Genomic DNA, 125,345 nt, shown 5'->3' with positions numbered 1-125,345 from the left:
TCAGGTGAGTGGGAGTTCTGTTCACAAACAGGGCATATAAATAGGACATTAGTATGCCCTGTTTGTGAACAGAACTCCCACTCACCTGATGAAGGGGCAGCACTCCGAAAGCTTGTGGCTTGTGCTTCCAAATAAACCTGTTGGGACTATAACCTGGTGTTGTGAGACTTCTTCTCTTCAAATAGTGCAGTGAAACCATGAACCTGAGAGGGCAGACAGGACCTGGTTTGATGTCTCAAGACAGCACCTCCCACAATGTCACACTCCCTCAGTGCGCGATTAGTCTTCTCTCAAGCCTCTGGAGTGGGATTTTAATTAACAACCTAGTGGCTCAGAGGTGAAAATGTTTTCCCTCCCAGCAAATTGCAAATCTATATTCAATGTGTTTTTTTTCCATCCAAAGTATGCTGATTACAGAATAACTGATCCTCGTCTCCACAGAAACCACATTCTGCTCAGTGCATTTGTGCAAAGTCATTACCACAAGTGCCTACAGCTCACAACTTGAGACAGTTTCAATGCAAACCAAAATCATAAATAATGGGTGGCACAACCCACCAGAGAACTAATAAAAGAAAATGAATACTCTGTAGTGGGATTCGGCTGGCAATGATTCCAGTCCATACATTATCCAGTCAGCCATACTTCACATCATCTGTGCAACACATTGATGTCCTAGTTGGAGTTTCCACAATTTTGCACAATACTCTGCATTGTCTATTGTCTCTACAATCTGTGCACAATAAAGTACACCCTGTGTGTAATTGAGAGGAAAACTCATATTTTCTGAAGATGTATTTTTTTTACAGAATGTGGGTGTCGCTGGCTAGGCCAGCATTTATTGTCCAATCCTAACAGTCCCTGAGAAGGTGGCGTAGGTACATCTACAGTGCTGTTAGAGAAAATGTTCCAGGATTTTGACCCAGTGGTACTGAAGGAACAGTGACATATATCCAAGTCAGGCTGGTGAGTGACTTAGAGGGGAACTTGTAGATTGCCGTGTTCCCATGTATCTGCTGCTGCTGTGCTTCTGAGTGGTAGAGTTCACCGTTTTGTGGGATACTGTCAAAGGAGCCTTGGGAGAGTTGCAGTAATGCATCTTGTAAATGGTCCATGCTCCATCAATGGTTGGGTGCCACAGTGGTTAGCACCGCTGCCTCACAGCACCAGGAACCTGCGTTCAATTCCTAGCTTGAGTCACTGTCTGTGTGTGGAGTTTGCACATTCTCCCTGTGTCTGTGTGGTTTTCCTCCCACAATCCAAAGATATGTGGGTTAGGTGGATTGACCACGTTAAATTGTCCCTTGGTGTCAGAGGGACCAGCTAAGGTAAATGCGTGGGTTTATGGAATAGGGGCTGGATGAGATTGTGGACTTGATGGGCTGAATGGCCTCTTTCCGCATTGTACGATTCTGTGAGTGTTTAAGATGGTGGATGGGATGCCAATCAAGTGGGCTGCTTTGTCCTGAATGGTGTTGAGAGTCTTGAGTGTTGTTGAGCTGCAGTCACCCAAGCAAGTGGAGAGTATTCCATCACATTCCCGACTTGTGCCGTGAAGATGACGGACAGGATTTGGAGAGTCAGGAGGTGAATTACTCACCACAGAATTTATTTTTCTATTCTTTCACGGAATGTTTATTTTACTGGTATAAGACCATAAGATAAGACCATAAGAGCAGCATTAAGCCATTCAGCCCATCGAGTCTGCCCAGCCATTCAATCACCTTTTCCCCATAAGCTTTGATCCCCTTACCAATCATGAACCTATCTATCTCTGTCTTAAATACACTCACTGACTTGGCCTCCACAGCCTTCTGTGGCAATGAATTCCACAGATTCACCACCCACTGGCTGAAGAAAGTCCTGTTCATCTGAGGCTGTGCCTTGGATCGTAGTCTCTCCTACTAGTGGAAACATCTTCTCCCCATCCACTCTATCCAGGTCTTTTGGTACTCTGTATGTTTCAAGATGTAAGTACTCTGAAACTTACTCTGTAAGATTCAACGAGATTCATCCTTCTAAACTCCATCGAGTACAGACCCAGTGTCCTCAAATGCTCCTCAGAAGTCCAGCCTTTTATTCCTGGGATCATTCTTGTAACCTCCTCTGGATCTTTTCCAAAGCCAGCACATCCTTCTTTAGATTCAGGGTCCAAAACTGCTCATAATATTCCAAATGCGGTCTGACCAGAGCTTTATAAAGCCTCAGCAGAACATCCCAGATATAACCCAACTCAGCTATTTCAGAAGGCAGTTAAGAGTCAACAAAATTGCTGTCGGTCTGGAATTACATGTAGTCCAGATAAGGACAGCAGATTTCCTGAAGGACATTAGTGAGCCAGTTAGGGTTTTACTACAATGGTTTCATGGTCATTGTTAGATTTTTAAATCCGGACTTTTATTGAGTTCAAATTTCACCATCGGCCGTGGTGGGATTTGAACCCTGGCCCCCAGAGCATTACTTGGGGGTCTCTGGATGATTAATCCAGCAACAATACCACTATGCCACTGTCGCCCCACTACCTGCTCCTGGTGAAACTCATACTGAGCATCAGTGAGCAGGTTATTGTTGAATATTGTTGATATTACTGTCAACAACCCTTTCTATCACTGCTAGTAATGGGGTGGTAATCAGTCAGGTTGGATTATGTTTCTGTGGACGTACCCAAGCAACTTCCCACATTGCCAGGCAGATGTCAGTGTTGTAGCTCTTCTGCAACAGTTCGGCTAAGGGCAAGACTAGTTCCCCAGCACAAGTCTTCCGACAATTGGTGGAATAGGGTCAGGCCCATTGCCTTTGCAGCATCCAGTACCATCAGCCTTGATATCATTGCAAAGTGACTCGAAATGGTTGAAGACTGACATCTGTGAGGTTGGGGACCACTCCACACTTCTGGCTGAAGGTGTTGCAAATGCTTCAACCTTGTCTTTTGCATGAATGTCCTGTGCTCCCCATATGTACCTCCATTTATAAAGCGCCGGTCACAACCTCAGGACATCCCAAAGCAGTTCACAGCTAAAGAAATCTTTTTTGAAGAGCGATCAGTCTCAGGATTCAGAAAACACAGCAGCTAATTTTTGTAAAAGTTGTGATATCAAGGCTGATTGGACCAGGGAGAAATCTCCTAATCCGCTTCAGTAGAGCGCAGTGACATTTGTAAAGTCCACCTAAGAGGGAAGCTGGAGTTTAATTTTAATATCACATCTGAATCATGGCTGTTCCGAATATTTTCTACCCAGCGAACAAATTTCTAAACTCAGTGTTCTATATTCACGTTCTACCTTTTTTAAAGTTTATTTATTAGTATCACAAGTAGGTTTACATTAACAGTGCAATGAAGTTACTGTGAAAATCCCCTGGGATTTCACCACACTCTGACACCTGTTCGGGTACACTGAGGGGGAGTTTAGCATGGCCAATGCACCTAACCAGCACATCTTTCAGACTGTGGGAGGAAACTGCAGCACCCGGAGGAAACCCACACAGACACGGGGAGAACATGCAGACTCCCCACAGACAGTGACCCAAGCCGGGAATCGAATCCGGGTGCAGTAATGCTAACCACGTGCCGCCCTCGTTATCTTGTTATGTTATGGTTGCACTTGACATGGTTTATCTGCTTTTTAAAACTTGTCAAATTAAAACGCAATGAAATTATGTTTCAGTCGAGGCGCAATTAATGTAATTTTCTCCAGTGCTGAATTGGTTAATGTTCGAAGAAACTTGGGCAGAAAGAAACAGAGTGGGTAATCAGGGATAACCTGTCCTGTTAATTATTTTATAGTCTGGCTTCAATGTCAAGTGAAAGCGTTACACAAAGCGTTCTTGCTTCTTCCCAGTTTCCAGAGCTCAGAGAGCGGAGTAACTTCAAACACAGCCCAGGAATTCTGGCTAAATCCCTTCCAGCAAAAAGGTGGACCTTTAAGTGCATCTGCAGATGCCACTGCCGCAGATAAGAAGCAGACAGCTTTCTGTCACAGCTTTTAATTGGATTGCAAGGAAAAGAGGAGGCAATAAACTCAGAATCTTTTGTCAAGCTGTAGAAACAAGCTGTTAAAAAATGAGACTTTTTTTTTGCGAATTAACCTGTGCCATCCTTCGGGGCGGCCTGTGGAGTGTTAAAGGCAAGCAGCACTGACAGCTGCTTACAGAAATGCTTTACGTTTTAGCGTGACCACTCAGTATAAAAAACACAGGGAGAAAGGAATTCAAAAAATTGTTTGTCAGAGGAGAGAAATTTCAATTCATATTTTGGTGGAAGGAAGTGGAAGCTAAAAACATTTTCCTAAATTTGAGTGAAGGAAACATCATTTCTGCTGCTGGGTTGCACATTGTCACAGGTTTGTTAATGGGAGATTAACACAAGATCAAGCACAAACACTTTTATCATCATTTCTGAGAAATATTAACCATCCTATTTACAATCATCGAGTCTGAAATCCCTGTGCTTTTAACCCAAGAACCCAACCTAGTCTCTATATTGGAGTAGAGAAAGTGAAAAGACTTAATGAACTTAAGCATCCTTTCAATGCTCACTCCGCTTGTCCCCTGTCTCCTTTCCCATTTTCTCACTTGCCCGTTCATCCCCTTTGATGTGATTGCACAGGAGAAAGTACAGGGAAGATTTCTGAGGATGTTGTCAGGACTCTGAAGGAAGCTTGGACAGGGCTGGGGTAGATTTCTTTGAAAAAGATTGAAGGGGGTATTTCATTGAGGTTTATACAATTATGAGTGACCTAGATAAAGTAGATAGGAAGGAGTAATATGCTTTAGCAGGGAGGTCAATAACCAGTCGGCAAAGTTTTAAAGTAATTGGCAGAGGATTAGTGTTAATTTAACTTAATTATTGTCACAAGTAAGCTTACATTAAAACAGTGCAATGAAGTTACTAGAAAATCCCCTAGTCGCCACACTCTGGTGCCAGTTCAGATACACTGAGGGAGAATTTAGTACAGACAATGTACTTAACCAGCATATCTTTCAAGCAAACGGAGCAAACCCCGGCAGACACGGGGAGAACGTGCAAACTCCACACAGACAGTGACCCAAACCGGGAATCAAACCCAGGTCCTGGGGAATTCAGAGACCTTTTTAATCCAGAGTGGGTGGGATCTGGATTACCTGGGAAGGGGGATGGATGCCGAGACCCTCACCGCATTTCAAAAATACTTTGATATGTGCTGAAGCGCTGTAACCTACACGGCAATGAGCCAGAAAGTGGGAAGTGGGTTTAGGGTGAAGAGCCCGTCTCAGCCTGCAGCAGACACAAAGCGGCCAAGTGACCTCCCCCCCCACCACCACCCCACCCCCCGCTCCCCTGTGCTGTAAATTTACATCATTCCATAACACATCTTGTTTTTGCCCTGGCCTCCTTAGGAGACTTGAGTAGAAAATCCAGGCTGACACACTGGGTGGGATTTTATGGCCTCACTCGTCCCGAAACCGTAAAATCCTGTCCGAGGTCAGCGGATCTTCCCATTCTCCAGCCCTCACCCGCTCCGATTCCCGGGGCAGGCGGAGCGGTCAAATTCAGAGCAGTACTGAGAGATTCCTGCTCAATCAGATATGCCAACTTCCAGATGAGGTGTTAAACCAAAGCCCCATGTCCCATTTCTGATAAATATAAAATATCCCACTGCCTACTGGAAGAGCTGGATTATCCCCGATATCCAGGTTATTGGGTATCCTCCGCAGTGTCACTAAACCAGATGACCTAATCACCATAATATATTGCAGTTTCTGGGAGCTTGCTATGCACAAACTGCCTGTTGCCTTTCCCACTTTATAATAGTGGCTACACTTTAAAAGCAGTTCATGTTAAGCACTTCAGGATGTCCTGAGATTGTGAAAGATGTTTATATAAATGCACGTTTTTTTTCTCATTTTCATTCTCTCTTTCTCCCTAAACTGTAATTAATCCTTTCTTTCTGTGTTTCCCGAAAGATCCCCACCCCTTCTTTCTGTGTTTATTTCACTCTGCCTCTCCTAGCCTTTTTCACACATCTTCCCCCACATTTTATCTCACTTTCTGCCACTCTTTCTCTCTCTCTCCCTTTGGTTTAACACCGCATCTGGAAGATGGCACCTCTGACTCAGCAGCAGTTACCCAGTACTCTCTTTCTATCGTCGGTCTGCCCTGTTCTTACTCCTTCTGTTTTTCCTCCTCATCCCCACTCAACGCCCCAATCTAAAACAAGCAGGTTTTTACCATTTGCTTTTGTGCACAGTTCAAGGATTCCCATTCCCAGGCTAATATTATCTTTATTCCGTGCAGGACAATTTGCAGATGTATTGCTGAGAACTTGCTTTCTGGGCTTAGGCGCGTGTAAATACTGTTTTCCTTTCAATTGTTTCAGAAACTGGACAAGCAATTTACCAGATTTCACCACCATCCCCAGTGTGCTTTTATCCAAGATAAAACCAGTTCTTCCTCCCTGTTCTACATTTGGTGTAAAGTGCCCTTGATTCTGTCAAGATTACTTGCTGAGGAGGTTGGATTGTAAGGGAAAGATTTGTTGAACGGACACTTTGTGCATTTTATTCTCTTTGAGATCCTTTAGGCACCAAAAACACACTTGCTTTTGAGTTTCCTATCATCTGTTTTAAATGTTTCAAATTCAAATGTCCCCAGGGATGAATGTACATCTTCACATCGAGCAGGCGAAGGTACAGTTTGAGAAAAATGTTCTGTTTATAATCATGGCAGTGCAGAAGGAGGCCATTCGGCCCATCGAGTCTGTACCGACAATATTCCCACCCAGCTCCTATACCCGTAACCCTGCTAATCTCCCTGACATTAAGGGGCAAATTAGCATGGCCAACCAACCTAACCAGCACATCTTTGGACTGTGGGAGGAAACCGGGGCACCTGGAGAAAACCCACACAGACATGGAGAGAATGTGCAAACTCCAGACAGATAGTGACCTGAGGCCAAATTTGAAGCCAGGTCCCTGGTGCTGTGAGGCAGCAGTGCTAACCACTATGCCATCATGCTGCCCTTCAGTCAGAATATTTATCTGCCAATAAAAATAATTGCATTTCTAGAGCACATTTTACAACCTCAGGACATCCACATCACACCATTGCTAATTATACAATTTGAATTTTTGACAGTATTGTAATCTAGAAAACACGGCAGCTCACTTGGGCACAGCACAATCCCACCATACAGTAAGCAAATGGTAGTCTGTGTTAGTGATGATGGTTGGGGGGGATAAATAATGTCGGGACTCCAGGGAGAACTCCACTGGTCCTCTTTGAATAGTGGTGTTGGATCTTTTACATCCAGCTGAGAGGATTGGTGATTGGTTCAGCAGTTCCTCTGAAAGGTGGCATCTCTGACAGTGCAGCAGTCCCTCAGCACCGAGATTATCAGACTGGTTTTTGCAATGAGATGTCTACACAACACTTGAAATCATGAATGACCTTGTGGCTCAGAGGTGAGTATACTAACCACAAAGCCACAAGCAGAAGTGTTTGGCAAGGCTCCCTCACCAATTATTGGGCAAATGCATTCTTCACTGTTGATCCAATGCATGAAAACCAGGTCCTTGTGTTTGCTCCCCAGACTGTGTGGCTAGGTTTAAGCTAGTCTTTCGGCAAGGGAAAGGAAAAATATCAAAGTTTCTTTACTCTTATCCAGTAAAAAGGATTGGATCAGGTAAAGATAAAGCTTGACTGTGATGCACGTAACAGTCAAATAGCCCATTGACAGACAGATTCAAGAACTCCCATTGCATCACATTGCACCATGCAAACCTTACTTTCATTTGACTGACAGCCTTGCATATACTAAGCAGAAATGAGTTATAAATTCATAACATTCTATCAGAGAACTGAAAACAGCTTTACTAGATCGTGCACTTAAGTATAATTTGTAGTCTGTGAAACACTTCGAGGTGTTTGCGAGAGATTTCAGTTGAACACCCAAGATGCCACTTTGTGCCAGTTACCTCCTGGTACCAGAATGCTTTTATTCACTTAATTCCATTCCAAAGGAAATCCCAGCAACTCTGAGTTGGGCAGTAGTAATAAAAGGGTCAGATTCCCACTCCAGTTCATTGTCCAGTGACCCCCTTAGAATCATACAATGCAGAAGGGGCTCTTCGGCCCATCAAATCTGCACTGACACACGAGAAACACCTGAACTCCACCTAATCCCATCTACCAGCACTCGGCCCATATCCTTGAGTGTTATAACATGCCAAGTGCTCGTTGAGGTATTTCTTAAATGATTTGAGACAACCCGAGGCAAATCTCAGGACATAAGAACAAGGAGCAGGAGTAGGTGTTCTGGTCCCTCGAGCCTGCTCCGCCATTCAATAAGATCATGGCTGATCTTTTTGTGGACTTAGCTCCACTTACCCACCCAGTCACCATAACCCTTAATTCCTTTACTGTTCAAAAATTTATCTGTCTTTGCCTTAAAAACATTTAGTGAGGTAGGGAATTCCACATATTCACAACCCCTTGGGACAAGACAGGGTGGGTTCCAATAGCCTGTTAACTCTCATTGTCCAATTCTGGCCTCTTGCACGTTGTCAATTTCCTTTGCTGCCCTTTGGAGGACCTGCCTTAGCCACCTAGGCCCAATTCCTTCCCTCAATCTCTTGGTCTCACTACCCATCTTTCCCCGTTTAAGGTGTTCCTTAAGACCTGCTGCACTGGAGAAGTTTTTACTGACTTGTCCTGCTATCTTTAGGTGGGATTCTCCAGCCATTCACACCAGCGGGATTCTCCTGTCCCACTGCAATGAACGGAGATTTAGCTGAGTGTCAGATTCTCCATTCTCTCTGGCAGCAGTGGCAGAGTGTAAGCGGCCAGAGAATTCCAGCCCTTATCCGTGACTCAGGCTGGAATTTTACAGGCACCCCCGCCCAAGGCTCGTGAGATCGCGTCCGAGACAACGGAGAGCGCCGTTCTGTGAGCCTGGCCTGGCCCAATTTCGGGGAGGGCGTGCCGGTAAAATCAGGGCCTCAGTATCTGTGAAGCATGTTGGAATATTTGACTCTTAAAAGTATAAATGAATTGGTGCCTGGAGTCAAAGAAAATTACCATTTGGGTTCTGTGGCCAAGTGAGACTCAAAGCTGAGAGAATAAATAACATTTGTTTCTGTTTCAAATACAAACTGTTTTTCAGGAATCAAAAGTACAAGGTCCTTGCTTCACTAACATTTACAGAATGATGTCCCTGTAAAGAACTCCCAGGTCAGGTACTTAAAGCATTAGTTGTTCTTGTATACCTGAGTGAGTGATTCCAGTGAAAGGCTCCTTCTCAGCCTGAAGACTGGGGCCTGGGGCTTTGCTAAAAGCTGAGCCCAAAGCTATTACCCATCCCTTGGTAAACAAGTGGACAGAACCTTGACTCTCCATCTATCCATTAGCTGCAGCTTTCTCCTTTCACTCCAGGTTTCAGACAAGATCATGGATCATTAATTCCCACCACGTCTGGCTATCTTTCCATTATCGCCAGAGTGATGCTCCACTGGGACTGTCCCTCACTAAAAGACACAGGAGTCTCCTTAGTGAAGGCGAGGGGGAAGCTGCTTCCCGATACAGGGAGTAAATTTACTCAGCTTCAACTGCAGCCATTTTCACAAAAGCTTCATTCAGCGACGCCTGGCGCTGATCTCAGAATGAAACGCAGTAAATAAAGAAAAGTTAACTGCAAAAGCAGCAACGAGTGTGTTCGACAAAAGTCCCTCGCAAACATCTCAAAGTGCTTCATAAACAATGATTGACTTTGAAGAGCACTCACTGGTGTTACATCAGCAAACACTGCGGCTATTTAGAACAGAAAGATCCCAGACACAGCAATCAGCAGACTGACCAGTACTTTGTTTGTTTGCTTGGATTGGGTTAGAAAGGAATGCTGCGAAGGACAAACACAGAACGCCCTGGTTTTCCTCAATGTCCATCATGGGATCTTCATCCTCTGAGGCAGCCCCTCCAAGTCCAGAATGATTTGCTAAAAATGAGACCCAGGTAACTGGGTAGTCTCGCGTATGACCTACACAGTGGGATAGTCAGTGGTTGGAGCAGTGGGTGGGTGGGGTACCTGAGTTGCCAGGCACCCCTTTGGCTGTTGGCACTTGGCTTCAGCTTGCTCTTGGCAATGAAACTCGAGGTGTTCAGATCCTTCCTGGATGCTTTTCCTTCATTTGGGGCCGAAGAGGCTTTGAGGGTGTTCTTGAAGTATTTTCTCTGTCCTCCTGTGCCTCACTCACCGCGTCCAACCTCTGAATAAAGTGCTTTTTTCAGGAGTTTGGTGTAAGGTGATCCCAGCCAGCAGAATTAATCCAACAGCATCAATGCTTTGACGCTGGGGATATTGACTTGAGGAAGAACACTGACATTCAATCTTTACTGTTCACCTTTGGTATGACACATCGTATATCCGCAGGCTGCGTTGAGTGTCGCCCTATGATACATGCTCTACCTTAGTCAAAGAGGTAGATTTCAATGAGTATCACAAAGGAGGAGAGGCAAAAGGGTTTAGGGAGGGAATTTTAAGCCAGAATTTTTTGCCCTTTCTTGCTGGCAGTATCTTCTGGTCCCACCAATGGTGAACCCCACCAATGGTGAACCCCCACCAATGGTGAACCCCCAACAATGGTGAACTCCCACTAATGGTGAACCCCACCAATGGTGAACTCCCACTAATGGTGAACCCCATCAATGGTGAACCCCACCAATGGTGAACCCCCACCAATGGTGAACCCCACCAACGGTGAACCCCCACCAACGGTGAACCCCACCAATGGTGAACCCCATCAATGGTGAACCCCACCAATGGTGAACCCCACCAATGGTGAACCCCCACTAATGGTGAACCCCACCAATGGTGAACCCCATCAATGGTGAACCCCACCAATGGTGAACCCCCACCAATGGTGAACCCCATCAATGGTGAACCCCACCAATGGTGACCCCCATCAATGGTGAACCCCACCAATGGTGAACCCCACCAATGGTGAACCCCATCAACGGTGAACCCCCACCAACAGTGAACCCCCACCAACGGTGAACCCCTGCCAATGGTGAACCCCACCAATGGTGAACCCCATAAATGGTGAACCCCACCAATGGTGAACCCCACCAATGGTGAACCCCCACCAATGGTGAACCCCACCAATGGTGAACTCCCACTAATGGTGAACCCCACCAATGGTGAACCCCCACCAATGGTGAACCCCATCAATGGTGAACCCCACCAATGGTGACCCCCATCAATGGTGAACCCCACCAATGGTGAACCCCACCAACGGTGAACCCCATCAACGGTGAACCCCACCAATGGTGAACCCCCACCAATGGTGAACCCCCACCAATGGTGAATCCCCACCAATGATGACCCCCATCAATGGTGAACCCCCATCAATAGTGAACCCCATCAATGGTGAACCCCCATCAATGGTGAACCCCAGCAATGGTGAACCCCCATCAATGGTGAACCCCATCAATGGTGAACCCCATCAATGGTGAACCCCTGCCGTGGGTTTCTCAGTGGCTGCAGGTACATAGAACGGGAAACCCCATTGACAAGGTCCCACCACTGGCCAAAGGCAGGCCACCCTCACCGCTACAAAACATGCTAAAGGGGCGCGCAGATAATATCACCTCAGAGTTTAGAGCCTAGGCAACTGAAGGCCTGACTCTCACTGGTGAAGCAAATAAAACTAGGAATGCTTAAGAGGCCAGAATCAGAGGGGCACTAATACCACGGAGGGTTATAGGTTCAGGGCAGATTACAGAGATACTCACACATAATAAACAGCCAATGCACTGGTGAGAAATCTGGACTGGTGGAATTCAGTGCTTGGAGTGACACTGGAAAATGTTATCAAATAAATTACATTAACAAAATAACACATAGAAAAGAAATATTGCCGGATGAAAGTTGGATTATCAAAAAGGACGGAACGAAATCAGGAGTTATGATTCAGATGGAATAAAGACTTACATTTATATGGTGCCTTGCACATCCTCAGGACATCCTGCAGGTAATCTGTGCTCAGCAAGATCCCACAAATAGGCATTCAGATAAAGGACAGTTCTGTTTGAGGATAACCATATGTCAGGATACCTGCACTGAATATTGTCATAGCTTGGGTATTTGACAGTAATCTATGTAGAACATACAGCACAAGAGCAAACCATTCCCAACTAAGCCTTCCTCACCAGTCTTCATCTCACCCTTCATCTCATTGTCTTCAGTTCCTCCCCCCAACATACTAATCCTGCTTCCTCCCAAACCACTTGCCTCAGCTGAGCCTTGTGGTAGCAAAATCCATATTCAAACCACACGCTGAATAAATAATTCCCCAGGGGATTTATTTGTCACTGTCATATTTATGACACAGTGAGAAGTCTCACAACACCAGGTTAAAGTCCAACAGGTTTATTTGGAAGCAAATGGCACTAGCTTTCAGAGCTCTGCCCCTTTGTCAGGTGAATGGGGAGTTCTGATCACAAACAGGACATATAAAGACACACACTCAGTTTACAGAATACTGATTAGAATGCGAGTCTTAACAGCTAATCAAGTCTTAAAGGTGCAGACAATGTGAGTGAAGATTGCAAATAAACCTGTTGGACTTTAACCTGGTGTTGTGAGACTTCTTATTGTGTTTACCCCAGGCCAACGCCAGCATCTCCACATCATATTTATGACTCCCAGATTTGGTTTCATTAGAACAACGGGTGATACAGTGACACAGTGGTTAGCACTGCTGCCTCATAGATTCAGGACCTGGCTGCAATTCCTGGCTCAGGTCACTGTCTGTGCGGAGTCTGCACATTCCCCCTGTGTCTGCGTGGGTTTCCGCTTTCCTTCCACACTCCAAAGATATGCGAGTTAGGTAGATTGGCCATGCTAAATTGCCCCTTAATGTCAGAGGGACTAGCTAGAGTAAATGCATGGGGTTATAGGGATAGGACATATGTGGGATTGTTGTCGGTGCAGGCTCGATGGGTCGAATGGCCTCCTTCCGCACTGAAGGAGTCTATGATTGCCAAGCCAAATCTCCATTCAAACTGAGGCTCACTAAATCCAGGAAGGTAAAACTGCTGAGTGAGAAACATAACTATATGAGCCAGATTGCCAGGATCCAATTCCCGACTGTTGTACATTGTGGGAATATAGCTTCTTTAGTGTCATAGAGTCATAGAGGTTTACAGCATGGAAGCAGGCCCTTTGGCCCAACTTGTCCATGCCGCCCTTTTTGTTAAAAAACCCCTAAGCTAACCCCAATTGCCTGCATTTCGCCCATATCCCTCTATACCCATTGTAGCCATGTAACTGTTTAATTCCTTTTGAAAGATAAAATTGCATCCACCTCTATCACTACCTCTGGCAGCTTGTTCCAGACACTCACCGCCCTCTGTGTGAAAAAATTGCCCCTCTGGACACTTTTGTATCTCTCACCTCTCAACTTAAACCTATGCCCTCTAGCTTTAGACTCCCCTATCTTTGGGAAAAGATATTGACTATCTACCTTGTCTGTGCCCCTCATTATTTTACAAACCTGTATAAGGTCAGCCCTCAGCCTCCTACACTCCAGAGAAAGAATTCCTAGTCTATTCAGCCTCTCCTTATAACTCAATCCATCAAATCCTGGTAGCATCCTAGTAGATCTTTTCTGCACCCCTTCTAGTTTAATAATATCTCTTGTATAGGTCAGGGGTATAGCCTGCACACTGACATTGGGTGACAATGTAACACAAATTGGCAGCTCATTTTACATTTTTTTTTAAATTTGCACTTACTTAGTTGGATTTTCTGACTATCGATTTAAATTGCATCCAAGTTCATGATATACATTCTTGCCACTGAATCAGGAAATTCTCTCCTACATCTCAAAGGACCTATTGAACAAGTTGGCATCACCTTCATTGAGATCTACTCCAGCTCATAATCCAGCTACAGAATAACCACAGGTGGACAGCTGCTGCTCGGTAAGGTAGCTCATCACCACCTTCTCAAAGGCAACTAACTAGTAATGAGTGATAAATGCCAGCGGTACCAGCACCAAGGGAGTGAATTCTTTAACGTGCTGCACTAAAAAGCTGGCATCTCCTGGAACAGATGTTAAATTGAAGCTCTTCTTCTGTTCAATGTTATGGCAATGTTTAGAGTAGAGCAGGGAGATCTCCCAGCATCCGGGCCAACATTCCTCCCTTAACCAAAAACAGATTAACTGATCATAAGAATTTGGAGAATGAATGGGCTGTATCACTCCTCGGGCTTGCTGTGCCAATCACTAAGATCATAGCTGATCTTTTACTCCACTTTGCAACTCAATCGCCCTAAAGTTTTCAAAAATACATCAATCTCAATCTTGAATATACTCAATGAGTGAGCATCCTGAATTCTCAGGCGTAAAGAATTACAAGGTTCACAATGCTGTAAGTGAACAAATTTCTCCTTATCTCAATCCTAAATCTCTTACTCTGAGAATGATGACCCTACATTCTAGACAGGATGGCCAGAATTTTATCACACGCCCATCTTGGAATTGGGCAAGGCTCATGGAATGGAATTTTCCATTGGCTTCAGCAGGATTTTACAAGCCTCACCCAAGTGAGGTTGTAAATCCCAGCAGATATTTCCAGACTAATCATTTAACTCAATGCTGTTTGTAAGATCTTCTATTTTCAAATGGCTGTACACTTGCTGACATTGCGACAGCTTAACCAGTTCACTCTATATGTGAGATACTTCTGCAAGATGTCTTGGGTGACTGCGTGGAGTTTGTACATTCTCCCCATGGGTTTCCTTCGGGTGTTCTGGTTTCCTCCCACAATCCAAAGATGTGCAGGTTAGGTGGATTGGCCAAGCTGAATTGCCCCTTAGTGTCCAAAGGTCTGTAGGTTAGGTGGATTAGCTATGCTAAATTGCCCCTTATTGTCCAAAAGTGTGTAGGTTAGGTGGATTAGCCATGGTAAATGTGCAGGGTTATGGGGATAGGGCAGGGGGAGTCTGGTTAAGATGCTCTTTAAGATAGTTGATGCAGACTTGATGGGCTGAATGGCCTCCTTCTGCTGTAGGGCTTCTTTGTAACAAGAAGCTGTGCAAATACTAAAGTTTATTTCCTTTAAAGGAGTTTACCCAGACAATCACTGAGTAAAGTCTTAATAAATATTGGAGGTTTGAATAAAACATTGAGGTCCAGAGCTTGGAATCAAGGAGATCAAATTTAATAAATGAAGATATCACAAGGACTGATTTAGTAAACAAGGATTTAAAGATTTAATATCTTCACATTCAAAGTTAAAGATTTATTTACGTAAGGGAGAGTGAATAAGGAAATATTGACCAAAGCTGGTTAGGATTTATCTGTGAGTTCAGTTTTAGAAAATCATGGCTTCTTTAAGGTTTTGAAAATTGGCTCCATAAATCTGGAGGAGGCTTTAAGTTGGTACAAGGAGAACTTTATTACACATTTAGTATCCTGAAGGATTCCCAACAACAGACACCGTGAAGCCTAGGGTCTTGAATCGCTTTGAAATGTAGCTTAATAGACCCAGCCAAAGGACACTCAGCAAACACAGATTATCTGCATTATTATTGTATTTTCCCCTTTTTAAAGTTTATTTATTAGTCACACGTTGGCTTGCATTAACACTGCAATGAAATTACTGTGAAATTACTCCAGCGTCTGTTTGGGTACGCTGAGGGAGAATTTAGCATGGCCAATCCACCTAATCTACACGTCTTTGGATTGTGGGAGGAAACCAGAACACCCAGAGGGGACCCACATACTCATGGGGAGAACATGCAGACTCCACACAGACAGTGACTCAAGCTGGGAATCGAACCCGGGTCCCTGGCACTGTGAGGCAGTAATGCTAACCAATGTGCCACCACTGATCTTTGTTGCTGAGGCACTTACTGGTAATGGGGTATAGTAACTTCTCATGGGATAACGACCAGATAATCTTTGTTGTTTCATTTTGTTGATTGAGGGGTAAATATTGGCCAGGACATTGGCGAAAACTCCCCTGCTCTTCTTAGAAATAGTGACCGTTGGGACATTTCCATCCACCCAAGTAGACAGATAGGTCTAATGTCTCATGTGAAAGGTTGCACTTCTGACAGTGCAGCTCCCCCTCAGTACTGCATTGGAGCGTTGGCCTAGATTTTGTGCTCAAGTCCTGGAGTGGGATTTGTGCTGTTCAGTGAACCATGGCTGCGATATGAATCAGTTAATACATTGAACCTATAATGGTATGTGGTATTGTGGGCTATGATATTGGGATATAATAAAGCTGTGGACTTGTAAGGGAATTAGATCCAGTGGGTTTGTAATTAGACACGACATTCAATACCAATTCACACTGGTTACGCGACAAAGGAATCTGATTCACTAACAAGCAAAACAAGATCAAGACTGCCAATGTTTCTACACTTTGGATTTTTTTTGTGTGGTTATATTTGCTTCTTAGCTGTGCATGGGGAAGACAAGCTACGCTCCAGGAGCATTCTGGCAAAAGCAGTGATCAGGAACTGGCTGAGACCAGCGACGCTCGGAGGATGTGAGCAGGCCCTAAGGGCTAAAGTGGAAAAGAAACACAAGGTAACCAAGCAGGTCAGAGGAGAAGAGCCACTCCCCCCACTCCCCCGGCCCAGCCCACCCTCATCACATGTCCCTCTGCAAGACTGTGTCCAGTCAGAAAATGAAAGGCGCTCTCGGAGACATAGCTTCATAAAAATGCAGCAACTTCAGGTGGCCTGTGCTTCCTTGCCCCTCCTCCAGCCTGTTATCTAACTTCTAAGAGGGTCATAAGAGAGCCTTTCCCTTTGAACCTTGAAACCACAAGACTGCCTGTTGGTGAACTGTGTTCAAATAGTGTTTCAGCTGCGACCTTGACCCTCCCACTTATGGGAACGCAGGTCCTTGACTGAATAAAAAGTAATCCAACTCACTTCAGATCTCTGAGTGTGACTAAGCTAACTTTTAATAAAATAAGTTTAAACACTTCCTCATAAAACCGCTGACAATACATACACACGTGTTTACCTTTCACCGCAGCAATCCACTTTTTAATCTCAATGTTTGAACTATTGTTTAATTACCTTTCCATGTTTTCTTTGTCCTTCAGGTAAAGTATTTCCTAGTCGAGTGGTCAAGGTGACAGTTTCAAATCCCACAGCTTCTTTGCGAGGAAATAGAATTCCTCCCAATAATCCAACCTTCTCCCCAGTGTCAAAAGTGTTGGTCACTCTGACCCTGGTTGTTGCTGATGTCCTGCAGTAAATATCATACATATTTCAACATGTTGGCTGTAAAGAACCAGCTGTGTGGTTCATTGGGTAGCACAACCATCTCAGAGTCACTAATTTTTCTGAGTTAATTCTCACTCCAGAAACCCAAGAACAGAAATCTGACTTGCAGTACTGAGGGAGTGCTACACTGCCAGTGGGTCAGTGCTGAGGGGGTGCCACACTGTCACAGGCCCAGGGCTCAGGGAGTGCCGCACTGTCAGAGGGTCAGTGCTGAGGGAGTGCCGCACTGTCAGAGGGTCAGTACTGAGGGAGTGCCGCACTGTCAGAGGGTCAGTACTGAGGGAGTGCCGTACTGTCAGAGGGTCAGTACTGAGGGAGTGCCGTACTGTCAGAGGGTCAGTACTGAGGGAGTGCTGCACTGTCAGAGGGTCAGTACTGAGGGAGTGCTGCACTGTCAGAGGGTCAGTACTAAGGGAGTGCTGCACTGTCAGAGGGTCAGTACTGAGGGAGTGCTGCACTGTCAGAGGGTCAGTACTGAGGGAGTGCCGCACTGTCAGAGGGTCAGTACTGAGGGAGTGCTGCACTGTCAGAGGGTCAGTACTGAGGGAGTGCTGCACTGTCAGAGGTGCCATCTTTTGGATAAGATTTTTGTACGAAGGACTCTATCTGCCCCCTCAGGCAGACAGACAATATCCTGTCACTATTCTAGAGACAGCCAGCAAGTTTTCCCTGGGGTCCTGGTCAACATTTATGCCTCAATCAACATCACAGCAACAGATTACCTGGTCACTATCACATTGCTGTTTTTGGGAGCTTGCTGTGCATATTTCTGACATTACAACGGTGACCACACTTTGGAAATTGGCTATGAGACATCTGGTGGAGATGATGAGAGCTACAGAATCATCTGGCTTTTCTTTACATAAAAACTGACACTGCACGTCAAAGGAATTGATGAGAAGTGATCACACTTTGAGATGGTTTTGGAAAGCCTCATTCAGGTGATATTAAGCACAAGTCTTTCTCCCTTTCATTACAGCAATGTGGCTGATAAGCATCACTGACTGCATCATCGGCGTGGCTACATGGATAAGTTTGTGATAGCAGGACAGAGATTCACAGGGATTATAGAACTTGTTAACCATCAAAAGACAAAGATCCACCCAACTCGCCTTCTACCAGGTAATAATCGAGCTCTTGGTTAATCACAATAATCAAACTCTCGGGCTTGTCCAAAACTGTACCATGAATCTAAGGAGGTTATTGATAAATCCACATGGGGAGTTGGAATGGCTCAGTAAGTTTCCAGCCTCTGAGCTGCAAGGCCTTAAGGTTCTAGTCCGGTCCAGGACTGGTTGGAGTCAAAGAACCCAAGCACTGGGCAGGTGAGCCAGTGTGTATCAGTGCCAGTCTCCAGTAGGAAGGGCATCTGGCTGTAAAACCACCCACTGAAGATCATCAGCCAGCACTGGCAACCCCATATAACATGGGAAAAGCCAGAAGAGGAACCACCCGATCATTAATAAATCCAACAGAAAACCTATAGAAATGCACCTAGTTTTGGAGTGGTCGTACATGGAACTTACTCCCGCAGGAAAGTGATTGGAGCAAAGAGTTAGATACTTTTAAAAGGAAGTTAGATGAGAATAAGGATGTAAAAGGAATAGAAAAATGTGCTGAAAGGAGGCAGCTGGAATGGGAGGAGACTGGTGTGGAGTATAAACATCAGCCTGGACTAGTTGAAATGTTTGGCTTATTTCATTCCTATAAAATCCACAAAATTTTGAATGAGTCTGTAACAAATACACAGTGAGGAAAACGCCCAGCGCTGGAGAGATTTGGAAACCCAGGGGTGGGATTTTCTAGGATAAATGTCCAGGGTGTGTGGGGTCCTTAATTATGCTAGCAGCTTTGCTGAGGCAGCAGGAAGTGTAGACAGAGTGAATGGATGGGAGGCTGGTTTGTGTGATGGATTGGGCTACATTCATAACCTTTTGTAATTCCTTGTGGTCTTGGGAAAAGCAGGAGCCATACCAAGCTGTGAATCAACCAGAAAGAATGCTTTCTATGATGCATCTGTAAAGGTTGGTGAGAGTCATAGTAGACTTGCCAAATTTCCTTAGTCTTCTGAGGAAGTAGAGGCATTGGTGGGCTTGCTTGACTATAATGTCGGCATGGGGGGAACCAGGACAGACTGGTTATCTGGACACCTAAAAACTTGAAACTCTCAACCTTTTTCTACTTCGTCCCCATTGACGTAGACAGGGGCATGTTCTCATTTACGCTTCCTGAAGTCGATGACAATCTCCTTCATTTTGTTGACATTGAGGGAGAGATTATTGTTGCTGCACCAATTATTGGCTCTATTCTCTCTCCATAGATGCTGCCAGACCTGCTGAGGTTTTCCAGCATATTCCTGTTTTTGTTGTGGGCGGGATTTTCTAGTCATGTCCACCCCAAAACTGGAAATTCCTGCCTCAGGTCAATGGACATTTAAATTGTCCATCAAATTTTCCATCCCACCCATGACAACTCCCATGGCGGGCAGGACCAGAAAGTGTAACCCCTGATAAATCCAAAGTTACCCTGTTCCCAGCAGACTACACTCTTGTCATAGAAATCATAGAAACCCTATAGCACAGAAAGAGGCCATTCGGCCCATCGAGTCTGTACCGGCCACAACCCCACCCAGGCCCTACACCCATAACCCTACATATATTACCCACTAATCCCTCTAACCTACACCTCTCAGGACACTAAGGGGCAATTTTTAGCATGGCCAATCAACCTAACCCGCACATCTTTGGACTGTGGGAGGAAACCGGAGCACCCGGGAGGAAACCCACACAGACATGAAGAGAATGTGCAAACTCCACACAAACAGTGACCCAAGCTGGGAATCGAACCCAGGTTCCTGGAGCTGTGAAGCAGCAGTGCTAACCACTGTGCTACCGTGCTGCCTGCTCATGTTCAAGATATTTGTATACTGTCTCACCAAGTGTTATATTTAGAACGAACCCAGGCTGATGGCCAAGTGAGTGAAGCTGTACCTTCCCACCTTCTCCCTGGGAAATCTGATTGAGTTAATAGAAATTAAATTGGATGCTGCCAATGTGAAAGACCACTTTTATACCTGAGTGTGAAATTGAAACTTGGGGCTCTGATCAGCACCTCAGTAAGTGATATAGACACTTCCCCCCAACTCACTGACCCCCAACTCTCCTCCACCCACCCCCCAACCCCACTATCCAAACCTCCTCCACCAACCCCCTTTCCCCCAACCCCCTCCACCAACCCTCCTCCCCCGAGCCCCCTCCACCAACCCTCCTCCCCCGAGCCCCCTCCACCAACCCTCCTCCCCCGAGCCCCCTCCACCAACCCTCCTCCCCCGAGCCCCCTCCACCAGCCCCCTCCCTGACCCTCCCTCCACCAATCCCCCTCCCCTGACCCCCCCCTCCATCAGCCCCTTTCCCTGACCCCCTCCACCAGCCGCCCTCCCTCAGCCCCGCCCCTGCTGCCAACCCCCTCCCCCGACCACCCTCCACCAGCCCTCTCCCCCAAACCCCACCCCCAACGGCAACCCCCCTTCCCTGGCACCCCTCCCCCACCCCGTCCCCCAAACCCCCCCACCGCCAACCCCCCTTCCCCGACCCCCCCTCCCCCACCCCCTCCCCAACCCCCTTCTACCAGCCCCCCCCCCCGACAAGCCGCAGTTCCCCCCATACCCCCTCCAACTGTCCCCATCCCCGGCCCATCTCCACTAGCCCCCCTCCCCCAACCCAACTCCACTAGCCCCCCCTCCCTCCTGACCCTCCCGCCACCAGCCCCCCCCACCTCCCCAAACCCCACCTCCACAAGCCCCCGACCTTCCCCCACCTCCCTGTTCCGCTTCCACAAGCCCCCTCCCTCCTGAGCCCCCTCTACCAGATCCCCCCACAAGCCCCCTCCACCCCAACACCTCCCCGACCCACCTCCACCTACCAACAGCACCCACCAGAGGAGCAATGCCACCGGTGGTGAACAAGGTAACAGCTCATTCTGCCAATCAGGGCCACCATTCCTGTGTGTCGCTGGGTAGGGCAGTCAATCAATCAACAACAACTTTCATTTCAATAGTGCCATTAAAACGGCATCCCACAGGAGCGTTACCAACCAAAATCTGACACCTGAGTATCACAAGGAGACATTAGGACAAGTTAGAAAGAGCTTGGCCGGAAAAGGTTTTAAGGGGCATCTTCAAAGAGGAATGAGGTAGCGCGAAGATTCAGGGAGGAGATTCTGAAGCTCAGGGCCCAGGCATGGCTGCCAATGGTGGAGGGATTAAACCAGACAGGAGCATTGCCATTGAAAGAAGCAATCAGGAAAGGTTGCATTTATTTCGCCTCTTTAAAGCCTCCAGATGTCTCGAAGCGTTCTCCAGCCGCTGGAAAATGTTTAGAAAAGTACTCTTTGTTGTAATGTGGGAAACACCGCAGCACAGCAAGATCCCACAAACAGCAATGGGATACTGACCAAACCCGCTTTTTTGTTCCAAAGCAAAATAGTGCAGATGCTGGAAACTGGAAATAAAAACCAGGAATGCTGGAAAAACATCAGGAGGTCTGGCAGCATGTGTGGAAAAAGCTGAGTTCCAAACACAAAGTATTGTACTGGGAACATTAACTCTGTGTCTCTGGGACAAATTTTCCCACTCCGCCCACCATGGGAATTGCAGCGGGCAAGGGGTGGACCATGGAAAGGTCCGTTGAACTTGAGCGGGATTTTCCTGCAGCTGGGCAAGAGCGGGTCTGAAAATCTGTGTTCCAGGTATGGTTCCTGTTGATTGGGTGATGAATATTAGCCAAGATACCAGGGAGAGCTGTTCTTCTTTAAAATGTTTCCACAGAATCATTCACATCCATGTCAGAGTGCAGGCAAGGCCTCTGTTTAGTGTCTGAGGGTAATTCTGACAGTGTAGCACTCCCTCAGTACTGTACTGACAGCACCAGCCTAAATGTTCTTCTCAAGTCCTGCAGTGGGACTTGAACCCACAGCTTCCAAATTAGAGGCAAGATGGCCACCACTCAGAATAAGCTGAGCTTTTTAAATGTTGATTTTAAACTGTAATTCTTTAGCGGTGAGGATCTGACTGCAGTCTTTAGAAATTACATATTTTTTCAGAAGCAAGCTTCTGGCTTCCAACAGAATGAGGCTGTTGTGTGCGTTATTAACTCTTCCAAAGCCCTTTTGTGGTCTTGTAATGTAAGAATTAAAAAGGTAGGCAGCCATAATTCAACACATGTTTCACAGATTCCTTTAACATGGGGAATAAAAACCATCTCATCCCATCCCCCATGACAGACTGCAGCTGCTCCCTGCAAATGCCAGCAGTGGAGATTCGGGGAGCCACTGTGGTGAGGTAGAGCCCTCTCCTGGCCAGGCCTTGGATCTACAGCAACAATTCTTGGTCTAAATTCTTCCCATACCATCACAGTTCGGGTTAAATGGTTTCACTTCCAGTCAGATTTGCCCGTCTCAGTTGGGAAATGCTTGGTATATTACGCAGCCTGGGTCCCAGGTTTGAGTCTAGACTACAGTGTGTCGGCTGCTGTCAATTGAGAGAGTTACCCAAACATTGCAACAACCCGCATTTATATAGCACCTTTAACATCCCAAGGCATAACACAAGAGCATTGTCAATCAATATTTGACACATGATTTTATCTTGGGACAGGTGACCAAAGTGGCGTGGGTCTAAGTAGTGGCACTTTCAGTGACACGGTCCAAGTACATCATTGGCTGCAATTTGTTTTGATTGTCAAAGGCACTATATAAATTCAGCACTTTTTTCTTTATTCAGTCAAGGGATGTGGGTGTCACAGGCTGGGCCAGCATTTATTGCCTGTCACCGATTGCCCTCGAACTGAATGACTTGTTCAGCCATTTCAGAGGGTATTTAAGAGTCGATCACATTGCTGTAGATCTGAAGTCACGTGTAGGCCAGACCAGGTTCAGACAGCAGATTTCCTTGAGTGAACCAGATGGGTCTTTATGACAATCGTTTCATGGTCATCATTAGACTTTCAATTCCAGATTATTTTAAAATTATATTTAAGTTTTGAACTCTGGTTCCCAGAGCATTACCCTGGGTCTCTGGATTACTCCAGTCACAATATCAGTGTCCCACAACCCATTTCTTTCTATCAGGGTAAGGAACAAATTAACATCACCATTTCAAAATGAGGAGAAAAAATTAAGAAGGTGAGCATGTCCAGATGAAGGACATGTTCAGGATGTCACAAAGCCTCAACCTAACCTTTCGTGGAAAGAAAGATGCCTTTATATAATGAATTTCATCACCTCAGATTGTCCCAAAGCACTTTACAGACAGAGAAGAACTTGTAAAGTGTAATCACTATCATGATTGTGGGGCAGCCAACTGGTGCACAGCAAGATCCTACAAACAGCAATGTGAAAACGATCAACTCAGTTGTTTCTTTTCAGTGATGTCGGTTGAGGAGAGATTTTGACCAGGACATGGTGAGGGGATGTGAACTCCCATGTTCTGACAAAGCTTTGACAAAGGGTCATCTGGACTCGAAACATCAGCTCTTTTCTCTCCTTACAGATGCTGCCAGACCTGCTGAGATTTTCTCTTTTGGTTTCAGATTCCAGCATCCACAGTAACTTGCTTTTATCCCATGCTCTACTTTGAATAAACTCAATGGGATTGTTCATGTCCACTTGAAGAGGTAGACAGGCCTTTAGTTTAACATCTCATCTGAAAGACAGCACCTCTGACAAGGCAGCACTCCCTGACTACCAGCTTCGATTCAGGTCTCTGGAAAGGGTCTCGAACCCATGACCTCCTGAACTCAGAGGGGGGAGTGTTCCCTTGTGAGCCACGCCTCTCCTCTGCTGCTATGCTGCAACATCTGATGGGTCAATGCTCCCATCTTTCACAGCCAAAGGTTTATTAGCAATAAATCTGATTACTAACAACAGAAAAAAGATGACTATAACTGCTGGAGGTGGCGGGGGAAAGCAGTAAAATGCTACAATAAAAGGATGTGATTGAACGGAGGCAGACAGCATTTTGTCTTAATGGACGACGAGGCTTAGGGCCAGGAATCTGCTCTCCAGTAAATTAATAAATTAAAAACACATCGACTTCTGTTTCTTTCCCTCTTTGTCTGTGGAGTGAATATACAATGTTAATATTGGGCTGCACTGGAGACAGATGCCGACACAAAGTCGTGGCTCAATCAATGTTGGTGGATAATGTACGAGCAGGATAAATGAGGGGAAGTATGTTATAGTGGGTGAGTGCTGATGTGCAGACAGCAACTCAGCTGGTTATGAATAATGTGGCCTGTGTGAGCAAGGACACCGAGCTAATTAAAACAGGAGGTAGGGCTTTCATTAGAATCAGTCTCCATCCCTCTGCGGCACTGAACTCAGCATTCTCTGAGGCAGCAAGCTGTACAGTTATACCCATGGAGTGTGTCTGTGATGCAGTTCGACAGATCAGCTACGAGTTTGTTCAAAGTTTCTTTTGATTTAGGTTTCTTTATCGAACTTTATAACCTTACAGTGCAGAAGAAGGCCATTTCGCCCATCAAGTCTGCACCTACAACAATCTCACCCAAGCCCTATTCCCCTAACTTCACATATCCACCCCACTAATCCCTCTAACCTACACATCCTGGGACACTAAGGGGCAATTTAACATGGCAATCAACCTAACCCACACATCTTTGGACAGTGGGAGGAAACCGGAGCACCCGGAGGAAACCCATGCAGACACGAGGGGAACGTGCAAACTCCACATAGACGGTGACCCGAACCGGGAATCGAACCTGGGTCCCTGGAGCTATGAGGCAGCAGTGCTAACCACTCTGCCACTGTGTTGCCCGTGCACAGACCCTCTCCCCTGTCACTCCCTGGGTTGCCAACTCTTCATGGACATATTCCTGGAGATTGGGATCGCCTCCTGGAAACATGACTTCCTACCTCTGAGGCTCGCCAGGTCTCCAGGTTTGACCGGGAGTCTCCAGCAATCAAAGATCAATCAGGTCACTGCTGTGTGAAACCCCAGAGAAAAACCACACCTTTCAAAAAGATTTTCTTGTAATTTTCTTTGAACATTTTCTCTTTGCCAAATATATATAATAATCAAAATGGCGTGTCTGGGGGCGGAGGGGGGAGGCAGAGAGTCAAACATCCTTTCATTGGGTAATGAGTCTTTTTGCTTTCTGATTGACAGAGGTAGACAGTATGTCACGAGGATGGCCGTGTTGGCCAAATAAAGACTGGACTGTGGGCCAAGTCATGTGACATACATCTAATTACAGTTAGCAATTTGACCCCCATTCCCATCCACCCCCCACACCCCCACCCCACCCCACCCACCCCCATCCCACCCACACTCCTGTCATCGGTCACAATGCACCATCTTTGTACCTTTCCACCTTCCCACGGTGAATCAGAAAATGAACGGGCTCTTCATTATCATCAGCTGTCAGTCAAACCGCCTCATTTTCTCCATATTCAATTTTTTCAATAGTGGCGGCTGGTGCAGCTCTGACCAATGGAATGAGCAGTATGGTGTCAGCTGATACTCAGTGAAAAACACTCCCCTGATGAAGAGAGTTCAGCATTTAAACTCTTATCCATTGATTTGAGCACAAAATCTATACTGACACCCATCATTGCAACACTGGGAGTGCCGCACGGTCAGAGGGTCAGTGCTGAGGGAGTGCCGCACGGTCAGAGGGTCAGTGCTGAGGGAGTGCCACACTGTCAGAGGGTCAGTGCTGAGGGAGTGCCGCACTGTCAGAGGGTCAGTGCTGAGGGAGTGCCGCACTGTCAGAGGGTCAGTGCTGAGGGAGTGCCGCACTGTCAGAGGGTCAGTGCTGAGAGAGTGCCGCACTGTCAGAGGGTCAGTGCTGAGGGAGTGCCGCACTGTCAGAGGGTCGGTGCTGAGAGAGTGCCGCACTGTCAGAGGGTCAGTGCTGAGGGAGTGCCGCACTGTCAGAGGGTCGGTGCTGAGGGAGTGCCGCACTGTCAGAGGGTCAGTGCTGAGGGAGTGCCGCACTGTCAGAGGGTCAGTGCTGAGGGAGTGCCGCATTGTCAGAGGGTCAGTGCTGAGGGAGTGCCGCACTGTCAGAGGGTCAGTGCTGAGCGAGTGCCGCACTGTCAGAGGGTCAGTGCTGAGGGAGTGCCGCACTGTCAGAGGGTCAGTACTGAGGGAGTGCTGCACTGTCAGAGGGTCAGTGCTGAGGGAGTGCCGCACTGTCAGAGGGTCAGTGCTGAGGGAGTGCCGCACTGTCAGAGGGTCAGTGCTGAGGGAGTGCTGCACTGTGAGAGGGTCAGTGCTGAGGGAGTGCCGCACTGTCAGAGGGTCAGTGCTGAGGGAGCGCCGCACTGTCAGAGGGTCAATGCTGAGGGAGTGCCGCACTGTCAGAGGGTCAGTGCTGAGGGAGTGCCGCACTGTCAGACATTTGTCCTCTTCGTACAAGAAAATAAAGAATCTTGTGTCAAAACTATATTTGGAAATAAATAAATGTTATTCTGCCCTTTTCATTCTAGGATTCTTAATTGGCTATTGGACCATGAATCGGTGCAAGGGCACACCTGGTATTTTCATTCGAATGGCTCGGTAGATTACTTGACTCTTTTCTAATCCAGGGATCCACTAACAAATACTTCCGGGTTCCATCACTAGGGGATGGGGGTGGGGGTGGGGATCAGAGTTGCCATGAGCAAGGGGGAAAATTCTGCCCAATCTCCTGCTCTGAATCACATCAATTAAATATCTGCGCAGTCGGTCTGGAAGGTGAACAGTAAGAGGACTAGACTCTTACCCAGATCTTCAATAGCACAGAGAGCCTCTCGATCATGGTGAAAATGGCAGAATTCGCTGAAGATTGTAAGTTCTGGCCCTGAACACAGTATCCCCCTCCCCCGCCCCCCCGCGCCCTGTTATTGTAGAGATGGGAATAAAGGCTGTCTTGTTTCCATGGTTTACAGAGGCAGGTGACTGTTTAAATCATCAGCTGTATGAAAGGGATTTTCAAAACCTTGGAGTTTGAAACCCAAAGTGTACAGATTAGACCTGGTGAGAGTGAGTCTGAACTTTGTGGATTTTTCTGGATAAACAGGGGGCCCCTTTGGAGAGGTAAAGTACCCCTTTGGATCTGGTCCCAGGACACCTTTTAATTCAAAGGAATTAAAATGCCCTTTGGAATTGATAAAAGTAGACATGGATGTGTGTAAAAAAATACATAAACTCATTACTGTCAGGCTCATTAGAACTATCAGCAGACTTGTCAAAGTTAACTATTATAACTGTCAGGAAATCCTTTCAAGAAGATCTGTCAAGAGTCTGTCAATTCTGTCCAAGGGAGCTATCAAGGAATTTAAAAATCCTGCCCTTTAAATCTTTGAAAAAAATGTCTGGAGAGTTTTTAAAGAAGAGTTGCTTTCTATTGCACCCTGTCTATTGACATAAACCTGAGGGCTCCAATACTGGATTACTCTGAGTGTTTGATTTCACATCCGTCCATTATCATGGTGGGTTCCTTGCCATTTCAAACTTTGATTAACAGCTCCAAGTGGTGTAGCCTCTTTGAAATGGGACGATGAAATCCAATGCTTTGTTATAAGGGATTCTGCACTTGTAAGAAATATTGTTGTTATAAAACTTCATGAGTTGAAGGATTGTAAATGGGTTTTATGAATGAGTGTTTTTTCAATATAGTGAGTCTGCAATATATACAGAACTTTGTTTTGTAGAACTTTAGTTTATCTCATATCTCTATGAATCCTGAGAGCTGCCCATTGTGAATATGGTATGTGTTGACATGCTAGGTGTAGGGACAAAGTATGATGGGTAAGGGTAAATGGACTACAAAGTGCTATGGGGTGGTTGGAGAGGGTTGATATGGAGGGATACAGGGGGCATAAGTTGACATGAGGGTATGAAGGGGCCATGGGGGTTGGCACAGATGCATAGATTGGCATGGGTTGGCATGGATAAAGCATGAGAAGTGTATGGGTTGAGAGCCGGGAGAACCTTTCATGTGTTATTCCTTTTTAAAAAATTTTGGACAGTGCTGAAGTCCCAAGACAGGCCTTCTGCCCAGCCCACCTTGGCACTTAGTAACCTCTTCATTTTTTCCAGGGTCACTCACAATGCCTTCTGATCTAGCCCCGCAACCCCCCTCAGACTGAAAATCCTACGTCTGGACATTCATTTTAGATGCCGTGTTCACAGAGCCAGGAAATCTCCTGACCCTGCTCACCCACTTCAAGGATGTGGGTGTGCTGCCATCTTTGCCAGTTGGGCTGCCAGCACTCATGGGTAATATATGGGGATTTGAGTGGGACTATTTCAAGAAGCTTCACATTTCTTCAGCAGAAAAGGACAATGTGATGAAAAATAATCTCAGAATCGTAAGAACATAAGAAAAATGAGCAGCAGTAGAATATTCACTCTCTTGAACCTGTTCTGCTATTCAGTAAAATTGTGAATGATCTCCTAACTCAACTTCATTTTCCTGCCCTGTTTCCATATTCTTTGATTCCCTTATTGTCCTAAGATTCAGGAATCTCTGTCTTGAACATCCTCAAGGATGAAGCATTCACAATTCTCTGGGTTAGCTTGGGTTGGAACTGTTGACAAAGGGGTTATAAAGTCCCATAATGGTGGGTGGAGGGAGATAGGTTGGTATGGAGGGTGATTGGGGGCCATGTGGGTGAGGCATAGACTGGCTTGGATTGTACAAGAGACCATGAGGTAGAGAGGCATGGGTAGGAATGGATGAGACATGGAGACTATGTGGGAAAGAATTGCAGGGATCCACAACCTTCCGACTGAAGAAATTTCACCTCACCTAATTCTGAAATAGCCAACCCCTCACACTGAGACTATGCCCCTTAGTTTTAGACTCTTCAGCCAGTGGAGACAACTTTCTACACTGTCAAGTTGGCTCAGAATTTCATACATTTCAATAATAGAATAAGGCAGAAGGAGGCCATTCTTCCCATCATGCCAGTGCCAGCCAACATCAACCCAAATTCCTACCTCCACAGGAATAAGTTTTCAATGAGTTTCAGCTCAGTTTGGAGTAGCAGCATTAGCAGATACTTACTGTTAGTATATTTGCTGTATCAACAGGCATTTGATACAAAAGTACTTTTTATTTTTATACCAACCTTCCCCCAAAAAAAGGCAGTTTTGAGGCTAATTACAAAATTGGGATTGTTTGAGTCTTGTTCTGTAATGTGTCATAGAACTAAGGCAAGTAATTGGAAGTTAAGATGCATATCAGCAAGGAACAAACTGAATGGTGGAAGATGCTGAAAGGGCTGAGTGGCCTCTGCCTGCTCCCATGGATTTGCTGTTCAATTCTCCCACCACATAGAGTAAACTGGAGAGAATGGCTGAAAGAAAAGTAAATACTTGTGGTAAGTCTAGACACCAGGAAATGGGGTGAAAAGGTTTATTCATTGGCTTGAGAGGGGTGAGACCTGGGATAATTTAAAAGGCAATAGTTCCAAAGGGAAAAAGAAACCTTGTTAAATGTTTATTAGGAGAGGTTTGAGAGTCAGAGATTGAGACATGCTGTGTACGGAGAATGGGAGTATAGAGTGGGGCAGCGCTCAGGGTTAGTCAGATAGTCAGCTTGTTTATTTTTTTTGTTATTCTTTTATCTTCTGATCTGCAGGAAATGTGCGTTCTGCAGTGCCACATCATGTGGCAAAGAGAAGATTTGATTTTCTCGTTAGCTTCATGTTCCAATTGGAGGTTCAACTCTGCTGCAGTCACCACTTTATTTAATGTTTCGTGTCATAGAATCATAGAATTATATAGCAGGGAAGCAGGCCATTCAGTCCATTGTGCCTACTAGCCCTTTGAAAGAGCTGTCCAATTAGCCCCAGGAGGGTTACTCTTTACCCTAGCCCTGCAGCACATTCCAAGCCACTAAAACCCACAATGTGTTTCCTTATGTTACCTTTGGTTCTATTGCCAATCACCTTCAATCTCTGCTCTCTGTTCAGCTCTGTCTTAGGAAAGTTTCTCTTTGTTTACTGCATCCAAATCGTTTCTGATTTTGAACTCCTCTCTTCCAAACCTTCTCCGCCCGGAGGAGACAATCCCGATTCCTCCACATAACTGAAGTCCCACATTCTGGTAGCCATCTTAGTAAATCCCCTCTGTCCCGGCTCCAAGGCTTTGACATCCTCTCTAAAATGTAGTTCCCAGGATTGGGCACACCACTGTAGCTGATGTCTAACTAGTGTTTTATAAAAGCTTAGCATAATTTACAAAATTATAGATTCACAGAACGGTTACAGGACTGAATTAGGCCATTCAGCCCTTTTGTGTTATGCTGGCCCTCTGCATGAGCAACTCAGTTGATCCCACTCCTAGCCTGTTCCACTGCAAATATTTTCTTTTCAGATATTGATGCAATTCCAGCATTTTGTTTTTGTACTCTATGCCCCTACAAATAAACCTAAGGATCAGATAGGCTTTTAAACAGCAGATTGCCCTAAGACCCTTTAGGATTGTTGTACAGAAACACATAGCTTTCTGCACCCTCTTTGAAGATATCTAATTCCTTTCTCAATTGTTTTACATTTATTAGCCATTCTATTCCAGTGATAACTTATCGGATCCGTCCAACAAACAGAATTATCTCCCTCCAGGGACTTAACCACAAGATACAGGCCAGCATTGCTCAGACTGATCCTGAGCTGCCAGAATGAGACATTAAATTGAGGACATGATTCCCTCTCAGCTGGACATCAGATTCCCCAAGCCACAATATAATGACTATTTTCTCCAACGTCCTGTCCAAAATGTGTCCCTTAATGAATATCAAATTATTGTCATGGGTACAGCTAGATTAGAATCACAGAATGCCTACAGTGCAGACGGAGGTCATTTGGCCCATCGTGTCTGCACCAACTCTCTGACAAAGCACCTTACCCAGGTCCACCCCTTGCCCTATCCCCGTAACCTCACGCATTGATCCCGTAATCCCCCTAATCCACACAACTTTAGACATCTAAGGGGCAATTAACATGGCCAATCCATCTAACTTGCACACCTTTGAAGGTGTGAGAGGAAACCCACATTGACACGGGGAGAACATACAAACTCCACACAGTCACCCCAAGGCTGGAATTGAACCGGGGTCCCTGGTGCTGTAAGACAGCAGTGCTAACCAGCACAGCGCCACCATGCTGGCCTGCAATGAGCAAGGGAGAATTTAAGCTGTTACTCTTGACAATTTTAGGTTCTTTTGCATCGCTGCACTTTTCTATCTCAACCACATTCACTGTCAGTCTGAACTTCCTGCCCTATATTGAGATAGAACGTGTCAGTGATGCTAATTTATCCAGGGTCTACTGGCATCAGATGAAAGGGAATATTCTAAAGGAAGAAGCGGTTTCTTGAAGGAATACTGCGCTTCCTGTGATCGAAGGGTGTGTTCTGTGGCAGAACAGTGCTCTCGTTTTGACGCTAGTCGCAAGAAGTTCCTGTCGTTAATCTTTGATAATTGTGGTGTTCATTTCCAGTCGAGATGTAGATAAAAACTCTCTGACACAGAGAGTTATCACACAGAGTGTATATGTTTTTTATCTAACATGAAGCACAATGTTAGAATGTTATTTCTGTGTTGACAATTCTGCCCTCCATGTTTATAACCCAGTGTAAATAATTTTGATTACAGCCTCTATCTGTGGGAGGCTGCCACGTGCTATTATTTCCATTCGTTGTGAGAATATTGAAATATTTTCCAACCTATTATATCCGGACCCTGGCAGCTACCTGAAATATTTTGCTATTCTCTGCACTCTTTCTGTTTTGAATATAAAGTCAAATACAATCCATTGTTTTCTCTTACACAATCTGTCAGTTGTGAAGTTTTGTTAACAGAAACGAGTGATTTTACCTTCCATGGTTTTTAACCAAGCTGTGTTTGCTGCCAACACATCAGCCCTTGGCATCAATGGTTTTTGGCCCATGCGTGGCGATGGGGGCTGGCAGCCATCTTGCATTGGCAGGAGACACAGTTACTGAAGCAAGTAGCTTAGCGCCAGCTTCTGAGGATAATTAGGGATGGTCAGTAAATGCCAGCCTTGGCAGCAATGCCCACACACTATGAATGTATTAAATGGAAGATGATGCACACAGAAGTGTGCATGTACACAAATGTGTTCAAGTAGACATATACAAATTTGTGGACATGTATATCCAAACACATGAATGTGGACATATATATGCGTATATATATATATATTTGTTCATACAATCATTAAAAAAAGCAGTGTGTATACACTGCTTTTTTTAGTGATTGTATTTTCACAGTAATTTCATTGCAGTATTAATGTAAGCCTACGTGTAACATTCATAAATAAACTTATTTGGGGGATGTGTGAGGAGGGCATGTGTGTGTTTTGTGCTCATAGTGAAAGCAGGTCAATTATCTGGCCACACTGGAGAAGGAACAAGGGATAGATCCCATGCTGGGGGTGAATTATCCCGTCTATCGCCATGGGAATCGTAGAAGGCGAGGGATGGAATATGAAAAGGTCCGTTGACCTTGAGCAGGATTTTCCGGTTTCAAGGTGAGCACTGTCGGAAAATCCTGCCCCTGGATTTAATACAAAGAGCAAAAGATCTGAGAGTTAGCAGTTTGAGCTGTGAGGAAACTAAGACTTCACTCTATATTTTTATTTATAAAACATACATTCTTTATATATAAAAAAAACTAAAAATTGGACAAAGGTTTTAAAATGACTGGAGGCATGGCTTGCCCTCACTCAAATAAAAGGAATGTTCCAACATTGAGAGAAGCTGATATCTCAGTGTCTCAAACGAGATGCAAATGTGACTGCAGAGATCAAATCGAAGAGAATTGTACAAAGGCCATTTACAATTTTAAGGCCAGGTCTGGGCAATGGCGATGGCCAGTCTGCTAGGACAAATGACCCTGAAATCTCTTCAGTGGCACAGTGGTTAGCACTGCTGCCTCACAGAATCAGGGACCTGGGTTCAATTCTCAGCTTGGGTCCCTGTCTGTGTGGAGTCTGCACCTTCTCCCCGTGTCTGCATGGCTTTCTTTCGGGTGCTCCCATTTCCTCTCACAATCCAAAAGACTTGCCGGTTGGGTTAAATTCTCCCTCAGTGTACCCAAACATGCACAAGAGTGTGGCCACTTGGGGATTTTTACAGTAACTTCATTGTAGTGTTAATGTAAGCCTAGTTGTGACACTAATAAATAAACTTAATGATTGAAGCATTGCCAACCTCAAGAATCCAGACTAAAGAACGTACATCCATTGTCCAAGCCAAAATTGAGAGGAGGGAGTCACATGACCCTTTCCCACTCCATGCTGGTGGAAGCTGTAATATTACCTGTTCGAGCAGACAGAAGACCATCTTGCTGCTAAACAGGAAAAAGGCCTCTGTCCAGGTTTAAATACCTGGCTTCCCATCTACACTCTTTCCACTGGAACTTCTGAACTTCTACACCAGCGCGTACAAGACCAATGCATTGCTATGTGTCTATCTCACCATGGTCATCATATCTTTTGCAAAAGTGAATTATCCAGCATCAGCCTTCAACCAGCTGACTGAAAGAATACATCATCATGGAGCTTTGATTCTGGGCTCCGGACTCACGAGAAACAATAATCCTTATTTTGCCTGTGGTCTTTGCCTTGTGTTTCTTTTCTCTTTCACACCAGTTATTGTATGAATGAAAAAGAGACGTTGCTTCCTTCCTCTCACAATTGAGAGTGGGCAAATAAATGAACCCTTTTGGTTCATCCTATCTCGTGTTTTCTGTGGGTTTATTAATAGAGAATTGGATCACACTGAGGGACTTGGAAAATACGTCACCACTCATAAAGGGGGATATCGAAAACACCTTTCCTGGATAATGTTGGGCCAAATGGCCTCCTTCTGCATTATGGAGATACTATGGTGAGAGGAGAAATCAGCGCTGTTTAAATTAAACTCCCTCCTGTCCATAACAGAGTTACAAAGACATTTTAGGAAAACACTTCTTGCCTGGAAGGAGGCGAGTAACTTGGAGAATAGAAATCAATCTTTCAGGTTAAACCTATTGGATAAACATGGGTACAATTTGGAAAAAGACAAGTTTTGTCAGGGAACATTCCTTCACAGAAGGAGCCATTAATACCTGGAATTACTTTCAGAATGAAGTGAGGTGAAGTTGAATAGAACGGGCTTAATATTTTCAGAGTTTGGAAGGATGAGAGGTGATCTGACTGAAATGAATAAAGCCTGTCAGCATTTGATAGGGGGAGCAACGAGAAGATTTTCCCCCTGGTTGGAGAGTCTATCATTAGAACTCACTGCCCCAGAATAAGAAGTTGACCATTTCGTACTGAGGTGAGGAGAGATTCTTTTCTTGGAAGCTTATGATTCTTTGAATTTCTCTATCTCAGGGAGAGGGCGGTGGGGAGAGAGCCGAGGGGAGGAGGGCCATAGAATGAGAGCTCCGAGGAGGAGGGAGAATAGGGTCAGATTTAAGTACTTTGATGAATACAATAAAGTGTTAATGATAACAAATGCGCAAGTGTAGTGTTTCTTCAATGTAATAAGAATGTTTGGGATTCCCTTAATGCTTTTAGGAAGTTACCCAGGAAACGTTTGGGAAAGCTTTGGGAAAGCCTGAATTAAGGAATGTGGGATCGGGCAGACGAGTGGAGTTGGAGTCAGCCAGGATGGTGGAGCAGGTTTGAAGGGCTGAATGGCCACTCCTGCTGCTCCTTACTATCTTCCAATCACATAAACTCTGAAATCATCCAAGTGAAATGCTGCAGTGGGCCAGGGGTTTGTGGGGTTTGGGATGAGGGAGCTCGATGAACAGGAGAAGGGTGCGGTTGGCTGAATTGTGTCATCTGTATTTGTGAGCCAGGGGAAGGCAACGTTTTCAAAATAAAATCCTAGGGAACTATTCCACATCCAATAAAATTGGTTTTTTAGGGCCAAGAGCATTTTGAAAAATGCAGCAATGTTTTCTCACAATAAATGACAGGTGATAATCAACTGTAGAAACAAGCCTTTCCTGGGAATTTTATAGGGGTGCAATGTCCCTTTAAACATAAGCCAATAAACAGCTCATCAGACATTGCAGCCTATAAAATTCCAGGATTGTTTTTAATGTTGGCTTAGTGTTTTGTTGATTGACATTCAGGACAGGAAACTGAAACCATTTCCTTCCATCGGGTTATAATGGCAAAGTAAATATGTGGAGTGCAAGAGCGAGTGAGTGAGTGTCAGTGTGTGTGGTTTTCTATTTGTGTGTGTATAAGCATATACATATATATATTTTATATATATATATATCAGAAACTAGAAGCAGAAGTAGGCCATTCAGCCCTTAAAGTCTTACAGAAAGGATATAGAAGAACGGTGTAAAATGCAAAGATTGACAGGCATTTGACCTGAGCTGAGAGATTACAACAATTGGGATTGAACAGCCTGAGGCTCCTTCCTCTCAAACACACAAACAGACAAAATAGGAGCGGAAGAAGGCCATTCGACCCCTAGAGCCTACTCCGCCATTCAAATAATATTGTGGCTGATTTGCTTGAGTTTCAAATTCCACATTCCCATCTATCCCAGTAATGTTTGTTTGCCTTGCCTGACAATAATCTATCGACCTCCACCGTAAAAAACAGAATGACTCCACCTCCATCACCTTCTGAGGCAGAGAGTTCCAAGGTCGAACAACCCTCAGAGAAAAAAATCTTCCCATTCTGTCCAAAAAGGGTGACCGAAAATTTAAAACAGTGCTCCCTCATTCTGGACTCACCCACAAGAGGGAACATCCTTTCCACATCCACCTTGTCAAGATTGTTCAGAATCTTTTTTATTTCAATCAAGTCAGTCCCTCACTCTGCATATCTGCGTGGGTTTCCTCCAGGTGCTTCAGTTTCCTCCCACACTCCAAAAATGTGCAGATTAGGTGGATTGGCCATGACAAATGCACAGGGTTATGGGGATAGGGTGGGGGAGTGGGTCTATGTATGATGCTGTTTTGGCAAGTTGGTGCAGGTTCAATGGGCTGAATGGCCTCCTTCTGCACTGTAGGAATTCTATGATTATATGGTTCTTCTGAACTCCATTGAAAACAAGGCCAGTCTGTCTAACATTTCCTCACAAGACAACCTACTCATTCCAGCTATCAATCCAGTAAATATCCTCTGAACTGCCTCCAAAGTACTTACATCCTTAAGCAAGGACACAAAACTGCACACAGTATTCGAGATGTTTCCTCACCATTGCCCTGTCTAACTGAAGCATAACATCCCTTTTTTTATTCAAATCCTCTCATAATAAAGGTTGGCATCCCACTAGCTTTCTTGATTACTTGCTTGATCTGCTTACTGACATTTTATGACTCATACACAAGAACACCCAGATCCCTCTGCAACTCAGAATTTGGCAGTGTTTAACTAGTATTCTTTTTACTCTTCCTGCCTAAGTGAACAAATTCCTATTTTCCCACATTAATATCCATCTGCCAGATTTTGCCTAATCACTCAATTAGTCTCCTTGTGCCCTCTTCACAATATACTTTCCTCCCTACCTTTGTCTAATGTACAAATTTAGCTGCCATGCCTTCTCTCCCTTCATGTAAGTCATTGATGTAAATTCTAAAAAGTTGAGGCTCCAGCGCAGACCCCTGTGGGACTCCATGCACTTCATGCTTCCAATCAGAAAAAGACCCATTTATGCATACTCTCTGTTTTCCGCCAGCCAGCCAATCTTCTGTTCTTGTTCATATTTTATCCCTTACACCTTGAGACTTTAGTTTCTGCAATAACCTTCCACGTGGCACCTTATCAAATACTTTCTGGAAAGTACAGTGTGTCTACAGGCTCCCCTTTATCCATTGTGCATGTTACTCCATCAAAGAGAAGACCAAACAGATATATTTAAAATTATTAACAGACAAACGTAGAGAAGATGTTTCCACTTGTGAAAGAATCCAGAACCTCCAATCGGAAATTCAGTAGAAACCTCCAGACCCAGAAATTGGTGTGAATGCAGAATTGTTGTATTGGTATTGTGTGTATTAGAGACGTGATACACAGGACAGACTTTAGTAAAGAGACAAATGGAGCTTTATTAATGATGTGTGATCTCTTCCATGCTTCTCTTTCTGTTTCCCACGCTAGGTCTATTACATCATTTCCGGTGCGTATGTTAACACAATGTAACTTCAGTGAGCCAATGGGAATAATTAGAAATACATAACAGATACAAATACTATTCATTGTGGTGGAAGCTAGTACACGAGGGAGAAAGCAATATAAAGAAATGTTGATAGAGTTGGATGAAGTGAGGTGGGAGAAGCTTTGTGTGGTATATAAGCACCAGCATGGGCTAGTTGGAACAAAAGCTTTGTTTCATGTGTAAAATCTATCTAATGCTAGTGTATGTGTATATTTATGCAGGTGTTTCTATATAAGTTTTTGTTCGTGTATAGGTGTGCACATGTTTAAGAGTTTGTACTTCCTGTCTCCTAACTCACACTAAGTTCTCATCAACAATTACTCCTGTGCCCCAGGCCTACACTGACTTCTGGCTAAGCAAAGACTCCACTTTAAAACTCTCATAGTTGTTTTCAAGTTTCTCTTTGGCCTCACCCCCTCCCTCCCTCTGCGCCCATTGGTTCTTGAGCATTTTCTAAGTTAATCATTGGTGACCATTAGTGGCCCTGCCTTCAGCTGCCTTGGGCCTAAGACATGGGATTCCCTCTGCAAACCCCTCTGTACCGCTCACTCTGCCCTCAAGATGCTCTTTAAAATCTATTTACTTTACAATGTCTTGTTCAATAATCTTCTGATTTGAAACCAGTTCTTGTTTTTTAAATGTTTTATTATGTTCAAGGCGATATATAAATGTAAATTGTTGGGAGCTTATTTATGTAGGTTTGTGTCCATCAAGAACATATATTAAGGTCATCAATTAGATATTCACAAATGGATATTTATAATGCTTAAATCAAACAGCAAGGGTTTGGTAGTGGAATATGAGCAGGGGCAAGTAACAAGGTTGGAAAATGATTACACCTCTCATAGAATCATAGAATCCCTACGCTGCAGGAGGAGACCATTCGGCCTATCGAGTCTGCACCGACCACAATCCCATCCTATTCCCATAACCCCACATTTTTACCCTGCTAATCCCTCTGACACTTGGGTCAATTTAACATGGCCAATCCACCTAACTCGCACATCTCGTCTCTGACAATTCTGCCTGCACCACAGGCCCTGCGACAGCGTCTCCAACACCCACTCTCCGCTTGGTAACACAGAGAATAGGTGTTGACGAGGTGAGCGTTCAGTTGTGACATTCTTGATCAGATAGCCTCCCAGCCTTAACTGTCTGAACTAACAAACAACTGCTTAAGGGGAATGTGCTGTCCAAATGCCTCAACAGAAATAGACAATAAAACAATGAAAACTGTTGGGAAATGAAGTCCTGTTTGTTTTTAATAATTTAAACGGATTCATCATCAGCAAACCTTGATCAGAAATGGACTTAAACAAATTCTTGAAGGTGAGGAGCATCCTTGCTTCTAAATCAGAAGATGTGAGTTTAGAGATTTGAGCGTAAAATCCAGTTAAACACTCCCAGTGTAGGACTGATGGAGCTTCTGTTGCTCTCTGGGGTGACTGTAAAAGATCCCATGCCAAACTGCAGGTGGGCTGTCCAGGAATCCTGGGTCAGTATTGAGCCCTCAGCCAACGGGACATTATTGCATTGCTGTGTTTGGGATCTTGCTGTGCACACATTAGCTGCTGCACTTCCTATATTACAACAGTGGCTCCTCTTCAAAAGTACTTCATTGGCTGTAAAACACTTTGGGGTGTCCTAATGTTGTGAAATATAAATGTAAACTGTTTTTAATAACAGACTGAGTCATTTTATATCTCCAATTGCGTTTCTATTTGATTGTATTTATACTGAATTCTTCTCTCGCTACCGATAGTGAGGTGACATTCAACTCTCCTTCTAGTGTACCTGCTGCTTCCAATCAGTGTCTCACATCAGCATTACCCTCTGAATTAACACTCTCCATTTCATCCTCCAAGGGCTTTTTAGTTTTATAGGCTCCACTGACTGGGAAGCTAAAAATCTTTGCGCCTTCACTGTTTTAAAAGCACTTTGATTTATTTTTATATTTTGAGTGTCTAGCAGATCTTTTTAAACGCACAGATGTTCTCTATTAGTTATATGAGCCAAAAGAACCGCCTGTTAAAGAGCTAAATTTACAGAAATGCACAGAGTCACTCCTGCAGTGGCTGGGTTGCTAAGTGAAAATTACTGGTGTAATGTGCTGCTTTTCCTGTCTAACAAATTCTGTGGTTCCATTCCTGAATCTTACACATCCCAGCTGGAAAGCTGCTAAACTCCCTCACTTCTGCCTCGCTTAGGATTGGGAAAATCCAGCCCAGCTTCCCAACCTGATCCTTTATCCAGAAATTTCTGTTGGAAACAGGCTTGCTAATTCTGGCCGGATGTGTTCCCTGGACATTTCATTGTATGACTTATTCCTACCAATTTGATTTGATTTATTGCTGTCACATGTATTAGTACACAATGAAAAGTATTGTTTCTTGCACGCTATGCAGACAAAACATACTGTTCATTGAGAAGGAAACGAGAGAGTGCAGAATGTAGCGTTACAGTCATAGGTAGGGTGTGGAGAAAGATCAACTTAATGTGAGGTAGGTCCATTCAAAAGTCTGATGGCAGCAGGGAAGAAGCTTTTCTTGAGTCAGTTGATACGTGATCTCAGACTTTTGTATCTTTTTCCCAACGGAAGAAGGTGCAAGAGAGAATGTCTGGGGTGCGTGGGGTCATTGACTATGCTGGCTGCTTTGCCGAGGCAGTGGGAAGTGTAGACAGAGTCAATGGATGGGAGGCTGGTTTGCGTGATGGATTGGTCTACATTCACAACCTTTTGTAGTTTCTTGCAGTCTTGGGCAGAGCAGGAGCCATACCAAGCTGTGATACAACCAGAAAGAATGCTTTCTATGATGCATCCATAAGAGTTGGTGAGAGTTTGACACCCTTACCCGCGATGACAAGGATTCCCCTATTTCGTGTCTAAGATTCCTACCAGTGCTCAGCACTTTAAATACCAACTTGAAAGGCAACAAACCCTTTGTTATTCAATCAAATGATCCTTGACTATCAGCTGTTCCCAGCACCAACTTTGAAAAGGTGATTTTTAATATTGTTGTGATCTACACTTGAGTAAATTCTAGTTTCCTTTTCCAGCCTTTTGACTTCAAGCAATAGCAAAATGACCAGCATCGAATTCTCTCCCATGAAGGCAGCAAGCAGCTGTTATCTCTTCTTCACTTTTGCCCAAAGTCAACATTCCCCAAAGTCTTCAAGTTGAATCAATAGCAACTCCCCTTCGACCCAGCTGGGAAATGAATGATGCCAAAGGCTCTTCAACATTGATAAACAGATTGGTAATCACAGACTTCTTCATTCCATTTCAACTATAGCATAGTAAGCGATGGGAAGGTGATAGCCTAGTGGTATTATCACTCGACGATTCATATAGAAACTCAGCTCATGTCCTGATGACGTGGGTTCGAATCCCACCATGGCAGATGGTGGAGTTTAAATACAATAAAAAATATCTGGAATTAAGATCCGAACAGATGACCATGAAATCATTGTCAACTGTCAGGAAAACCCCATCTGGATCACTAATGTCCTTTCGGAAGGAAATCTACTGTCCTTCCCTGGTCTGGCCTACATGTGACTCCAGAGCCACATCAATGTGGTTGACTCTCAACTTTCCCCAGACAACTAGTGTTGGGCAATAAATGCTGGCCAGCCAGTGATGCCCGTGGTCTATGAATGAATAAAAAAAGCCTCTTGCACACTTACATTTCTGAATGTAAGGATTGTCTGTGACATGTTAAAAGAACTTGTATGAAATGTTACCAGGACTTTCTAACATCGTGAATGTTGGTGTCATTATTCCCTCCAGTTGTAAGGTAAAATGCCAGTTGAAAGTTCCCTGTGGGGTACCTTCCTGCTCTTGTTGGCAGTGGAATTGGGCTCGGTAGCTCCTGTTGGAGTGGCACTAGCAGTGTTCCAGATGTAACCCTTGAACTTTTAAAGTTTATTTATTCGTGTCACAAGTAGGCTTACATTAAAAACTGCAATGAAGTTACTGTGAAAATCCCCTTGCCACCACACTCCAGCGCCTGTTCGGGTACTGAGGGAGAATTTAGTATGGCCAATGCATCTAACCAGCACGTCTGTGGAAGGAAACCAGAGCACCTGGAGGGAACCCATGCAGACACAGGGAGAACGTGCACAGACAGTGACCCAAGCCAGGAGTCGAACTGGGGTCCCTGTTGCTGTCAGGCAGTGGTGCTAACCAACTCCCTTCTATTCTGAGTTTTCAGAGAGTTTCCTCTTCCCCAGTTGTTCAGCAGCCTGCTGAGCTAGACTATCACTGACACCTGCCTGGCGTGTGGCATCTCTGCCATTCGGGCATCATCAGTAAGGGCGGCACAGTAGCACAGTGGTTAGCATCGCTGCTTCACAGCTCCAGGGACCTGGGTTCGATTCCCGGCTTGGGTCACTGTCTGTGTGGAGTTTGCACATTCTCCTCATGTCTGCGTGGGTTTCCTCCGGGTGCTCCGGTTTCCTCCCACAGTCCAAAGGGTGCGGGTTAGGTTGATTGGCCATGCTTAAAATTGCCCCTTAGTGTCCTATGTGTAGGTTAGATGATTAGTGGGTAAAACATGTAGGGATATGGGTGTAGGGCCTGAGTGGGATTGTGGTCGGTGCAGACTTGATGGGCTGAATGGCCTTTCTCTGTACTGTAGGGTTTCTATGAATAGCACACACCCCATCTCAACACATCACAGCAACATGGCTCATTCACATCAGTCCGCACAGTCACTGAAGAGTTTCTACAGATCTCTAAGGTTCACAGACCCTGGTCTGAGGATCAATAGAAGTTTGTTAATCATGGATAGGGAGCAGTGCAACAACCTCAGACTGCTTGGGCTCTGGATTGGGAAAAACCAGGCATCTCTTTAGGACTCTGAAAAGTCTTGCAACGGTTTCAGCACACAGAAGGAGGCCATTCAGCCCACTATGTCTGTGCCAGTTTTCAGAAGGAGCAATTCCCCTGTAGAGACTTCCCCGCCTCCGGATTCTCCCTTTCCAGAGTATAATCCACACCTGATACTTATCTAATGGAGCTTCACCATGGCAACATTCCGATTGGCTCTCCTGGATTAAAAATAAATGGAAAAAAGCCAGAGCCCAGCACCCATCTCAGCTGACTGATATCTCGGTGGCATCACCACAGACAGAGCTGGCCGGGTTCTGAGGGGCACACAGCTAGACTGAGACTGTGGCAGGTGGTGAAAGAACCAATGAGAGGGATAAATATACTTGACCTCATCCTCACCAACCTGCCTGCCACAGACACATCTGCCCACGACAATATCATTAGGAGTGACCACTGCACAGTCCTTGTGGAGACAAAGTCCCACCTTCACATTGAGTATATCCTCACTGTATCGTGGGACACTGCCACTGTGCAAATGGGATAGACTTTGAACAGATCTAGCAACTGGGCATCCAGGAGGCGCTGTGGGCCATCAGCAACAGCAGAATTGTACTCAGTCACAATCTGTAACTTCATGGCCCAGAATATCCCCCACTACCACCAAGCTAGGGGATCAGCATTGGTTCAGTGCAGCCTGCAGGAGGGCATGCCAGGAGCAGCACCAGGCATACCTTAAAGTGAGGTGTCAACCTGGTGAAGCTACAACACAGGACCATCTGCGTGCCAAACAATATAAGCAGCAAGTAAGAGACAGGGCTAAGTTACTCCACAATCAATGGATCAGATCTAAGGTCTGCAGCCGTGCCACATCAAGACATGAATAGTGTTGGACAATTAAACAAGTCACTGGAGGGAGAGGTTCCACAAATATTCCCATCCTCAATGATGGTGGAGCCCAGCACATCTAAGCAAAAGATAAGCATTCGCAACAATCTTCAATCAGAAGTGCCAAGTGGATGATCCATCTCAGTCTCCTCCGGAAGTTCCTGAAATCACAGATGTCAGTCTTTAGCCATTTCGATTCACTCCCTGTGATATCAAGAAGTGGCTGAAAGCACTGGGTATTTCAAAGGCCCTGACCATATTCCAGCAATAGTCCTGAAGACTTGTGCTCTGGAACTTGCTACACCCCTAGCCAAGTTGTTCCAGTACAGCTACAACGCTGGCATAGATCCGGCAATGTAGAAAATTGTCCAGATATTTCCCATACACAAGAAAAAATTCAACCAGCTAATTACCACCCCATCAGTTTACTTTCAGTCATCAGCAAAGTGATGGAAGGGATCATTCACAATGTTACCAAGTGATATTTACTCAGCAATAACCCCCTCACTGATGCTCAGTTCGGGTATGCTAGGGTCATTCAGCTCCTGGCCTTATTACAGCCTTGATTCTAGCAGGGATGGAAGAGCTGAATGCCAGAAGTGAGGTGAGTGACAGCTCTCAACATCAAGGCACCATTTGACCAAGTATGGCATCAAGGAACCCTAGCAAAACTGGAGTCAATGGAAATCAGAAGTAAACCCTCCGCTGATTGGAGTCATACCTGGCACAAATTTTGTGTGGTTGGAGGTCTATTCACAGATGACTACACAATGTTCAGCACCATTTGTGACCCCTAGATACTGAAGCAGTCCATGTCTAAATGCAGCAAGATCTGGACAATATCCAGGCTTAGGCTGATAAGTGGCAAGTAACATTTGCACCATGCAAATGCCAGACAAATGACTACCTCCAACAGGAGAGGATCTAACCATTGCCCCCTGACACGCAATGGTGTTACCATCACTGAAAATCTCATTAACAGTATCCTGGGGTTACCATTGCCTGAATGGATTAGCCATATAAATACTCTGGCTACCAGAGGTGGTCAAAGACTTGAAATGCTGCAGCAAGTAACTCACCTCCTGACTCCCAAAAGCTTATCCAGCATCTACAAGGCACATATCCAGAGTATAATAGAACACTCTCCACTTGTCTGGATGAATGAAACTCCAACAACACTCAAGAAACTCAACACCATCCAGAACAAAGCAGCCAGTTTGATTGCTCTCCCTTCCACAGTCAATCCCTCCACCCCCAACGCAAAGTGGCAGCCGAGTGGACCATCTACAAGATACACAGCAGGAATTCTCCAAGGTTCCTCGGGCAGCACCTACCAATCCCACAACAACTAACACCTAGAAGGACAAGGGCAGCATATATCTGGGAACACCACATCTGGAGATTCCCTTCCAAGTCATACACCATCCTGACTTGGAAATATATTGCCATTCCTTCTCCATCACTGGGTCAAAATCCTGGAATTTCCCGTCTAAAAACACTATGGGTGTTGTTGAAATCCCTCAGGGATTTCAGCAGTTCAAGAAAGCAGCTCACCACCACCTTCTGAAGGACAACTAGGAATGGACAATAAATGCTGGTCTAGCCAGTGATGCACACGCCCGTAACTTATTTAAAAAAAAAATTACCCATTTGGGTGACGCACTGGAGGTTGTCTTCAAGTAGAATATAGATGATTATGCTGGCCTAGTAATCCAGCAGGTCTGAACTAATAGTCATAGAATCCCTACAGCGCAGAAGGAGGCCATTTAATCCATCCAGTCTGCACCGACCATAATCCCACCCAGCCCCTATCCCCGTAACCCCATGCATTTATCTTGCTAGTTCCTCTGACACTACGGGGCAATTTACCATGGCCAATCAACATAACCCACACATCTTTGGACTGTGGGAGGAAACTGGAGCATCCGGAGGAAACCCACACAGACACGGGAAGAACTCCACACAGACAGGAACCGAAGGTGGGAATCGAACCTGGGTTCATGGCGCTACGAGAGGGCAGCGCTAACCACTGCGCCACCGTGCTGCCCCTTTGTCTTTGTATAACCAGAAAGTCTTCCCAAGGCTGTTTAAGAACTTAAATTCTGCTTTATAAAAACTAAATCTGGTATGAGTTAAGAACACATGAAGCTAATCAGATGGTCATAAATCGTTGATTATATGTGACTCCAGTCCTACAACGAGGTCCTGCAGCAAGTGCCTCAGTTCAGGCAGAGCCAGGTAACTAAGCTTAGGCAATAATTGTGAATCTTGTCCATATCACAAGAGCAGAGAAAGAAGAAACAAAATCCCCCAAAACAGTCAGTGAGCAGAAGTGGGGGGGAGGCATTCAAAATTATTAAGATGATTGATAAAAGTGATCCAGACAAATAATTGCAATTGATGAGGGACCCAGAAATTGAAAGACATGTTTGAGAAAATGGGAAGAGTGAATTCAGGTGGAAATGTTCCACACAAATCAGCATGTGGATCAAGTTACCGGAGAAGGAGCGAAGGTCACTTCAAGTAATTATTATAAATAGGTTCAAGAGACAGCTCCATATACTGCCAGAGAAGGGGCTGAGGGGGGCGTGCAGGAAGCTGGGGTTGAGATTAACCAAAAGGAGATAGACTTTTAGGCCAAATGGCCTTTGCCTGTACTGGCAATGTTTTAAATGCACAGAGCGAACGACAGGAAACTCCTGCCGATCTCTCTCCCTGAATTCCTGATTTGTGTTCCTATCGCAAACTGAGTTTCCTGCTTAAATTCCCGACATATGTTGCGAGAGCTCCTTCAAAGTGAGGAATCAGTGCATTGTTCAACAACTCCCGCAGACAGGCTCTGAGAGTAAAGCAGGCGCGACGAGAGGACAACCAGTGAATCGCTGAACTGTGTTACACTTTGATACTTCTGAAAATGCAGAAAAACGTAAAGTGAAGACTCTGGAGAAGCTGGAGGGTTTTTTTTAAAACAGGAAACTGTCTGATTCTAGGAAAGGTTATGAGGAGGAACTTTAATGGAGTTGGACAAAATCGTGAGAGGGTTTGATAAAGTGAATAAAGAGAAACTCAAATTGGCACGATTGGATATTAAATGTGTACATCACAAAAATGGCAACACGTCAGACAGTATTTCATGGGCTGTCAAGAGAGGTCAGTGTTCAGGGAAAAGTGTGATTAAAAATTCTAATTTTTTGAGAAAGCGGGCAGGGCCTAAGTTTAACATTTCATTAGAGAAACCGCCAACAGAACCGCATACCCTCCGTATCTGCACTGAAATGTCACCTAGATTTTCACACTCTGGAGTGAGGCTGAAAGTCACAAGCTCTGACTCAGCTGTGAGTGCTACCCACTGAGACCAAACTATCATCAGGATTTACAAGTCCAGTTAAGAGGTCTGCATTTTAAAATGGTGACCATAAAACCATCGTTGATTGTTGTAAAAACCCATCTGGTTCATCAATGTCCTTTAGGGAAGGAAATCTTACCTGTCCTTACCTGTTCTGGCCTCTATGTGACTCCAGAGCCATCGCAGTGTGGTTCACTCTTAAATGCCCTTAGTTGAAGGGAAGTTAAGAATGGGCAATAAATGCTGGCCTAGCCAGTGATCCCACAAACAAATAAATAATTAGAATGACAAGCATCATCGTGGAATTGAATCTCCCAAAACAGTCAGTGAGCAAAAGGGGGGGCGGGAGGGGGCATTCAAAATCATTAAGATGATTGATAAAAGTGATCCAGACAAATAATTTCACCTTCACTTTAAAGGGAGGGTTAAGTCACAAGGGGTGGGAGGAGGCTCGCAAAGAGCACAAGTCCTGGTATAGACCAGCTGGGCTGAATGGCCTGTTTCCATGCTGGATATTCCACGCAATTTTTGTATATTCTGAAAACGGTTTCTGCTGCTGTGATACTCTGGAAATAAGCTGTACAGTTGGTGAGTTACAATGGAAACCAGATGCTTGTCGATAGAGGGTGTATAACTGCCAGCAGTTTCTGTACTAGCTCAATTTGCCAGAAGAAGCAATATATTACTCCAGAAAAATACCAGGACACGGAGTAATATATTGGCAAACGCATACCTGAAGAAACATGTTTTCATTGCTTTAGAAGGAAAGATATTTCCAGCATTTCATCAATAAAATCCCATATATAGTGTTGGGAGGAAATAGTCTTCAAATACCATGAAATCTCATCGTGCTGTCCACTGATATCTTCTAGCTTAGGTACAATTGATGTACAGATCACATCCATGAAGCTGGGATGTATATGAAACAAGTGTGACAGTAATAGAGGATTTACTGTACTGGGGATACTGCAGTCAGTGAGGATCCCATAGTGTCAAGCAGTTCAGTCCTATTATTATGAGATGTCAACCGTGTTTGAAATTAAATAGTTTCATGCATTAAAAGCAAAGTGAAACATACCCAGGTCCAGTGGGGGTGAGGATAAGGTACGGGCTCTAATAATTATAGGATGCCTTGGCCACCATTTCATTGTGGTGGCTGCATGCATGTGGAAGTCAGTTTGTCAGAGGCTCCAAATCAGATTACAAAGAGGCGAATTTTTGTAAATATAACCTACTTGGAATGAGGCTCCTTTCAGGAGAAATTACCCATTTTACACGTGAAATGTCAACCCGCTAATTCTTCTATAATTTAGCCCAATGGGATCCTGTTACGATGAAATGATTATCTGCTTACAGTGCCAAGCTTTTTCTCTAAAAATGATTTCGGAGATTTTCACGATGATTTCATTGCAGTGTTAATGTAAGCCTACTTGTGACACTAATGAGTAAACTTCTTCCCTTAGGTTATTTTTTGGGACTGAATGGCTGATCCAGAGCCTGCTCTTCACCCAGCCATTCACATCATAATATTTCTCAGTTTACCTTTTATATTTCACCAGGTCTTCTCACATTTACTGATCTCTGCCTCAAGTTCTCATCTACTATTGCCCACAAAGTTTATTTATTAGTGTCACAAGTATGCTTACATTAACGCTGCAATGAAGTTACTGTGAAAATGCCCCAGTCGCCACACTCTGGCGCCTGTTTGGATACACTGAGAGAGAATTTAGTATGGCCAACGCATCTAACCAGCACATCTTTCATAAGAACATAACATAAGAACATAAGAAATAGGAGCAGGAGTAGGCCATCTGGCCCTTCGAGCCTGCCCCGCCATTCAATAAGATCATGGCTGATCTGTCGTGGCTCAGTTCCACTTTCCCGCCCTCTCCCCATAACCCTTAATCCCCTCTCTTATCAAAAACCCATCAACCCGCTTCTTAAAAATATTTAGCGAGGCAGCCTCCACCACTTCAACGGGCAGAGAATTCCAGAGATTCACCACCCTTTGAGTGAAGAAGTTCCTCCTCAACTCCGTTCTGAACCGCCCCCCCTTTATCTTGAGGCTGTACCCCCTAGTCCTACTGTCTTTTTTGAGCGGGAAGAGTCTTTCCACCTCTATCCTATCCATCCCATTCATCATCTTATACGTCTCAATGAGATCTCCCCTCATTCTTCTAAACTCTAACGAGTACAAGCCTAGTTTATTCAGCCTCTCCTCATAGCTCAACCCCCTCAACTCCGGTATCAGCCTAGTAAACCTCCTCTGCACTCCCTCCAAGGCCAAAATATCCTTGCGCAGGTGCGGCACCCAAAACTGCACACAGTACTCCAGCTGCGGCCTCACCAGTGCCCTATACAGCTGCAGCAAGACCTCCCTACTTTTATATTCAATCCCCCTCGCTATGAAGGCCAGCATCCCATTCGCCTTCCTGACCACCTGCTGCACCTGCAGGCTGGGTTTTTGCGACTCATGCACAAGGACCCCGAGGTCCCTCTGCACCGTCGCCTGCTGCAGTTTTTCGCCACGTAAGTAATAGTCCTTCCTACCATTCTTCCTACCAAAGTGGACCACCTCACACTTGCCAACATTAAATTCCATTTGCCATTTCCTGGCCCATTCGCCCAGCCTATCTAGATCCTTCTGCAGACTCTCCACACCCTCCGCACAATTTGCCTTTCCCCCAATCTTGGTGTCATCAGCAAATTTCGACACCCTGCACTCGGTTCCCTCCTCCAGATCATCTATATAAATGGTAAATAGCTGAGGCCCCAGCACCGACCCCTGGGGCACCCCACTAGTCACCAACCGCCAATCTGAATAGCACCCATTGACCCCCACTCTCTGCCTCCTATTTGACAACCAATCCTCTATCCACGCTAACACCCTACCCCCAACTCCATGTCCTCTGACCTTCTGCAGTAACCTCTTGTGAGGTACCTTATCAAACGCCTTCTGAAAATCCAGAAAGACCACATCCACCGGCTCTCCTCTATCCACCGCCCTAGACACATCCTCATAGAACTCCAGTAAATTTGTCAGACACGACTTCCCTTTAATGAAACCGTGTTGCGTCTGCCCTATCAAGCAATTCCCTTCAAGATGCCTCGCAATTTCCTCCTTAATGACAGATTCTAACATTTTACCTACCACAGACGTTAAACTAACCGGCCTGTAATTCCCCGCCTTTTGCCTGGCACCCTTCTTAAACAACGGCGTAACATTAGCCGTTTTCCAATCCTCCGGCACTTCCCCGGAATCCAGCGACGTCTGGAAAATAACCACCAAGGCATCCACTATCACCTCCGCCATTTCTTTCAGAACCCTCGGATGCATTCCATCCGGTCCTGGGGACTTGTCCACAATCAGCCCCTCCAGTCTGTTGCGCACCACCTCTCTAGTAACAGTAATGTCATTAAGACCCTCCAGTCCTACCACCTTTCCATCGCTAACACCCGGACTGTGGAAGGAAACTGGAGCCCTGAAGGAAACCCACTCAGACACGGGGAGAACATGCAGATTCCGCACAGGCAGTGACCCAAATCGGGAATGGAACCCAGGTCCCTGGCGCTGTAAGGCAACAGTGCTGACCACAGTGCCACCACGCCTCCTATCCTTCTAACTTCCTCCAACCCTACAACCTTCCAACATCTCTGCACTCCTCCAATTCCAGCATATTGTGAATCCTTGATTTCCCTTGCTCCAGCACTCGTGGTCATGCTTTCAGTCTCTAACTCACAAGCTCCGGAATTTCCTTTCTGAATTATTTTATCCTTCGGCACCTTTTATCTGCTTCTCAAGATCTGGCTCTTCAGCCAAGCTTTTGTCATATCACCCTCTCCATTCACATCATCACCACCCCCCCCCACCTCTCATTCGTATCTTCTTATCTAGTTTAGTGTGAAATGTTTCCCTGATTTCACTTCTGTGGAATGCCCTGGCTCATTTCTCTGCTTTAATGGTGCTATATAAACGTAAGCAACTTTTTTTTTCATTTCTGTAACTGCATACTGCAAGAAATGGTACAAACCAGGAGCTGAGTCACACACCCAGGAAGATGCAATTATCGTATTCATGCTGGCTGATCTTAGCTGGGTCTTTATTAATTCATTCTTGGAATGTTGGTATTGTTGATAAGACTGGCATTTACTGGCCACCCTGGTTCCCTTGAGAAGCTGGCGGCGAGTCTGCTTCATAGAATCACAGAAACCCGATAGTGTAGAAGGAGGCCATTTGGCCCATCGAGTCTGCACCGACCACAATCCCACCCAGGCCCTACCCCCATATCCCCCCACTAATCCCTCTAACCTACACCTCTCAGGACACCAAGGGGCAATTTAGCATGACCAATCAACCTAACCCACACATTTTTGGACAGTGGGAGGAAACCGGAGCACCCGGAGGAAACCCACGCAGACACGAGGAGAATGTGCAAACTCCACACAGACAGTGACACAAGCTGGGAATCGAACTCTGGAGCTGTGAAGCAGCAGTGCTAACCACTGTGCTACCATGCCGCCCTTCTTGAATCATTACAGTCTGTCGGGGGTTCTTTGAGGTTTGATACAACTACATGTCTTCAGGAGGAACTTAGGAATCTACACACACTCACACACTGGTCTCTGCCTGGGACTACAGTTCGGCAGGCCCAGACTTCATGGGGGTTATCACACTGCCCGCACCCCCCAACCCCTCCTGGGTCCAAGGTTTTCCACCCCCATTTTCATGACAATGGGGCCCTCTTTGTCTCTTTGCTTGTGGTCACACCTCCATCATTTGTCAGGTCTGGTTGGGGGGGTGTAATGTTTAGGTGAATGTTCCCGCTCAGAAAGGACAGTAGGACTAGGGGGCACAGCCTCAAGATAAAGGGGGGGGCGGTTTAGAACAGAGTTGAGGAAGAACTTCTTCACTCAAAGGGTGGTGAATCTCTGGAATTCTCTGCCTGTTGAAGTGGTGGAGGCTACCTCGCTAAATATTTTTAAGATGCGGGTTGATAGGTTTTTGATAAGAGAGGGGATTAAGGGTTATGGGGAGAGGGCGGGAATGTGGAACTGGCGGGGCAGGCTCGAAGGGCCAGATGGCCTACTCCTGCTCCTATTTCTTATGTTCTTATGAATGTCTCTTCCGCGAAGAAGGTCAAGAGTCACTGCAGGGAGCTCATGCTCAGTGGCGACCTCTGACTGGATATCCGCTGCCTGTGTTTCCATGTCCGAGCAAGAATCTTCATCACCCAGATGATTGGGAGGGCAGGGTTTCCCATTCAGAGGCTGGCGTGAAGGACTCTGGTGGTGGCGCATCTGTAGAAACAACTTGCCTCTGCAGAGGATTCCCTGTGACGGAGGTGAGTTAAATGCTTCTTTAAGGTCCATTGATCTTTACCTTGTAAGATACTGGTTCTGTTTTCTTGACAATAACTCCCGGAATCCATGGACAGCTGTCATGTTCTTCATGTGGACCGTATCTCCCAGGTTTGAAGTCTCTATCAGTCTGGACCATCATGACCCTTTTTCTGGGCCTCTTTATTAACTCTATGTCGCTGGCCAAATTTGGGAATGTCTCGCTAAGCCTGGTCTGAAGATGTCGGCCTAAGATGTCGGCCCATCAATAGTTCTTTGGGACTGTTCCCATCACTACATGAGGCATAGTCCGATCGTTAAAAAGGAAACCTGTAAGCTCTGTCCCTTGTCTCTTCATGCTACTTTTAAATGTCTGGACCTCCCCGCTCAGTCAGGCCATTTGTAGGTTTGTGGTAGGGCGCCGTGTGGCTGTGTTCATACTCATGAAACTCTCCACTGGTAAATGGGGTCCTGTTGGCTGTCACAAGAATCTCAGGTATGCCATGCATACTAAAAGATTGACAGAGTTTCTCTACAGGGTTGTAAGAGGAAGTAGAGGCCATTCGATCCATTTTGAATGGGTGAGGATGAGAACTGAAAACATGGAGCCCATAAACGAGGTTTGCATGTACTCACACCCAGGCTCTCCCCGGTCATTCTCAAGGGTGCAACAAGGCTGCTTGGTGGAGCCTTCTGGTTTTCCTGGCAGGTTTTGTGCCACTTGACCAGGTTTTGATATCACTGTCAATGCCAGGCTATCAGACATAGCTCCTTATGAGCATTTTCCACTTAGAAATTCCTGGGTGGCCATTGTGCAATTCTTGAAGTGTTGGTCTCTTGGCCTGGATGTGGGACAACAACCCAGGCTTTCTACAAAATGATGTCATCTTCTACGTTCAACTCCTGATATTTAGAGAAATAAGGTTTCAAGTTGTCTGTAGGGTGCCATTGTAGTCCACCACTTAGGACAATGTGACATAGTTTTGCCAATGTAGGATCTTTTTAGATCAATGTCTGAATTTGTTTGGTGAATACGGGCAGAGTGCCCATGAAACTCTGAGTCATGATGACTTCCTCCATCCTCGGGGGAGAGGGTAGCGTGGTGGATAGCAGCAGGAGGCTCAAGGCGTTCATGATGGCTCTACATCTCATTGGACAATCTTTTAAGGTATATTCATAAGCACCTGATAGCTCCGCCAGCCAGCTTTGCATCCAAGTTTTTTCTGTCTAAGCGGGAGGCTCTGGTGACCATCAAATTATAACACCCGCAGAGATGGACCGAATTGTCAGGTTGTAAAGCTGGGATTACTGGCACTGCCCATTCAGCAAATTGTATTGGGCATATGATGCCAAGTTCCTCTATACATGCCAATTTGGCTCTAGTTTGACACATGAAGCTTAGGGCGCTGATAGTGCCTTGAAGTATTTAGGTCGGGCCTCTGCGTCCACATAGTTCTTAGCCCTACTGCCTCTAACCTTCCCAAGGCCTTCTTGGAACACTTCGGGATCATTCCCAATGACTTTGTACAGACTGCCTGATCTGTTGCCAATCCAGCTGGATATTCTGTAGCCAGTCCCTTCCCAAAAGGCTGGGCCCTGATCCATGAACCACTATTAGGGGCAGTGGGAGTGTCTGTTGCCTGTGTGTAACTGGGGTTCCAGTGGTCCCAATAATACACAGGCGCTCCCAGCGTATGTGGCTAATCTAGCCTTGGTGTCCCAGACGTTTAAAGGCAAGATGCCCAAAGTCACCTAAAGGTTTGCTCTGCAATAATAAATACAGCGGCTCCTGTGTCTACCTCCATGTCTAGGGGGTGGCCATTTACCTGGAGCTTATTCTGGATTGAAGCCACCTTGGGCGCGGTGAAGCAATTTAGTTGCATCAATTCCTCGTTCTCGGGCTGGTTTATTTGTAATGCCCTGTCCTAAGGTGGCTTCGCCCTTCAGTCAGGGCGATAGGCATTTTGCCAGTTTTGGTAGCATTGCCTGGGGCAGACTCCATCACTCTAAGTACAGTATGATTATGCTCCCTCCTCACTATATTGTGGAGAGAGTTCCCATCTAATTCTGGAATCCTGTGGCCTCTGTTTCCAAGTGTCCTTTCTTGGCAGCAAATGGGAGACATGAGTGTTAGCTACATGAGTGTTTTCTGGTATGGAGGTTACGCAAGGCTGAGGACATGCTGTCTATGGATCCCTGAAGCTCCCTGGCCCCTTTTTCCACAAGAAAGGGTCAGTTTGATGATTTTCTTGAGGTCCAGAGTTGGCTCTTTTGGGGTTGCAGGATTATTCATTCCCTTAACTTTTCTGGCAGTGCTGACCCGGACTCACAATCTTCCACCAACTTCCACAATCTCATCAAGAGATCAAAGATTCATCAAGAATTCAGTGACTGGTTCCCCGGGAGAGTTGCTGCTGTATTAAACCTGTAGCATTGCAGTATAACAGACGGTTCAGGGTCATAGTATATCTAGCAATTTCGAATCCAGGGCTGCTGGGTAGGTTAAACTCTTTAAGATGCTCGAAGTTGTGGCCCCCGAAAGCAGTCAGGAAGATGACTATTTGTTGGTTGCTCCTTTCTATCCCGCTTGCCCAGTAGAAATATTTTATTCTTTCGGTGAACTGGGGCCTTTCCCCCATAAAGTTCCAGCTTCCCAAACAGCAGCATTTTCAATATCTCTGTCACTGTCTGACCGGGTTTGTTCAAAGGCAGGACTATCCAAAACTTTTCTTGCTCGTCATCGCCACTGTAATGACCCGACTGGAAATGAACCTGTCCAAAAAGGGGCATACACACACACGGTGGATCATGCATGGGCTGCTCTTGGATGTTTCGAGAGTAGCCTAGTGCTTCACGTCATTAGTGTGCCCTTAAACTGGACCAGCTGATGGGCAACATGACAGCTCAGTCACTATCACTGTTTGCTGTGCAGATACATGGATTTGGGCCGGTGTCTGTGGGAGTTTGCGCATTCTCCCCGTGCTTGCGTGGGTTTTCTCCGGGTGCTCCAGTTTCCTCCCACACCCCAAAGATGTACTCTTAGGCTGATTGGTGTAATAAATTGTCCCTAAATTAGTTTCCCCTCAATCTGGTTTCCAATGTAGAGTGTCATAAGCGTAGGCAAGGGTCACGGGTGAAAGAGGGGACTCACAATGTTGAAATGGCGGCGCGGACTCGTTGGGTCAAAGGGCCAGTTTCCCGTGCTGTGTTGTTCTTTGTTTATTACAGAATGCAAAGTAAAACCACTACCCTAGTGTACACAGACTAGTCCCTGCCTGGGATTACAGTTCAACAGGCCCAGTCCTAGGCCAGCAGTATAAGAGGCTCAGGTGATGAATTCCAACTGGTCAGACCACTGCCTGTTACCAGGGGAACTCACACTCAACGAGGCCACAGGGAGATCAATCAGTGATTCCTCATTGATTTTGTGGGGGTTATCACAGAAACCTGTGATCTTTACCTAGTCTGGCCTACATATAGAATGATTATGGTACAAATTGAGGCCATTCACCTGTTACATTCATGCTGATTTTCTACAAGAGCAACTCCACTCATCCCACTCCCCTGCCCTTCACCAAGAATCCTGTGAAATTCTTTCCCTTCAGGTAATTTTGAAAGCTTCACAACTGAATCCCTTGATCACACTCGCAGGCTGTGCAAGTGGTGGAGTTCCAAAAATTGTAATTCCTGCAAATGTGAAGCAGTTTTCAACATTGTCCAGTGCAGCTTCTAAAAGGGGAACAAAGGGTGAAAGTGCAGGTGGCTGCACACTTTCCAGTGCAGAATCCTTGTGATTGTTTTGCATTTTGACACCGAATGGTAAATGTGTGGGGCACGAGAAGGAGGAATTATATCTTCCAAATTAACCTGAGCATCCATGGCACTATGTCATACATTTTGAATTCAGTTTCTGTTGTCATCAGAAACTAACTCCCAAAACAGGCTGTACACAAAATCTTATTGACATTGTCATGCTCTTCCTTTCTTGTCCATTGGTATATTTTACATGCTGGGAAGATGGTCAAAGTGATTGATTGAGATAGAATTTACTGAGGCTTTTGAGGTGGCAGACCAATGCTAGGAGCATTGAGTTTCCATTGGATTAGAATATTAAGGCTCCCTCTTATTGCAACTTGGGTTGGTTGGTTGGAGTTGAAGGTAGATGAACAAAGAGAAGGAATAAGTGGCAAAGGTGAATGACAGTGTTGCGGTGGTCAGCATTGCTGCCTCACATGGCAGGGACCTGGGGCTAAGATGCACTTTCAGACAGTTGGTGACTCAATGGGCGGCATGACCCCCGTTCTGCACCATCGAGATTCCATGGATTCTAGAGCTACTGTTTTGCATTTCACCCTCCAGTGCTAATGGATTGCTCTGTCTCCTTCTGTTGATAAATGATGACAAATCCAAGCTTCCCTTTATAGGCCAGGCCATCGCCTTTAAATTTTAAATGGATTAATAAATCAGGTTTGTCATTTTGAGGATGGGATTAAGGTCTGGATTAAGCAGGGCTGGTATTACCTGCTTTATGAAGGTCAGAGACAGGTCAACAACAGAGACACTGAATTCAAAATTAAAATAGCCAAACTACAAGAGGGGACCATGAATGGTTGGTGAAAATCACTGGCCTATAGTCAAATCTACATCAAGGGAGAATGTATTGACCAGAGCCTTGTTTAGGGAAGCTTTGTAAGAATGTAAGAAATATATGAATAAAATAACAATAAAACTAAAACTAAACATCAATATTTTAAAATCCAACTCAGTCCTGCTCTGCTACTCAATAAGATCATGGCTGATCTGTCAGTTTAACTCCACTTTCCTGTCTCATTCCATATTCCTTTGTTGACTTTGTATCCAAAAATCTCTTAATATCTGACTTGAATAAACTTATCAACTGAGTATCCATAACCCTCTGGAGCAGAAAATTCCAAAAGCTCACAATCCTCTAATTAGGAAGATTTTACCTCACTCAGCCTGTTATGGTGAACCTTTTAACCTGCTTTTTGTTTCAGACGGTGGGCAACTGCTTCTGTTTCTCATTCACGTCGCCTCAGTGACCTGTTTTCCAAACCCCATCCACAGGTTTTGTAAGCAGTCAGCACAAGAAGCTTCTTGATTGTGAGGTATTTATTAAATCATGAGGACAGGTGTCACACACCAGGCTTGCCTTGGGTATAGAAAATGAAGGGGTCATTTAAGATGATTAAAGGAATTGATAGGACAGTTGGAGTGAAAACATTTCCTCCAGTGGACAGAGTTCAGAACTAGAGGGTATAACCTTCAAATTTCAGCCAGGCCATTCAGGGGTGACATCAGGAGGCATTTCCTCACAGAAAGAGAGTGGAAATCTGGAACTCTCTCCCTCAAAAAGCTGGGGTTGAATCGGTGGAAGTGTCAAAGTTAAGTTTGATGGATTTTTGTTTACCAGGGCAGTGAGAGACGCAGAATCAAGGCAGTTAACTGAAGTTAAAATACAGATTCAGTTTCAATCTTACTGAATGATGAAACAGACTCAAGGTGCTAAATGTGTTCTAGGGAAGCTTCTCATGCTGGTGGTCATGTTGTTTTGTTCTACACTGGACTTGATCATGCTAATATCATGGTGCTTCTTGTCTATCCACAGCTATACAGCAAGCCAACAAGGTATAACCCTCATCGCAGAGTTCTTGGGCATTGATTGGCCACAGATTATTCAATCAATTGTGGAGTGTTGTAAAGTTAAAATTACCACAGCGTTAATGTTAAGATAAAGTTCAGCTGAATGATTTGGAACCGAGTTGTATTTCTGGCTCAGGGAGCTAAAAGATTTCATTCAATCAAGATGACAGACATGTGTGTGAAGAATTTGTGTTAGTTAACGGGACATATAAACACACTTTTACTATTCATGGAAGTCATCACAATTCATCAAAAACATTTACTTTTTTTTGGCAGTATTGTATGCAAGATACGCCATGATGACCCACAGTTCAAAACAGGTGCTGGTTAGGTGCATTGTCCGTGCTAAATTCTCCCTCCGTGTACCCGAACAGGCACCAGATTGTGGCAACTAGGGGATTTTCACAGTAACTTAATTGCAGTGTAAATGTAAGCCTACTTGTGACACTGATAAATAAATAAAATAAATAAATAACAATGTGAGAGAAGTACAAAAGGTATGGATACATAGCAATTGGCACAGTGGTTAGCACTGCTGCCTTACAGCGCCAGGGGCCCAGGTTCAATTCTGGGCTCAGGTCACTGTCTGTGTGGGGTTTGCATGTTCTCCCCATGTCTGCGTGTGTTTCCTCCCACACTCCAAAGTGTGTAGGTTAGATGAATTGGTCGTGCTAAATTGCCCCTTAGTGTCAGGGAGATTAACAGGGTAAATACATGGAGTTATGGGGATGGGGCCTGGGTGGGATTGTTGTCAGTGTAGGCTCAATGGGCTGAATGGTCTTTTTCTGCGTTGTAGGGATTCTATGATTTGGGAAAAATGGGGAACTCCCGTCTTCTCCCCTGCAGAGATACCTCAGCCCCAACATCCACCTACCCAGGGCATGCACAAGACAGGAGGGAGCAGGTAAAATATTTTTTTTAATTCCTTTCTCAAGAGTTCCAGAGCTGGTGAGAAGAGTGGACAGGGCAAACTCTTAATCCATCTCCTTGCCTGCTCCAAAAAAAAAATTCAAATTCAAATTTAATCCAATTCATGACCCCTACAAGAGACATACTAAATCCAAACTGACAACAGCAGGCATTACACCTGATCTCAAACTTGATCCTATTGTTTGATCTTAGCCAAAAGGCTGAGAAGCAGGTGAAATGTAAAGGTGAGAGGAGAATAGTTTGGATACAGCTGTAAAACCTGGGATCTTGCTTGCCAGATCATCTCTATAATTGTGCAATTTATTTTTAGTAAGCTTTGCTTCCAGGTATGACCCTTCTTTATGAGCTTGCCTGAACTGTATTGTTCTTTATGAGCTTGCCTGAGCTGCTTATATTAACAGAACACATATGGCATCTTCTGGTTAGTGAAGGAACTACGCAGGAAGTGATTCTGAGGCAGGACAGAGTTCAGGCTCCTGCATTGTGGGAATTCAGGGCAGTTTGTATGTTAGCTGCAATTTTGGGAATTTCCCCGCTGAGTGCCACAGTAGCTGCTGTGAGGATAATTGGGGCCTCTGCAGACAAACAAGTGTAAGCTTTTTTTTCTCATATTTTCCATTGACTTGATTCATTGTTTATTGTTCAGAGTTCATTAAAAATTGACTGTTTTAACCATTCATTTCCCATGACCTGGAAATGCTGCTCCCTTTACCTCTTGCAATTTACATTTCCTTACAAACAACAAGGTTGGTGTCAATTAATTCAATCTTGAAAACAAAAGAGAAGTGTATTGATGTGACCCCTTTAAATGACCTCAGGATGCCCAGAGCACTTTACAGCCAAGGTGATACTTTTGAATTGTAATCATTAGAATCCTTACAGTGCAAAAGGAGGCCACTCAGCCCATCAAATCTGCACCAACCACGATCCCATCCAGACCCCACAACCCCGTGCATTTACCCTAGCTAGTGCCCCTGACACTAAAGGACAATTTAGCATGGCCAATCCACCTAACCCGCACATCTTTGGATTGTGGGAGGAAACCAGAACACCCAGAGGAAACCCACACAAACACTGGGAGAACATACAGACTCCACATAGACACTGACCCAAGGTGGGAGTTGAACCCGGGTCCCTGGTGCTGTGAGGCAGCACTGCTAACCACTGTGCTGCCCGTAAGTAAACTGTCGTAATGTAAGAAAGGCAGCAGCTAGTCTACATAATTAAGCTTCCACACGCAGCACTGTGATCATAGCTGGATAATCTGTGGACTGAGGAATAAGTATTTGCCCAGAACACAGAGATTTTATTTGATTTGATTTATTATTGTCACGTGTATTAGTATACAGTGAAAAGTATTGTTTCTTGCGCGCTACACAGATCAAAGCATATCATTCATGGAGAAGGAAAGGAGAGCATGGAGAATGTAGTATTATAGTCATAGTTAGGATGTAGAGAAAGACCAACTTAATATGAGGTAAGTCCATTCAAAAGTCTGATGACAGCAGGGAAGAAGCTGCTCTTGAGTCGGTTGGTAAGTAACCCCAGAGTTTCGTATCTTTTTCCCATTGGAAGAAGGTGGAAGAGAGTATGTCTGGGGTCCTTGATTATGCTGGCTGCTTTTCCAAGGCAGCAGGAAGTGTAGACAGTGTAGATGGGAGGCTGGTTTGAGTGATGGACTGGGCTTCATTCGCGGCCCTTTATCAATTTTTGCAGTCTTCGACAGAGCAGGAGCCAGACCAAGCTGTGATACAACCAGAAAGGCCTCACAGCACCATGGACCCAGGTTCGATTCCTGGCTTGGGTCACTGTTTGTGTGGAGTTTGTATATTCTCCCTGCGTCTGTGTGGGTTTCCTCCGGGTGCTCTGGTTTCCTCCCACAGTTCAAAGATGTGCGGGTTAAGTGGATTGGCTACTGCTGAATTGCCACTTAGTGTCAGGGGGACTAGCTGGGGTAAATGCACGAGGTAATGAGGATAAGGGCTGAGTGGGATTGTGATTGGTGCAGACCCGAGTGGCTGAATGGCTCCTTCTGCACTGTAGAATTCTATTCTATGAATGTTTTCTACAGAGCATCTGAAAATGTTGGTGAGAGTCGTAGCAGACATGCCAAATTTCCTTAGCCTCCTGAGAAAGTAAAGGAATTGGTGGGCTTTGTTAACTACAGCACGGCATGGTGAGGCCAGAACAGGTTGTTGGTAATCTGGACACCTAGAAACTTGAAGCTCCAGACCATTTCCACTTCATCCCCATTAATGTAGAAGGGACTTGTCCTTCACTAGGCTTCCTGAAGTCGACGACTATCTTCTTTGTTTTGTTGCCATTGAGGGAGAGATTATTGTCGTTGCACCAGTTCACCATATTCTCTATCTCTTTCCTATACTCCGTCCTGTCATCGTTTGAGATCTGACCCACGACGGTGGTATCATCAGCAAACTTGAAAATCAAGTTGGAGGGGAATTTGGCCACATGATCATAGGTGTATAAGGAGTATAGTGAGAAGCTGGGGACACAGCCTTGTGGGCCACCGGTGTTGAGGATGAGTTCTCACCTGCTGTTCATGATGTGGTACAATGGAAGCTTTAAAATCCACCTGAGGGGGCACACAGCATCTTCAACAGTGTAGCACTCCCACGGTATTGCACCAGGTGTGTCTACCTGAACTATGCACTTGAGTCTCTGGAAATGTTTTTCTTTATTTTTCCATTGGCAAGGCCAGCATTCATTGACCATCCCCAATTGCTCTTGAACTGAATGGCTTGCTGACCATTTCAGAGGACAGTCAACCACATTATTGTGTGTTTGGAATCATATGTAGGCCAGACCAGGTAAGAATGGCAGATTTCCCTCCCTAAGGTACGTTATTAAATGGATGGATTTTTAGCACAGTCAATGATAGTTTCTTGGTCACCATTACTGAAACCAGCTTTCCATTCCAGATCTATTAATTGAAGTTAAATTCCACTAGCTGCTGTGGTGGGAATTGAATCCATGTCCCCAGAGCATTAATTTAGTCCTCAGAATTACTAGTCCAGAGTATCTCCCTCAAGTGGCATTACTTCACACATCATCATGGAAAACTTCCAAAACAGAATGTCCTTGGACTGGGAAAACAAGTCATTATGCAGACTATAACTCAACGTTGGATGGCACAGTGCTGTAGCACCGCTGCCTCACAGCACCAGGGACCCGGATTCGATTCCCAGCTTGGGTTACCGTCTGTGTGCAGTTTGCACATTCTCCCTGTGTCTGCGTGGGTTTCTTCTGGGTGCTCCGGTTTCCTCCCACAGTCTGAAAAAATGTGCTGGTTAGATACATTGACCCAAGCAGGCGCTTGGGAACTAGGGGAACTAGTGTGGGAACTAGGGGACTTTCACAGTAACTTCATTGCAGTGTTGCTTGTGACTAATAAGTAAACTTTCACTCAATGTTCTTTCAATTGTGTTGGAGAGACAAACAAATATAGGAAATCTGAAAGGACAAATCCAACACATTGCAAGCGAGAAATGATGGTACGTTACAATGATGTAGCACATATAGCTCACTTAAATTGCTCTTCTACATCACATGTATATGTTATTTCATTTTATCCCTCCAGGGACAGCTCACATTGCTTATTGTGAAATTTCACATTGTACACCAACCAACTCCCCACTCTGGCACATTTAGGCCAATTTAAAATGGGATGGATGCAGGAAGGGGACAGTCACCCACGTTGCGGATAATTAGGACAATAATCACTTCCTGTTACAATCCCATTCATTTTCAAAAGGATAACATTTAGAATAAGATAGCTGACGTTCACTGATAGCTATTGTTAAGAATTGTCCTTATTTCAGTCATTTACTGGGCACCTGCACTTTTACACCGTACGGTGCCAATTTGTATGTTGTGGAAGGAGCAAGGAAGAAATCACCAAGGAATAATTACAAGATAGTCATCTCATCAGATGATTTATTTCATATACTATAACAGCAGGGTTTACAACTTTCATCTAACTTCCAAGAGAAGATTAGATCCTTCAATGTATCTGTTATTTATACCCTGTGGTGTTTATGGAGTGTTTTCTATTCTGTTGTGGTCCCTATTTCTGGATATGGGGATATCAGGTCAGACATCAAATGCTGATAGATCTTGTGCATCATTCTCGATTGATCCTGCCTGCACGTTAACACGTTCATGTTGCACTTATTTTCATCTTTACTCATTTCTTTCTCTCCTACGTTTATATCCTACAGCTGTTTTGATCACCATGATGGTTAGAAGTTTACTAATAGCTCTTCCCACTAATCAGTCATTACTTCTGAGCCTAGATAGTGAGTGTTGACAGCTAATTTGACAGTGGGAGCTATCACAGCTCAGCTTAATTCTACTCTCACTCAACATTGACATCAATGAGTAACTGGATATGATGTTTCCCCATGTCTATGTGGGTTTCCTCAGGGTGCTGCGGTTTCCTCCCACATTTTGAAAGACGTGCTGGTTAGATGCATTGATCTGAACAGGCACTGGACTGTGGCGACTAGGGGAATTTCACAGTAACTTCATTGTAGTGTTAATGTAAGCTTTAACTCACATTGACGTCAATTCTGCCTCACAGACCTAGGTTCAATTCCAGCATTGGTTTTTGTTTTAACTTTGGTTTATTATTGTCGCATCTATTGGGATACAGCAAAAAGTATTGTTTCTTGCACACTATGCAAACAAAACATACCTTTCAATAGAGTGCATGGGGGAGAAGGAAGGATTGCAGAATGTAGTGTTACAGTCACAGCTAGGGTGTAGAGAAAGATCAGCTTAATATATGGTATGTCCATTCAAATGTCTGATGGCAGTAGGAAAGAAGCTGTTCTCGAGTCAGTTGGAATGTGATCTCGGACTCTGTGTGTGGAGATTACACATTCTCCCCATGTCTGCATGGGTTTCCTCTGGGTGCTCCCAGTTTCCTCCAAAGTTCAAAGATGTGCAGGTTAGATGGATTGGTTATGCTAAACTTCCCCTGGGTATCCCACAGTGAGTAGATTAGGGGGATTTGTGGAGTTATGGGGATAGGGCCTGGGTAAGATGCTCTTTCGGAGAACCAGTGCAGACTTAACTGGCCAAATGGCCTATTTTTGCACAGCAGGGATTCGATGATTCTAACTCAATCCAGACCAAGGCTTGGACTGAGTATATTCTTGCTGTGAGGTGCAGCGATTCATTACTTTAACCAACCAAGTCACCACAGGAGCTGCAGGAATAACAATCCTGTTAGTTAATCCTGTGTAATAGCTCCAGATTTAGTAAATTGTTTTTTTGGAAGAGTTGTCTATCTCGCTCCCGGGCTCCAGCACTTTCCCTTTAACCCTATAATTAATTACCTTCAAGCAGGTGCAAATGCCTTTTGAAACCTCCGACAGATTCTAATTCCATCACCCACTGTGGTGAATTCCAGATCCAAGCAAACCTCTGTGTGAAGAAACTCATATAGTATCATGCTAGTAAATCTCTGTACCCTCTCCAAGGCCTTGTCATCTTTCCTAATTACTCTGACATATTTCTCTGTGTGTGATTGTAAAATGTAGAGTCCATAAATCACAACAACCGCCTTCACCTCAGTCAATTTCTCCCGGTTTGCAATGACCTTGACAGTGCAGCTAAATTACAGTGCGGAGGAGATGGGGACATTGCAGCTCCCTGCGGCCATGTCTATCCTCCTAGCCACCAGGGGGCGGCAGGGGCGCATGCGCAACAAGGTTCTATCTTGGCCCCCGTGCTTGTGCTCGTTGTTATCGCTCTCATTGGATGGCCGAGCTGCCAGTCTGACAGGCTGACCAATCAGAGAGGGGGGAAGCGGGTGGCTGTGGGCGGAGGCTTCCGGCGGCGGCGTCCACTCACCGGCGGGGAAGCTCGAGGTGACTTAAAGGAGAAGGTGAGTGAGCGCCGCCGCCATTGCAGAGCGCGACTGAGGAGAGGCAGGAGGGCAGCAGGACTCTGAGACCGGGTAACGGCCGGGGCCGCCTCCATGTGGCATCTTTGCAGCTTACACCCGACCTTCGGCCTGCTAGGCCGCAAAGCCTGGGGCTCGAGTTGGGGATCAGCCCGGCCCAACCCTGGATAGGCCGAGGGCGGCCCTTGCCCCGCATGACCTTCCTCACTCCTATGGCTTTGACCAATACCCATTAACCTGAATTAATGGAACAATTACTCTGATATTTTTATTCTGCATTAAATATCTTCTTTACCCCATTTGGGTGTTGGCTCGATCTGTAATGCTTTGCCCGGATTTGGAGCTGAGGCTTCCACAAGTGATTGTTCCTGGCTTATTGCAATGGGCCTAAATCCATTAGAATCCACCCTTTCCTCTGGACATTGATCTCTTGTCAAATAGAATCCGTTCAATGGAGCCTGTGTGAAAGTGTAGAAAATTACAAGGATTTCTGCACTCACTCTGTTACTGTCTGGTTGCTCTGTATCTTTAATGCAGTAATATTGCTCTTAAAGTCTACAGTGTTTCACTTTCTGCCTCTTTCACTTATTGCCTTCAGTGTTGTGCATTGACCTCCAGACTGCAGAAAGGGTCATTATGTTCAGTGACATGTTGCTGAAACACCCAGGCTGCAATAATCAGCTCAAATTATTGCAGATATTCATCTCCTTTATACTCTGTGTTTAAAATTCATGTTTTGTAATCTGTGTGTTCCTGGATCAGTACAGGTACCCAGTAGCTGTGTCAGGTTAATCTTTGTAATTAATGCTGTTCAGTGACTAGTTCTAACCGGATATTGTGCAGATTAGACTTGTAGTCCTGTTTGTAATTGTCATTTTTTCCCCTTTCTATAAGGTATAATCATGATGTACGCTTGTGCTAAGTTTGTCTCCTGTCCTGCTGTGGTGAGTGTTTAAAGGAAGCATTATCTGACTTTCTGCCATTCACTCTGATTTAGGGCTATTTGTTATTTAAGGGAATTAAGCTTGTTATCATGTGATTCTTCTGACTATGTTACTCTGATTGTCTTGTGTGTAATTTAAGGGAAAAGTACTGTAATGAGATCACAAATATTAGTAATATGTATCTGTAACCTTCAGACTGTCTATTGTTTTGTAATATTTCTTTTACTTAAAGATTTGACAGGCTATGATTGAGTTTTTTCCTGCATTGTGAATAGATTTCCTGTTTAACATATTCTTCAGGATTTTGAAAAGGATGGGTGATTGTAACAGTTGTGGACTTTGCAACTTTTGAAACAGTGCATGTTTGGACATGGAGAAAGTACTGTTGGATGGGGCATGCATGAGCTGTTGGGTTGAGATGGCATGAAGTTTGAGATAATGTCAGTGAAACACTTATTTCGTTTGCCTTCCAGGTTCGCAGCACTTCGAGGACATTCCTTCGGCCTATGTCGGCCTCAGTCTTCAGACCAGAGATCCAAAATGAACAAGTAAGAGCTTGTTTGAAATACTCTGACTGTTGAATGGTGGCATCCAAGGTGCTGCATGGCTCCTAGCTATTCAATGAACTTTTAAGTCTGCAGTCATTGGTGGGGTAAAGCCATTGTTGAGCGAAGCCACAATGTGTCAAACTGTTGATAATTGGGAAAGAAGTGGACTATTTGGTCTAGATGATAGTAATGTTACTCCTGAGAATGTCTTTTAACTGCCACCTTCCCTCCTGCCATTTATTAGCTCTGAATTGTTATGAATTTAAAACTGAGACTGGTGGGTTTTGGTTGATTTTTGTGCATTGGAGGTATGGAGTTAAAGTATAGGTGAGCATAATATGAATGGTGGAGTAAGCTCAAGGGGTGTATGGCCTTTCTACTTTCCATCAGTGCCAAAGCCCTCTGTACTTGTAGGTGAGCTCTGACATGGGGTGCCTCTGTAGGTACAAGAAGCAATTTAGGTCCTAAGCCTGTTCTGTCATTCAGAGATCATACCTGATCTGTGTGTGCTCCACATCCATTAAAATTCTTGGGTGATCTTGCTCTAATTCAGCTAACAGCTTTTTGTGGGAGAAGGGTTGTGCACTCCTGCCACCTTTTTTGTGTAAATAAATGCTGCTTAACTGCTCCTTAATGGCCAGGATCTGACAAAGATTTATCCCCTTGCCCTAAACTCTCCCAACAGACAAAGATTTCTGTGTCCAATCAATTCACTTCAGCCCTGCCCCAAATCCTCATTTAAATCACTCCATAAGGTAGTATGAGCCAGTTTATGAAATTTCTATTCCTACTTAAAATATTGGAACCAGAGTAACATTCTGAATCTGCACTGTATATCTGCCAAGGTCAGTAAATTATCTCTAAACCATGGTGCCTCATACTCCAGAAATGATTCAAAGCTTCCTTCCCCTTGACTTTCTGGTTCTAAAGGAAGCATTCCATTTGCCTTTTTGACCAAATCCCTGTTTTTGGCTTCACTATCTTCAAAATAAAACTACTGTGATCCTCATGTTCAAAATAGACAACTGCACGCTTGCCAGAATTGAAATCCCTCCTGCCCCCTGCCAAAACACTCATCATTTAACTTTGTCTCTTAATTCCAGCCTTTGCTCAATGTACACTTTGCAGAAGTGGGGGTCACTGGCTCAAGATCAGGAACCTTGATTCTGTGCCCCCCCCCCCCCCCCCCCCCCCCCGTTCTTTCTACCTAGCTGAGTTTTACCTTGCTGCAAAGTCCCTTTTGAGTTCAGCTAGGAATGCAAATGATGCATTTCTGAATTGCAGCCTACATCAAGTAGAGGTTTGCCCTTGACATGGTAGACCATCTGAAAGGAATGGCTTTACATTTTGGAGGTTGTTTAAACACCATCTCCCTTGTGTTTCTTTAGGCACAGCTTCTCCCTGCACCTGGGAATGCACTGGTGCAGACCATACGGCGGGACCTCCAAACCAGCGTCGCCTCCAGGGACATCGACACTGCTGCTAAGTTCATTGGTGCTGGTGCTGCTACTGTTGGAGTGGCTGGCTCCGGTGCTGGAATTGGAACGGTATTCGGCAGCTTGATTATTGGCTATGCCAGGTAAGGATCCTTGTGAACCTGGCGAGGTTTTACCTCAAACCTGGAACACAACCCAGATACATCAAATCTTGGATTGTTCTGTGCTGAAGTTTATGTTCCACCCACTGGGGGTGCTCAGATTTTCAGAGTCAGAGGGTTTTAGTAGAAACATAGGCTATTCCCCCTGGTGAGTGGGTTAATCACAAAGTTGTTTAGAATAAAAAGATTGAGAATGTGTGTTCCACATGTGGTTTCAGTATCTAAAATGTAGCAACAAGAAGGAAGCTGATTCCATCACTCTAAAAGGTACTTGAGAATGAAAAACTTAAGTCAGTAAGCTCAAATGTTCTTTCAAAGAGATAGCATGGGTACAAGGGGCCAGATGGCTGTCTGTGTTCTAAATTTGATCTTGTCCTTCACCGACTGTGTCGGAGGGGTCTGAGGTTGCCTGTTTCACTGGCCCCTGGATTGCACACTGACCATTTGCATCTTAGCTCTTCTCTGGCCCAAGTCAAAGGGATTAACCTTCCTTTGCTTTGAGGGCACCTTGCAAAGGGTCACACTGCTCTCATAGTAAGTTAGCTACCTGCTTCTGCCAAGTTTAGGACAGAGTTGGAGCAGCTAATTGTATCATACCTGGACTTGCTTGTTGCCTGGGTACTTGAAATGGTTTGTGTCGCAAGTAGGCTTATATTAACACTACAAAGAAGTTACGGTGAAAAGTGCCACATTATTCAGTACACTGAGGGAGATTTTAGCATAGCCAATACATCTGATGGCATGTCTTTCAGACTGGGAGGAAACCCACAATGACACAGGGAGAACATGCCACCCATAAGCAAACACTGAATTTCTCAGCATCGACAGAGTATATTGTGGTGTGTTGAGGTTATCCATGCTGTTTAGTGAGTGCTTGTAATTTGAAGAGTAGCCACACTGTAACTGAGTTCTGTCTCTGGCGGTATGAAACCAACAGAGCTGGCATCCCCCAGCCCCACGTACTCAGTCTGTGAACAGTTAATAATGTAGCTAGAGAAACTGAAATTGGTTTTCAATTTTTTATCTTCTACAGGAACCCTTCTCTGAAACAGCAGCTTTTCTCATACGCAATCTTGGGATTTGCCCTTTCTGAAGCTATGGGTCTCTTCTGTCTGATGGTTGCCTTCCTGATCCTGTTTGCCATGTAAATTCCTGTGGGAAAATCCAGAAGATGGCTGGTGAAGAGTAAATTATTGCAGTGCGTGGCTTTGGCCTCTGTCACCACTAAGTATTCAAATGGGATTATTTTTTTCAATCCAATTGTGTAAGAACTCTGATTTCGTCCTGCAGGGGTCACTGAATAAAATGGTTAAACAAGTATGTTTGTGTATTTCATTATAAACTGTTGCTTCCAGTCACGAGTGTGTTGTGTAGAGGTGGGTGTTGTATTTAGAGATGGGATCAGTGGGGGAGGATTAATCAATTGGGGTTGGTTCTTGTCCATTATCCCTAGCTACACACTGTTCTAGTTTTTAGCCCCCTATTTTCTTCCCATCAAGGACAAGAGTTAAATTAAACTTTGTCACAAGTAGGCTTACTTTAACACTGCAGTGAAGTTACTGTGAAAATCCCCTAGTCACCACACTCAGGTGTCTTGTTGGGTATGCTGAGGGAGAATTTAGTAAGGCCAATGCACATAACCAGGAGGAAACCAGAGCACCCAGAGAGGGCCCACGCAGACAGGAGAACGTGCAGACTCCATAGACAGTGATCCAAGTTGGGAATTGTATGAGTCCCTGGCACTGAGGCAGCAATCCTAACCACTATATAACTAATGTTTTGACATGTAATAAAATTAAATTTCCCCAGCACCGGATCAACATTGATTTAATTCTCAATTATCTGTGTAACACCCCATAGAATCAGAAGGGGATTATTGTGCCTGTATCGGACCTTTGGAAAAACTATCCAATTAGTCCCACTGAGCCTGCACTTTCATCATAGCACTGCAAATATTTTCTTTATTTAAATATCCAGTTATCTTTTACTGATGGTGCAGAATGCAAATCCTCAATGTGGGTTAACTCTTCCCAGTTGATTTTTGGAGGTCAGTTATCAGCCCTGGAGTAGTGCTGCAGGAGTTTGCCTGGATAGTGTCCTGGGTCCAACCATCTTCAGCTTAATTAACCTTCCATCAAGGGTCAGAAGTGGGTCTGTTCACAGTTAATGTTCAGTATCTTTCAGAACCCCTTCTAATGAAGGTGTCCATGTTAATATGCAAAAAGACCTGGACAAAATTCAGGCTTGGGTTGACATGTGGCAAGTAATGTTTGCATGAAAGAATTTAATTGTCACTCTTTGATGTTCATTAGTATTATTGTTGCTATATTCCTCACTATAACATCCTGGAGTTATTGTTGATCAGAAATTGAACTGTTCCATCCATGTAAGTATTGTGGCTTCAAGAGCGGGTTGGAGACTGGGAATTCTACAGAAGATAGCTCACCTGACTCCCCAAAGCTTGTCCATCTACAAAGTAGAAGTCAGGAGTGTGATGGAATATGCTCCACTTGCCTGGATGAATGCAGCTTCAATAAGACTCAAATAACGACAACATTCAGTACAGAGCAGGCTGCTTAACCCCATCTATCACCTTCATTCTTTTTGTTTCTGTTCGGGCCGTCCCCCTCCTTTTGGGGAACTGCCCCCTTTGTCTTAATGTAATTTGAGTTTGTTTACTTGGTTTGACCTGAAAGACACCTTCCCCCCCTCCCCGCGCCACAACCACTGAAGTAGTAAGAAGTCTCGTAACACCAGGTCAAAGTACAACAGGTTTATTTGGATTCACGAGCTTTCAGAACGCTGCTCCTTCAGCAGGTGAATCACTCTTCTGATGAAGGAGCAGCGCTCCAAAAGCTTGAGATTCCAAATAAACCTGTTGTACTTTTGGAGTGCTGCTCCTTCATCAGGAGAGTGATTCACCTGCTGAAGGAGCAGCGTTCTGAAAGCTTGTGAATCCAAATAAACCTGTTGTACTTTGACCTGGTGTTGAGTGAGTCTTACTGTGCCCACCCCAGTCCAATGTTGGCATCTCCACATCATGTCCACCACTGAAACACAGTGGCATCAGTGTGCACCATCTACAAAATGCACTGCAGCAACTCAAGGTTTTTCACCTAAATCTACCACTATCTTTAAGGACACGGACAGCACACGTATGGGATTGTCTCCAGCTGCAAGTCCACCTTGCACACAACACCCTGACTTGGAACTTTTGCTAAGTCAAAATCCTGGAACTTCCTAACAACACTGGGTGTTCCTTGGTGCACCATGTGCAGCAATTCCAGAAGGTAGTCCCTCACCATCTTATTGGAGATGGGGCAATAAATGCCAGCTTGGCCAATGGCAGTCATCCCATGAACACATTTTTAAAAATACTGTATGTGTGGCCAAATACAAACCCAAACAGGTCCTATTTCACTCAGATAGATCTGTTGCCCATCTCACTGTTGAGTTTAGTCCATGGAAGTCCCAGATATCTCCTGGGAGTGAGATATCAACCATGTCTGTGTTCTCTCATACCCAGTAACTTGTGCAGGAAACCAAACAAGCTGAAGAGGAATTTGGCGATGATGTGGAATCAAGGTGCCAGTCTTATAGTTAACAGTAAGTAGTTTCACCACACCAGGTTAAAGTCCAATCGGTTTACATTTGGTAGCACAAACTTTTGGAGCGCTGCTCCTTCATCAGGTGAGTGCAGGATTTGTTTCACAAACAGGGCATATATAGACACAAACTCAATTACAGAATAATAGTTGGAACGTGAGTCTTAACAGGTAATCAAGTCTTTACAGGTATCGTCAATGAGAGTGGAGAGAGGGTTAAGCAGAGGTTAAACAAGTGTGAATTGTCTCAAGCCAGGACAGTTAGTGAGATTTTGCAAGCCCAGGCAAGTTATGGGGGTTATAGATAGTGTGTCATGAACCCAAGATCATGGCTGTCTTCATGTGTGCAGAACTTGGCTATCAGTTTCTGCTCAGCGATTCTGTGCTGTCGTGTGTCGTGAAGGTCACTTTGGAGAATGCCTACCCGAAGATTAGAGGCCCAACAGGAAGGGAACACTCCTGCCTAGTGATTGTCAAGCGGTGTCCATTCATCCATTGTCATAGCCAATGTACCATGCCTCGGGACTTCCTTTCCTGCAGCATATCAGGTAGTCAACGTTGGCTGAGTTGCAAGAGTATGTACTTTGTACCTGGTGGATGCTGTTTTTGCATGAGATGATGGCATCTGCATTGATGATCTGGCATGTCTTGCAGAGGTTGCAGTGGCAGGTTTGTGTGGTGTCGTGTTTTCTCCTGAAGGCTGGGTAGTTTGCTGCGGACAGTGGTCTGTTTGAGGTTGTGTGGTTGTTTGAAGGCAAGTAGTGGGGTGTGGGGATGGTCTTGGCAAGAAGTTCGTTTTCAATGATGACATGTTGAAGGCACCGGAGAAGATGTCATAGCTTCTCCACTCCAGGGAAGTACTGGATGACGACGGGTACTTTTTCCGCCATGTCCTGTGTTTGTCTTCTGAGGAGCTCTGGAATTTTTCACTGTGGCGCATCGGAACTGTTGATCAATGAATTGAGCGCCATATCCTGTTCTTAGGAGGGCATACTTCAGCATCTGTAGGTGTCTGTTGTGATCCTCCTCATCTGAGCAGATCCTCTGTATACGGAGAACTTGTCCATAGGGGAAGGCTTGTTTAGGATGGAAGCTGGAGAAGTGGAGCATCATGAGATTATCCATGGGCTTGCAGTACAGTGAAGTGCTAAGGTGGCCGTCCTTGATGGAGATGTGTGTGTCCAAGCAACCGATTCTGGAGAGTAGTCCATGGTGAGTCTGATGGTGGGATGGAAATTGTTGATGTCGTCATGTAGTTGTTTCAGTGATTGTTACATATAGTTAACGGAGAGGACAGAGAATTGTGGAGACAGAGAGCGATTTGAACCAAATATGGATACTAATTTATCCCTTACACTGGGGAGTGCAGCAAGCTCTACCTTGTAGGATACTGTGAATGATTTAGAAACTAAGCATTTTACTGAATCACTTCATATCCTCATATACGGTAAAAACCTTTGGGATTCTCCTTCATCCTGCCGCACAAGGACATGTCTTGGCCCCTTTTTGCCCTACTTAAGCTCTTTCCCTCTACCTTTGAATTTCTCAAGAGTCTTATCCAATCTGAAATTTTACCTTTTTATCTGAAATTTATTCTCTTAATTTGTGTATTACTAATAAATTTACACTTTTCAAAAATCCATTTAGATGTTTCTTACAACAGAAAGCTGCAGAGACTCAGTCACTGAGGCAGAGATTGATTACATTTTTAGATACTAAGGGATATAATGCTATTGTGGGAAAGTAGAGTTGAGGTAGAAGATAGCCATGATCTGGTGGGATGGCAGAGAAGGGTCAAATTGATGACTGCTTGTGAAAAGCTCAAGTAAGCAAGGTTTACTTCACTGTCCGCACATCATTAGCAAAGCCAGGATTTGATATCATTCCACAATGTCTTTGAGCCGGTGATAGTGAGCCACCATCTCCAATTGTTGCAATTTGTGCGGTGAAAAATAAGGAGTTCCAGTTTTTGACCAAACAATGAAGGAATAGCAACATAGCTAGGTGTAGATGAAGATCAATTTCATACAAGGTAGGTCCATTCAAAATTCTGATGGCAGCAGGGAAGAAGCTGTTCTTGAGTCAGTTGGTAGGTGTTCTATGACTTTTGTGTCTTTTTACAGACAGAGGTAGAAGACAGTATGTCCGGGGAGCGTGGCTACTTTTCTGAGGCAACAGGAAGTATAGATAAAGTCAATAGATGGGAGGCTGGTTTGCATGAATGACTGGGCTTCATTCACAACTCTTTGTAGTCTTTTGCAGTCTTGGATCAAGCCGGAGCCAACACCAAACTGTGATATAACCAGAAAGAATGGTTTCTATGGTGCACCTGTAAAGATTGCCCCGCAAGACCGGTGCCCCACAAGGCTGTGTTCTCAGCCCTCTACTATACTCCTTATACACATATGACTGTGTCCAAATTCCCCTCTAATTCGAATTTCAAGTTGGCTGACGATACCACCATAGTGGGTCAGATCACAAACAATGATGAGACAGAGTAGAGGAATGAGATAGAGAGTCTGGTGAACTGGTGCAGCAACAATAGACTCTATCTCAATGTCAAGAAAATGAAGGAGATTGTTATCGATTTCAGGAAGCGTAAAGGAGAACATGCCCCTTGCTACATCAACAGGGACGAAGTAGAAAGGGTCGAGAGCTTCACGTTTTTAGGTGTCCAGATCACCAACAATCTGTCCTTGTCCCCCCATGCCAACACTATAGTTAAGAAAGCCCACCAATACCTCTACTTTCTCAGAAGGCTTAGGAAATTTGGCATGTCAACTACAGCTCTCACCAACTTTTACAGACGCACGATGGAAAGCATTTTCTGGTTGTATCACAGCTTGGTATGGCTCCTGCTCTGCCCAAGACTGCAAGGAACTACAAAAGGTCGTGAATGTAGCCCAATCCATCACGCAAAACAGCCTCCAATCCGTTGACTCTGTCCACATTTCCTGCTGCCTCGGCAAAGCAGCCATCATAATTAAGGATCCCACACACCCCGGACATTCTCTCTTCCACCTTCTTTGTGAAAAAGATGCAACAGTCTGAGGTCACGTACCAACTGACTCAAGAACAGCTTCTTCCCTGCTGCTGTCAGACTTTTGAATGTACTTACCTTGCATTAAGTTGATCATTCTCTATACGCTAGCTCAGACTGTAACACCACATTCTGCACTCTCTCGTTTCCTTCTCTATGAATGGTATGCTTTGGATAGCATGCAAGAAACAACACTTTTTACTGTATGTTAATGCATGTGGCAATAATAAATCAAATCAAGTAAGAAATTTCAAGACAGCAAGTTCCCATAAATAGCAATGTGACAAATGACCAGATAATCATCTAGTGGGACATGTTCTCCCCTCCCTCACTCTTTGAAAAGTACCATGGGGTCTTTAACCCTTGAGAAGGCAGGTGGTGCCTCAGTTTGATGTCTCCAACAAGTGTGCCATTCCCTCAGTGCCTGGAATGGGACCATAACCTCCAGACTCAGATGCCAGTGCTAACCACGACCGACACTTTGACTCCCTCCCAGGGAGAGAAGGCAACTCATTGCACCCAATGTGGGGGAACTGCGGCCAACAATTCGTCTGAGACCCCCCACCCCGCCATATATTGAGAACCAGATTGAGAAATGTATGTATTTTCTGTTTATCTAATTGCTGGTGACTTGTTATAAGTGAAGCGCTTTAAAATACTTTGAGGATGAAGTGAACTATTGCGTAAAAAGCCCAATCAATTCTGGTGCAATTAATTCATTTTCTGCTTCCGGGAACCTTCGCCATTATCGATGCACTTCCATAGAATCACCTCTGGGTGGCGCATCGCGGAGACACGCCCTCAGTGACGCTGCGCCGCCATCAGGGGGCGCTTTCCTCCACCCACGCAAATACCGCGAATTGGCGCCATTAGCCGGGTCTTACATCTGGAATTACCGGTCAGCGGCGCTGTTTGTGGAGTGCGATTCTCGGAGTTACCGATTAGCGGCGCTGTTTGTGGGTGTGATTCCCGGAGTTACCGATTAGCGGGGCTGTTTGTGGAGTGTGATTCCCAGAATTACCGATTAGCGGCGCTGCTTCTGGCATGTCATTCCCGGAGTTACCGATTAGCGGCGCTGTTTGTGGAGTGTCATTCCCGGAGTTACCGGTTAGCGGCGCTGCTTATGGCGTGTCATTCCCGGAGTTACCGATTAGCGGCGATGCTTGCGGAGTGACATTCCCGGAGTTACCAGTTAACGGCGCTGCTTGTGGAGTGTCATTCCCGGAGTTACCAATTAGCGGCGCTGCTTGTGGAGTGTCATTTCTGGAGTTACCAGTTAGCGGCGCTGTTTGTGGCGTGTCATTCCTGGAGTTACCGATTAGCGGCGCTGTTTGTGGAGTGTCATTCCCGGAGTTACCAGTTAGCGGCGCTGCTTGTGGAGTGTCATTCCCTGAGTTGCCGGCTGTTTGGGAGTTTTCCGCGCTTGCGCAGTGCGGGCGGGAGTGGGGGGAACATGGCGGAAGCTCCAGTGGAGGAGAGCGTGAGCCCGATCCTGTTACCAGGCACCGGTTCGGTAGCAACCGGCCTCTTGAGCCAGCTGCACGCAACTTCCTGGGACCCGACCCTCAGCACCGACTGGGACAGCGAGAAGCCCTCACAACCCTGCCTGCTCCGGATCAAAAGGTAATGATCACCCGGGGGATCGCCACAGAGCGGGAGGCAGCCGGAGGGACAAGTGGGGAGGGGCTGTGATGAGGGAGCAGGGGTGAGAAGAGGGCAGAGAGTGTTGGGTTGAGGGAGGGTGGCGTTTGGAGGGGATGGGTGAGGGAGAAGGGGAGAGGAGTAGGGTGACGGTGAGGGGGTGAACGGAAGGGGCTTTGGAGAGAGGTTGTTGGAAAAGGCATAGGGAGAGGTTGGAGGGAAGGGTGTGAGGGTGCTGGGCATGTATAGGAGTTGAGAGGGGTATGGGAAACGGAGTGGGTGGATAGAAATGAGTTGGGGAGAGGAAGATGATTATGGATGGGGGGCGCTTGAGCGGAAAAGTTAGGCGAGGAGGAGGAGTGGGAGGATACAAAGAAGCTGCAAAAACCAGTTAATTCAGGCAGGAATATCTTTCCTCATACACAAAGACTGATTCACAGTACTCCAGTGTAGTATCAACAAATCCCTATACATGTGTACATGATACATTTGCTTTTTTACTCCAATTATAAAAGTTAATTGAGGGCAGGAGGGGGTGAGAGTTGTTGTGGGGATAGGTAAAATAGGTAGGGAAGGATAAACTGTGGGGGGGGGGGCGTGGGAGAGTGGTGTTGCAGGTGACTGAAAGAGAAGAAGCTGGTGGAGTCTGAGGTCGGGCAGCAGGTTGTCAACAGTCCACTCAACTATTAACTTCATTTACCCGCCCCCCCCCCCCTCCCAATCAATTCTACCCCTCTCCAACCAACATTACTCTTGTTTCTTAAGAATCCCCCTCCCACTTCCTAAATATCCAGTTAACATTTTTAATTCTCTCAGCCCAGTAAATAACTGAGTTCTTGCCCCCCCCCCGCCCAAACCCTTGCCTCTGATCATAGTGGAGGTGGGGTAATGGATTGACTGTATCTCTGACCTTTGTTTCCATTATGCATTGACGATAAGGGGCTTCTACTTTCAGGTTTCCCTCCACTGCAGGTTTGGGATCTTTTCCTCTCCGTCACTGATCAATTTCCTGATGTTGGACTCCATATGTGCTGAGTGCTGACCAAAATAATGGCAATAATTCAAGGGTCTGCAGATATTTGGCTGAATTTTTTTAAACATTACTTGTCTTCTCCACTATTAAATACCCTGTTAGGAACCTTGAATGGTGTGATTCAATCATTATTTGCAAGCATTGTTGAACTTTCTGGAACAAAAGTAGTATGGAGGCTGGGTAGCTAGTTCCATCTCAAAACAAGTACCAATCCGAGAGCCTTAACAAAAAAGTCTGCAATTACATAGCACCTTTTGTGTCCTCAGATTTTCACAAAACACTTTACAGCCAAACTACATCTGAAGCTTGTTCACCATCAAAACACAGGAAACACAGCAGCCAGTTTGTTCATCGTCATGATCAACTGCACTTTAAATACTAGAATGCGAGCAAAGTTCTGTTTTAGAATTTGTTTACGATTCGCTTTTAACTGCCAATGCTACTGTTCTGATTCCGTGAACAGAACTGTGGACAAAGAATTCTGTTTAGCCAGCCACTGGAGAATTGATAACACAGTGAAAGCACTCTAATGGGAGACAAGTACTCGAATTAAGGAAATAAATTCAAAGTCCAAATTTAAATGTGTAAAGAACGCAGTTAAAATATATCGGGAATAACCGTGTTTGTTTGGCAACAGCAGCTTATACCCTTAATGTTGTAAAATATCCCATGACAATGCACAGAGGCAGTATTAAACCACATCTGGCAATAAGCCACTTGAGGACATGTGACCAAAAGCTTGGTCAAAGTGGTAGATTTAGAGGAACGCCTCACACATGGGAAGAATGAGAGACAGAAAAGATATGGTGGGAATTCCACTGCTTTGAGTCAATGCAGTTCTTCAGCTGAATGAGCAGCAGTGGAGGAGTGAAGAAAATCCCCCAGAACGGAAAGTGCAGAGAGCTTGATGCATCTGAGGCTGGAAGAGGTTACAGAGATGGGGGAGGGATTTAAAAACCAGACTGAGTTTTCAAGTAGAGGCATAGTGATGGTTGGATATTACTGTTGCTGCTGTCAAAATTATATAAGTTACATTCTAAATGACAGGAAGTGTTCTTATTCAAAGAAGTCATGAGGAAATGCAGTTTATGGTTAGGTATCAAACAAAGCTTCCTATCTGTGGTTCATAGAATAACTGAAACACTTTGTTGAGATCTGACATTAATACAGACCTATTTATCATAGAATCCTATAGTGTAGAAGGAGGCCATTCAGCCCATCAAGTCTGCACCAATCATAATCCCATCCAGGGTCTATCCCCATACATTTACCCTAGCTAGTCTCCCTGACAGAGGCAATTTAGAATAGCCAATCCACCTAACCAGTACATCTCTGGAGTGTGGGAGGAAACCATAGACACAGGGAGAATGTGCAAACTCCATACAGTCAGTGACCTGAGGCCGGGAATCGAACGTGGGTCCCTGGTTCTGTGAGGCAGCAGTGCTAACCACTGTGCCCCCCTAACATATTTAACTTGGTGAATACTGTTCACATGTTCCAGCCAAGCAGTCCCACAGGCCTGGTTGAACTTCTTGGATGCTCATGTTTACCTGATCACTCCGGGATCTTTGCAATTAATACAATTGGGCAATAACATGATCTAGCACACCAGGTTTAGAGATTGTGAGATTGGAGGTAATTCCATGGTTTTACGATTGGGCGATGAACAGAAAATAGAATAAATAGATAATATTTGGGAGGGCAGAGTGTGGCTGATGGAGTGTCATAATGATGTGTTTGGATCTCAGCTGTTTAGAATCTATATTAGTGACTTAGATGAGAGAACCAAGTGTGAAAATAAATATAGGGAAATAAATAAATACATCCAAGTTTGTTGATTTTTTTAAAAGCCTGGCATTTGTATAGCACCTTTCACAATGCCTGGCCTTCCCAAGGTGTTTTACAATCAAATCAGTGCTCATTGAAGTGTCATCACTGTGCACATGGGGCATTGGCCTAATCTGGTAGTACAACACTCCCTCATTATTGTACTGTCAGTGCTTATTTTTAGCTCCTAGAATGTCTGTTGAACCCACAACTATCTGAATCAAAGACAAGTGTTACCCACTGAGCCACAGCTAACATCCAAGATAAATAAGAAAGTAAGCTGAGAGCATAAAGAAGCTGCAAAGAGGTTCTGACCAGCTAATGGAGAATAATGTGTAAAGTTGTGAAATTATCCACTTTGGTCAGAGAATGGAAAAAGCAGTTTTTTTTAAATGATTAGAGATTTTTAAACGGAGGATTTTGGGGGGATTTTATATTGTACACGTTATAGGAAGTTAGCATATATTTACAGCAAGTAAATGGTATATGTTGGCCCTGTATGGGTCTGCAGTATAATTCTAGGTTAGTTTTGCTCCAATTATGTTGGTGAAAACACACCTACAGTTCTGTGTGGTTTTGGTCTCCTTATTTAAGGGTGAAGGCTGTCTGGCAGAGAGATCAAGCAGATTGAGTCAATGTTCTCAAAAGAGTGAGAGGTAATCTCATTGAAATGTATAAAATTCTTAAAGGGAGCACTGACAAGAGCAACAAAATCAGCACCTAGGGGTAGTGGAGTTTGACTCTGAGTTTGTTATCCATTCAATTGTTAAATCTGTTGGATCTGGAATTTGCTTTCTAAGGTGCTATATCGTGAGGATTCCTGGCTGCCATTATTCTGCTTTAAGAGCCGCAATGAATAGATCACCTGGCTTTACAGCCTACCGATTGCTGGGGGTTCCACTGATTAACGCTTTATGATGAAGTGAGCAGAGTAATTTAAATCAGGAACCTCTTTGGCGGTAGAAGAAGCACAGAACTGAAAGCTCCATGAGCCTCGCTGGTTTTCATTTCTTTGAGAAATAGAATGCATTATGGAACTTGATTCTATCATGCTGGCCAAAGTTGCTGAATCCCTAGCAAGAAAAAATGGAATTTAACATGACCGATCTCTAGAACCTTATCTTTATAAGGCAGTCCTAAACTGCACTGAACCACCAACCTGTGGTTTACTAACCTTCAACAGCAGCTGCTGACTTATCAGTCTCTGGATGATGAGTGAGAGAAGCCCCAAAGAAACCATTGCCACAATCAGAGCAAGAGAAGTTGAACAATCATTTAGAATAACATCACCTGCAATGGTCCTCCGTGAAAACAGGGACTTTCCAGTTGCCGGCTGTAATCCAGCGTGTCAGTGGTTACCACTTTACGTTGCAAATTCAAAATGGAAAGCTCTGTTTAAAAAAAAAATCAAGATGCCACAACCGTTGCCCTTATTAGGAATGTTGTGAAATTTTATTCTGACCAGTAGGTCAGGAATCTGAGGTGGTGCAGATGCTGAAGCATATTTGCTTAGCTTTCATCTGCAGCTGGAATTTGCTACATCCAATTGTATCCAATTTCTCCCTCCTCCCCATCTGTCCTGTTACCCCTGCCTGATTCTGCCTTTAAATGTGTAGTCTGTCCCTGGACAGGGAATGAACAGGGATAAACATTCAGCATTTTCATTGTGTTGACTCCATTACAAGTGAAATGATTATTTTTTTTTGTCAATTGATGCGTTGACGCAGTTCCAGGACTGCCCCTTTTGTGAATAGTTATGCATTTCCAGGCCTTTTTAACCTGCAACTACCAGTACCCATCTCCACTCTGCAATTCACTTGAAGGTATTGCTAAGCCTGACTGCAAAACTGCTGAATTAACAACTTGTTTTTGCTGACCTGTCCCAGGTCGGGAACTACAAGTTTTTAAGTATCCAGATCACCAACAACTTGTCCTGGTCCTCCCACGCCGACTCTATAGTTAAGAAAGAGAAGACTAAGGAAATTTGGCATGCCAGCTATGACTCTCACCTTTTACAGATGCGCCATAGAAAGCATTTTTTCTGGTTGTATCACAGCTTGGTATGGCTCCTGCTCTACCAAGACCGCAAGCAAGTACAAAAGGTCATGAATGTAGCCTAATCCATTATGCAAACCAGCCACCCATCCGTTGACTCTGTCTACATTTCCCACTGCCTCAGAAAAGCAGCCAGCATAACTAAGGACCCCACGTGCCCCGGACTTTCTCTCTTGCACCACCTTCCGTCAGGAAAAAGATACAAAAGTCTGAGGTCGTGTGCCAACTGACTCGAGCAGCTTCTTCCTGCTGTTGTCAGACTATTGAATGGACTTATCTTCATTAAGTTGATCTTTCTCTAAATCCTAGCTATGATTGTAACAGTACATTCTGCACTCTCTCCTTTCCTCCTCTATGAATGGTATGCTTTGTATAGTGTGCAAGAAACAATACTTTTCACTATATTAATACATGTGACAATAAATCAAATGAGGGTGTAAACAGAGAAAGAGATATGAAACAAAATGGATATTGAACCTTGATTGTGATAGCTAGGATCTTGGATTAGCATCAAGAGAAATGGAGGAGAGGTCCCGTGAATTTCAAGCTGGAGGATCTTTAGGTGAGGGGATAAAAAACGGAAGTGGTGTTGCACTATTAATTAAGGAGTCAATTTACTGCAATAAGGAGAGATATCTTGCAAGGGTCTTCAAACAAGGCTTTGTGGGTGGAATGAGGAATATACATGGGGCAATAGGCCCCCAAAGAGTCAGCAGGAAATAAAGGGACGGGTATGTAGACAATTCATTGCGATGAGTAAGAATAATTGGGTAATTATACTAGGGCTTTCAACTTCCCCAAGATAAATTAGGGTAGTCATAGTGTAAAGAGTTTAGAGGGGGCTGTTTTCTTGAAAAAGTTATTCAGGGGAGTTTTTTTATATCAATATATAGAAGGCCCAGCAAGAGAGAGAGCAGTTCTGGTACTAGGGAACAACAGCGCTCCGAAAGCTTGTGCTGCCAAATAAAGCTGTTGGACTTTAACCTGGTGTTGTGAGACTTCTTAGAGTACTGGGGAACAAAGCCAGACAAGTGTTCAATGTGGCAGTGGGGGAGCCTTTTAGTAATAGTAATAGACCTGATGGGCCAAAGAGCCTTTTCTGCATTGTACAGTTTTATGACTGTATCGTAGTGCTTTGGAGGGAAAGAGGGAATAAAGGATGCTGAAGGTAAAGAAGGTTGGAGGAGGTGGAGGGATTTGAAGATGAGAATGGGGATTTTAAATTCGGTGACAGGAAATCACTTTTGGTCAACCAGGGCAGGTGATGGTATTTGAGCAGTAATTAGTGAGAGTTCAGTTGGAATGGTTTGGAGCTTCTAAGTGAAGGATTGGAAACTGGGAGCAGAATGTTGGGAAGATAAGTCTAGAACTGGCAAAAAACCTTTATCGACTACAACACAGGAGCTGCTAGTGTGAAGGTGGAACTGAATAATTTTGCTGAATGGTAGGGTGTAGATTTGAAGCTTGGTAGTAAAGTGAATAGGACAGCAAGGCAATCAGTCTGAGAGCTCGACAAGGTGTCAGTTACAAAGAAGCAGAGTTTACAATGTGTGCTGGAGACGTTGGCATTAAATTTTCATGTTTCACTGAATGTCAGCTCATCTTGTATCGTCAAGTTAAGGGGAACCGGGGATATGGGGATTAATTGCATCACGCTTTCACAATCACAACGGGGGGGGGAATATCGTTGGCTCAGGATCAAATTTTGTTTGATAATGGTCCTTTGTTAATGGTGCGATAACTCGAGAGTAACTTCTACGTGAAGAATGTTCACAAGGCCATCGCACACAAGGTCTGCAGTGGCTGTGGAATCAGATGTCAGGGTCTAGTTGAGGCCTTTGAGAGAGATGGAGCAAGTGGGGTCAGGAAATCACTTTATTTATGACACTTAGTTTTGGATTCCCCAACAAGTGGAAGCTCTGGGCAGTCAGTGAGAAAAGCAAAGTGTAGTCCACCAGCTACACTGTCAGCTTTTTTCTCCATATTTTTAAACGCTTTTGGGGGGTGCTGCTGGTGCTGGAGGCGTGGCTTATGCCACCATACTGGGGGAGGGGCAGAAAAAGACAACAGCCGGGAATTCCAAGATTGGGGCATTGTTTATAAAGGGCACCCCACTCTCCAATATAAAAAAGAACACTCCCCCCGCCCCACCCCGCCCTTGGCACTGCCACCCTGATGTTTCCCGCTACCCGAAGAGGCTATGCTTGCCCCTGCATCCCCACGGGTTCCCTTTGACTGCTTCACATTTGCGAAAAGCAGTTGTAAACTGGCTGTTCCAAAGTTTGGGGAAATGTCAGGGATGAGGGGCAGATATGCTGTCAAAGCCCACTATATTATATTAAAATATATGGTGATGAGGAGAGCGTGAACCTTGTTACATCACAGGCGGTGGGTGTGGAAAATTGGAAAATGAAGTCTTGCCAACAAGATACTTGTTTTCCAAGTCTCGCCATATTTAGACTCTGGATGTGGGTGCAAATTCCTGGCCACGCTCTCAATATCTATCCTTTCCATGGCCCTTCATCATTTTACAGACCTCATTTGGAATTATTGTTCAAGTTGTCATTTGCTTCCATTATTTGGTAATTTTAGTGTTGAATGTGTTCTAATATTTTGCTTTATTTTACGCTGCAGGGATATCATGTCTATTTACAAAGAACCGCCACCCGGCATGTTTGTCGTCCCAGATCCACAAGACATGACTAAGGTGCGACGGAGACCTGTTACCTGGTACACAGTGCAGTATTTAATGTAGCATCCCAAAAACTAGAACATTAAAGGATAAAGTAACTGCAGATACTGGAAATCTGCAATATGAACAGAAAATGCTGGAAAGTACTCAGCTCGCCAGGCAACGTCTGAGGAGAGAAACAAAGCTAATGTTTCAGTTCTATAATCTTACAAAGAAATTGAAATGTTAACTGGTGCTGAGTGTTTCCAGTATGATCTGAACAAAATTAAAGCGTTAGAATCATTCCAGTATATATTTATTCTAGATCAGTTGGCAAAAACGAGAGACTATTTCATATTGTGAATTGGTATGATCCAGAATGCTTTATCTGAAAGTACAGTGGAAGTACATTCAAGAGTAACTTTCTGAAGGGAATTGGATAAATACTTGAAAATAAAACATTTCCACAGCTTTGGCGAAAGGGCAGACAAATGGGACCAATTTTTAAAGAGTTGGCGCAGAGATAGTGGGCCAAATGTGCTATATCATTTTATAATTCCATGCCTATAGATAAAATTCAAATTACACAATGTCCTGTAGTGCTGCATGCATCTAATCAAGGCATAATGTGCTCAGATAAAGCAAAGTTAGAAGGCAGCAGATCATATGATCCATGTATGCAGACTATTCACTTCCTATTTTAATGTTAATGTTTTTGAATGTTCCATTACAATTTCCTGTGCCAGCCTTTATGATGAGAGTTGTCTGTGGACTTATCAATGTTTAAAAATTTTATTAGTGTTGTAAGTAGGCTTACATTAACACTGCAATGAAGTTACTGTGAAAATCCCCTAGTCGCCACACTCTGTTGCCTGTTCATGTACACGGAGGGAGAATTTAGCATGGACAATGCACCTAAGCACGTCTTTTGACTGTGGGAAGAAACCGGAACACCTGGAAGAAACCCATGCAGTCACAGGGAGAACGTGCAGAATCTGCACAGACAGTGACCCAAGCCGGGAATCAAACTTGGGTCCTAGCGGTGTGAGGCAGCAGTGCTAACCACTGTGCCACCCCACCGTATAACAGCACCATTCTGTCAGTGACAATACAGGAAATAGATTACACTTCAATTACAGTTTAAAAAGTTGACGTACATTCTCTGTGTTACAGAAGTGGGCGATTGAATTTAAAATGATAGAAATTCACAGCAAGTGTGCACATGGAAGCTTTTTTTTTTGCATATTAATAGTTTACATTGCCACATAATGTTCTAACTATCAGCCAGATTGTGTTTAAAGAATATGATTTACAGCAGCTGCTCTGAGAGTTGATTTGTGCATACTGCTCAGTGTGCTACTAAAGGAGATTCCTGATGCATGCCCCCCCTGCTGTATATCCGTCACGGTGCTGGTTGTGTGCTACAATTGACTGGGATTCCTGGGTAATGTAGTCCACTGAACCCCTTATTGAAATGTGCAGAAACTGTGCTCTGCTACACTATCCCCTGCAAGCAAATGACCAGACAGATATGATTTATATATTTTTATTCATTTATGGGTTTCACTGGCTAGGCCAGCATTTTTTACCCATCCTAGTTGCCCTCCAGAAGAGCATTGGAATTCCTGCTCTGAGAAGAGAGGGAGGCTGAGGGTGATAGGAGGGGGGAGAGAGGGGTGGGATAGCAACAGTGGAGTTTTCTGATCAAGGCTACTGTTTTCTTCACCATACAGATTCACGCACTCATTACGGGACCCTTCGACACACCTTACGAAGGAGGCTTTTTTCTTTTCCTCTTTCGCTGCCCTCCTGACTATCCCATCCACCCACCGAGAGTCAAGCTGATGACAACTGGAAACAACACTGTGCGGTTTAACCCAAACTTTTACCGGAATGGCAAAGTGTGCCTTAGCATACTCGGGTATGTGTATATTAAATCAAAGCTATGAGTGGATCATGCTTATGAAATAATGGATTGTGGGTAAATGACAGGCCAGGCCTATTTACATGGGGGCAAATCCAAATACAATTGTCAGTTAAGGTCGTAGAATCGGTACAGTGCAGAACGAGGCCATTCAGCCCATCAAGCCTGCACTGACAACAGTTCTAGCCAGCCCCTATTCCCATAACCCCATGTATTTACCCTGCTAATCCCCCAATACTAACAGACAATTTAGCATGGCCATGTAACTTAACCCACACAACGTTGGACTGTGGGAGGAAACTGGAGCACCCGGAGGAAACCCACACAGACCCAGGGAGAAGGTGTGAATTCCATGCAGACAGTGACCCGAGGCTTGAATTGAACCCCGGGTCCCTGGTACAATTCGCATGTCTCTCCCAACCCCCATCTTCCCCTTGTCCATAAACCTTCCTTTATTTTGTCTCGTACTAGCAACTAACTTCTTGACATTACTAAAAAATGGGTCGCATCTGAAAAGACCTCCCTGTTGAAGAAGCTGCGCGATTTCACAAGCACAATGCGCTAATCTATTCTTCATGTCGGAGGTGTGCAAAACATTTTAATGTGCAACTATGGTTTAGTCCTGTACAGAAACATCGTGTGTGTGTGCGTGCGGCGTTGAAATCAAGGCTAATTCTGCCTGGAACACCCATTCAAACCTGTGCTGGTGGTCATTTTAAAGAGAATGACTTAAGTATCCCTATGTCTTGCACATGAAAATTTGGGGTGATTGTTCATATCCTGTTGGGATAGTTTTGAGTTATCATTAGCCTGCTGCTACTAAAAAAATTCTGCTGTATTTTAAGACAATGCTTTTTCTTTTTAAGCACATGGACAGGGCCTGCCTGGAGCCCGGCCCAGAGCATCTCCTCTGTACTCATTTCCATTCAGTCCCTTATGACTGAGAACCCATATCACAATGAGCCAGGTTTTGAACAGGTAAGCTGAAGTACCTTTCAATTTGAGTAAAGTCCTGAGATTTGCTTTTACATTCGTAACTTGCCATCAAAATTATTTTCAAAGCATTGAATAAGTGAATGTGGGTGAAGGGAATGTTTGATTTATTGTCACGTGTATTAATATACAGTGAAAAGTACTGTTTCTGAATAGAAGGATCTATTGATGAGGTTAGATGAAGTAAGGTAGGAACAGGTTCCTGCAGAGCATACATCAGACAGGCTGAATGGCCCATTCTTGTGCTGTATGGAACATTATGTTATGTCTTCAAAGATTCTTGGTGATTTACAAACTGGGATGTGTAAAATGTGCTGGGATTAGGACTATATACCTAGCAAACTTAGAGTTAAAAATTTCCATTGACCCAACCTTCAGTACTGATCTGCGCTTCTGAAAAGTCCAGTGCTTTCCCTTGTGTCTGTAAGTCCATCCAGTGTGATATTGAACCGTTGAAGTTGTAGCAGTTCCTGGTTTCTGTCAGAAGCTATGCCAAGTTTGCTGATCCTAGCAGGACTGTATCTATTCTGTATTGCAAAAAGGAAAAGCATCCAGTGTTTCCAGTCACCATACAATGATCCCTGCTGAAAGTGTGCATGAGTCAAAGGAACAATTTTGAATGGTGCTCTTTTAATTAAATAGCTATCACTATCTAGTATCAAAGCTCACGTATGAGTCATATCCACGTAGGCGAGGAACTCTGGGCTTCTGCTGCTCATGAAAATATGCTTTATTAAATGCTTCACATCTTCTTCACAAGGGAAGCCAAAAAAAAGTACTGTTTATCGAAAGAACATAAGAACTAGGAGCAGGAGCAGGCTATCTGGCCCCTCAAGCCTGCTCCACCATTCAAAACTGTCACGGCTGATCTTTTCGTGGACTCAGCTCCACTTACCCACCCGCTCACCATAACCTTTAATTCCTTTACTGTTCAAAAATATATCCTTGTCTTAAAAACATTATTGAGGTAGCCTTACCTGATTTACTGGGCAGGGAATTCCACAGATTTACAACCCTTTTTGTGAAGAAGTTCCTCCTCAGCTCAGTCCTAAATCTGCTCCCCTTTATTTTGGGGCATGCCCCCTGGTTCTAGTTTCACCTGCCAGAGGAAACAACCTCCCTGCTTCTAACTTACCTATTCCCGTCATTATCTTACATGTTTCTATAAGATCTCCCCTCATTCTTCTGAATTCCAATGAATATAGAACAAAGAACAACACAGCACGGGAAACAGGCCCTTCGGCCCAACGAGCCCACGCCGCCGTCCCATTGTCTCAGTGACCTATTCATGATTTTAGTCTACGCCTAATGTGCAAGGATCAGGGAGGTCCAATATAGGGACAATTTGTTACCCAATCAATCAGCCTAAAAGCACATCTTTGGGATGTGGGAGGAAACCCACGCAATATAGTCCCAATCTACTCAGTCTCTCCTCATAAGCCAACCTTCTCAACTCCAGAATCAGCCTAGTGAATCTCCTCTGCACCCCCTCCAGTGCCAGTATATCCTTTCTCAAGTAAGGAGACCAAAATTGTACACACTACTCCAGGTATGGCCTCACCAGCACCTTATACAGTTGCAACATAACCTCGCTGTTTTTAAACTCCATCTCTCTAGCAATGAAGGACAAAATTCCGTTTGCCTTCTTAATTACCTGCTGCACTTGCAAACTAACTTTTTGTGATTCATGCACAGGGACACCCAGATTGCATGCTGCAATTTTTTACCATTTAAATAATAGTCCGTTTTGCTGTTGTTCCTACAAAATGGATGAGCTCACATTTACCAACATTGTACCCCAACTGCCAGATCCTTGCCCACTCAGACTATCTATATCCCTTTGAGAACATTCAGTGTCCTCTGCACACTTTGCAATGCCACTCATCTTAGTGTCATCTGCAAATTTTGACAAACTCCAAATCATTTATGTAAACCGTAAACAATTGCAGTCCGAACGCTGATCCCTGAGGTACAGCACTAGTCACTGCCAAGCAGAAAAACATTCATTTAGCCCCACTCTTTGCTTTCGGTTTGTTAACAAATCCTCTATCCACGCTAATATATTACCCATAACACCATTCACCTTTATCTCATGCAGCAGCCTTTGGTGTGGCACCTTGACAGATGCCCTCTGGAAATCTAGATACACCATATCCACAGGTTCCTCATTGCCCGCCACACATGCAATGTTCTCAAAGAATTCCAGCAAAATAGTCAAATATGACCTACCCTTCGTGAACCCATGCTGTGCCTTTCCAGTGGAACAATTTATATCCGGATGTCTTTCTTCCTTGATGATAGATTCAATCGTTTTCCCTATACAGATGTTAAGCTAGCCAGCCTATTGTTACCCCCTTTTGTCTACCTTTTTTAAACAGTGGCGCCACATTTGCTGTTTTCCAATCTGCGGAACCACCCCAGAATCCAGCGAATTTTGGTAAATTATCACTAGAGCATTTGCTATTTCCCCCACCATCTCTTTTACTACCCTGAGATGCATTTCATCAGGGCCAGGAGATTTGTCCATCTTTAGCCCCATTAGCTTGCTTGATGCTACCTCTTTTATGATAATAGTTTCTAGATCCTCACCTGTCATAACCTTTTTGTCATCAATTTTTTGCATGTTATTTGTGTCTTCCACTGTGAAGACTGACACAAGATATCTGCTCAATGCCTCAGCCATTCCCTCATTTCCGGTTATTATATCCCCCTTCTCACCTTCTAAAGACCGATGTTTACTGTAGCCACTCTTTTTCATTTTATATATTTGTAGAAACTTTTGCTATCTGTTTTTATATCCTGAGCTAGTTTACTCTCTTAATCCATCTTACTTCTCCTTGTAGCTATTTTCATGGCTTTCTGTTGACCTTTAAGGATTTTCCAATTCTCTAGTTTCTCGCTAACAATTGCCACTTTGTATGCATTTTCTTTCAGTTTAATACTCTCTATTTCCTTTGATATCAGTGGCTGAATGTCCCTTTTCCTACAGTCCTTCCTCATGACTGGTATATACTTTTGCTGAGCACTGTAAAAAAAAAATCACTTTGAAAGTCCTCCACATCCTCAGTTGTCCCATCATAAAGGTTTTGCTCCCAGTCTACCTTAGCCAACTGCTCCCTCATTCCATTGTAGTCTCTTTTGTGAAAGCACAAGACACTGGTATTGGATTTTACCTTATCACACTCCATCTGTACTTTAAATTTAACTATACTGCAAGTGCTTTTTCTGAGAGGATCCTTAACTGTAAAATTATTTCTGTCTCATTACACCAGATCTAGGATAGCTTGCTCCTTCATAGGTTCCATTACATACTGTTCAAAGAAGCTATCGCGAATGCATTCAAAGAACAAAGAACAACCCAGCATGGGAAACAGGCCCTTCGGCCCAATGAGCCCGCGCCGCCGCATCACCCTACGCCTATTCTACCCTGCGTGTCTACGAATGGAACCCCTAACTTAGCCAGATTCAGGGGAGAATAGTGTCAATTTGGTAAACCAGTCAGCCTAAGAGCACATCTTTGGGGTGTGGGAGGAAACCGGAGCGCCCGGAGGAAACCCACACAACCACAGGGAGAATGCACAAACTCCCACAGACACAGGCCCAAATCCATGTATCTGCACAGCCAGCGGTGCTAGTCACCGAGCTGTTGCGGTGCCCGTCTACCGGTCCGGGATCAAGCACACACACCGACACGAAGTACTAGGCCACTCCCGGAACCTCCAAGAGCAGCCCACGCACGACCCACCGTGTGCATGCCCCTCGTTTGACAACGAGGTGGACCTCCACCTGCGGAATAAAAAGACAAAAACTTTAACTTACAAGTCTGCATTTCCGGTGTCTCCCGAGGTTCTGACATTTAATAGCCCCTACTATAACCCTCCATCCTCGTTTCACTCATGTGTCTGTCTAACTGAACCTTAAACGAGTCCAACGTTCCTGCCTCCACCACCCTACTCGGTAGCGCGTTCCATACCCCCACAACTCTCTGCGTAAAGAACCTTCCTCTCACATCCAAATTATACCTCTCCCCCCTCACCCTTAAATCATGACCTCTCGTATTTGTACCCAGTCTAGGGAGCAGTCTCTCACTATTGACTCTATCTATTCCCTTCAGTATCATATACCTCTATCATGTCCCCCCTCAACCTCCGTCTTTCCAAGGAGAAAAGTCCCAGTTTCTCCAACCTTTCCTCGTAACCCAGCCCCTCCGTGCCAGGCAACATCCTGGTAAACCTCCTCTGAACCCTCTCCAGAGCCTCCACGTCCTTCCGGTAGTAAGGTGACCAGAACTGGACGCAGTACTCCGAATGTGGTCTAACCAACGTTCTATACAACTGAAGCATTGGACGGCAGCTTTTATACTCTATACCCCTTCCTATAAAGGCTAGCATTCCATAAGCCTTCCTAACAACCTTCTCCACTTGTGTCGCAACCTTCGTGGATTTGTGAACCTGCACTCCCAGGTCCCTCTGTATTTCTATACTCCTAATCGGTCTACCTTTTATCACATAGCTCCTCTCTGCATTATTCCTTCCAAAATGCATCACCTCGCATTTGTCAGGATTAAATTCCATCTGCCATTCAATGAACTCCTTCTCAAGGCTGCCTTGACCAACCTGGTTTGACCAATCGACATGTAGATTAAAACCTCCCATGATAGTTGCTGTAGCAGTTTTACATGCATCAGTTATTTCTTTGTTTATTTCTTCATTATTATTTGGTGGCCTTTAGACTACATATAGCAGTGACTTTTTCTCTTTACTATTTGTAATTTCCACCCAAGTGGATTCAACCTTTTCTTTTTCCATAGAATCTATATCATCTCTCACTATCGCCCTGCCATCATCCTTAAATATCAGAGCTACACTACTTCCCTTACCGTCATGTCTGTCCTTCCGAACAGTCTGATATCCTGGATATTTAAGTCCCAGTCATGAGTTAATAGGCTTAGTTTTACATGTGCTATTCAAGTGAGATATTCCTAGTGTTTTCTTGACAAGAACATCTCGCCAGTGTCACTGAATGGTATCCCACTCACACATCCAGAAACACTTAGGTTTTTTTTTGGAACTGCATACTTTTGTCCCCCACTGGCACTCCTGATCACTGTCCTTCCTTTCTCTGAAGAAACATGTCTTTTGGTCTCAGTTTGCCTAGACTGTGGAGGAGAAGCCAGGGGCTGTAGTCCTGAATGCTTTCTCCTGATTCCACCTTTGGCAATATTGCATCAACCTTTCCGTGGCCAAGATTGAACTTGCTACAGTGGCCCCTGTGGTCAAATAATCTGTCAGCGCTCACTGACCCAAAGATTGGTTGTGAGACTGAGGGCGGCACGGTAGCACAGTGGTTAGCACTACTGCTTCACAGCTCCAGGGACCTGGGTTCGATTCCTGGCTCGGGTCACTGTCTGTGTGGAGTGTGCACGTTCTCCTCGTGTCTGCGTGGGTTTCCTTCCGGTGCTCTGGTTTCCTCCCACAGCCCAAAAATGTGTGGGTTAGGTTGATTGGCCATGTTAAAATTGCCCCTTAGTGTCCCAGGATGCGTAGGTTAGAGGGATTAGCGGGTAAAATATGTAGAGACATGGGGGTAGGGCCTGGGTGAGATTGTGGTTGGTGCAGACTCGATGGGCTGAAGGGCCTCTTTCTGCACGGTAGGGTTCTTTGATTCAGTGAAGGGGTTGCTTGCTATTCCATTAAAATTTCACCTCTGGCGTCAGCACCTTAAGCTTGGGGTAAATTGGAGGGACAAGAAGGTAAGTATTTAAGATGTATGTTTGCACAATATTTATAAATTACAATTTTTTTAACTTGTTTACTATTTAGGAGAGGCATCCTGGAGATAGTAAAAACTACAATGAATGCATACGGCATGAATCTATCCGAGTAGCTGTTTGTGACATGTTAGATGGCAAGTGTCTGTGTCCAGATGCACTAAGGTAAATGGCGTATTGCTTTACAGGTATAATTAGTAACTTACCATCCACTGCTGTATTGGATGTAGACTTGACATGCATAATAGGTCTGTTCAGCTCTGAAATTGGTTTAATAATTGATGTTCAAAATTGAGGCTTTTGATGACAGTAGATGGGAGAAAATGCTTCCAAAGCAGCAGGGTCACTAACAGGAGGATACCAATGTAAGATAATTAGCAAAAACAAAAGGGGAAATGAGAATTTTTTGCGCAGCAAGTGGCTGTAATCTGGAACTCATTGCCCGGAAGGGTTGTGGAAACAGGGCTCAATCATCTGATCATGAGAAATAGAAACAAGAGTTAGCCCCTTCCAACCTGCTCCATCATTGCATAGGATCATGGCTGACATTCTTCACATCCGCTTTCCAGCCTTTTCCCTGTAACTCTTGATTCCTTTATTGATCAAACATCTATCAGTCTCAACCTTAAGTAAACACCAGGACTCTACCCTACAGCTCTCTAGCATGGAGTTCCAGAGACTTAACCCCCTGAGAGAATAAATATTTTTCAGTAGGGAGTTAGATATGTGCTTGAAAAGGAAAACTTGCAGGGCTGTAAGAAAATAACCTGGGGGGTCGGCAGCGTGAGCACAATGGACTGAATGGCTTTTTCTGTGCTGTATCATTCTATTATTTCAAATTACTAGCTCACTATTGTAATATGTTGACATTTTCCCAGTGAAATATTTCAGAATTCTCTTACTTTCTAAAGAAATTGTTTACAGATGGTTATTTTGTGGGTGAAGGTGAAGGAGGGAGTAGGGAACAACACAAAGACTCTTGTCCAGTGAACTTTGTACAGATTGTCCGCTGCACTAAACCAGATACAGATGTAGCAGACATTCAGCTAATGTGGGAAATTATCAAAAATCAAAGCAATGCTTTAAATCTGATTTTTAACTAGCATTACGGTTGCTTTTGACAGATAATACACAGAGCAGCTTGTAAAGAAAGGAGAACTTGCTTTCATATCGTGCTCTATCACAGCCTTTGCATCTCAAAACACTTTGTAGTTAAACATATTTGAATTGGTGTCACGTGAGCCAGTTCAACAGCCAATTTGTACACTAAGAGTCCACAAACTGCTTGAGTTGACCTGTTTTGATGATTTTAGCCAGCCCACTGAGAAAATCTTTGTGCCCTTATTTGACCAATTTCACTGGATTCTTGCATCTACCTGAACGTATAACTGGAGTCTTGCTTAATGTCTCACTTGGGAGGGTGACTCCTCCAATAATGTAATGCACTCTCTCGACACTGCACTGTTCCGTCAGCTTACATTTTGAGATCAAGTCTCTGGAGTGGGCTTGAACACAACCTCCTGGTTCAGAGCTGAGAGCGCTATCTACTGAGCGTAACTGATACTGCAAACAAAGTGGATGAATGTACATAACACAGGACTTCTGGTATATTACATAGCTTCTCCATGCAGCCACCACCTCCTGCCTGTTCGAACATATTATTAAGGGCAGTGCGTGTCTAGTTTGTGCATTGTTTGCATTCAGTACAAAGGGGACAGGACCCTGTGCAGCTTTCCCCTGTTAATCAAAGACTTTAGGATGCATTCTAGAATCCTGTGCTCATTGAAGAAAATTTTAATTTCTTTAAAAAGTGGAGCCTCGTTGCCTGACTTTTGCAATGTGCTCCTGTTCCTGTGCAGACTGACAATTACTGACAAGGATGGGACAGTAACAATGTTTAGCACTGCTGCCTTAGCACAGTGCCTGGGAATTGCTTTCGATTCTCAGCTTAGGTCACTGTCTGTGCAGAGTCTGCACGTTCTCTGTGTGTCTGCGTTGGTTTCCTCTGGGTGCTTTGGTTTCCTCCCGCAGTTCAAAGATGTGCAGGTTAGTGGATTGGCCGTGCTAAATTGCCACTTAGTGTCAGGGGTACTAACTAGGGTAATTGCATGAGGTTATGGGGATAGGACCTGGGTGGGATTGTGGTCGGTGCAGGCTCGATGGGCCAAGTGGCCTCCTTCTACACTGTAAGGAATCAATTCTAGCAGCTATTTTTCAGTTCAGATCTTGCTGCAGTGTTTTTAAATGTTATAGTGGGTAAGGCAAGCTTTCATCATCTTTGCCCTTTCACTTTAGACTTCGGATGGATATGTTATCGACACTGGATAGAACAGACAAAACATTTATTCTCAGTTTTTTGTTTTTTAGCTGCTTGCAGTCCTCAATACTGGAAGGCTGAAGCATAGCTTCACATCCAGCCCAACCACCAGCCAAGCTGCAAACTACACTTCAGTCAACACTATACTCCAGCTCCTGAAACATTATCCATCTCCATCCTTATCACTCCCAACACTGAAAATGCTTCATCATTTCCTTTGCTATCGTCAGTCTCTGCTTTCCTAACACTTCTCAATAACCATAGACTTGACATAAGTTCCTAATTTTTCTAGATCCTGCTATGTACCTCCTGTCTTGCGTATTGTCCCACTTACCATCTTACTTCTCCTCAACCTCCTCCATTGACCCTCATCAGTTTTAACATTTTTAACCTCATTGATAAATTTGGCCTTGCCCTTCGCTGCCTGCAACCTTCTCCAGCTCCATATCATTCTGCTCTTCCAACTTAATATGAACTGCAAGTTCTTCATCAACCATTCTGATCTATTAATCAACCATTAGGTTGACACATTATGCAAATCCTTCCCTCCAACTTGCTACATTCTTCCTCATAGGACACCTTTTCAACAGTGTCTTGGTGATCTCCATGATTCATCCTCCTACGATCACTCAGGTCTGAAACCCAATTGTGAAGCACTTTGGTGGGTTAAAAGCATTTTATGAATATAATAGATCTTTAGTTGTGTTTGTCACCCAGGCACCTGTCAACTCTCATGTAAGCAAGCAAGCCATCTATCAGCATTCAGCCACCATAACTGCATCTGGTGTATTGGAAGGCCCATGCTGAATAATGAAAGTAAATGGATAGCCCAGATTTTCGACTCATACATGTGGTGCAGCAATACACTTGGCATGGAAGTGAAGTGAAAAGTACATTGAATTGGATTTTTCTTGGGGTTTTGTGGTTGGTTTATACTGAGCAGGATGAAGTTGGTATTAGCCAATGCAAGGAAGAAATGGATCATTCAAGCTCCTGGCTGATAACTGGAAAAGGAGATTGGAAATTTCAAGTCAATAATTTGTGCATAGAATAGGTCAAAACTGCTAAAATGTCACTCAGTCTATTAAGACTTGATACAGGTCAATTAATTACTGAACATTTCGAAGTTTTTTTCACATGGTCAGGTTTGCAAATTAGCTAGAAATCTGATAATAAACAACAGGAAAGACATTGTTACTGCAGTAAATTGTATTTTATTTCAATATGAATGTATCAATCTAAAATATTCACTCATTAAAATACTAAATGATAATTATTGTGATGTTTTTTGTTCACTCAGAAGTGTGATGGAGAAATCTTTCATGGAGTTCTACGATTTCTATGAACTGTCTTGTAAGGACCGGCTTCATCTGCAGGGACAGACCATGCAGGTATTATCATCATCATCATCCCCACAAGTTGTTTCTAATCAGATGCATCTCCTCAAACCCGTTTCCAACTTAGCTCATGACTTCTTCTGCCCTCATAAATGATCACTGCCTTTGAAAATAGCTCCCTATCCACATATACCACTCCAGCTGCCTTCCATCAGCCCTTAACTTTTATAACAAGCCAAACTTTAACCACCTCAATCCTAATTCTTTTTCCTCCTCCTAAGATGAATTGATATGCTTGCTTAAGATTTACTCCTGAAAACAGTAGGGTTCACTGCATTATGTATTTACTAGATGTTCACAAATTTATTAAGAGTACAACGATAATTGACAATTAAACAAGCAATTAATTTCAGCACTTACAAAACTTCCAAGAGTTCCGGTGCTAAATACTCTGCATTTGGTTGACCTTCACATTCTGAATATCTGTTCTAACATCCAATTTTTTTATACTTATTCTAACTTTTCAGTGTGACAAAACATTTCTGCATTGCCAAATGCATTTTAGTCTCTTGTCCCTTATTGGTAGCTCAGGGAGTAAATCCTACACCAGCTGCATGCCCAAAATGCAATTGTCTGAAGTATCCTGGCCCATTTGCAGAAGTACCTTCTGTGTACTCACCCCAACTAAACTGATTTTACTTTGGTCACCTTCATCTCGTATGAACAAGGCGCACTATTAGGGGAAGAGTTTTAACAAACACTTTTTCCATTGTCCGGAACAAATCCCCTGCTTCTTTACACTAAACTTTCTCAGACACTACCTTATCAGTTTGCATCTCTGCCTGTCAGCACCAGGGAACTGAGGTCACTTCCAGCCTTGGATGACTGTGTGAAATTTGCACGTTCTCCCCATGTCTGCGTGAATTTTCTCCGTAAGAAGTCTCACAACACCAGGTTAGAGTCCAACCAATTTACTTGATAGTAAACTCACAAGCTTTTGGGGTTTGCCCCTTCATCAGGTAAGTGGAGAGTTCTGGCCTCAGACAGAGCATACTGTTCTGAGGCCAGAACTCTCCATTCACCTGACGAAGGGGCAAACCCCGAAAGCTTGTGAGTTTACTATCAAATAAACTGGTTGGACTCTAACCTGGTGTTGAGACTTCTTACTGTGTTTACCCCAGTCCAACATCGGCATCTCCACATCATGAGTTTCCTCCCACAGTCCAAAAGACGTGCTGGGTTAGATGCATTGACTAAATTCCCCCTCAGTGTACCTGAACAGGCGCAGAGTGTGGTTACTACGGGATTTTCACAGTAACTTCATTGCAGTGTTAATGAAAATCTACTTACAACACTAACAAATAACTGAACTTATTTTTAGGCATTCCTAATAAAGGAGACTTTACTGCCTGTTCTGTGTCCTCCTGCTTTTGAAAAGATTGATGTCTTCTCTTCAACAGAATTTCTCAACTAATTATTGGAATGTCTTTGAATCTATTTTTCAAACTGACCATTGCTTCTAGGTCAGAATTCACCAGTTCAGTGGTCACTGCATCTAAATTAACTCATACTTCCTCAGATAGCAACATCACTCAATATAAAGTGATCGGCAGTAATATGACATTAGCAGACTTCAAGACAATGGGCTTAACCCTTTCCTTATGAGACGCTGAAATGTATCATCACTCCGCTCTGTGCTTGCCTCACATTGCTTTCTGTTCAAATTCTCTCAGTCTGATTTCTTGTCCTACTTATGGCACAAAATTCACTATTACAAAGGAAGACTTGCATTTATATTGCACTTTTCATGATTATTGGATTTCTCAAAGTATTTTAGTTAATTAAGTACTTTTTAAAGTGCGGCCAGTGTTGCAATGCAGGAAATGCAACAGCCAATTTGTGTACACAAATTCCTACAAACAACAAACTTATAATGACTGTAGAATCTGTTTTGTGATGTTGACTGAAGGGTAGATATTGTCCAGAAGAATGGCTCCTCTACTCCTTTTTGAATAGTGCCAAGGATCGTTTACATCCACCTGAACAGACAGATAGGGCCTCAGTTTAAAGATGACAGATGGCGATTCTGACAATGCAGCGTTGGCCTTGATTTTTTTTTCTGCTCAAGCTCTAGAATGAGACCTGAACTTGGAACTTTGTGGTTCAGAGGCAAGAGTGCTACCAATTGAATCAAAATTCACATGGCTATGGTTAAAGTCAGGGAGACTGCAGTGCATTATCCATCCTGGCCTCTCTTATGACTTTGGATATGATCAAATACTCTGTTCTCAAACGTCACCATCTTATCTATCCTGAGGTAGCCAATGTAACTCCTGCAATGACTACTCCTAATGGCTGCTGCTACTTTTAGAGTACCCCAAAGTTCCTTCCTTAGCCTTCTCCCATTCCACATCTTCCAGTCAAAAGCAGAGGGCCACCTTCTAAATGTTTGCTGACAACATTTCTCTGAAACCTGCGTCTATTATTCTGCTGTCTGATGGCTTGTTCACCTTGAAATTTTGGGTGAGGCAGTGCTACCTACTGCTTAACATTCATAATGTTAATGAAAGCCATTATGTTTTTTCTGTTGGAAACTGCACAGTATCTCCACAAACTCTATTCCTGTTTCTGGTTGCTGATTGATACTGACCTCCATGTCCTGTTTGGTCAAACTCCTGGAATTGTCTCCCTAACAGCACCTTGGGTGCAACTACATCACGTGGGCTTGAGCAGTTCAAGAAGACAACTCACCACCACCTTTGCAAGGATGGTTAGGGATAGATGATAAATGCTGGCTGAGCCAATGATACACATGTCCCATGAATAAATTTAAAAAGAATATTAAATCCTGGTCAGCAGCCATCTTGACCTCTTTTTGAAATTACATTTGCCCCAAAACATTCAATCCTTGTCTTCATTTACAAATCCTTAAAGTCTTTTCCCTATCTCTAGATCGCCAATCTCCTCCTGTCCAATATCCCATGTCTCTCCCTCTGTTCTTTTAAAATGTTAACAGTAGTCATTAATTGTGTGTGTATATTTAGATAAGGATTATCATTTGAGTAGTACTTTTAAAAGACATCAATAAAATGAAACAATTGTGTTTATATCGATTCAGAACATAAAATTAAAAAGGTAAAATGAGGACGGCATGGTGGCACAATGGTTAGCAATGCTGCCTCACAGCGCCAGTGACCCAGGTTCGATTCCTGGCTGGGTTACTGTCTGTGTGGAATCTGCATGTTCTCCCAGTGTCTTCGTGGGTTTCCTCCGGGTGCTCCGGTTTCCTCCCATAGTCCAAAAGACATGCTGGTTTGGTGCATTGGCCAAGCTAAATTCTCCCTCAGTGTACTCAGACAGGTGTCGGAGTGTGGCGACTAAGGATTTTCACAGTAACTTTATTGCAGTGTTAATGTAAACCTATTTGTGACTAATAAATAAACTTTACTTTAGTCAAATTCTGTTTTGGTATGATAGAACTGTTCTATCTAGTGAGCAAAGTTGGATGTGGTTTGAAAGCGAGATCTACCTTGTTAAAGTGGAAAAGAAAATCCAATGCAATTTTTGTTCGGTGTTAGATAGTACAGGCAAAATTAACCTGAAAGAAATCATTCGGAAATGCATGAGCCTGTTCTTCCTTTCCTAGGATCCTTTTGGAGAAAGGCGAGGTCATTTTGATTACCAGACCTTACTGAACCGCCTGCAGGCCATAAGACAGAGATTGAAAAAGAAAAACGAAGAGGAAGCATTAGAGCCAGACTCTGACAGCAGCTCTTCAGGAACCGAGCAAGACAGTCAAGGCGCTTCCCACCCCTAGAATACGAACACTGGGACAGGCCAAGTCTGTGATGGTGAGGATCCAAGGGAAGCAGGGCTGAAGCTCGGGCGTTCAGGAACGAGACCTCCCGCATGGTTTTGTACATAGACCAAAGATCTGGCATCTTTGTGGGCAGCCTGTTTTACTCAGCTTTCGCTTTGTAATGGTAGAAAGGAGAGAATTGGCTTGGGTAAGAATCACATAATTATAATTTTTAAAAACGTTTTAGCTCTCCAATCCATACTCTTTTTTGCAGGGCACTGGTTTCACTGTAAAGTGTTGCTCTGTAATGTCCAGTGTACTGCACAAGGTTTAACCTTGTGACTCATCTACATCAGTATAACCACCTGTAAGAGACAGTGTGGACAGTTGAGTTTTTTTTATATTAAGATACATGCGAAAACACCTCTGGAGACTATCTCTGGTGTAATGAGAACGTCCAAGCATTCACAGGTTGACGAGTTACAAGTTCAGTCATCTTGTGACAGCACCACATAGAGGGGTGCCCTGAGACTTGTCTGTCAACTGTGTTTAAACGTTGACCTCAAAAAGTACAGAGTTAATTGACTCCATTGAAAGAAAACTTTTCTTGAGTATGTTGTCAGATCTGTTGCAAATGAATACATGCACCTGTTTTAAAGATCCTTTGATCTTGCTAACACAAACCAACACACTTTTGTCAAATGCACAGCAAGTGATGCAACTTGAAAGAAAACTGTTTACTGAAGGGTTGCTTTTTATAAGCGTCCACATTAATGACATTTGATTGTAAAAGTTTAAATGTTCCCTAAAGGACAATAGCTCCACACATTTAACTCACTCAGATAAAACCTGCATTATTCATGTTTCTCTTTAATGAAGGATTTCTATAAAACTCATGAAACACACCCCACAGTACCTATGGTACCGTATAGTTTGTGTTTATGGCCCCCTCTCCTAGCAGCATATAAACTTTAAAGGAAAAGATTACTTGTTTTATTATAACGTGTTTTATCAGGCTTCCCAGCAATGCGTATTATTTAAAGGGAAGTGCCAACTGTGGTGTGTAACCAATCACCCAGTTGAGAGAGACTTGATGTGACATTTAGTGCAGTTTCACATCTTTATTCCACACATTAGCAAACATAGCTGAAGTTATGTGTGTTTTCTAATCTCCCAGCTTGTCTAATGTTGGTTCGCTCTGTACCAGGTGGCTGTAAATTGTGACCTGGTAACCTGTTCTGTGACCTGTTATCCATATTTAATAGGAGGATTGCCTGGGGAGAAACAGCTATAGAGATTAAAGTGGGAACTACAATAAAAATCCAACTAAGAGCAATTTAGGTTATGTTTTACAAAAATCTCCTTAAAAAATCCTCTTGACCAGTTGTTTCAAAGCCTTGCATTGTGCTTTTAGGGTAGTTGATTTCCTTTCACATCTCTCCAGGACAGATTTGAGATGATTTGTGTTCATAACAAATGCATTTCTGGATCAGCAATGTTTTGTTTAAGTGACTTAAATCTTGAAGTAAATATAAATCATTTTTATAGGTGGGCCTACATACCATACCAATGAGATTTCACTATGCCCCACCCCAACCAAAGCCCTTTTATTATTCACTGAAGTCATACTGTTACCCCCTCACATTCTCAAACGTAGGTTCAAATAGAGTTTGCAAAATGGGACTGAAAATCTTATCATTTTATTGCCCTGGTAAAGAACTCAGTCTGATCCAGTCAGTGTCCTTCTAACCGATTTGATTCACTGTTGTCCATTTTGAATTTACTGGTTGGGTAAATGATATAAATGCTGTCTCCAAACGCAGGGAAAACTAGGTTCTAGCTTCTGTTTAGACAAAACCTGACCCAGTTGAATAATTCTCACAATTCTTAGTATTGCTTGTAACCGTTTCATTCCACACCTCCCCACCCCCCCCCCCCCCCCAGCCATCCCCCACTTCCTTCCTTTACAAAGCAGGGTGGGTTTTTTAAAACCAAGTTTTTTTTTCTTAACTTCTATATGTCTCCAATTCACGACTCCTGGGAGAAAACCCCAATTTTGCTTTGAGTGTCCAATTGAAAAAGTGAAAGGCTTTACCATTTGGAGTGGCCCAACTTTGTAGTTTGACAAATTGGCATCTGGTGGTGAAACAGAGGTTGCTGGAATATCAGATGAAAAAGTTCCTGTCCCCCTTGATTTGGGGTATTGTTGTTTTGCTATGAAATTGGCCACAATGCTTTCACTTATTTCCAATAAAGTTATATCCCAACTTTACTTTCTTTTCCCAAGGTTTGTGGATGCGAATAGCTTTTTGCCACACCAGAGCAGGTGTATTACTAAGTTTATTAAATGAGTGTGAAAAGGTCAAACAGTGGTGAGGTCACTGATAGCAATTAAATACATGTCTACCCACTCTTAGTAGTGTTGAGTTCCTGCATCCTCTCCCTTGAATTGATATATCCCAAACCACCTTCCAGTTGCTCTGGTTTCGGTTCTGTGAGCTGATCACTAGAAATGTGTTTGTTATCTGATGCTCCAGTACTATGATGCCGCACCTTATATTACTCTCGAGCCAACCACTGCTGCATTCCAGTCATGCAATGTTTAAAGAAGCTTTCGATGCCAAGGTTTTACATGTGCAAAGTGACAAAGTCCAGGTTACTAGTGAACTGGATAACGATATGAACTTCTTGGAGATGAGACTTTTCCCCATCAAACACTGTCAAGCCACACTATATGTACAGAGCCTGGGAAACTTGTGTGCCAAGTGGCTACAACATGTCACAAGAGATACAGGCAAGAGTTGTACATCCCATCATTTCGTTTCTATTAATCCAATTTACAGCGAATTCAGATTCAACTCACTTTAACTGATGCCGCTCCCTTCATGTTACTGGATCGACACTCTCCAGCTAAAATACACTGTACTGAGACAGCAACTCAGCTGAGCTTCAGGAAGAGTGTTTTTGTTTTCTTAACTGTTCGGAATATGTCTGGAGTAAAACAGCTCCTAATTCTAACTGATAATACTCAATATTACCCTCAGTCATGTAATCAGAAATCAATCTTCAAATAATTCAGCCCAAACTATTGAGTAAGCACGAATATAAGCTTAAGATTTCATGCTTTCAATAGCTATTACTCCTTATTTCCATTTCTGGAACCACCTTAATCATTATCATTGTCATTAACTAAAAATATCTAACCCATTGTTATGTAAGTTAGAGCAATGGAATTGTTACCAACGTCTAAATTTGCTGCTTTGTAGTGCCAGGTTCTATTAATGATTAACCCATTGTTGCTATTTCAAAGTGATCTCATTGTTCATGCACAAGCCACGTGAAAACAGGAACAATTGTGCAATTCTGTGCATTGTGGTTTGTGCTGCTTAAAGTTAAAACTGTAAAGAGACAAACCAAGTGTAAATAATCTAAACATTTGATTCACTTTCGTGGAATCAAACATTTAGTTTCAATTTCAGCACAATTAACTACAAAGGGGCCTCAGATCATAGGGCAAGAGTGGGGGATATGACTTGGTGCTAGGTGTTTGGCTGCTGATCTGTATATTATTATAAGTCATTTCTATAAATTTAGTGACCACACTGCAAAAATCACCACTAGAGCTTCTGTAAAATTCAATCTTGGCACTGTGCATTATTGGGAACAAGTTGTGACGGTATTGCTGGGAACTTGCTGCAAAATTACTCTTGCAAGTGTTTGCAACTTCGAGTCAACTGACTACTGGGAGGGCCCCTGGCCAGGGCTGATTGAACTGATCTCGGTGCTATAGTTAGTCGCAACGTCTCTGCCTGAGAATTTCAAAGTGAGACAACAATTCTGATCCTTGACCAGGGCCCATTGACTCCTCCAGAGTGTGAGTGTGATGTAAGCACATAGATTGGTTGAGGCTATAGTACACCAGGCAAGTGCAATTTAACAAGGAATTGCATGTGGCCAAGGTGCAAGGGTAGTGTGGAATTGTTCTCAGCAATATTTGATGTTCTACTGTTGTGGTTAAAATTTACAATGACATCCCCAAATTATCCAAAATATTGGCTGAAATGCAGTCATTGCAAATCTCATGCTGAATGATTGCAGTTTGTTCTATGAATGGAATTGTTACAAAACCATGGACCTAAAGCGAGCAGCTGTTGAACTGTTTAGGAGTTGATGGTTTTCTCAGGTTTGATCCTGATTGTAGGATAGGTGGTCCAAAGTGAGTGGGACTTGAGCTCTCATAACGGCAGCAGGAGATGAGTCAGCCAGTTTCCAGTTGAAGAATATCAGTCACTATGTGGCATTATACAGATTGGGCCTGTCATTGGACACTCAACCACAATTACCATATCAGGTGGTCCAAAAGAGAGGTTACCCAAGATACAATATTACATGGATCTGTAACCTTTGACAGTCACCCTAAACTTTTTTCTCAAAATAATGGAAAATATTTTTACTTCTACAGGTTTCCAGAAACCCATAAACATATAAAATCTTTAGGCAATGAAGAAAAATAATCCCAGTCGGTCTAAAGCTTGAGGCAGATGACTTGAACTTGACATATCAAGATTTAACATCACAATTATTTTCCCCTCTAACTGATGTTACCTCCAATTAAAATGGTTTGATGAAGTCTCCCATTCAGTTGAGGTTGTAAAGATCTTGCAATTGTAGAGCTCAGTCCTATTGACCAGAGCTCCCTGAGGTTCAGTTCACTGGACTGTAGCAAATTTGCTGATTTCAGTACAACTTTTGGGCTGCTATTGTTCAGCTCCACATCCATGGATGACAGGTGTGGCAAATAATCCAGCCACACTTTCTGTTTCTGATCAGTATTTAGGAGTGTGTGTGCATACTTATTGAGTTTTGGTCAGATTAAGATGTGGTGAGGCATGGTCAAGCAGCCTGCAATTTGGGCAAGACACGACTCGAGCCTCAGCTGCTTGGTAAACATACCTGGCAAGAATTTGGTGCATTCAGGAAAGTAGGGGAATGGAAGGTTCAGCGGGGGAAAAATAGGGTGAAGTTGGATAAGGGATTGTTTTGTGGAAATACCATCTCTGGTGTAAAGTATTTCTAAATTCCCTTGAACCACAACAGATTATATCTGATGAAATGATTGTTACTGTTGTCTTTCTCAATTGATGTTAAGCACTACACTCCAAAACTTGTAAAGATCTGTGATAAATTTGATATACACAAGAAAAATAAGTAATTTTCTGATTTGAGCATTCTGACCACGTGGGTTAATGTTCCCAGTCAGATTCCTACATAATGAATTTCCCCTCTGTGTCAGAACACTTCAGCTTCATGTGATTTCTGTCAGGATGATGGCCAGAGATCCTACGTCCACTATTTTGCTGCAAAATTACGTTATCACAAAAGAGACCCAAAGACTTGCGTTGCGACTTGTGTGTATTTTATAATTGTCATAATGTAACTATTACCATTCAGGTTCCTATCCCTATGCATGACAGAATAGAAAGATGGACCAATAAACAAAGGCAGGCATGTGATATCACTTTCTGTTCATAGCCTAATTTACATTGCATATATTCAAATGGTAGTGTGTTGTAAATAGTAGAACCCCTTTCACAGTTGGATCTCATTTGCAATGGAAATATTTCACTTTACCCAGAATGATTCACCAGTCATTTAAATCCAGAATTTGTGCTGGATGTTTTTCCTGTTTTCTGGTCTATAGCCAACTGTGTATTAAAGTGTCCTCTCAACTCAATCCTCTCACCTACAATGAAACAGGTGCTTTCAACAGATATTTTAGTATGATGGTCATTTTCTAGATCAACATTGTATTTGACTTGGCCCATGGAAGGCTGGTTATTTGAAGATTATTACACTGCCATGAAAGGATAAAAGATTGTTCTCCAATTTCCGCTGAATTGTGATTAGTTTGAGGGCTGATTGATGATTTTTAGCAGTAGTTTGTTGAACTGGAATTTTATTGTACAATAAATATTGAAGGGAGTAGGTCTGTAGCATCCAAGATACAGCTCAGTTGTATTTGTAATCAAAAGGTATGAGTATTGTCTGCGACAGAATTGTAACATCTCCAAACAAGATAAACCAACATTGCATTCATGGGCTTAACTCTTGAAGCTGTTCTCCAATCGAACCTGATGGATGGGTGGAAGTCAAAGTTGAAAAATTCAACACCAAAACCTGTGGTGTATTCATCAGGATAATGTTGGAACATACTGGTTGGGATTTAATTGTGTTTACAGCATCCTGTGCCTCCTTTTTCAAAAAAAACCTATTGTTGAATTGCCATAATTCTCCCAGGAGAGAGACGTTGTGTATTTCAGTTTTCTCTGCTGGTGCTTTTTCTGTTCATTTGAGCCATGCATTTAATATAGTTCTGGGTGACGAGTTTTTTTTTCACTTTTGAGCCTCACCTTAAACTGTGACATACAACTGTTTCCAATTCCTGTGCTCGGCAAGGCAGCAAATAGTCAGCACCTTGACTCTTTGATAGCCACAAGGGAAAGTTCCCGAGGTTGAAGAGAGAGTACAATCATAAACAAAGCTGCTTAAAACACCATCAAGAGAGCACTGTGTGTATGGAGCTACAAGTTGTAGTCAACAGGAGAACTGTTTCTTGTTTAAAAGGGAGTCTTAAGAGTTCCTCCCACAACCTGGGGACTTGAAATTCATTTTGATCAGATTTGCCAAGCGTTCTTCCCCCCCCCCCCCCCCCCAAAGACAGTATTCATGACCTTCCATTGGTGTACTTTGATTTCCCCCACCCCTTTCTTGCACCAATGCAATATAATCTTTCACTTTTCTGTTAAACTCAGTTGCAAGACTGAATATTGTCCAACATTTGATGTCTGGTCTAATCCTGGCTGGCTAAATGTGGGATAATACATACCATCCAGAGCCACTGTGTTTGATTTATCCCCTGGTTTGAGTGAAGATGCTGACAATTGCCCTCAGTACTCAGCTAGCCTTCCCATCCCTGGTCACGCTCCAGTAGCACATGGTGGAAAAGTACTTGTGTGTCAGACAAGTAGCACTCTGCCACCCAGTGTCTCACTGCACCCTTGGCCAAACACATTGCCAACAGTTACTGCAAAGGCTTAAGCATGGAGCAATGGTTATTTGCAGGAGATACTGGATAGACCATGTCGATGAGCTGCACCTCAGTGATGAGTGAGAAAAAGACTTATCACCCAATGCGTGAGTTTTGTGTAAAGCACAGCTCCTTTGAATTGAAAAAAAAAGTTCCTCATGTTACCTACCCCTCATTATGTTGCCTTATAAAAGAAATCAGATAAGCACTAGAGTGTGCCTGGTTATTTTGAGTACCGGGTGCATTGCTGTGCTAGTTGTCTCCACTTATCTCCCTCTTCTGATAAAGAAGTCCCATACTTGGTGGATGATAATTCATTCACCAGCTTATCGTAGCACCCCTGAAGTGAGTACTGGGTGGAACGTCCCTATTGGATTACTCACTGTTGGTTATATACATATCTGTTGTGAGCTGGTACTTCCTTCAAGATAACAGGGAGGGAAAGGGAATGCCCCAATGAATTACCACTGCAGTAATGGTGATTGGACCGGGCTGCAACACCGATTTAATAGATGCAACTGTTTAAAGACTGTCTAATCGTGGATAACAACTAATATGCAAACTAGGAAAAAGCACTGATGTTTATATTGTTTCATATTGTATATAAGTGACAATTCAAATTTTTGGTGCAATAAAATTTGCTGATGACAAATTTATTAAATTGTATGACTGTGGTCCTTTGCTTCATTATTAACAATGTTCGTTACACCAGTGAGAGGCCAACAGCTTTTTGGTTATTGGAGCACGAAAGTTGTGGCCAGTCCTACCTGTGCTAGCTCTTCAAAAGAGCGATCCTGTTCCTTTGCTTTGTCCAGAGCTCTGCAAATTTATCATTCGAGTTTTATCCAAATTCCCTACTGAAAGCTACTATTGAATCTGTTTTCCACCCCTTCTCTCCCCCCACCCTCCTGTAACTCAAATAAATTATCCACCCACCCAACTCTTTCACCCTTATTGGATACCTGTATCTTCCCTTGTGTACTTCTATTACTACGTAAGAACATAAGAAATAGGAGCAGGAGTAGGCCATCTAGCCCTTCGAGCCTGCCCCGCCATTCAATAAGATCATGGCTGATCTGTCGTGGCTCAGTTCCACTTTCCCGCCCTCTCCCCATAACCTTTAATCCCCTCTCTTATCAAGAACCCATCAACCCGCTTCTTAAAAATATTTAGCGAGGCAGCCTCCACCACTTCAACGGGCAGAGAATTCCAGAGATTCACCACCCTTTGAGTGAAGAAGTTCCTCCTCAACTCCGTTCCAAACCGCCTCCCCTTTATCTTGAGGCTGTGCCCCCTAGTCCTACTGTCTTTTTTGAGCGGGAAGAGTCTCTCCACCTCTATCCTATCCATCCCATTCATCATCTTATACGTCTCAATGAGATCTCCCCTCATTCTTCTAAACTCTAACGAGTACAAGCCTAGTTTATTCAGCCTCTCCTCATAGCTCAATCCCCTCAACTCCGGTATCAGCCTAGTAAACCTCCTCTGCACTCCCTCCAAGGCCAAAATATCCTTGCGCAGGTGCGGCGCCCAAAACTGCACACAGTACTCCAGCTGCGGCCTCACCAATGCCCTATACAGCTGCAGCAAGACCTCCCTACTTTTATATTCAATCCCCCTCGCTATGAAGGCCAGCATCCCATTCGCCTTCCTGACCACCTGCTGCACCTGCAAGCTGGGTTTTTGCAACTCATGCACAAGGACCCCGAGGTCCCTCTGCACCGTCGCCTGCTGCAGTTTTTCGCCACGTAAGTAATAATCCTTCCTACCATTCTTCCTACCAAAGTGGACCACCTCACACTTGCCAACATTAAATTCCATTTGCCATTTCCTGGCCCATTCGCCCAGCCTATCTAGATCCTTCTGCAGACTCTCCACACCCTCCGCACAATTTGCCTTTCCCCCAATCTTGGTGTCATCAGCAAATTTCGACACCCTGCACTCGGTTCCCTCCTCCAGATCATCTATATAAATGGTAAATACATCTCTGCACCCTCTCCAAGAGATTTTCTGCTCATTGATAATGCCTGCAAACGGTCTTGGAGCCAGGATAACGTGTTAATCTACTCAGCTGAGAGAGGACTATCTTGTCTTAATTTCAGTATAAAGTCTCACAACACCAGGTTAAAGTCCAACAGGTTTATTTGGTAGCAAAATCCACTAGCTTTCAGAGTGCTGCTCCTTCATCAGGTAAGTGGGAGTTCTGTTCACAAACCGGGCATATAAAGACACAAACTCACTGTACAAAATAATGGTTGGAATGTGAATCTTTATAGGTAATCAAGTCTCAAAGGTACAGACTGAGTGCAGAGAACATTTAGCAAAGGTTAAAGAGGTGTGTATTGTCTCCAGACAGGACAGTTAGTGAGATTTTGCAAGCCCTGGCAAGTCATGGGGGTTACATATAATGTGACATGAAGCCAAGATCCCAGTTGAGGCTGTCCTCGTGTGCGGTACTTGGCTATCAATCTCTGCTCAGCAACTCTGCGTCGTGTTGTGAAGGCCACCCTGGAGAACACTTACCTGAAGGTCAGAAGCCAAATGCCCGTGACCGCTGAAGTATTCCCCAACAGGATTGTCGATTGGTGATTGTCTAGCAGTGTTCATCCATTCTCTTAGCGTCTGCATGGTCTCCCCAATGTTCCATGTCTTGGGACATCCTTTCCTGCGATGTATCAGGTAGACAACATGGGCCAAGTTGCAAGAGTAAGTACTGTACGTACCTGGTGAATGGTGTTCTCATGTGAGATGATAGCATTCATGTCGATGATCCGGCACGTCTTGCAGAGGTTGCTGTGACAGGGTTGTGTGGTGTCATGGTCACTGTTCTCCTGAAAGCTGGGTAGATTGCTGTGGACAATGGTCTATTTAAGGCTGTGCAGTTGTTTGAAGGCAAGATGTGGGGATGGCCTTGGCGAGATGTTCGTCTTCATCAATGAAGGCTCTGGAGAAGATGATGTAGCTTCTCCACTCCTGGAAAGTACTGGATGATGAAAGGTGCTCTGTCCGCCATGTCCTGTGTTTGTCTTCTGAGGAGGTCAGTGCGGTTTTTCGCTGTGGCGCATCGGAATTGTCGATCAATGAGTTGACGCCATATCCTGTTCTTATGAGGGCATCTTTCAGCGTCTGGAGGTGTCTGTTGCGATCCTCCTCCTTTGTGTATACGGAGGGCTTGTCTGTAGGGGATGGCTTCTTTAACGTGTTTAGGATGGAAGCTGGACAAGTGGAGCATCGTGAGGTGAAGTGCTGAGGTGACTGTCCTTAACGGAGATGTGCATGTCCAAGAATGCAGCTGATTCTGGGGAATAGTCCATGGTGAGTCTGATGGTGGGAATGAACTTGTTGACGTCATCATATAGTTGTTTCAGTGATTGTTCACCATGAGTCCAAAGGTAGAAAATATCATCAATGTATTTAATGTATAGCATCGGTTGAAGGTCCTGTGTGGTGAAGAGCTCTTGTTTGAACCTGTATGAAGATGTTGGCATATTGAGGTGTGAATTTGGTCTCCGTGGCTGTTCCATATGTCTGGATGAAGAACTGGTCGTTGAAGGTGAAGACATTGTGGTCCAGGATGAAGCGGATGAATTGTAAAATTGCATCTGGCGATTGGTAGTTGTTGGTGTTGAGCACTGAGGCAGTTGCAGCAATGCCGTTGTCGTGGGGGATGCTGATGTAGAGTGCTCCTGGTTCAACTGCTCCATGCGTGCTGAGTTTCTGTAGGAAGTCCGTAGTGCTGCAACAAAAGCTGGGGGGTTCTTTGTGCAATGGGTTTCAGGATACCCTCGATGTAGCTGGACAATACACATCTCTAACCTGTGCTTGACGCTCTGTCCACTCACATTATCTGTACTTTTAAGACTTGATTTGCATTCCAACCATTATTTTGTAAATTGAGTTTGTCTTTGTATGCCCTGTTTGTGAACAGAACTACCAGTTACCTGACGAAGGAGCAGCGCTCCGAAAGCTAGTGGATTTTGCTACCAAATAACACAGACTACTTACTGTGTTTACCCCAGTCCAACGCCAGCATCTCCACATCCTGTCTTAATCTGCTACAGAAGTTCAGCATGAGTCATGGAAGAACAGTTTGCAGGAATCCTATTTTCTCCTCTCCCGGTTAAAGCCCAGAGAGTGAGAGGGAATGTGACTGTGATGCGATTTAAACATGAGATTTTAAAATTGAGGCGAGGAATTACTAGCTGCCCGTTTCCTCTGACAGTAACATGGAAGCGAGGCTTAGCATCTAACAGCTGCTGCTGTGCAGTTTGCACAATGAACCCCCTGCACTGGGTAGATTGTGATGACAGCGCAGAAACTGAGTCAAGTCAGGAACTGCCCCGAAGGCAGGAAGGAGATATTCAGCGGGTGACCTAACTTGGGTAGTTCAACTGCTTAGAGTGACACTTTGAGTGATCAAAAGCCAGTTATGTGATTGCCAACTGCTTGGGGGCACGGCCATCCTGATTAGCAGAAGGAAAGGAAAACTTGATCCTTAGTCAGTATCGATCAACATTTGGATTCAATCATAAGAGCTGGCTTTCGCTAGGCTGCTGTTAATGAATCCCAGGGAAATGATGTGTGCACTGCTGGATACTTTATTACTTTTGAAACAGTTGGTGTCAAAAATAAAACCCACTTTGTTATCCGGTGTGTTTTCACAAGATTTAATTGATGGATTTGAATTACAAAGCCTGGCTGCTGGTGACAGGGTTCTCTCTCCTCAGGTGGTGACTCCTCCCTTGTCCAGGGTGAAGAATAAGAAGCGTTATTCTCAGTGCTTTGGCCATCGTGACAGACCCAGCTGCTCTTTCCCTGCCCGTTGTTCTGTACACTTGTATTGCTGACAAAATTCAGAAGTTTTAAAAGCAGTTTAGTAGTTCAGTTTACTCATCCAAACGTTCCTGCGGGTCAAACTGTGTGCACTCTTTAGTAATGTCACCTTGACTTCACTTCTCCAAATTACGCTTAAGTCACAACTGTCAAATGACATCTCCTTCCTCCTCCTCTCAAAATCCAAACCCTGTCACCAGCACTGGAAAGTTCTGAAAACAAGCTGAGATGGAAAGACTGGGAGAAAGGTTTACCATTTAACCGTGCTAGTACCATGTAAAGCAATGCTGGAAGTTGCCACCTACAAAAAGACCCTTAACAATCCCAGAATTTAAACATCCACAGTTTTACACTAATCTTTCATGTTGATACCACAACTGTAAAGTTGCAGATCTTTGTAACTCCCCAGTTTGAAGGTTTTCTTTTTCTCACGGTAAGCTTTCATCGGCCTCCTCTGGAGTGACATCTTGGGAATACAGGTCAGAGAAGAGTGCAGGCAGCCAGTACTGAGGTTCTTCAGGAGCTTGTTTGTCTATCCATGCCAAACCTTCCTTCAATAAATGTTCCTGAAAGAGGTTAGAAGAGGTCATAACCCCAGGGTTTTGGGCACAGTTTTTATCTAAGTTGTGGACTACTTGTTCATGGCAATCAGCTAATTTCCCATCCTTCCAAGCTGCAATCCAGAGCGGTGAGAATCTGGAACTCGATACCACAGGGAATGTTTGAGTAGCATAGATGGGAAACTAGTAAATACGAGGGAGAAAGGATATGTTGATGGGGTGAAATAAAGTTAGGTGGGAACATTAACAATGGCATTGGACTGTTATTGCTTTAAATACTATAATTCTCAGTAACTTGCTAAGGTGGCAAAGTCATGAAAAATCTAAAATATGAAAGTGTTGAATATTAACATTTAACAGGAAACTACACGCAGGTATTATACTAAAGCTTTCCTACAAGTAAAGTCTGCACAAAGTACAATGCTTTTTTGATTTTCATATTTACCACCCATATTGAATGTGACTATTTTATGACTAATTATTTATTCACAGTACACAAGTCTAGGATAGACAAGATCACAAGAGAAGGTGTCTTCACCTATTTGTCCACATTTCAATTTATAGTTCCCAAATGACCCTAATTATATATGATCCGAGGCCCAGCAGTTTGCTGGAAGCATCCATTGCCAGCAGATACCCAGTATTTTATACACAGGAATTTTCAAACTCTTACTGGCGGGCACTGGTAGTTTACATGGGCCAATCTTTTCAGTTAGCAGAATCTCTTTTTTTGTAAAAAGATCAGTGTTTTGGTAGAAGCATCGAATTAACATTCTGCCTCTGACAGCAGGGTGGCACAGTGGTTAGCACTGCTGCCTCACAGTGCCAGGGACCCGAGTTAGATTCTCAGCTTATGTCACTGTCTGCGTGGAGTTTGCACGTTCTCCCTGTGTCTGCATGGGTTTCCTCCCACAGTCCAAAGATGTGCAGGTTAAGTGGATTGGCCATGCTAAATGCCCTTTAGTGTCAGAGGGGTTAGCTAGGGTAAGTACATAGATTATGGGGACAGGGCCTAGGTGGGATTGCAGTCAGTGCAGACCTGAATGGCCTCCTTCTGCACTGTAGCATTCTATGACTCATTCCACTAGTACTGCTCCCCTCATTCTGTCAGGGTTATGGAAGTTGGACTGCGATTAGCATCAGCAGACAGCCCTACCCTGACCATAACAGGACAAGATTAGAGAGAATACTACAGCAGGTATACATACCAACACCTGGTTAGTGCGTTCAGTGTCCCACTTCAGGCTGGATTTGATTTCACTGACTGTTACATATCCATTCTTCTGTAAGACAAAGTGGGTGAATTTGATTTCTCTCCGTATCAACAATAATGCTGTGAAATAGTTTTACCCCCAGTTTCTCATTCATATCCTTTGTCATGGTGTCTCTCCTCTGTGAATGAGTACAGTTTGATGGGCTCAGTGGGTGACACCCCCGTGAGTGTTTATGAGTCAGAGCGTCACATGCTCAAGTCCTACTACAGAAATTTCAGCAGGGTAATACATAAGAACTAGGAGCAGGAGTAGGCCACCTGGCCCTTTGAGCCTGCTCCGCCGTTCAATAAGATCAGGGCTGATCTTTTGGCAAAAAACATGGCGAAAAACTGCAGCATGCGACGGTGCAGAGGGACCTCGGGGTCCTTGTGCATGAGTCGCAAAAATCCAGCCAGCAGGTGGTCAGGGAGGCGAATGGGATGCTGGCCTTCATAGCGAGGGGGATTGAATATAAAAGTAGGGAGGTCTTGCTGCAACTGTACAGGGCACTGGTGAGGCCGCAGCTGGAGTACTGTGTGCAGTTTTGGTCGCCGCACTTATGCAAGGATATTTTGGCCTTGGAGGGAGTGCAGAGGAGGTTTACTAGGCTGATACCGGAGTTGAGGGGGGTTGAACTATGAGGAGAGGCTAAATAAACTAGGCTTGTACTCGTTAGAATTTAGAAGAATGAGGGGAGAGCTCATTGAGACATATAAGATGATGAATGGGATGGATAGGATAGAGGTGGAGAGGCTCTTCCCGCTCAGAAAGGACAGTAGGACTAGAGGGCACAGCCTCAAGGTAAAGGGGGGGCGGTTTAGAACGGAGTTGAGGAGGAACTTCTTCATTCAAAGGGTGGTGAATCTCTGGAATTCTCTGCCCGTTGAAGTGGTGGAGGCTGCCTCGCTAAATATATTTAAGACGCGGGTAGATAGGTTTTTGATAGGCAAGGGGATTAAGGGTTCTGGGGAGAAGGCGGGAAAGTGGAACTGAGCCACGTCAGATCAGCCGTGATCTTATTGAATGGCGGGGCAGGCTCGAAGGGCTAGATGGCCTACTCCTGCTCCTATTTCTTATGTTCTTATGCCCGCTCACCATAACCCTTAATTCCTTTACTGTTCAAAAATTTATCGATCTTTGCCGTAAAAACATTCAATGAGGTAGCCTCAACTGCTTCACTGGGCAGGGAATTCCACAGATTCACAACCCTCTGGGTGAAGAAATTTCTTCTCAACTCAGTCCTAAATCTGCTTCCCCTTATTTTGAGGCCATGCCCCCAGTTCTAGTTTTACCCACCTTTGGAAACAACCTCCCTGTTTCTGTCTTATCTATTCCCTTCATAATCTTATACATTTCTATAAGATCTCCCCTCATTCTTCAGAATTCCAATGAGTATAGCCCCAGTCGTAAATCAACTCTCAAAGAATTCCAGCAAATTAGTCAAACATAACCTCCCTTTATGAACCCATGCTGTGCCTTCCCAATGGGGCAATTTATATCCAGATGTCTCGCTATTTCTTCCATGATGATAGATTCAAGTATTTTCCCTATTACTGAAGTTAAGCTAACCGGCCTATAGTTACCAGCCTAGGCTGATATCCCCAGTGCAGGACTGGGAGAGGATCTTGGGTTCATGTCACACTACCTGTAACCCCCACGACTTGCCTGGACTTGCAAAATCTCACTAACTGTCTTGGCTTGAGACAATTCACATCTCTTTAACCTGTGCTTAACCCTCTCTCCACTCGCATTGTCTGTACCTGTAAAGACGTGATTACCTGTTAAGACACGCATTCCAACCATTATCTTGTAATTGAGTTTGTGTCTATATATGCCCTGTTTGTGAAACAAATCCTGCGCTCACCTGATGAAGGAGCATGGCTCCGAAAGCTCGTGCTACCAAATAAATCTACTGGACGTTAACCATGTGTTGGGAGACTTCTTACTGTGCCTACTCCAGTCCAACGCCAGCATCTCCATATCAAATCTACCTTCAGCTGCCTAGGCTCTAAGCTCTAGAATTCCCTCCCCACACCTCTTCCTCCTTTAAAACACTCTTTAAAATTAACTTCATTGACCAAATGTTTGATCACCTTTCCCAATACCTCCTTATGTGGCTCTGGGTCAAATTTGGTTTGACAAGTGGCCTGTGAAATGCCTTGGGAAGTTTTACTTCATAAAAGGTACAGGTTGTGACTGAATAATCTCTCCGTCCAAAAACAGCCTCGCGAGAGGGCACTTACCTCAGCAATCTGCAGCACCACCGTGTGATCCATGTTAAGCTCTGCAGGGACTGACTGCACCAGGTATCTGCCTCCCACTGGGATTATACTGAAGCCATTACCCAGAGATTTCAGTTTCTTTATGGCCCGGATGAGATCGTCCCTGGATAGGGAAGGTAAGAGGAAGAGAAACTGGACGTCAAGTCATGAGAAATCAAAGGGGCTTTAATGAAGTCAGTCATGGTGAATGTCAGAACAGGAAGAGGACATTCAGCCCCTCGAACCTGTTCCATCATTTAATTAGATCATGGCTGATCCATCTAAAGGATAGGTTTGCAGACCATGAAGGTAGAAGTGTTTTATTGAAAAGATGTTTGCTCTACCGGCTGTTTAGATAGACTGCCCATTTACTCACGCAAACTGCTGATGGTGTCACATGATTGGACATCCGTTAACAAAGATGAATGCCCAATAGTTTTATTCTTAAATCTCCGGAGCGTGATTTGAATCTACAAGATCTGGCTTGGAGACACGAATGCGACTAACTGAACCATGCCTGCTGCTCCAACCCTGACTCCATAATCCTTTATCTACCAAAACTACATCAAACTCACCTTTTACATTCTCAATTGATCTTTAGCCTCAACGTCTTTGTTGGGCGAATGTTTCAGATTTGTACAACCCTCTGAATGAAGTATTTCCTGGCATCACCCTGAATAGGCCAGCTCCAAAGGTTACGATCCCTTTTCACCACCACTCCAAAAGGAAATACTTATTTCCTCTCCCAAAGAAAGCCATTTAGCCCCTTAAACCTGTTCCTTCATTCCTCAGGATCCTGGCTGATACATGACCTAACTTTACAGAGTCTCTTTTGTTCAATATCCCCCAACTAAAATGGATCAATCTCAGATTTAATATCATCAATTGCTGTTTGGAGAAGAGATTTCCAAACTTATCATTGTCAGCACCACAAGAACCAGCACAATTGCAATGGGTCAAATGGTTCCTCACAGAACCATAGAACCACTACAGTGCAGAAGAGGCCATTTGGCCCATCGCGTCTGAACTGACTCTCTGACAGAGTATTTAACTCAGGGCCCCTCCCCCACCCTATCCCTGTAACCCCACACAGTTACCACGGTAATCCATTTAGGGCCACTAAGGGGCATGGCCAATCCACCTAACCTGGACATCTTTGGACAGTGGGAGGCAACCGGAGCAAACCCATGCCGACACGGGGAGAACATGCAAACTACACAGTCGGTCACCGAGGCCAGAATTGAACCCAGGTCCTTGGCACTGTGAGGCAGCAGTGCTAACCACTGTGCCGCCCACTAATTTCTCTGATTCTATGAAATGAAATCTCAGCTGATTTTGGATTATTGAAAAGAACAGCTATTCCCATGGTAATAAGGGTATGAGCATATTTAACTCAAACCATTTCATTCAGGGATCACTGTTGTACTCACTGACTGACGTCTTGGGCAAACTTGCCTCTACCCTTGAGAACTCGCTGATGCAATTCATCCAGAGTAATCAGACCTGGCAGAGATAAGGATACAGCATGAGAAGCTTTCCCCAATCATTAGAATCATTCATGCACCAAGTCTCAGTCACTCATCACCTGCAGCACAGGAACCATCGAATCAGAGAATCCCCACAGAGCAGAAGGAGGGCATTCGGCCCATCGAGTCTGCACCGATGACAATCCCACCCAGGCCCTATCCCAACCTCATATATTTACCCCACTAATCCCTCTAACCTACACATCTTGGGACACTAAGGAGCAATTCAGCATGGCCAAATCAACATAACCCCACATCTTTGAATTGTGGGAGGAAACCTGAGCACCCAGAGAAAACCCATGCAGACATGGGGAGAATGTGCAAACTCCACACAGTTAGCCGAGGCCAGAATTGAACCTGGGTCCCTGGCGTTGTGAGGCATCAGTGGTAACCCCTGAAATGTTTGCTGAGCGACATCAGGTCCTAGTTCAGTAAAGCTTCAGTTACAAAAGTCTCAATATTGTGTTCAAATCTTTCCACAGTCCCATCACTTTCCTATCACTGTAACATCAAATCCCACCAGACCCCAAAATCTACCTTGTGTATTTCCAATATTCATTGCTCCATCCCTGGCAGCCGTATCTTCAGACGCCTGGGCCCCACTCTCTGAAACTCCCTCACTAAACCTCTCCATATCCCTAGGCCTCTCCTCCTGCAAGTTGCTCTTGGAAACCTACCTCTTTAACCAAGCTATTAGTCATCTGCCCTAATAGTTTATTATGTTTGATTTGATTTATTATCACATGTATTAGTATACAGTGAAAAGTATTGTTTCTTGTACACTATACAGACAAAGCATACTGTTCATGGAGAAGGAAAGGAGAATGTAGTGTAACAGTCATAGCTAGGGTATAGAGAAAGATCAGCTTAATGCACAGTAGGTCCTTTCAAAAGTCTGACAGCAGCAGGGAAGAAGCTGTTCTTCAGTTGGTTGGTTCATGACCCCAAACTTTTGTATCTTTTTCCCAAGTGAGAAAGAGAGAATGTCTGAGGTGCGTGGCGCTCTTAATTATGCTGGCTGCTTTTCTGAGGCCATGGGAAGTATAGTCAGAGTCAATGGATGGGAGGCTGGTTTGCATGATGAACTGGACTTCATTCACAATCCTTTGTTGTTTCTTGCAGTTTTGGGCAGAACAGGAGCCATGCCAAGTGTGATACAACCAGAAAGAATGCTTTCTATGGTGCATCTGTAAAAGCTGATGAGACTCGTAGCTGAGATGCCAAATCTCTTCCCTGTACTCTGTCTCCTCCTTTGTGGCTCAGTGTCAGGTTTAGAAAAGCATCTTGATCCAATTTGCTTCATTAAGTGTAACATCAATGCAAGTTGTAGTTGCAGACAGGGCGAAGTGTAACTGCACCATACAAAAGATTCCCAGACTAACAGTGTGCCTCAGGGATCAGCGCTGGGTCCACTGTTATTTGTCATTTATATTAACGATTTGGATGAGAATACAGCAGGCATGGTTAGTAAGTTTGCAGATGACACCAAGATTGGCGGTGTAGTGGATAGTGAAGAAAGTTATCTCCGGCTGCAATGGGATCTTGATTAATTCGGCCAGTGGGCTGATGAATGGCAGATGGAGTTTAATTTAGATAAATGCGAGGTGGGTAGATTGAACCAGGGCAGGACTTACTCAGTTAATGGTAGGGCGTTGGGGAGAGTTACAGGACAAAGAGATCTAGGGGTACAGGTTCATAGCTCCTTGAAAGTGGAGTCACAGGTGGACAGAGTGGTGAAGAAGGCATTCAGCATACTTGGTTTCATTGGCCAGAACATTGAATACAGGAGTTGAGATATCTTGTTGAAGTTGTACAAGACAATGGTGAGGTCACACTTGGAATACTGTGTGCAATTCTGGTCACCCTATTATAGACAGGATATTATTAAACTAGAAAGAGTGCAGAAAAAATTTACTAGGATGCTACCAGGACTGGTCAGTTTGAGTTATAAGGACAGGCTGTATAGACTGGGACTTTTTTCTCCGGGCTGCAGAAGGCTTAGGGGTGATCTTATAGAGGTCTATAAAATAATGAGGGGCATAGAACAGCTAGATAGTCAATATCTTTTCCCAAACATAGGGGGGTCTAAAACTAGAGGGCATAGGTTTAAGGTGAGAGGAGAGAGTTACAGATGTGTCCGGACGGGCAATTTTTTCCACATAGAGGGTGGTGAGTATCTGGAACAAGCTGCCAGAGGTAGTAGTAGAGGTGGCTACAATTTTGTCCTTTAAAAAAGGATTTAGATAGTTACATGGGAAGGTGGGTATAGAGGGATATGGGCCAAATGTGGGCAATTGGGATTAGCTCAGGGGTTTAAAAAAAAGAGCAGCATGGACAAGTTGGTTCAAAAGGGCCTGTTTCCATGCTGTAAACCTTTACGATTCTATGACTCACACACCTAAATTTCTGTACATTACACAGTGTCCCGCTTCTGCCTGCATTCAAAAAGAGTGCAAACTAGTTTAAAGCATAATTAAATCTTCATTCATGATCACAACTTCAAACAAATCATCTCACTGACATACAAATGATAGAGAGATTCACCTCCATTTCTGTGTTTCAGAGCCAGACACACTTCAATAATCTGCACTCCTAGTTCATAGTAAAAGTCTCCGACCCCCAGCATCTCCGACCAGAATCCTTTGCCAGCTGCATAAAGGAAATTTAAAAATAAACTTGTATGTATTACATCTTGCTTAGGTGATTTTTTTTGTTCATCATTGCAGAAAACAGAACTCTAATCAATTTCTCCCACGTTGCAACACCATCAAACACTCCCAGGACAGGTACAGCACAGGGTTAGATACAGAGTAAAGCTCTCTCTACACTATCCCCCATCAAACACTCCCAGGACTGGTACAGCACGGGGTTAGATACAGAGTAAAGCTCTCTCTACACTATCCCCCATCAAACACTCCCAGGACTGGTACAGCACGGGGTTAGGTACAGAGTAAAGCTCTCTCTACACTGTCCCCATCAAACACTCCCAGGACAGGTACAGCACAGGGTTAGATACAGAGTAAAGCTCCCTCTACACTGTCCCCGTCAAACACTCCCAGGACAGGTACAGCACAGGGTTAGATACAGAGTAAAGCTCTCTCTACACTGTCCCCATCAAACACTCCTTGGACAGGTACAGCATGGGGTTAGATACACAGTAAAGCTCTCTCTGCAATGTCCCAATCAAACACTCCCAGGACAGGTACAGCATGGGGTGAGATTCAGAGAAAAGCTCCCTCTACACCGTCCCCCATCCAACAGTCCCACGACAGGTACAGCATGGGGTGAAATACAGAGTAAAGCTCCTTCTATAATGCTCCAACCACTCTGAGATCAGGGGATGAGAAGTCAAAAGGAAATGGGAGAGAAGTGAATAAGCAAGATTACAAGCAAGGGGGTCCACTCCGATTGTCGCACACATGTCTTGAAACTGAACACGAAACTGAGAGCTTTTCCGAATCTCCTGTTTGTGCTTGCTGGCAAATTCCTCCAGATGCGTCTTAAACATTTCCAGCTGCTTTGACATCTGTGGAGAGTGGGAGAAATTCAGTAACAAGGAGCACTGGTCTGTCGGTACAAGAAGGTGCAGAAAGTACAAGTGCCAGCATCAGACGGTAGAAAAAAATCAATGAATTGATTTTGAGTTTAAGAGTGGATCAACTCACCTGAGCCAGCTGATCCTCAGCCATCACGGTTCCTCGCTCTTTGTATTTGGCCTAAGGCAAATCCAATTACAAAACGTTAGGCAGCAAAATAATACTGACAAATTAGCACAGGTAGATGCATTTCTGTAACTCATTTCACGACTTAAAGATGCCCCAAAGCAGTTCACAGCCAAAGAACAAATTTCGAAATGAAGTCGCTGATGTATTGTAGGAAACACAAAAGCCAATTTGCACATAGCAAGATCCCACAAATATCAATGTGATAATGATTGCCCGATAAAGGTTGCATGGTGATTGACATTGCTGCCTTGCAGCATCGGGGACCCAGATTCGGTTCCTGGCTTGAGTCACGGTCTGTGCAGAGTTTGCACATTCTCCCCATGTCTGAGTGGGTTTCCTCCGGGTGCTCCAGCTTCCTCCCATGTCCAAAGATGTGCAGGTTATGTTAATTGGCCATACTAAATTGCCCCTAGTATCAGGGAATTAATAGGGCAAATATGTGGGGTTGCAGGAATAGATCCTGGGTGGATTGTGGTCGGCGAAGGCTTGATGGGCCAAACGGCCTCTTTCTGCACTGTCGGGATTCTGTGAAATATACTTCAATGCAATGTTAACGAAAGCCTACTTGTGACACTAATAACCTTAAAACTTTACCTGTTTTTGGTGGTGTTGGTTGAGGGGCAAATATTGGACGAGTAGCACCAAGGATAACTCCCCTATCCTTCAGCGAAATAGTGTCGTTGTCACCCAAGGGTGCAGGCAAGGTGTCCTTGGTTTAATGTCCCATCCAAAAGATGGCACCTCTGACAGCATCGCACTCCCTCAGTACCGCATTAAACCTCAATTTCTTAGCAGTGATATCTTGTGCCAATTAATGACAGCATTACAACAATCTGTAGAATCCCTTTCCATTAACTCCCCGTCACTAGCTCTCGGGTTCCTTTTTCATTCCCTCCTGCAGCTCAGTCGACCCAACTCACAACTCTTAGTACCACGTCAAAAGGTCGCTACGCAAGATGTCACCCTTGGAGGGCAAATCGCACAGAGAGGTGAGCAGCGGTGGCCTAATCCTGCTCTCTGTGATAATGAGCAGCGCAAAGACCCTGGTTAATTTATTCCCCTCCCAACTCCCACGCCACTAAAACCATCTCAACTGCTACTAAACAAGGGATCGGCTAACAGTACATGCAGGCAAAGATGTCCCTGGTGGTTTACGAGTCAACAACATTTACCTCACGCCAACAGGAATATAGGAACAGGAGTAAGTCACTCCAGCCTCCTCCACCATTCAATAAGATCATGGTTGATGAGTTATAGTCTCAGCTCCACTTTCCTGTCTGTACCCTCCCCCCTCCCGACATTTACCTATCAAAAATTTGTCTAACTCCGCCTTGAATAAATTCAGTGACCGAGTCTCACTGCTTTCGGGGAAGAGAATTCCACCAAATAACAATTGTTTGGGAGAAAAAAAATTCTCATCTCAGTTTAAAAGCACGAGGTCTCCATTTTAAGACAACTAGTCTTAGTCTCCCCCACAGGAGGAAACTCCAGGTATCCACAATCTGGAGTGGCACAGTGGTTAGCACTGCTGCCTCACAGCACCAGGGACTTGAGTTCAATTCCCAGCTTATGTCATTGTCTGTGTGGAGTTTGCACATTCTCTCCGTGTCTGCGTGGGTTTCTTCTGGGTGCTCTGGTTTCCTCCCACACTTCAAAGATGTGCTGCTTAGGTGAATTGACCGTGTTAAATTCTCCCTCGGTGTGCCCCGACAGGCGCTGAGTGTGGTGACTAGGGGATTGTCACAGTGACTTCATTACAGTATTAATGTAAGCCTACTTGTAACTAATAAACAAACATTAAACCGTTAAAAACTTCTGAACTCTCCTGTGGATCTTATTTATTTTAATCCCATCACCTTTCATTCTCCTAAACAGAAATGAGTATTGGCATAACTTGCTCTTCACATGACGAGACCTTCATCCCAGGATTGAACCCAGTGACCATTCACTGAATTGCTTCTATAGTAACTGTTTCAATCTTTAAATGAGGGCAAAACTTCCCACAGTACTGCAGATCAGGTCTCACCAAGGCTCATACAGCTTTAATAAAACTTCCCTACTTTTATATTCAATTCCTGTTGCAATAAACACCAACATTCCATCTGCCTTCCTCATCATTTGCTGCAGTTGCACATTACCTTATGATTCATGTACCTGGACACCCAGATCCAGAGCACCCAGAAGCCCCCCTGCACCAGGACACCCAGATCCCTCTGTACCCTGCAATCTCTCTCAATTTAAATATTACTCTTCTTCCTGTCAAAATGAACAAGTTCACATTTATCCACGTTAATCCATCTGCCAATGTTTCACCGACTCTCTTGTCCTGTCTGTACCCCTTTGCAGACTCTCTATCTCAGTTTGATAATTTACTTTCCTATCTATTTTGGTGCCGTATTCAGTCAAAAGACACTTGGCTCCTTCACCTAAATCATTGACACAGATTGTAAAGAGTTGTGGACCAAACACCGATCCCTGCGGTACTCCACTAGTTACAATTTGGCAATCTGTCCATTTGCTGTTAGCGAACCAATCTTTTATCTGTGCTAATATTTTGTTACCCCCTACACCAATGCTTTCCAACCAGTGTGCCGTCAGAAGCATACAAGTGTGCTGCAGCTTTGGGGCAGACTCTCTCCCCTTAGGTAATGACACCTCAAAAATATTTCACTGGCTGTAAAAGTGCTTTGGGACATTCTGATGTCATGAAAGATGCTGTAAAAATGCAAATACTTATTTTGTGAAGAGAATTCTGAAGTTAAAGAGGGGAAGTCAGAAATTATATTTCAATATTTTGCACTAGATTTATTTTTAAATGACAGTACTGCAATGGATTGTGAATCTAGATTTTGTGCTTAACTCACTGGGACTGGGACTTGAACCTGTCACCTCTGAGGTGAGAATGTTACACATAGAGGCAGCTCCAGCAACATTGATTTCCTTTTCTTTCTTGCAGATGCCATTCACTGTTTCTCCAATATCTGAAAAGGGTCCCTCTCCTCTGGGTGGGCTATACTTTAATTTGCTCTTCACCCACCCCCAACCCCCCTCCCTCAAACAAACAGGCACAGCACACTCGCATTTACAGCTGACGTTAAACACTGCTCAACAAATATTTCTCTCTGATACAATTAACAATATAGAAACAGAGCTTGAATATTGGTGAAAAGAGAACCTTTCATCTTGAACCATCAGCACAAACGCACAATAGGCAAATTGAAAGCAATCATAATTTATACAACAGTGCCCTCTTATCCCCATGGTATAAATTGTGACATTCTTGCACTTGTCCTGATGAGTATAAGAGGAGAAGTTTTGGCAGCATGTTTCTTTTCAGCAATATTTATGGCAGAAACAGTATATAATGTTGTGCAATATATCCCAGCGTGTGGAATATACAAGACTGTATATGTTTGTCTTTCAAAATGGAACTCCCTTCATAAAACACTAATATTTATACAGTTCCTTTCACAAATTTGGGATATCGCAGGGCACTTGGGACAACAGAACGTAATTGGGGAAATGGTGCAATAAGAGTGTAACCAGAGAAAGGAACCATGGGCAGCACAGTGGTTAGCACGGCTGCCTCACAGTACCAGGGACCCAGGTTCAAATCCGGCCTCCGGCGACTGTCTGCAGTTTGCACATTCTCCCCGAGTCTGTGTGGGTTTCCTCTGGGAGATCCGGTTTCCTCCCACAGTCTAAAGACATGAGGGTTGGGTGGATTGGCTGTGCTAAAACATCCCTTAATGTTGGGGGAATTAGCAGGGTAAATACATGGGGTTAGGGGAATAGGGCCTGGGTGGGATTGTTGTGGGTGCAGGCTCGATGGGCAGAATGGCCTCCTTCTGCACTGTAGGGATTCTGTACGATTCTAACTGGAAGTGAGGGGCAATAGATTCAAACCAGAGATAGGGGCAATAGATTGTCCCCTCTGTGGGAAATGGGCAATAGATTGTAACTTACTTCTGCCAGTTTTTTCTTGGCGATGGCGCCGGCTCCAACTCCCCTTCGGTGCATCTTTGCAGGATTTTGGGTCTGTTTTTATGAAACTGAAAGGATCAGAGAGAGAGAGAGAGAGGGATTCAGCGGCTGGGCTGCCCAGCCCCGGTTCCGCGCTGACTCTCCGCCCGCGACACGGAAGCGGCTCCGGGTAAAGCAGCGAGTTCACTCGCAGCTCCTCTCCCTCCTGCAGCAACTCCTTCTCCCACCGGGAATCACTGTCTCCCTCCTGTCATTTCCATATTGCAAACACACATTCCCAGCTCCAACCTTCCCCCAAACATTATTTGACCTGAAGCTGCGGCATTTCCGCTGAATAATAAACTACATTTCCCATCCTGCCCATTCCCTCTCTCTCTCTCCAGCAGTATCTTTGTGCACAGAAACTTCTCATGCTGCACATAACCCTCCTCCAGCCCTACAACATTATCATTCCACTTCTCCCTCCGTGTATTTAGCCTCTTCAAACATGGGTTAAAGATCCTGCAGCCGTAGTTCGCTATTTAGATTTAATTAAAGGAATCTTAACAAGTGAAAAGCTAAAACCAGCAAGTTTATTTCACGATTAGAATCTCTAT

General features: G+C 44.2%; 3 protein-coding genes across 5 annotated transcripts; 2 read left to right on the top strand and 1 right to left on the bottom strand.

The window, feature by feature from the left end:
* Positions 1 to 58,995: 58,995 nt before the first annotated feature.
* Positions 58,996 to 68,826, top strand: atp5mc1 (ATP synthase membrane subunit c locus 1). 3 transcript variants are annotated; one of them, XM_080213609.1, is made up of 5 exons: positions 58,996 to 59,081; positions 65,314 to 65,363; positions 65,837 to 65,911; positions 67,300 to 67,490; positions 68,542 to 68,826. In XM_080213609.1, the coding sequence occupies exons 2-5, from the start codon at positions 65,322 to 65,324 to the stop codon at positions 68,654 to 68,656; spliced, it is 423 nt and encodes a 140-aa protein (XP_080069735.1). In that variant the 5' UTR covers positions 58,996 to 59,081; positions 65,314 to 65,321; the 3' UTR covers positions 68,657 to 68,826. The 3 variants fall into 3 exon arrangements, with proteins under 3 accessions (XP_080069735.1, XP_080069734.1, XP_080069733.1); XM_080213608.1 differs by lacking the exon at positions 58,996 to 59,081 and adding an exon at positions 64,338 to 64,401; XM_080213607.1 differs by lacking the exon at positions 58,996 to 59,081 and adding an exon at positions 64,389 to 64,473.
* A 6,779-nt stretch (positions 68,827 to 75,605) lies between these two features.
* ube2z (ubiquitin-conjugating enzyme E2Z) lies at positions 75,606 to 101,449 on the top strand. The gene is made up of 7 exons (XM_080213851.1): positions 75,606 to 75,776; positions 83,344 to 83,416; positions 85,114 to 85,301; positions 86,171 to 86,282; positions 92,120 to 92,232; positions 95,685 to 95,775; positions 99,368 to 101,449. The coding sequence occupies exons 1-7, from the start codon at positions 75,607 to 75,609 to the stop codon at positions 99,536 to 99,538; spliced, it is 918 nt and encodes a 305-aa protein (XP_080069977.1). The 5' UTR covers position 75,606; the 3' UTR covers positions 99,539 to 101,449.
* A 9,811-nt stretch (positions 101,450 to 111,260) lies between these two features.
* snf8 (SNF8 subunit of ESCRT-II) lies at positions 111,261 to 125,091 on the bottom strand. Its single transcript, XM_080213852.1, has 8 exons — positions 124,732 to 125,091; positions 120,706 to 120,756; positions 120,428 to 120,566; positions 119,585 to 119,689; positions 116,945 to 117,017; positions 115,497 to 115,638; positions 113,209 to 113,283; positions 111,261 to 112,006 (listed from the first exon to the last, which is right to left on the bottom strand). Exons 1-8 carry the CDS (start codon positions 124,783 to 124,785, stop codon positions 111,869 to 111,871), a joined length of 777 nt encoding a protein of 258 aa, XP_080069978.1. The 5' UTR covers positions 124,786 to 125,091; the 3' UTR covers positions 111,261 to 111,868.
* Positions 125,092 to 125,345: the final 254 nt, after the last annotated feature.

This window comes from Carcharhinus amblyrhynchos, chromosome 27 (assembly GCF_965287045.1).
Source record: "Carcharhinus amblyrhynchos chromosome 27, sCarAmb.v2.hapA, whole genome shotgun sequence".
NCBI lineage: Eukaryota > Metazoa > Chordata > Chondrichthyes > Carcharhiniformes > Carcharhinidae > Carcharhinus > Carcharhinus amblyrhynchos.
The sequence above is the reverse complement of the archived record's forward strand: the minus strand, read 5'-3'. Positions and strand labels throughout refer to the sequence as shown.

Coding starts and splice junctions, on each gene's coding strand:
- atp5mc1 (XM_080213609.1), top strand. CDS start 65,322: ATGATGTACGCTTGTGCTAAGTTTGTCTCCTGTCCTGCTGTG. Junction 65,912..67,299: donor CAGAGATCCAAAATGAACAA/GTAAGAGCTTGT, acceptor GTGTTTCTTTAG/GCACAGCTTCTCCCTGCACC. Junction 67,491..68,541: donor TTGATTATTGGCTATGCCAG/GTAAGGATCCTT, acceptor TATCTTCTACAG/GAACCCTTCTCTGAAACAGC.
- ube2z (XM_080213851.1), top strand. CDS start 75,607: ATGGCGGAAGCTCCAGTGGAGGAGAGCGTGAGCCCGATCCTGTTACCA. Junction 86,283..92,119: donor ATGAGCCAGGTTTTGAACAG/GTAAGCTGAAGT, acceptor TTTACTATTTAG/GAGAGGCATCCTGGAGATAG. Junction 92,233..95,684: donor CTGTGTCCAGATGCACTAAG/GTAAATGGCGTA, acceptor TTGTTCACTCAG/AAGTGTGATGGAGAAATCTT.
- snf8 (XM_080213852.1), bottom strand. CDS start 124,785: ATGCACCGAAGGGGAGTTGGAGCCGGCGCCATCGCCAAGAAAAAACTG. Junction 120,567..120,705: donor CTGAGGATCAGCTGGCTCAG/GTGAGTTGATCC, acceptor CACTCTCCACAG/ATGTCAAAGCAGCTGGAAAT. Junction 117,018..119,584: donor TCTGAAACACAGAAATGGAG/GTGAATCTCTCT, acceptor TATCTCTGCCAG/GTCTGATTACTCTGGATGAA.